Below are 142836 nucleotides of genomic sequence, written 5' to 3'. Positions count from 1 at the left end.
TCCCATGTGGAAACAAGCCCAGCGCATTATAGCTTTTCACCAGGAACCATCACAGCACTACAAAATCTGTCCTGATGGGTTAAAAACCAGCCAGATTTCCCATTTGACATGCGTGCAGGATGTTCTGGAAAAGGGCTGGAGGGAATAGCCCTTTGCCTTTAGCTCTAAGTCCAGCCTAGGTTGGAGGCTATAAGAAGTTATCACTTGACAGCTTGTTAAATGATATATTTGCAAAAGGATTTGCTGAACCTCTGTCTGATTTCACAGCACAGAAGCTGCCCAGCAGCCATATCCTGAATTGTGCCTTTGTTGTCAGCCTCAGAAAACTGAATGAGCCAGGGAACTTGAACCTGACAGGGGTAAATTAGAGCTAAATAACAGCACAGAACACTGAGAGCCAGGGCTGGTGACTGTAAACAAACTTTATGGGACTGTGGGAAACGTGGCCACACCCATGATAAGCAGACATCCAGCCAAATAAAATCATGTCAGACCATGGATAGTGCTGGATTAGAGAGGTTCAACCTGTATCAAGAGAATTGCCCATTAGTGGTTTCTCAGGATTTCAAATTCTGATTAGTGTGATCAAATCTGATGTCCTACAATTTGCAGTATGAGTGGTGCCACTGTTTAAAATGTAGTCAAAGGCTAGGGGCATTTTTAAATGCTAAAAGACAAATGCAGCAAAACCAGATTTGCCAGCATTCCCCGCATCACTCTCACATACATGCAGAACCTGTTTGTTAGACAATTCTTTACCATTAGTAGTAACTTTCAGTGAAGAGCTCTAGGAAGAACTGGAAGTCCCCAGCTTACGATCAGGTTATGTTCCAAAAGTTTGTTTGTAAGCCGGTTCTTTGGAACCCGGAACACATTTTCCCATAGAAACAATGTTATAAATGGTAGCTAGGTTCCCTGACTAGCCCACAAAACCCTATTAAACCCATAATATAGCTGAAATACTGTATATTTGCAATGAAAAATATCAGAAATATTTTTTTATTTAACCTTGAATGTTGGTGTGCTTGCAGAAAGGCAGGTTTCATTAAATAAGGATGAGAAGATAGGTGGAGATTCTAAAGGGGACTTCTGGCCATTCCCCAGCTGCCATTTCTCCTCCCCACTGCAGGCTCTGCAGTGCCTCCCTGGGGCTGCATCCAGCCTTCACTCAACAAGGGGACTTAGGAGGAGCAGGGGGCAGCCATGCAGCCAGCGGCTAGTGAGAAGTAGCGGTTTCCCCTTAACAATGCTGCTTCTCTCCATCCTGTGGCTGTATGACCACTTCCCTGCTCCTCCGGAGTACGACGGCCCGCACCCGTGCCGCTTGTTGCCACCTCTTGCCTGCTCCCCTGTGGCTGCAGGAGAGCAATTGTTTGTATGTGTGGATGTTTGTAAGTTGGATGTATGTAATTCAGGGCGTGCCTGTCATGCACTAACACACAAGTCAGTAAATGCTGCATCAGCTTCCTGGCTCTGAACGTATATGGTATCCAAATACTAATTCAATTCCAAGCTGAAATGTAATTTTAGGTTTTGCTAATGATATTGTTTGTGTGGCCTGTACAAGCTGCCCTTTACTGCAGCAATTTGAAGAAGGAAAAGCACACATGTAAGAACAGATAACATTTGTAAACCTGCTAACCGCACACTCTGCTGCTATGTCTAAACTGGCAAGTTTTTCCGCAAAAGCACCTGCTTTTGCGGAAAAACTTACCAGCTGTCTACACTGGCCACTTGAATTTGTGCAAGAGCACTGACTTTGTAATGTACAAAATCAGTGCTTCTTGCGCAAATACTTACATGCTCCCGCTCAGGGAAAAGCCCTCTTGCACAAGAATACTTGCGCAAGAGGGCCAGTGTAGACAGGCACCTTAATTTTTTGTGCAAGAAAGCCCGATGGCTAAAATGACCATTGGAGCTTTCTTGAGCAAAAGCGCGTCTGGATTGGCATGGATGCTTTTGCGCAAAAGCACTTTTTGTGCAAAAGCATCCGAGCCAATCTAGACGCTCTTTTGCGGAAATACTTTTAACAGACAAACTTTTCTGTTAAAAGTATTTCCGCAAAATCATGCCAGACTTGACGCAGCCAGCTAGTATTAGTGACCCCTCTAGATGAAGTGAGATACTGCAGATTCTGGTAATGTTCCCCAAATTGATATTAGCTGGGGGAAAAAAGCTCATTAAATTTATACCCAACGGTAAGAGGATCAATGATCAAAAGAGAATGAGGAAATAATTGTTTCCCTAATAAGTTTTCTTTCTGGTTTTGATTTCACTTGGGCATGTTTCCCTGTGCTCACTTGAATGCTAGGCAGCAGGCCCATTGGATGGTCTAAAGTAGGGGTGGGCAAAGGAGCCTCCGCAGGCCAGATCTGGCCCGCCAAGCAGGTGAATCCAGCCCATGAAGGCCCTGCTGATCCCCCTTCCCCCTCCCCCAGGCCTCATTTCACGAGGCATACTGGAGTGGTCGACAAAGGCGTCCCTTGTCGACCGCAGCACATCCAGACTGCCCCGCTGTGCCGCCAAACAGCTGATCGGTACAGCGCGGTGGCCATTTTGATGTAAATGAAATGGCGATTATTTAAATCGCCGCTTCATTTTCCTATGTCTAGTAAACTCATCTACATGGCTTTGTCGATGGACCATGTAGTCTAGACATATCCTGAAAATCTATCTGACACTAATTTGTTAAAATGGTAAATGGCCCAGTCAGAAATAAACCAGAATATCTTTTTAATCAGCATCCTTGTACTATTCCCCTTTATTTGGCACTGGTGGGGCCACATCTGGAGTATTGTATTCGATTCTGAGCCCCCCACTATAGAAAGGATGTGGACGCATTAGAGTGGGTCCAGCAGGGGGCAACCACAATGATTAGGGGGCTGGAGCACATGACCTACGAGGGGAGGCTGAGTGATATAAACATAAGAACATAAGCACGGCCGTACTGGGTCAGACCAAAGGTCCATCTAACCCAGTATCCTGTCTGCCGACAGTGGCCAGCACCAGGTGCCCCAGAGAGGGTGGACCGAAGACAATGATCAAGCGATTTGTCTCCTGCCATCCCTCTCCAGCCTCTGACAAACAGAGGCCAAGGACACCACTTTATCCCCTGGCTAATAGCCTTTTATGGACCTAACTTCCATGAATTTATCCAGCTTCTCTTTAAACTCTATTATAGTCCTAGCCTTCACAGCCTCCTCTGGCAAGGAGTTCCACAGGTTGACAACACGCTGTGTGAAGAAGAACTTTCTTTTATTAGTTTTAAACCTGCTACCCGTTAATTTCATTTGGTGTCCTCTAGTTCTTCTATTATGGGAACTAATAAATAACTTTTCTTTATCAGCCCTCTCCACACCACTCATGATTTTATAGACCTCTATCATATCCCCCCTCAGTCTCCTCTTTTCTAAACTGAAAAGTCCCAGTCTCTTTAGCCTCTCCTCATATGGGACCCGTTCCAAACCCCTAATCATTTTGATTGCCCTTTTCTGAACCCTTTCCAAGGCAAAAATATCTTTTTTGAGGTGAGGAGACCACATCTGTACACAGTATTCAAGATGTGGGCGTACCATAGTTTTATACAGGGGCAGTAAGATATTCTGGGTCTTATTTTCTATCCCTTTCCTAATAATTCCTAGCATCCTATTTGCCTTTTTGACCGCCGCTGCACTCTGTGTGGGAGTTTTCAGAGAACTGTCCACGATAACTCCAAGATCTCTTTCCTTATTTGTCATAGCCAAATTAGCCCCCATCATGCTGTACGTATAGTTGGGGTTATTTTTCCCGGTGTGCATTACTTTACACTTATCCACATTAAATTTCATTTGCCATTTTGTTGCCCAATCACTCAGTTTGGTGAGATCTTCTTGGAGTCCCTCACAGTCTGCTTCTGTCTTGACTATCCTAAACAGTTTGGTATCATCTGCAAACTTTACTACCTCACTGCTTACCCCTTTCTCCAGATCATTTATGAATAAGTTGAAAAGGATTGGTCCCAGGACTGACCCTTGGGGTACACCACTAGTTACCCCTCTCCAATCTGAAAATTTACCATTTGTTCCTACCCTTTGTTTCCTGTCTTTTAACCAGTTCTCAATCCAAGAAAGGACCTTCCCTCTTATCCTATGGCCATGTAATTTACACAAGAGCCTTTGGTGAGGGACCTTGTCAAAGGCTTTCTGAAAATCCAAGTATACTATATCTATTGGATCCCCCTTGTCCGCATGTTTGTTAACCACTTCAAAGAACTCTAACAGATTAGTAAGACAGGATTTCCCTTTACAGAAACCATGTTGACTGTTGTCCAACAAATTATGTTCTTCTACATGCTTCACAATTTTATTCTTTACTATTGTTTCCACTAATTTGCCCGGTACTGAAGTTAGACTTACCGGTCTGTAATTGCCAGGATCGCCTCTAGAGCCCTTTATAAATATTGGTGTCACGTTGGCTACCTTCCAGTCATTAGGTACGGAAGCCGATTTAAAGGATAGGTTACAAACCACAGATAATAGCTCAGCAATTTCCCATTTAAGTTCTTTTAGAACCCTTGGATGAATGCCATCCGGTCCCGGAGATTTGTTAACATTAAGTTTTTCTATTTGTTCCAAAACCTCCTCTAATGACACTTCAATCCGGGACAGTTCCTCAGATTCATCACCCACAAAGGACGGTGCAGATTCAGGAATCTCCCCAACGTCCTCAGCCATGAAGACTGAAGCATAGAAATCATTTAGTTTCTCCGCAATGGCTTTATCATCCTTGATTGCTCCTTTTATAGCTCGATCATCTAGGGGACCCACAGGTTTTTTAGCAGGCTTCCTGCTTCTAATGTACTTAAAAAACATTTTATTTCTTTTTGAGTTTTTGGCTAGCTGTTCCTCAAAATCTGTTTTTGCTTTTCTTATTACATGTTTACACTTGATTTGACAGTGTTTATGTTCCTTTCTATTTATCTCACTAGGATTGGACTTCCACTTCTTAAAAGATACCTTTTTGTCCCTCACTGCTTCTTTTACATGGTGGTTAAGCCACAGTGACTCTTTTTTAGGTCTCTTGCTATGTTTTTTAATTTGGGGTATACATTTAAGTTGGGCCTCTATTATGGTGTCTTTAAAAAGTTTCCATGCAGCTTTCAGGGATTTGGCTCTAGTCACTGTGCCTTTTAATTTCTGTTTAACTAACCTCCTCATTTTTGCGTAATTCCCCTTTTTGAAATTAAATGCCAGGGTGCTGGACTGCTGACGTGTTCGTCCCACCACAGGAATGTCGAATGTTATTATATTATGGTCACTATTCCCAAGCGGTCCTGTAACGGTTATATGGGCTTATTTAGTCTGCAGAAGAGAAGAGTGGGGGGGGGGATTTGATAGCAGCCTTCAACTTCCTGAAGGGAGGTTCCAAAGAGGATGGAGAGAGGCTGTTCACAGTAGTGACAGATAGCAGAACAAGGAGCAATGGTCTCAAGTAACAGTGGGGGAGGTCTAGGTTGGATATTAGGAAAAAATATTTCACTAGGAGGGTGGTGAAGTACTGGATTACCTAGGGAGGGGGTGGAATCTCCATCCCCAGAAGTTTTTAAGTCCCGGCTTGACAAAACTCTGGTTGGGATGATTTAGTTGGAATTGGTCCTGCTTTGGGCAGGGGGCTGGACTCGATAACTCCTGAGGTCTCTTCCAGCCCTAGGATTCTACTACATAAATATTAATTTGTCAAATACAGCTCAGTTTTTGCAAGATACCAATTATGAAAGAAATTGTGCAGTGCAGGAGCAATACATTTTCCTGTCACAGCAAAACATAGTCTTCAAGTTTAATTCAATACAAGCCAGCATTAATGTTGAATTCCCGGACTAGAACTTTCTAGCTGTTTGTCCTTCTCAGATGGCTGTTTGGAGTGCAGCATTATGTAAGTACTGGCATTTACAGCAACTAAACCTCCTCTCAGTCATGCAGGGAGTTACTTTCCAAAATGTTTTTCTTGCCAATGTTTTTCCCGATGATAAGAAACTATGGTCACCTCGATTTGTTACTTGAGCTTTTTACTGATTGCAATCTGGCATTGTGCTAAATCCATTTTCTCAGCTAGCCAAATGCCAACTTGGCACTCTTCTAAAAATGCTTATCCTTAAAGTTGTGGTGATGTATGGGTGGTTACTGGTGATTGTTTCCAGAAGTTGCCAGTAGTTTTATTTTTAAAATACCCTGTGACACTTGGAGAAATACTGTATTAAACTATTATGAACTGGAAAAATAGAAAGTGAGCAAGAAGTCCAAGTATAAACTAGTATAATGATAGTTTGCACTTTCTGGCTGAAGATATCTAAGTGCTTAACAAATGTTAGTACACTCAAAGGGGTAGCTGTGTTAGTCTGTAACTTTAAAAATGAGTAGTTCTTGTTAATCTCTAAGATGCCACAGGATTACTTGTTGCCTTTAAAAGATAGTAGATTTAAGCTTGAGCTCAGCAAGTAGTGTTTACCATGTTTCACAGATGAGAACTACGAGGACTGGAGGACATAGTCCTGTTCATGCTGAAAGCAGTGATTACATGACAGAAGTTGTGACTTGTCAAATTATACTTCAGAGACCTGATTCTTTGGTTCTGTTAAGGAAACGTGGCTTCATGTTCCCTGCTTCTGAGGCTGGGTGAAGGCAGCTTTGACATATTCTCAGTTGCACAAGTGGCCAGACAAGCTGCTAAAAACAGCAAGAGAGCAGAGATACTTTGCCCACATCTTCTGTTCTCTGTGAATGCCCCTTGTGCTGAGAATAGGATAAGCAGAGTTGCTATGCTGTTGTCTCCATTCCACCATCGGGTTACCCTTATGAAATTCCCAGGCGGCTACTGAAATTGGCACAAAGTAACTGGAATGGAGGCCTGGAGCTGACCCCAGGCTTGTGGCAGATGCAGGAACAGAGCTCCAACAGCCTGAGCCTAAGTTTTATGGTCTAACCACATAATTATCAAAGGATACGAGACAAACCTCAACATAAAACCTAGTATTGTTCCTTAAAGTGTGAGACTAGTTTTCAAGCATGAGGATAATATATTCAGGACACCACTTTTGTATTTGTCACAAATATGTGATTCTTGTACTTTGCAGACAGCCTTACAACCACAACACAAGCAACAGCTTTATACATTATACACTTGTTTTCCTTGTCCTCCCAGGGCCATTCACAGAACAGCAGACAGCACCTAGATAGATGTGCTTTGCTGGAATCCAGTGAGTTTCATATCTTTGCAGTTATTTGCTGAAAGCACCACATTTTATTCTTTATTATTTCACCTCTCCCCTTTTGCTTCGTGACTTGGAATATTTCTTTCATTAGTTGGGAAAAGTCTTTGTTCTTCTTCGAGTGGTTGCTCATGTCCATTCATGAGTAGGTGTGCGCGCCGCGTGCACCATGTCTTCCGGAGCGTTTTCCCTAGTGGTACCCGTAGCGCCGGCGGGGCGCCCCCTGGAGTGGCGCCACCATAGCGGAGCATAAGTACCCCTGCCAGCGCTGCCCCACCTCAGTTCCTTCTTACCGCGATGATGGTCGTTGGAGCGTGTGTCTCTCTCTCTCTCTATCTGCTTAGGCTTAGATAGTTAATGGTTCCCGTTTCTCACATTGTAAATAGTTTGTGTAGTTAGATAGTTAGGTTCTTTGTTTTGTTCCTTCCCCCTTGGGGTAAGGAATGCCAGGGCCGCAAGGCTTCAAGGCGTGTGCTGACTGCGGGAAGTTTATGCCCAGGGGCAACCCACACGACAGCTGCCTTAAGTGTCTGGGTGAGGCTCATCTGGCAATTGCCTGCAAAATCTGCAAGTCTTTCAAGAAGTTGCCGTACGAGAAAAGAAAGAGTTTCCCGCTTGAAGCTTTTCCTTATGGAGACGGCGCTTCAACCGGTGCTGCCAGAGCAGCGCACCGGCCTCCACGCACGAGGCCGCACACCGGCACCGGGCATCGACGTTGAGATCCCGGCACCGGTCTCACTCTCCGCCATCTAAGAGGGTGAAGAAGTCCCGGGGCAGGTCTCCGTCAAAGAAGCCAACTTTGGCCGGACACCGCAGTGGCAGTTCACCGGTGCGTGTTTCCCCTCCGGTGCACCGTCGGCATCGAGGAGGCCTGGTTAGTCCTGGTCGCCTGCCCTCTCATCGTCCGTCCATGCCGGACACGTTTGAAGCGGCGCAGGACCTAATTAGTCTCACGACCTCCCCGCCGTCGTCGGTCGACTCAGACGGGTCGAGATCACCCTCGTTGGAGGCTCGGCGGGCACCGTCGTCGCCCCTGCATGGCCCAGGTCAGCATGCTAAGGTGGCTTATGCATCGGGACCACCCCCGGTGGGGTCAGTTCCCACTGCTACTGCGGCACCCTTCACGACGCCGAGTCGTCAGTCTCAGGGGGCTTCGAGTCATGGCAGATCACTGCTTACCGCTTTGCCAGGGCCCCGCTTGGCGGTACCTGTGCCGTATCCCCATGGCCATGTGGCATCCAGTCACTCCCAGGAGTCGGCGTCCGTCTCCGTGCCTTCATCGGCACCGGCATTGACCCAGTGGTCTACCCCGGCACCGGGCCTGGGCACCCCGGTGCTGCTTCAGTCGGGCACGACTCAGCCGGCACCGAGCCTGAGCACCTCGGTGCCACAGCTGCTAGCCACACAACCGGCACCGGGCCTGAGCACCCCAGTGCCGCAACTCCAGACGACACAATCGGCACTGGGCCTGGGCACCCCGGTACTGCATCTGCTGGCGTCGCAACTGACACCGGGCCTGGACACCCCGGTGACGCAAATATTGGTGTCGCAATCGACACCGGGCCTAGGCATCCCGGTGCCACAACTCCTGGCATCGCAACCGACACCGAGGCTGAGCACCTCGGTGCCGCAGCTAGTGGCGTCGCAAACGGCACCAGGCCTGGGTACACCGGTGCCGCAGCTACTGACGACGCAACCAGCACCGGGCCTCGGCACCCCGGTGCCACAGCTGGCAAACCTGAGTCGATGGCCAAGTTTGCACCACACTCCTCGTCGGCTCCGCCTTGGCCGGAGTCCGATTACTCTTCGGACTCGGACGTGGTGTCGGTACGGTTGGGGTCCTCGGGAGCATCCTCGACTCACAGGTCCAGATCCAGACACCGGAGGGACCACAACCAGCAGATGTGGCCCCCACACCCGCAGTGGCCTTTTTGGACCCCCTGGGCCTATCATCAGTGGCAGGGTCAGCCGCCACCATCTATGGGGTCAGAGGCTTCAGGGCACCGTTCCCATCCATCGGCATCCCTGTCCAGGGCGCCTTCCTCCCCCCTTCAGGTGCTGCAACATGATCCTGCGGCACCGCAACCACCGGCACCGGAGGCAGGCCCCCCGGAGGCTCAGGCCATCCAACTGGCCCCACAGTTGGCCACAACCGCTCCTGTGTTGCTTCAGGAGTCGTCGTCGTCGTCGTCGTCCTCCCCCGATGAGGCACTAGCGGACCCAGCACCTGGTCTGCCATCAATGGATGCCAGAGCACACCAGGATCTCCTGCGGCGCATGGCTTCCAACCTGGCTGTTCCGGTGAAGCCCATAATTGAGGACACCGATCCGATGGTGGACATCCTCACGGAGGATGCCCCTACGCGGTTCGCCTTACCGCTCAATAAAACTGTTTCCAAAATTACTAATGCCCTGTGGCAAACGCCAGCAATCTTGACCCCTACCCTAAAAGGGGTAGAGAGGCGTTATTTCATCCCGCAGTCTTGGCATGAATTCCTTTACTCCAGCCCATCCCGGGATCCTTGGTCGTGCAGGCCGCGGCCCAAAAAGAAAGGCTTCCCCAGCCCGGGCCTTCTCCAAAGGCAAGGGAGCCTAAGAAGTTGGACCTGTTGGGCCGTAAGGTCTATGCTACAGGTGCTCTACAGCTCTGCATCGCTAACCAGCAGGCGATGCTGAGCAGGTATGCTTTTAACACCTGGCAGGCTGTCGAAAAGTTTAGAGACCGACTCCCGATGGAGGACCGCCAAGAGTTTGCGGCTATGGCTTCCAAGGGTAAAGTCATTGCACGAACTGCCCTCCAAGCGTCATTGGACACTGTGGACTCGGCAGCCCGCACCATGGCGACTGGTGTCGTTATGCGTTGCGCGGCGTGGCTCCACGTCTCGGGGATTCCCTCGGATATACAGCACAGTATCCAGGACTTGCCCTTTGAAAGGAAGACTCTGTTCTCGGAGCACACCAATTCCAGGCTCCACACCCTAACGGACACGAGGTCAACTCTGAAGTCCTTGGGCATACATACGCTGGCCATGCAGCAGCGACAACTGCCTTATAGGCAGCAGGGTAGAGTGCAGCCCCAGGTCCCCCATGGGGATTTCTGGAGGCGCTGCTCCCAGGCCTCCGGTGGAGGTTCCGGGGCGGCTGCGCACCTTCAAGGGCCTAGGGGCCGACGTCGTCGCCCTAGGTCAGATCCCCAGCGGGCAGGTCCCCACGGCCCTCCCCATCAGGGCAAGCCCCAGTTTTGACACAGTAGTCAAGAGTCCCGTACCAGTCTGCCAACCTGGCCCCCCGTTTGGGGCCCGGCTATCCCGTTTTGCCCAGGCATGGGCCCTGATAACATCAGATGCCTGGGTCCTGAACATTGTAAATACGGGCTATTCTATCCCATTCCTGGGCCCACCGCCTTCAAAACCCCCTACTCTGTCCCTAGTAAGGGACACCCCCTCACGAACACATCCTGTCTCAGGAAGTGGCGGCGCTCCTCGAAAAAGGAGCAATAGAGGGGGTCCCTCCACATCTGTGGGGCAGGGGGTTTTACTCCCGTTACTTTGTTGTTCCGAAACCAAAAGGGGGAGTTCGTCCTAGCCTGGACCTGCGATACTTAAACAAGGCGGTTGTAAAACACAAGTTCAGAATGGTGACTTTGGCCTCGGTCATCCCAGTGCTACAACTGGGCGACTGGTACGTGACTCTCGACCTAAAGGATGCCTACTTCCATGTGGCAATCAGGCCCAGTCACAGGAGGTTCCTCCGGTTTATGGTGGGCCGTTGCCATTTTTAGTTTACGGTACTCCCCTTTGGGTTATGTACGGCACCACAGGTATTTACAAAATGTATGGCTGTGGTTGCCGCCTTTCTGTGCAATCGAGGGGTACATGTGTTCCCGTGCCTCGACGATTGGCTGATCCGAGGTCGCTCGTACGAGCAGGTAGAAGCTCACGTAACACTCATAAGAGCTCTCTTCTTAAGGTTAGGGCTCATGATAAATGTCGAGAAGTCATCCCTGACCCCCTCCCAGAGGATAGAATTTGTGGGAGCCCTCCTCGATGCAAAGGTGGCAAGAGCGTTCCTGCCCCACAGCAGGTTCCTCTCCATAGTGGTGCTGATCTCAGGGCTAAATCAGTCCCCCATCACGACACCTCGGGTCTGCTCCAGGCTCCTGGGCCATATGGCAGCCTGCACATACTCGGTGCGACATGCCAGGATGAGAATGAGACCTCTGCAGGCGTGGTTGGCGAAGGTCTTCTGCCAATCCAAGGGTCTATGGGACTCCATAGTTACAGTGCCCCTGGACATTCTGGACTCCCTACTCTGGTGGACCCAGGAAACCGTGGTGCGCAGCGGGGTTCCCTTCAACGCCCCTCCCCCCTCACTGATGCTGGTCACCGATGCGTCCGACTTGGGATGGGGAGCACAGCTTGGGTGCCACAGAACTCAGGGCCCCTGGTCCCTTTCCGAACGGACCCTGCACATCAACGTCCGGGAATCGCGGGCGGTGAGGAGGGCCTCCGAAGCATTCCTGCCGAGGCTCTTTCACCGCTCAATCCTGGTGCGTATGGACAACACTGCAGCGGTTTTCTACCTCAACAAGCAGGGTGGGGCACATTCGCCACCCCTCTGCAGGGAGGCTCTGCATCTCTGGCACCTGTGTGTCATGCACAATATCACGCCTCAGGTGGAGTACCTCCCCGGGTGCAAAAACCTGCTAGCAGACACACTGAGCAGATCCTTTGGAGCCCACGAGTGGTCGCTCAAGGACTGTGTCCTCAGTCAGGTTTTCCGCAGGTGGGGCTATCCCCACCTAGACCTGTTCGCCTCGGCACGCAATGCCAAGTGCAGGAACTCCTGTTCCCAGCTGGGGCTGGGGAAATTCTCCAGGGGAGACGCCCTAACGACCACGTGGCCAAAGGGCGTTCTCTTTGCTTTTCCCCCGTTTCCCCTAATTTCCAGGGTACTGACCAGAGCGAGAACTTTTCGGTCCTCGATCATCCTCATAGCCCCCAGGTAGCCCAGACAGTTCTGGTTCCCCGTCCTGGTGGACATGCTGACCCAAGACCCTATAGCACTCCCTCCAGTTCGGGACCTGCTAACTCAACCTTGGGACGGGGGGATAATGGTTCACCCGGATCTCCGGTCTCTTCACCTAACAGCCTGGTTTATCCGTGGTTGAACCAACCAGAAAGGGAATGTTCCCAACAAGTACAGATGGTGCTCCTTAGCAGCAGGAAGCCCTCTACTAGATGGTCGTACGCTGCCAGTGGCGGCGCTTCTCGTCTTGGGCGTCCCGGAGAGGAGTACACCCGTCCTCGGCCCCTATTCCAATTATTCTCGATTATCTCTTTCAACTCCGATCTAGTGGCCTGTCCTTTTCTTCTATCAAAGTCCATGTGGCATCTGTCTCCGCCTTCCATGTTGGTACGACAGGAGCCTCTCTTTTTTCTAACCAGGTGGTTAAAAGGTTTCTTACTGGTTTGGAGAAATTGTACCCCTCGGTGAGGGCTCCGCACCCTGCCTGGGACCTCAACCTGGTCCTACACAGGCTTATGTCCCCTCCTTTTGAGCCATTGGCTACATGTTCATTGAAGCACCTTTCATTGAAGGTTGCTTTCATAGTAGCCATTACATCTGCTAGAAGGGTATCAGAGCTAAGGGCGCTAACTATAGAACCACCCTACCTTGTTTTTTCGCACAATAACGTAAGGCTACTGCCTCATCCGGCCTTCCTCCCGAAGGTGGTTTCACCTTTTCACCTGTCCCAGGAGATTTATCTACTGGTGTTCTTCCCTAAACCCCACGCCTACCCTAAGGAGCGCGTGCTACACTCCCTGGATGCCAAGCGAGTGCTGGCGTTCTATATTGACTGAACCAAGCCCTTCCGTAAATCCCAACAATTGTTCGTTGCGTTTGGGGATAAGGGGAAAGGTTTGCCTATTTCTACACAAAGGTTATCAAGATGGGTGGTGCAATGTATAGCAGAGTATTATCAACTGGCTGGTAAACCCCCACCCAGGGTGAAGGCACACTCTACCAGGGCGCAGGCATCCTCGGTGGCTTTTGGTGCCCAGGTACCAGTAACAGAAATTTGCAGGGCGGCCACGTGGTCTTCCCTCCACACGTTTACAGCGCACTACGCGCTCTCTCAGCAAGCTAGGGAGCATGCAGGTGTGGGTTCTGCAGTCCTCGAGTTGGTACTGTGAATAGGTTAATAATGTCCTGTTGCCATTGTTCTAAATATGTGCCTTATAAGTGTTGGATTGTTCAAATAAATCTGTTTATTGTTCACTTCTCTTCATGACTCTGCTGGTATGACGGCTCCGACCCCTCCTCCATGGGGTTAGCTTGTCGTCACTTACTTCGAATGGACATGAGCAACCACTCAAAGAAGAAAAGAACGGTTACTTACCTGTAACTGTTGTTCTTCGAGATGTGTTGCTCATGTCCATTCGACTCCCACCCTACCTCCCCTTCGTCGGAGTATCCGGCAAGAAGGAACTGAGGTGGGGCAGCGCCGGCAGGGGTACTTATGCCCCTCCATGGCGGTGCCACTCCAGGGGGCGCCCCGCCCGCGCTACGGGTACTGCTAGGGAAAATACTCCTTAAGACGTGATGCACGCGGCGCGCACACCTACTTCAAATGGACATGAGCAACACATCTCGAAGAACAACAGTTACAGGTAAGTAACCGTTCTTTATTATATCATTTGGAGTTCCACAGTTTAGAAAGAACTCACTGGAAACACAGAGAGCTTGAGCAGTTGCAAGTGTCCATCTATTTCATAACATAGAACTAACTAGAACCAGCCCAGACCAGCTGGGCTGACCCCTAGTGAACTAATTCAGTTACTGTTACAACAACAAGATCTTTATCTATAACAATTCAATACATAACACTGGGACTACCTCCTATGTAAAAATTAAGAGATGAGTCAATGGATCCTTTGCAGAAGTACAACTTCCATACACATAAGTCAATCATTTACCTAAAAGAGTGATGTCTATACCTAAACATTTACTAGACATTAAATTAACACTTGAATGTAGAAACCATAAGACTCCAAATGCAGTCAAACAATAAAGTTGTATTATCCTTTGTTATATAGCTCCAGAGAAGTTGGCACAGTGAAAGAGACCAATATCAAATTATCTAGTCCATCTTCCTGGTGTGTGGAAACATTCGTACAGTATACTGCTTAGTGGTCACCGTATTTTGGCTTCCAACATGTCCTGTTGGGAGACTATTGCACAGTTTGATAGGAGTTCACTTTTTAGGCTGTTTCCCAAATATTCACCCTAAACATACCTGGTTTTTTACCCCTCCCAAGTACCTATGCTCCCAAAGTCTTATTTTAGGGCAAATTTCTTTTGTAATGTTCTCTCCAAAAAGAAACTTAAATGAGATCTGTTTTGGGGCTATACATGCAAGTGTTTGTCCTGTTATATTCTCCCATTCTGCATGTAACAGATAAAGCAACTTCATGCAATGTCTCTGGGGACACTACAGGAAGCCCCCAACTTACAAATAGGTTGTATTCCAAAAGTACATTTGTAAGTCAGTTGTTTGGAACTCAGAACACATTTTCCCATAGAAACAATGTTATAAATGGTAGTTAGATTCCCAGGCTAGCCCACAAACACTTATTTAACAACAATGTAGCTGAAATACTGTATATTTGCAATGAAAAATAGCATAAATAGTTTTTTTATTTAACCTTCCTCGCTAAGTATGCCTGGTGCCAGGAGTACTGTAAGTCTCAGTGTTTACTTTTACTCCTGGTGTGAATGGTTTATGCTGACCTGAGTTTGAATGCAACTAACAGAAAAGCAGGAGTCCACTCAGACTGTAAACCATTCAGCTATGTCTACACTCACGGCTTCTTGCGCAAGTAATATGCAAATGAAGCTAAGCGTGGAATATTGCCAAGCCTCATTTGCATACCTAATGAGCCACCATTTTTTTCAGAAGAGGCTCTTGCGCAAGAAGGAGCATCTACACTGTCCCTTCTTGCGCAAGAAAACCCCTCTTGTGCAATGCCGTTACACCTATTACTTTTCAGGAAGAACGGCATTGCGCAAGAGGGTTTTTCTTGTGCAAGAAGGGGCAGTGTAGACACTCCTTCTTGCACAAGAGCCTCTTCTGAAAAAAAATGGTGGCTCATTAGGTATGCAAATGAGGCTTGGCGATATTCCACGCTTAGCCTCATTTGCATATTACTCGCGCAAGAAGCCGCAAGTGTAGACATAGCCTTCCAGAGGAAAAACCATTCCTTGGGAAGTTGCATACACTGGTTTTCCAGAGACAAAGAAAGAGTTTTTGGCATATAGTGCTGTACTTACATTGATTCAGGATCTTCTTTCTGCTCCAGCAAATGGACAGGATGTTCTATCCAAGGGGATCCCAAGACTTGCAGAAGGATTGTCAAGACTTTGGCCTAGTAGGGCCCTAGAAGACAGATGGGTGCATTTAGTGTGGGTTTCAGTCTCCTGAGTGTTTTCTCTTGAATGCTTTTCCCTTAAGTGTGCTTGCGTAGAGAGAGCTGTGTGGTAACTTGTACCTGCTGACACTACACTGTGTGTAGCCCTTGGAGAAAGCAAAGCACCAGCACTGGCTTCTGGCAGACTAGCTTACGGGAGACTGTCAAGGTAGCACATTACTGACTGCTGAGTGGGACCTCCTTCTGGTGATTAGCTCTGCCCAGTACACTGGCCCCTTTCTGGTCTTCTGGCATGCAGTTCTTCTCCCTCTCAGGGAGTCACGGGATGGCTGCTTTGCAATTCACTCCTCCAGCTAGCTCACATTAATATCTCCTGTTGAAATCTTTCAAGTCCTGCTGCACAAGCAACATCAGGTAATCCTCATGCCTGGTGCCCTGACTATGTCACTCCAGCAGGCTTCCTATTCACTGCTCATAGTAGTACTAGTCTGTAGCGATTGGTACCCAGACCCAACCTCTCCTCTTGGTTCTAGTCTAAGACCCTACAGGGAGCAGTTAAGGTATGTGGCTTCCCCCCCCCCCGGACTGCTTCCTACCATGCTTTCCCAAGCTTTTCATTCTATAGCCTTGAGGTAATCTCACCCCTCTCTCTTAGCATTTACCTAGCAGGTCTATCTCAGGTGGTTCATTTCCCCCGCTTCCTCCTTACAGCAGGAGAGAGACTACTAGTTTCCTTCTTGCAGCCTTACTTCTGTTGCCAACCTCCCAACTTTCTGGAGACCCTACCTCTTCTCTCACAGGTGAACTTCCTTATTAGTGTCCTCCATACAGCCTAAATCTCCTGTTTGTAGTTTAATTGAGCTCACTTGGCCTAATTCAGCTCTCTCAGGATTGGTTGAGGAGCATACCCCATCACAGGAGGATATCACAGAGTTAAGCTGGAAGCGGTGAAGCCTTAAAACCCCAAGTGAGAAGGAAGTGGGAGAATGGTCCTGTTAGGCAAGGATTAGTTTTGATCAGTTAGGCTAAGGAAGGGTTGGGGGTGAGGGGGGAGAGGAAGAGGGTCAGATAAGGAGTGTGGGGTGGGAGTGCTGGGACTGGTAGGACAAAGACACTGGGACAAAAAGCCAGAAGGAGAGTGGGAGAAGAGATTGAGCTGAGATGAGGAGCATGGAGAGGGAATCTAGGACTGGGAGCCAGTGGTGATTGGGTGCTGGTGTGGAGGGGGGAGACAAATTGGAGGAGGAGCTAGGAGGATAAAATGATACTGTTTGGGCAAGGAGACTGGGGACAAAGAGGTGGTGAAGTGTGGGGGGTGAGGGAGAGACAAGCTAGCTGAGCAGATAGTGGGAGTAGAGGGGCTCTGGATGCACTGCTCCTGTGGTGGAGGTGGCTGGGAGTCCTGGGTCTTTTTGAATCACTGGGCCCTGGGGCAACTCCCCTTTACCCGTCCTGTCAGCAGGCCTAACAACACACAACCCAGCTGGCCACTCCTGGCAAGCAAGAATTGCTCGTACCTTGTCACCTAGTCAGTGTTGCAAGATTCGATTTGTTCTGGCTGGTTAAGCCAGATTGTCAGACAAAAGGTACAAATGGGAGAGAGGTAAGAGGTTGAAGATTAGTATCAGGGAAGAAACATACACAGAAAGGGAGGACAGCAGAAGCATTAGGTTCATTACTAAGAAGTTACACAGCTGTACAGATTAGAGATGTGAACATGTACATGATCCTAATGGTTACACCCAATGCCCTCCCACTACTTCCATGCCAAAGGTGGGGGGAGGCGGGAGCTGCCTGCCCCCCTTGCTGCCTCTGATAATAGAGGCAGCAGTGAGGATGGGGGAGGTGGCTCCCACAGAGTGGCCTGTCTCCTTCCCCCCACTACCGCCTCCCGCAGAGGCAGCAGCATGGGATGGCAGGCTGGAGCCGGTGCTCAGAGAGCTTTCAGCATGTAAATTTCAATGGTTACACATTTACAAAAATAAACACATTTTAACATCCCTGACACAGATAGTGGTGTCATCTGATTCACTCCTCCTTTTGTCCAAATGAACTGTTTTCCAAGATCAGGAAAAAGAAGGGTCAAGAGTATGATGGCTGATCCATCACACTCAGGAGAAGATGGTTGTGAGCAAAGATGACTAGGAAACAATACTATTGCTAAGAGCCCCACGCCACAGTGAATACGTTGCTAAAATTCTCCACCGAGCAGAAATGTTCAAAAAGGGTGGAAACCTCATTCCATTAAAACTGCCCCATGAAACCAAATTTCCTGTAGTCTGTGTACGAACACGACTTTTATTTGGTTTGTTGCTGTAGCTGCGTAATCTTACCGGGAACCTGGAAAAATGCTAATTAGCAATTACTTTCTCAAAACAAATAGATTCAAAATACAACAACACATGAACACTCATGGCTCATCATACAATTTACATCCCGAGTTGTGACCCTCAGGCTGAAAAGTTTGCCCACCCTGATCTAAGGTGCATATGTGGAACTGGTTCTGAAGAGCGTTGGTGCATGATGACAGTCTTCTTTAATTTTATTGGCTGCTCAAAGATTTTGCGTGAATCAGAAAATATTGTACTAAGATGTAGGGCATCAACACTATGAGCCACAAAGACTACATACGCTTTTGATAATGTCCTTCGCCTTCATCTTCGCTCTGACCCTTGCAATGTTAAACCTCCATTGTGTCTAGTACTAAGATAGACACCCTCAAACATCACCGAATGCATGCTGAAGCAGTAATGAGAAGTAAATATTTAAGAAGCCAGGTACACAACCCTAATTCCCTTCATTGTTGATGCTAAATGAGTCAGACTCTTGGTTTTCATACTTACAGTTGCCTTCATGCCATCATGTAAGTATTTCACAAGATTTAGCAAAATAGAAACACAACCAAGCTTCTGTAGAACAATATAAGGCTTCGACTGACTAACCCTGTCAAAAGCTTTTGTTAAATCTATGAAAGCCATGTACACTGAAATATGCTGGAAAGCCATGTACACTGCAGATTTTGGTCTACTACAGACACTCTTGAGTACAGGCAGTCCCCGGGTTACGTACAAGATAGGGACTGTAGGTTTGTTCTTAAGTTGAATTTGTATGTAAGTCGGAACTGGCGTCCAGATTCAGACACTGCTGAAACTGACCGCCAGTTCTGACTTACATACAGAATCAACTTAAGAACCCCAGGCATCCCCAAGTCAGCTGCTGCTGAAACTGATCAGCAGCTGATTCCAGGAAGCCCGGGGCAGAGCAACTCTGCCTGGGGCTTCCTGTAGTCAGCGCTGGTCAGTTTCAGCAGAAGCTGACTTGGGACGCCTGGGGCAGAGCACCTGGGGTGCTGCTGGGTTGCTCCAGTAGCGCCGCTCCTCGGTGCTACTGGACCAACCCAGCAGCACCCCATCTGCTCTGCCCCAGGCGTCCTGATTCAGCCGCTGCTGAAACTGACCAGCGCTGACTGCAGGAAGCCCCAGGCAGAGTTGCTCTGCCCCGGGCTTCCTGGAATCAGCTGCTGATCAGTTTCAGCAGCAGCTGACTTGGGGACGCCTGGGGTTCTTAAGTTGATTCTGTATGTAAGTCAGAACTGGCGGTCAGTTTCAGCAGTGTCTGAATCTGGACGCCAGTTGGGGTGCTGCCGGGTTGGTCCAGTAGTGCCCAGAGCGGCGCTACAGGACCAATCGGCAGCGCCCCAGCTGCTCTGCCCCAGAGTCCAAAACAAAAGCCTGGTCTGCTGGGGGAGGGGGAGCACACTAGCTGCGCCCCCCCCCAGCAGACCAGGGACACGGGGAGCAGAGCCGCAGCGGCAGCGGGGTGCCGCGCCTCTGAGGCTTTGCTCTGGCAAAGCCTCAGAGGCGCGGGACCCCGCCGCGGCTGCGGCTTCAGTCCCGGTGCCTGTGGTCTGCTGGGGACGGTCCCCAGCAGACCACAGGCACCCGGACTGAAGCCGCAGCCGCGGGGGGGTCCCGCGCCTCTGAGGCTTTGCCAGAGCAAAGCCTCAGAGGCGCGGGGAACCGCCGCTGCTGCCGCTTCAGTCTGGGTGCCTGTGGTCTGCTGGGGACGGTCCCTAGCAGACCACAGGCACCCAGACTGAAGCGGCAGCAGCGGCGGTTCCCCGCGCTTCTGAGGCTTTGCTCTGGCAAAGCCTCAGAAGCGCGGGAACCCGCCCGGTGCCCCTGGTCTGCTGGAGACGGTCTCCAGCAGACCAGGGGCACCGGAGCAGCTTACGAACGGGGCTTTCTCGCCCCGACCTCCGCGACATAAGTCGGATCCGTGTAAGTCGGGGACTGCCTGTATATCATTCCATAGTGCTCAATCCACCTCTCCATTTGCTTCCCTTTATCAGTTATAATATTGCCATCTTGTTCTTTCAGTGAAGCTGTCTTATTCTTTATTGGCCCAATGACCTTACTAATGCCCTCTTACAACCGTCTACAGTCACCTGTGTCAGCCGCCTGTTGGATGCTATGCAGAGACCCAGGCAAAATTCTTGAGCACATTTCCTGGAATCTACTTGAACAACATTATAGATTCTTCTATGTTTCTGAGTTAATCATAAGTGGGAGTAAATCAGTAGGTGATCAAGGCAGACCTGTTCCTCTCAGTGAGTGGCAGCAGTATCTCCAAATTGTTTAATAATGATTCAATGTTTTTCTTGGTATTATTCCCAAAATTGTCAGTTGCCACATTGTACATACTTGTCTTCAGGATAGCCCATGAATCTGACTCAGTTTAATTTATTCTGTCTATCTTTCCTACTTCATTAAAAGCCATTTCTTGAGAGGACTGTTGATTTGGCACAAGTCAATAGGAGGTGGTATGGCAGTTTTAATATGGTGGATCTTCTTAGCTTGAAATATCTCTTTGTGCTAGATATTAATAGTCTGTGTCACAGTCTGCGCTTTGGGAGGATTGTGTATATAAGATTTCTTTCGAAGATGTACATTTTGTCAGTACCAAGTCCAGCTGGTACCACTGTTTGAACCTCTGGTGTTTCCTGGATGATGCTCTTCTAAAATGTTCCCAGCAAAGAAGATGTTAGTCACTGATAAGCCTTCACTGACACAGAGCTCAAGAACTCTTGGATCATTCTTCCTGAGGCCAAATCCCCGCAGAAACCCAGAGCATCCCTCAGGCAAGGTTGCCACCTAAGTGCCTCCAGGCCCAGAGTGCTCAGTGGGTGCACTGCTGAGCATCAGGTGGTCAGGGCATGTCCCCTACCTCAGTCCTGGAGTACTAGGAAGCGTGGCCCTAGTCAACCCAAGTCCCAGCCATGCTAGCCCTGGCCCTAGCAAGCTTCCTGGAAAGAGCAGCAGCCTGCTTGGGGAGGAGCCAACTAGTGGCAAGCAGGAGGGGATCTTGGGGTGTAGCATGGACTGGGCCATATTGGGCTGTTTGGAGAGGCACAGCTTTTCCCGACATATTCTTCCCACTGCCCATGACCACTGAGCTAGCACTGAAATACCAAGGTGAGTCTGCATGTTCAGTGACAAAGGTTGCAGCTTCTGCTGGAGAGCAACTTAGATCAGTAGTGAGCAATCTGAGGTCTGTGGGTTGCATGCATCCCATCAGGATTCCATGTGTGGCCTGCGAGACATTTTGCCTATATGCAGAATTGCCAGATTCCATTGGTTTCCATTCACATAGGCTTTGTCTACACTGGTGCGATCTTGCGCCAGAAATATGCAAATAAGACTATTATATGCAAATAAGTGTGGAATATTGCCGAGCTTCATTTGCATATCTAATGAGCCGCCATTTTGCGGAAGAGGCTCTTGCGCAAGAAGGAGCGTCTACACTGCCCCTTCTTGTGCAAGAAAAACCCTCTTGCGCAATGCCGTTATTCCTGAAAATAATCAGCGTAACGGCATTGCACAAGAGGGTTTTTCTTGCGCAAGAAAGGGCAGTGTAGACGCTCCTTCTTGCACAAGACCCTCTTCTGCAAAAATGGTGGCTCATTAGATATGCAAATGAGGCTCGGTGATATTCCACGCTTAGCCTCATTTGAATATTTCTGGTGCAAGATCGTGCCGGTGTAGACATAGCCACAGTTTTTTCTCCTACCAGTATTACTAAAGTGACACGCATGTAAAAGCAGAGGCACTTGAAGTGAGGTGCGTGCTGACTGCATACAACATTGACGTTCAGAGCCATCTGTTCCCTCTGCATTAGAGATGTAAAGGACTAGTCGACAGGATAGTCAGCTAGTCATTCCCCCTGCCTTGACTCCTCAGCTGACCCTAGGCTCCATGCAGCACTGCTGTTTTGAAATGCCAGGTGGAGCCCGGGATCAGCTGGGAATTCCTCAGCTGACCCCGGGCTCAACGCGGCATTTCAAAGCAGCAGTGCTGCTTGGAGCCCGGGATCAGCTGGGTTGACCCCAGGCTCCATGCGGCATGCCAGCTTTGAAATGTACAGTAGTCCCCAGGAGTCCCCAGAGACTCCTCCCCTTTAATCATCTCTTTTCTAAGCCGAATAGTCCCAGTCTTTTTGATCTGTCCTCATACAGAAGCTGTTCCTTACCACTAATAATTTCTGTTGCCCTACTTTGTACTTTTCCAAATCCAATATCTTTTTTTTTTTTAGATTGAACTATCTGATCTGTGTGTGGTTTTCAACGTGTGGGTATACGATGAATTTATTTAGGGGCAATATGACATTTTCTTACTTATTATCTATTCATTTCCTAACGATTCCCAATATTCTGTTAGCTTTTTGGATTGCTACTATATATTGAGCAGATGTTTTCAGGGAACTATCCACAATGATTCCAAGATCTCTTTCTTGAATATTAATAGCTAATTTAGGCGATATCTACACTACTAGGTTATTTTGAAATATGTTATTTCCAGAAAACGTGCTCAAAAAATGAGGAATAACTGTTCTTGCACAAAAGGGTTTTTTGCGCATAAACCTCTTCTGCAAAAAGGACTGGAAGAGAATATGCAAATGAGAACAAGATGTGCTAATTAGTGCTCCATTTGCATTTCTTCCGCAAAAAAGCGGGAGTGTAGATGTAGCCATACTAACACTTTGCAGTCAGCTTTGGACTTAACTATTTTGAGTAATTTTTGTATCATCTGCAAATTTTGCTATCTCATTGTTTACTCATTTCTCCAGCTCATTTATGAATAAGTTGAACAGTACTGGTTCCCAGTACAGACCTTTGAAGAATACCACTATTTAATTCTTCCCATTCTCACCTTTTATTCGTACTCTTTGTTTCCTGTCTCTTAAGTGGAGTACCTGACAATATTTTAATGATCATCTAACGATCCTTCAAATAATTTAATGACAAGCCTTTTGTTATCTTAATCACCCTGCTTCTCTCTATTTATAAACAAACTTCCTGCCATAAAGGCAAAACTGGAAGCAGCATAAGCTGTGTTGCAGTTAAGACCTGTGTGTAGGGATAGGGCAAATGCTGTAAACAGACCTCAAGTACGAAATTCATGGGTTCAGACTTCAGGGGGGACTAGAGTCCCCTCCCGTACCTAAATGGCACCCCTGCATTCAGATTCAAAAGGAAGATTTTCACCTTTTAGCACAGACAAAAAAGCCACTTCCTGCAGTACCCACATGTTCCTTTTAGTGGTAGCCTGACCCCACGTAGCTTGTAAGAGCTGATGTAAGCATAATGCAAGTTACCCTGCTGTAAGGAAGTGGGTCTGGCCCACGAAAGCTCATCATCTAATAAACCATCTTGTTAGTCTTTAAAGTGCTACATTGTCCTGCATTTTGCTTCAACTACCCCAGACTAACACGGCTACATTTCTATCACTATTCTACCTGCTGTAAGGTCATCCTGAATGCCAGCCAGGGACAGTCCCCATTCTGTTGCAAAATACTTAGAATTTTTCCACTCTGTCCCTCCAATATGTCAGAATAGTAGTCAAACATTATCTGCAAGCGGGAAAATTTGACTTATCTTTTAATGTTATTTATTATGTATGTTTAATAACTGAAAGGTTTTGTTTTATTAATTACATTAGTATTTCAGGTTATATGTACCCTGAAGGATGGTATGTGGATAGGAGTAGTAGCTACATTATTACATCTGCTGAGAAAAATGGAAGACATTTTCCCATTTTTCATAATTGTGTAATAGGTTTTCAACGGCTGCAATTGATGCAGTTATTGGATCTAGAGATTAATTATGGATTCTCCTAATCATGCAGGGAAACTTAATTAAGTCATTTTTATGTTGCAAAGCAGTGAAGCAAAAGGAAGATTGACATCCAGATGCATGGCCTTCAGACTTTGTGGTGTAAGCGGTGAGGCTCAACAAGGGCTATGTGTTAAAAAAAGTGCTTTTTTTTTTTGTTTAAAAAAAGGGGGGGTACCGGTACTCCAGGGGAAAAGTTGTTGAGCTATAACTGGAGGTGCCGGTACTATGTACCAGGCAGTACCATCAAAAAAAAGCACTGGTTAAAATCACAAGAGTTAAATTATGTGTTGAGCTACCAGTTATTGCCTGTGTGTTCAATTGCAGTCAGTTTTGGCTGCGAGTCTTCATGTGTTTGTGGAATGAGGCAGAGGAAGAAAGCTGACTCTTTAGGACGGAACAGTGGTGCCTGTGTTCCTTCATGGGTTTGTTATCACCCCTGTTTCAGAAAACAGGACCTGTGTTAATCTTGTAAATAAACAAATTGCAGTAAGTAAATACATCCTTCTGTGTCACCAGTTTCTGCTCCAAACAGGAAAGTGGTTCACAAAGGCATGTTACCACTTGGAGAAGCTACATTAACATTATTTAGACAGTCTCAGAAGGGTAGCTGTGTTAGTCTGTCACTGAAAAACCTAAGCAATGATTTGTCCTCCAATTTGGTTAGTCAGCAATTTTCTGAAACTGTCTAGAAATTGTGACATCATAACTAGGAGACTGACGTTTCAGCAACTGAAGAAGGAGGGGATTTGAGTCAGACTGTTTAAAACTCTGCTAGTTCAAAAATCAAGTCTTAGGCCCCAAAGAAATAATGAGATTGACTTAAAAATCATGAGATATTTTACTTGTAGAACTCATCAGCGGGTCAGGGACAAACTAAGCTTTATTGGGGCACTAGGCACACAGAACATTTACTCCCCGCCATTAAAAACATGAATATATTAGAACACATTAGTTCAAAAACTCCATTCAGTGTTTACACCAGAAGTCTTAAACTCACAGCTAGTAGGGAATGTGAGGGGCCCACACCAGGCCCCTGGTAATCCCTGAGGCTGCATCCCTCAGGGGACAGGGTGCAATGGTGTGGCAGCAGGAAGGGGTTTAGGGGTATGGGGGATAGACACGCCCCTCCAAACTGGGGTGTGTGTGGGTAGCGGACTCAACTGGATTGCCAATATGCTCTGGCCGTAGATGGCCTGTGGGCCGTGAGTTTGTGACTGCTAGTTTATACACTGCATTAATAATTAAGCAAATCATATCCCAGTTCATTATATCTAATTAACTGCTCATTTTTTCCACAGAGAATGAATATGATATGAATAATATCTAGACATAACAGAAAGGTGTTCAGTGCTAATCTGGACAACACTGGTGTTACAAGAATCAATCAGTTAGCAAGTGTTTCTCACATCTCCCCCACTGTTCTAAACCTGACCATTATGCAGGGGAGACCCTCACTAGCAGCTGCAACATTGGTTGCTAGTCACTCTGACATGTTTTCCTAAAATACTTAATTTGCTTTAGGAAAAAAAAGCATGTACAAATCAATGTCATTTATTTATGTACTTTTTGCAGACTTAGTATAAAAAATAATGTACAGTTGTCACTATTTTTTACTCTACATAAAAAGAATAGAAGCACAAATGAGGTGCTGATTTGTTGTTGTTGTTTCTTTTGCCTTTTTGGTTGTTGTTTTCTTTTTTAAACGTGCTGCCTGGTAAGTCAGCTGCAGTACAAAGTAACACTTATAGATGAATATCAATTTTCACACAAACATAAATATCATTTTTCACAGAAGACTTAGGGCAGGTGTACCCTACCGAGTGAAGTCAACTTAAGTCACACAATTCCAGCTATGTTGCTTAGTTCAAGTTATTGTAGTGTCTATGCCACACTGGGTCAGCAGGAGTAACTCTCCTTTCAACTTACCTTATGCTTCTTGTTCCAGTGGAGTGCGGGAGTTGGCAGGACTGCGATCTGTGGTCAAATTAGCGGGTCTTCACTATACCTGCTAATTGAGCCCCTGGGGTATAGATCGCCTCAGGGCTGGGACACGGGGTTGGAGTTTGAGGGGTGTAGGCCATGGGAAGGAGCTCAAGGCTGTAGTAGAGAATTAGGGTGCGGAAATGGTTTTGGGATGCAGGCTCCGGCCAGGTGGCTTTTTGGGAGGGGGCTAAGGCAAATCCTGGCCAAGCACCACTCCTGGAAGCGCCACCACATCCCTGTGGCCCCTCACTGGCCAAACACCTGGTAGAAAAGAACCTTCCCCATCCCTGTGAAAATGAGGTGGGGGGTGGGAGAGTGAGCAATAGAAGGGTGAGGGGAAGAAAACAGACAGAGTGGGCGGAGCCTTGGAAAGGGGGCGGGGCATGGGTGTTCGGTTTTGTTCCATCAGTAAACTGGCAGAAAGAGGCCCCTTGTTAGGGCAGGTGGGGCACGTGAGTGTCTGTGAGGGGACCCCTCCTGCTGCTGCAGTGGGAACATGGCTATTGTTGTCCTACTTTCCCTCAATAGTTCTACTCTGTTGCCTGTACCAGCTCCCTTTATTTTTATCCCCCTTTCACCAAAAACAACAACAAAAAAAGGCAAACACTGCCAGGGCTCAACTGTTGCCCCTGGCAACAAGGGCACTTCCGCCCTCATCCAAGATGGCGGCGGCGCACGACGCTCTACCGGCCGCTCTCTATGGTGCGGCGGAGGCCTGTGGGTGGGGAGTCCCGTGACGGCTCGGTGCGCGGTGACGGCGGCCGGCAGGGTGGCGGGGCCGGGCCTGAGAGTGGCTGAGGAGGATGGCGGAGCCCTCACGGTGAGGGGCCGGGGGGCAGCAGGTAGAAGCCGAGGCAGGGGGCGGTTAGGGCGGGGAGGCAGTTGGCGCTCGAGCCGGGCGGGTGGGTGGGGGCCGCCGGGCTGAGGGAGGCGCGGGGGCTGCGCGCGGCGGGAGGGCCGGGGGCTGCAGCGGCGGCCGAGGGTGTCTCCGTAGCCCTGGCTACAGACACTCTCCCAGCACTTGCTGCTGCCAGGCAGCGCCTGTAGGTGGAGGCGTCTCGGCTCCAGGCTGGGCCGAGCTGCCGCCGCTGACAGCCGCCAGGGGCTGGGCCTAGGAGGCAGCCAGGCAGAAGAAGCAGGAACCGCAGCCGCGATGGTCGAGAGCAGAAGCAGGAAGCCCCCCACACAAAGGCCCCTGTGGGAGCAGGTAAAACAGGCTCGTGGGGAGAAGGGTGGGGGGCATGGAGAACGGTGGCTGTTGGTTTTGCAATAATATGCCATGCTGTCATGCTTTAAAAATATATCTTCTCCGTGTTCCCTCCCCACCCCTGCTATAAACAAAGCGAGGGATGTTGTCAGCTTTATCCTGATTAAAGGGAATCCTTTCCAGAGACTCCTTGTGGACAGGTTCAAACAGGAGACAAACGTACCAGTCATCATTTAAAAATATGCTGTCTGTTGCGCCTGGTCCCCAGGGAATAATGTGAATAAACCTTTGCCTGGCATTTGTTTGCCCGTGAAGGTACAGATCAGCTGGATAGCCTCTAGGTTTATGAGCAGGTGGGATGAACTCAAATGATTGCATATTGTGTGAATTTCTTCATCAGTGGTGTCCTGCCTCTCTGCAGCTTGGGATATTACTTTGATACATCTGCTTCTTCATGTTGTGAAATGGTGATATTAAAAAAAAAAAAAAAAAAAGAGGAAGCACTGTTTTTACAACTTTGCATTCCCTCAAACCAAAATACTGTGAGCAGGCTGAAGAGAAATTAAAGATGCTTTATGTATGTGTATAGTAGCAACCAATATACAGAGTAATGATTACCTAACATTCTTTTTCATATACATATGAAATTCTTTTCCTGTTTCACTGAATTTATTTACTGTGCCTTTTGTATTTAAACTGTAGAGATGTTGTGAAGAACATTTAGCGACAGCTTCTGATACACATGTGATTGTGAAAAGTATGTTCCTTGTCTATATAAATTACATAAATATATCTCTAAGTCATTAGAGAGTAGCAGTTATAATGCTTGTATTGGATTGTTACTTATACTTGACTAGGGTTGTGTTTGTATGTGAACTGCATAGCAGTTCAGCATGACTAAAGTTTAATGGAGAAATATTGTATTTGGTCTGTACAGGGATTTATGAGTAGAAATTGAAATTTTTAAAATGCCATCATATATAAAAAGTACTAAAATCATACTAAATGTAATTGCAGTTAATATATTTTAATTGATACGGCCTTTGGAAGCATGTATTTTATGTAATTATGCACGTCTGTGCACAAAGACACTTTCACAGCAGAATATTAATGATTGAGTTTTAATTCTATGAATTGTAATTAGTTTCATGGTCTCAGTCTTTTGGAACCAAAAATTACAGAACAAATATTAGCCAATGATTTTTTTTTTTACAAATTACTGTGGGTGGGGGTGTGTGTGTGTGTGTGTGTGTGTGTGTGTGTGTGTGTGTGTAATATATACATTGCTTCTAATAGGCAAATTATTTTTTTTCGTGTAGCTATAGATCCATGTATCTTTAGGTATTATTGGATGCATCGATTAAGGGCTTGAAGAAGGTGGTAGTCATATGAAGTAAAACAACATGTACAGCCATATTTTAGGCATAGCTTGCATAATGATCTCAATATAGCCCTCAGATGATTTCTTTAAAAGATTTCTGCATCTTGAAAGTTTGTTAGTACTGTATCATACATACATTCACATTTTTAAAAATACACTAATATTGTCAATTCTTACCATTTGAGCCTCAGTATTTTAATTTTCTGTTGGTTAATTTTGAGCTCTGAGCAAGTGAAATGAAAAATTTAGTAGGTTGAACTGGATCTGTTCAGTTCATGTTAGACATTATATGTGTACAGTTTTGTCGAGGTCTGTGATTTCTGTAGATGTAACAAGTAAAATGATTAGGCAGCAATCACCTACATGTAATCTGAGGTGTACCAGAAACATTAATGGGGTATCTTGGATTCTTCCTTTGAAAAGAGCATGCTTTCCCCCTGTTTTGTTCTAATCAGAGCAACATAACACTCCCCAGTCTACTTTTTATAGAAATGTAAAGCGGAATCCCCTACCTCACATAACAGCAAAGGTTGGGTTAGTAAATAGTACTGGTTGTGACTAGCTGCTGATCCTGGTATAGTTTTATCTTGCCAGCATGACACATCTGTAAGGCAAGCGGTATGGGGAGGGGCGTTCCTTTGTTATCTTGACAATTAAATCACACTAATGGAAGTACTCTAATTTAAGAACATTAGATTATTGAAAGGCTTCTATCTGACCATGAATAATGTTTATAGCTTTCTGCATGTCCTGTTAATTTACAATAACTGGGTTTCTTTTAACATTTTCATTGTGTGTGCTTCCATTAGGAAATCCTTGCATTTATTGTTACATGATTATGGCTTTCTAGAAATGAGTGATTCTACTGAAACAATGTGTGATGGTCCCTATTTCAGTATTGTCATCGTGAAGGAATTGTTCACTGGCGTGTGTATAATATAAGCAAACCTTGTCAAGGGTTGTATAATACCTTAACTGAGTTAAGAATGTGAAACTAGACAAAGAAGCATCAAATTTTATATTGGTATCAGCCTTGTCTAATAGATACCTAAAGATTGGTGGGAAAGATGTGCTCAAGGTCCAGGATACTATCTTTTGGGAAGATTGCATTTTACAATAAAGGAATACAATTGTCACTGGGAGAATATTTGAAATTTCAGATGTGGCAAAAATATCAGCCTTTATAATTGAAATTTGAATGATAATTAAATACAGAAAATTCTTTGTTTCTGGCTTTTTTTGATCTTCTGAGGATTAATGAATTATCCTCCATGCGAATTGCACCTGGTGGGCAAGGGGTGTTGAGGATTGTTTCTTCCCTCTTCTCTGCCCCTCCTTGCCTATTACAGTCAAGTGTTCACTGAGTATTTCCCTCTTTCTCCATCAGATCCTGATGGCCGTTTCTCTTTTCCTATCCTCAGTTAAATAGGTGTTGGCTTTTTCGGTGTCTTTCAGAAGCTTGACACTCTCTTGCTGCATCTGGTATAGATTACCTTGGTAGTATGGGAGCAGCGTAAAGCATCTTGCTCCATTCTTGGTTAAGTGGGGGCGGTGTCAGGTAAATGTTGATATGTTGCACTAGCCCATTCTAGTCTGAGCAGTACTTACACAGATGTTTGACCCACTGTTGGGAAGGATTATTAACAAGTCCTGATGTCTGGTCAGCACTCAGGTTTTCTGAAATTATTTGAAGTTTGATATGTTTACTTGTTTCCTGGGGTGGTGGTTTGTGGATGCTTTTTGATACAACAAATCATTGTATTTTTCCCCTTTCTCTTTTCTATATTCATATATTTAATTTTGATTACTTATTGAGTTGTGCTTCACCTTGGGGAAGACGACACATTTTTTTATGGAGGCTTTTTTTGGGGGGCGGGGAAGGGAGTAAGAGGCACCGATGGTATGGAAGATTTAAGTCTCCCCAGCAAGCTTGTAAAGACTAACATAATACTTGTTTACATTACAGTTGCACTGTCTGACAATACTGCATATTTTCTGTGTCTGAAGTACAGTTTGGTATATTACAACCTGTAGCAACTGATGATAAAGTAATGTTTGTGGTACTAATGTTTTAATTTTTATGCTCATTATGCCTACACTTCTGAGGTCTGATATTTGGATAACATAGTACTAAGCCTCTCTTTAAGTAGGGGATATTCTGGAATCAAACTCTGTTCAGCATAGTATTTCTTTACAAAGCGATGTCTGATTACAAAGAGTTGTACGTATATATTGCCTAGAGATTAACATATGGTTCTTTTTAAAAATAAATAAATTGTGCTGTGTTTGTAAGTTTTTTTTTAAAAATCTCAGAGTTCATATCAAATAGTTATTTACATCACTTGTAAAGATCAGTACATAATAAGAGGAATCTGTGGTATACTGTAAGGAAAATATTACAGTACACGATCTCGTAAAGTGATACATGCTAGGATACCCTCAAGTACTGTAAATTGGTCCCACTGTGGATGCTCAAAGAGCTTTTTTTAATGATTTTGGTATGCTTATATCGTTAGTTCTTTTAGCATTTTATTGGTTTACTGTTAATTATTTAGATACATCATAGACCTTTAAAGTGTAAGAAATAGGAAAAAAAATTGAACAATTTTAATCTTTCCTTCTGAGTTCCTTTCCCATGTGTGCCAAAGGATAGCATGTAATCTGTGTGTGCTGGTGGTGATAAACTGCATCTTTGTTTTCTAAATATTTTATTATATTTTAAAGTTGTGCTATTAACATTATTGTGCTAAGTTAAGACTTATATCTCATCACATGAAAACCAAGTAAATACATTTTGAAAAGAGTTTTTATTTAAAATTTGGCACTTGGCTGCCAGTGGCAGTCATCTTGTTGAAAGGGATATTATTTTTACACAAGCTGTATGTGAATTGTGATGTTCAGGCCAAATTGGATATAGTTTGATGTTAGCTTTCTCGCACAAGTCCCTTGGCTGCCTCATGAAGTAGCACATATCTAAAGTGAGGGTAGAGTATATAGTATTATCCATAAGATAATATGCCTGTGGAATCATAATGATTACACAGACATGGTCTGGTTCTGTGGACCTTTGTACCCCAGTACTCAGAGGCTTATCATTATGTATGGAGTCTGATCTTTCTTTTGGCATTGTGTATAGACCACAGAAGCTGTGCACCTTATACAGTGTTAAATAGCTTTTTAATACCTTGCACATTTACATTATAATGGCTGCCTAAATATTGCAATACATGTTGGTTCATGCTCGTACTGCCTAGACTGTTGGCGTTTAAAAAAAAAAAAGATTCTTTATGTGAACATAAAACACTGCCAGCCTTGAACAAGATCTAAAAGGGGGTTCTGAAGCATGTCATTAAGTGGTGAATTCTGTTTGTGATGAGGTACAATTTTTGTTTGTCCACATTTGAGTCTCCCACCCTTTCTTCCCAAATGTTGATGTAGGACTTGGAGATAACACCAATTTTTTTTTTAAGCATGTGTGATTCTTTTCAGCAACTGTTTCTAAAACTATTTTATATATGAGATTGCAGAACTATTATTTTCTTGGAATCTGCACCTGCATTCCTTGCATATTGCAAACTCCAGTAGATTTTTTAGGGATGTTAAATATCGATTAATTGAATAGTTAAGGAACCTCATGAATTCTTATCGGTTGGTCAACTATTCTATAATCCCTGTGGGTGGAACTGGCAGCCAGTGCACTCTGGCCTCACTCTTGAGGAGCCCCCTGCTACTCCGCACTGCTGCCTCTGTGTCAGAGGCAGCAGCGTAAGGTGCCAGGAGGGAGCTGGTCCGTGAGGGGAGCCAGTTAAAAAATCAGTTCCTCTCACGGCCCGGCTGCCTGTTGCCCTGCGCTGCTGCCTCTGATAGAGGCAGCAGTGTGGGGTAGCAGCAGCCCCTATCTGGGGCGGGGGGGATGTGAGCTCCCGGACCTGGTGCAAGCCGGGCTGCCTGCCCACCCAGTTCCTAATACACTTTAAATGCCGAGCCACAGCAGCGGTAGCTCCTGGATCCATTGCAAGCCAGAACTGAGCTAGACTGATAGCCAGCCTGCTAAATATTTACAGGAAAAGGTGGGGGGGGGGGGGGGGAGGGGGAATGTGTGTAGTCTATAGTATTAACCTATAAGTTTTGATTATTGTTAATTGGTTAATTGACTACACTATCATGAGCCTAATTTCATTGGGACTGATGTGTGCAAAGACTGCAGAATTAGGCGCTCCAGGTAGCATGGTAAGAAAATCTACATTATTTTAAGATTAACATTACTAAAGGCATTCCTAGTTCCAGTATCTGCACACCGATATGACTGAATCCAGGCACAATTTGTGAGAACTGAAAGACATAGATGCTTTTACAAATAGAGGTTTTGTCTAAGGATGTTAAGAAGCTGCTAACTGTAGTTGATGCAATTTGCACAGTCAGCCTGGCTGCTCCTGCAGCTGGCAAGAGATGGGACTGAGCAGTCCAAGCTTGTGCCAACTCAGGGACCACTGTGGCTCTGCCTTTCTCCTCCGCTGCAACTGTGGGGATGGTGCTGGGGGATCAGCTCCTGCTCCCCTCCTGCTCCTGCAAGGGAGGGGGGAGTGACTAGTCGCTTAGTTGCTTACGTCCCTAGTTTTGTCATCACGTGTGTCTGTTAAACGGTTCCTTTTCAAAGCAGTTAAGTGATATTAACTAGTATGCCATTTACATGACTGTATTGGTGAACAGATGTTCTGTGGTATTTGACTAGCATAAGTTACCCCTTTTTGCTAAAGTTTGAATTTAGTTGTCCTTGTTGTCGTCGTGGCAACTCTTAAAGGAGATGTGGCCTCTTTGCAGATCAAGCACTTCCTTGCTTCATCTCTGCCTTGATTCTTACATTGGTCTAGATGTATAGTTAGTTTGTTTGTCAATAGTTAGTTTGTACCACTGGATTTTTTTGGTGTCCTCATGATTGCTGGTCATGTAGTGACATGCAGTTAATTAAAAATATGTTTAGTTAGATACTGCCTTATCTTGTGGTACAGCAACAATATATATAAGGAGACAGGATGCCATAGCAAGTAGTTATCTATATTGTTTTGTTTAATCAAGTGTAATTTTAGGGTTAACTCTTTTACACTTTCTTCAAAAATGAATGTAAACAACACCCATAATGATAGCATGTTTGATTCAATTAGTTTTTCCTATTTCTAAATGTGTAATGTTAGTAAATTGGCATGCTTGTTTATATAAAAGCACATTGAATAATGTGACAAGAAGACAGCTAATACATTTCATGAAATAAAGGTTGGTCCTGTTGGAATTAGATGTGTAATTATGAAAATTTGAGGAGACCTCATCTTGCAGGTGACAGATACTGAAAAACCATAAAATTTCTCTCTGCTGTCATGCAGACGTGAACGTCCTGCTAGTATCTTACAAAGTGTAAAAGATATAACTTGAACATTTCATTTTTAACAGTATTAGTGATAGCGAAATCTTGCTTTGTGAAAGCCAGTTTAGATGAAGTAACTATGGTGACAACAATCATTTCCATGAATAATAAGATTAAAGAGTAATCAGTGAAAGAATAAAAATAATCTTGCAACGAAGGCACTGAGAATTTGAGCCGAAATGTCTGAATTTTCATTTGGACTTTAATTATCTCTAGAGTGTAACGAATAAAACCATGCTGTGGTGTCTTGAAAACATTGCACAACTGGTTACCAATTCTGCCATGGGATTTTCAGATCATTAGATGTAGGCTAACTGTACTCAAAATCAAAAGGGAATCTTAATTGCCACTGCTAGAAATTGACCAGTCTCTACATTTTATATAGACTAAAATGTTTTTTAAAATGAATTTTGCGCATTTGCAAAGTTACCTACTAGGGAGCCAAGGATCCTGAAGCCCTATATTTATCCTCAAACTGTTTACTGTGGATCATGATGTTGCAAACTTCTTTCCTCCTTTCTCCTCCATGCTCCCATGTTGTCTGATCTTGATAAAATGGGAGTTCAGTCTCCATGTTTTAGTCAGGCTATGGCTTCTCTGCTGGCACTGCCAGTAAATGCCTGCCAGTGAAATCTGAGCTATCAGTCTCTCCTATTTTCATAGCCTTTTTATATTCTCCAAATAGATTGCTTTGTATAATAACCCATGAAATTAACAATGTTTATTAATAACACAATGGAAGTAGAAACATTTACATTATCTTCATATGTTTTTGATTATTTAAACTTCTTTGGGGGGGAAAAAAGAGTTTGCATAGGATAGTGTATCTTTAATGAGAGAGACCAATTCAGTGTCATTGTAATTTAAAACTTTGTATTACAGTACAGTAAATCTAAATCAATAAAATATTTCTGAATAATTGTCTAACACTCTTTGTATTAAAGCAAATTTAGGTAGTGTAGTGTGTATAATATGAAAGACTAATTAACTCCTTAACCAAGCAACAGATCTGTTTCATTTCCTCGTGTTATATGCAGTCAGGTAAAATAGATATCTGCCTCCTTTCTCTTTAACAGATCCTGTAATCAAAAGGAAAACTTTTTTGTTATCAAGAGGAAAAGGGCAGTTAGTCAACTTTTGCTGTTTTTTATTGTATGAATTCAAGTATTTGAGAAGTTGTAGCTTTATGGATTTTGTGCTGCTAGACAGCTCCTTAGTATTTTTCCAATGACTTCAATCAGTTCCATCTGAAAAGTAGAACTGCGCATTAAGAATGTTTATTTAATCCTAAAGGATGTTAGGCAGAGGCCATTCCCCTTCATAATTCCATAAATGTTAAATTCATTCTAGAAGCCCTTCGTTCCAGGGAGCTCACTGAATGTATCAAAGAGAACATGACTTCACTAGCAAACTATATGGCTCCTGTAAAAGCGGGATGCATCAGGTGATCTAATATATAAACAGAAGCTCATAGCAGCCTAAAATAGGTCTTCATAAAAATAAACAGTGCAAAAATTACCTTCTAAACAAGGAAGTAAAGGGCTACCAGGAGGAGCTGTGTATGTGGTAGTATGTGTTGTTAAAAAATGCTGGGCACAGATGAATGTGAGGGATTCGCCTTGAAAACCCAGTCTGATATTGTCCCTGATAACAGGGGATTCATTTACATCTGTATATTGTTGACAGTTGTTTATGCAATCCCAGGGATTAAAAAACAAAACAAAAAAATGTAGAAAATATGCAAAAATATGTTTTCCATAGTTGATTTGTTATAGAGATGGGTGAAACCAAATGAGGCACATAATAGCAGTTCAGGACTCTTTTTAAGTCTGTAACAATGTTTTTAATATATTATAAAATTTAGTAGCGATCTGTGTGTAATATATAATATTGGCAGAATTTAACTTTTTTATAATTTCAACGCATAAAATCATGTGGTAAAGAATTTTTATTTTCATCAGTTTTAAATTTTAAACTCTGCATGATTTGCAACTGTAATTTGATGGCTGTAGATGTTGAAATTCAGAAAGTGAAAGCTTTATAACTTAAAATACAAATTGTCACCATTACAAGTCAAATTATACAAAGTAAATTTATTAAATCAAACAAGTTCTCAAGCTGCATTTTTCTTTGCTTATCTGTAAACTTAAATTATCAATGGAAATATTTTTTCATCAGTGTGTGTATGTACAATAAAACGGAAGTTTTCTCACATTTTACCAAGAACAATCTTATGTTTTGGAGCCTAGTAATATACAATATTTATTCACTTTTCAAGTTTTATATAAGTGACTTTCAGGACAAACAGAATTTTATACTATTGGCTAAGTGTAGGGATGTAAGAGACTAGTTGAGTCACTACTCAACTAGTCGCTTCCCCACACCTTTGCTGCCTCTATCAGCCATCTTAAAAGCCTGTTCCCCCCCAGAACCATCTTCACAAGGGGTAGGGGAGGCAGAGGCTCAGTGGGGGACTGGGTATGAGCTGAGACCCAACTGTCCCGGCTCATGCCCAGTCCCAGAATCGGCACCTCTCTGCTTCTGAAATGTATCCAGAGCCGTGGGCAGCTCTTACTACATTTCCAAGACAGAGACGCAGCAGGGAACCTGCAGTCCCCACTCACCCCAGGTTCCCTGCTGCGCCTCTGGCTTTTGAAATGTAGCAAGAGCCCGCTGGTGTGTCGTGCTACAGTTCAAAGGTAGAAGCACAGCGGGGATAGCGAGCGCCCCCTCCCAACTTATCGACTAATCAGGTAGTGGATAGAAATTCCATCTATTACTTATTAATTGAAATTTAATATCCTTAGCAAAGCGTTCTATTGAATTTAATTTTTTGATGATGATTTTTGTATTTTTATCATGATTTTGTTAATCTACATTTCTGCTGATTTGTACCAGCAAATTATTTTACTAACAACAACAGATTTTCTGCTGACTTGAAGCCTGTATAATTGCATTGAAGTGTATGATATTGTACAAAGTACAAATGAGTACATATTGTGTAGCCTGTTACATATTTTTTTACTGCTGGTTATGTGTTTGCTAGCTGGTATGCTGGGACAATTGATTAGTACCTTGCTAGATGACATGTAATGTGTTGTGTGGTTTTTACTTAGAAGTGGCAGGTCTGGTGGGGGAAGTAAAACTTTAATTAGTATTAGTGTTCCCCTGAATTGCAATTAATGTAACAAGTAGATAAAACTGGATGTTTTTCATTGCTTTTCCCATAATTTTATTTTTTTGTCTTTGGCAATCATGTAACCACACTTATGCAGCCCTACCTAGGAGGAAAACAAAACTGTGCAAAGAAGTGTTGGTTGATTGATATTCGTCTTGTAAAAGACTTAGAGAATGATTCTAAAATGGCTTTATGCATAGCTCATCATTCTAGACGACTTCAATTATACACAACACTCATTGATTAGGCTTCAATTACAAACTTATCTGTATTGTTATTTTGCACTTCTAAAGTAGGATCTTATTTACTGAACCAACTAGCTGTTAAGTGGAAACTAGCTGTTAAGTGGAAACCAGAGTTTTTTTCTAAAATGCAGAATTTATATATAAAAATACAGTACTGGCAACAGGAAGATCTGCATTCTCAAATGGCAGTGAATGTGTAACAAAGATGTGGGTTCAGATCCTGCAAAACTGATTTGTGTTTGTAATCTCATTGAAATCAGTTAGTCTGTTTTTAAGAGGAATTACATGTTTGGACCCTGTACTCAGTGGCATGCATATTCTAAAATGTTCTTGAAACAGTTCCAGCCTTTCTGCAACAGACAGATGGGATGCATACTCCTCCTTTAACAAGCAGTTAGCTTTGCTGGTATGATTGAATTTTCATCCCTCTCCCAGTCTGACTTCTCTCTTGGTTCCCCACTGTTTCCTCTGGTCTTTCATAGAGATCATAGCAGCTTTACAATTGCTACCCTCCAGTGGTAGTGAAAAACACATTCATTTTGAGGTTTGAGAAAAATATTTTAAGAAAAAGAGATGAACTATTTCCCCCTTTCAGCATTTGCCCCTCCCAACATACAGCACCGTGCTTCGCTGAGTATGCTGCATGAAAAGCAGCTTTAAAAAAAGTTTGTGAAATTTTTGAACTGTAACAAACACTACAATTTTCATTTGTAGCTCCTGTTATCCAAATCTCAGGATACTTTAGAGAATTGATAGAAGATTAGCCTTCCAACACTTTTGTTACAGGTGGCAAAACTGTATCCGATAAACTACAAAACTGTATCTGATAAGATTAAGAGATTTTCAGAAGAAGAAATAGAAGTTAGGTGATCAGCTCCATTTGACGGAGTGTCAATGGGGAATCAATGTCAAATTCTGATGCACACCAGATTTTACTGCCTTAATTGTGACTAGGCTAATGTCACATTAAAAATGAATAAATGATGGAGTTGGATTATCAGCTAGAACACCAGACTGCTAATTGTGTAGTCTGACCACTAGACAGGTTCCCTTTTCCCTGCCTCTGACACAGGGGCAACAAGGTTGGGGGGGAGAAGGGGAGGGACTAGCTGAGTAGTGACTCAACTACCTGATAAGACTAGGCTTATTGGGTAGTCGACTAGTTGCTTACATCCCTAGAATATCCTGAGGTGGGGAGAAGTAGTGCCCCCCCCCACCTTTTGCACACATAAGATGTGATCTGCCAAGATTAATCCATGATTGAAAAAAAATCACTTTTGCTTGCATATATTTCAGTGGTAATATTGGCCCTGTGAAATAATAAAAATAACTGAGGGCAGCGGTGATCTCAAACTCAACATTAATGGTCTAGATACACAGTTTACATACACTTTCTTTTTCTTTTTGTGTAATGAATGGGCTCTGCAGTATGAGCTTTATGCTGCGGAGCTCATGGCATGTAACCACTTAGATCTGAAGCAGTTACAAGATTACCCTAATTATCTGGATTTTAACATCCCCAATAGAAAACTATTTAAATATTTTTTGGATATTTTCTACATTTTCAAATACTTTGATTTCAAGTATCGCACAAAATACAAGAGGTACAGTGCTCACTTTATATTTTTGAATACAAAAATTTGCATTGTAAAAAACAAAGAAATATTTTTTGCACTGCAGTACTTTTAGTAGGATAATTGAAATCTCTTTATCTTGAAAGTTGAACTTACAAATGAAGAATTTTGTATAAAAATAACTGCATAAACAATGTAAAACTTTAGAGCCTAGAAAGTCCACTCAGTCCCGCTTCTTGTTCAGCCAATCACTCAAACAAGTTTTTTATATTTGCAGAAGATAATGCTGCCCGTTTCTTGTGTACAATGGCATCTAAAAGTGAGAGCAGGGAATGTTATGGCACTGTTATAGCTGGTGTCACAAGAGTTTTATGTGCCAGATGTGCTGAAGTTTCATGTTTCTTCATGCTTCAATTGCCATTCCAGAGAACATTTATCCACACTGATGTTGGGTTCTGTTAAATGACAATCCAAAGCAGTGCAATTAAAGTGTTCCTAAAATGAACAACCTGTGTTGGGTCAGTATCTGACTCTGTAAAGTGAAATATATGGCAGAATGTGGCTAAAACAGCAGGAAACATACAGTTCTCCCCCAAGGAGTTCTCATAAATTGACTTAATGCATTTTTTTTAATGTGTGTCAGCATGTGAGCATGTCCTCTAGAATGGTGGCCAAAGCATGGAGAAGCATATCAATGTTCAGCATACCTGGAATACCTTGAAATGCCAGTTCTCATTTTTAGATGACATTACAAATAAGTAGTGCATATTGTTATCTCCTGTAAGTGTGAATAAACATCTCTCTCTTAGCAATTGGCTGAACAACAAGTAGGACCAAGTGGACTTATCAACTGTAAAGTTTTATGTGATTTTATTTTTGAGTGCAGTTATGTAACTCCCTTCCCCATGCAAATCTGCCTGTAAATTACATTTTCAGGGTGAGGAGATTGTATTATAAGTTGGACTTCCCTGGTTCAGCATCCTTAGGACCTGACTGGTCCCAGATGATGGATTTTCCAGACCAGGGGAGGTAATTTCTGTCCCCCCTGCTACCAGCCCTGGCCTGTCCGTCAGCCTCGCAGCTGGCCTCCCCCTTTTGCTGTCGCCTGCTTCCCTGTCAGCCCCTTCTGCCCCACCGCTTCTGCACGCACCAGGCTCCCAATGCAGCGTCCAGCAGTCCCGCTGCTTCTGTGCGCTGGGCTCAAGTTGCCCTCCTAGGCAGACCGATTACCATGTGTGGGACTCTAAATTCCTACTGCCCTGCCAACCTTCAGGACTTCCTGGTGCTAGCTCTCCACCTGGACTCTCTGGTCCTGGAACATCCATGTTACTGGAGCAGAGAGTCATGGTTAAGAGAATTTCAACCTGTAAAGTCCTTTATGAGGTGAATTGAAAAATACTATTTCTTAATTTCTATAGTGTAAATATTTGTAATAAAAATAATATAAAGTGAGCTCTGTACATTTTGCATTCTGTGTTGTAATTGAAATCAATATATTTGAAAATGTAGAATAACATCTAAAAATATTTAATACATTTCAGATGGTATTCTATTGTTTAACAGTGCAATTAACCAGTTTTAATTTTTAAATTGTGATTGATTATGAGTTAACTACATAAATCAACAGCCTTAACATGCGCGCGCGTGCACACACAATGTGTGAAGAAGTTATTCAGTGACTACAAAGTAAACTAAATTTGTACACTCTGTTCAGACATGAGATTTGGGTTGGCCCTCTGTAGAGAGAGGAACCAACTGCAAAATTCAGAATTGGCATTGGATTTTGGTCTCCCTGATTCCAAAAGTCTATTTAGCAACTATTGGACAATAATCTTCATGTTCGGGACATTGGGGTGTATAAAGTCTTCCCCTCCACAGACAGGATCCTTGACTCCTTAAATGTTAAAAAACTGACTGCTTTTGACTGCTGTTGTGCTGTAGGTCTTCTGTTTGCTTTGCACCTGTGGCCTGATATGAATTTAGTAGTATAAAATAGCCAAATTTTAAAAAATGTTGACATTCAGGAATGAGTGTTTTATCTCAAAGCAGGAAAAGCAGCTTTTTCTTTTTTTTTTTCTTCAGTGACCAGACTATGGTCCAACAGGGTGATTCAGCTTTTTACAAATCAAGTTGCTTAATTTACTGAAAAGTCCACTCTTCGATATTTGTTGCTGGAAATGTTTGTTTAATTCATGTAAATGTGCCATTCAGCGATTAAATGTAATCTTTTTAAATAGCTTAAGTTAAAATAGATTTGCAAAAGATTGTATTGTGATTTGTTCTCAGCTTTCTTTTGATACTTCTGATCACCACACAGTAGTTCTTGGTGAAATATGTACATTTTTAGTCAAATCCATTAGCATTTGATACAATATAGAAAACTCATAACTAACAAATAGAGAGCTCTTTGCAAAATTGGGGAGGAAGAAACTTTAATTGCAACAGATGGTATTTTTCAACCCACATCAGCATCACAGATTTGCTGGTTCTTTATCAATTTTTCTGTGGTCTTAATAGCATTTTAAAGTATAAATTCCAAAGTCTGTGACTCACTGGGATAATTTCTCATCTCTCAAAACACTTAAAATCTGTTACATGAAGTCAGACACCTTGTGCTTTTGGCTTGTTAAATCTCTTAAACTAAGCAAAGTTGGACTGATTCAGTATGTAGAAGGAAGTCTTAAATGAAAAATTCAGATAGTGTTGCTGTTGGGGACACACAGTTCTGGTTACTTCTGACAATACCCTAAATATCATATTCATCAGTGTGTCTTTAACAATTAAATTCCAAGTTAGGTCATTAAAATCTGGGTACTGAAAAAGCAATCTTGTGCAGTTTTATTTGCATGCAGTAGCTTTCACTTTTTGTTCTACTTGTGTAGTAAGTGTGCTAGACAGCTATTGTTTCTCCTTGCAAGTTGAGTAGCAGTGGTGTATCACAATTTATGTCCCCTACATACTCTGTCTGCCTCAGAGATGTCATGAAGCTTAGCATTTGTGAAGTGATTTTTTTTAAATCCTCTCATGAAAGTGTTAATGCCAAGTGTCACTATGAAATGAAATGAAGGTTCATTTAAAGAGCTTGTATTAGAGCCGCACTAAATGCACAGGGGTTAAACAGTTTAGTTAATAGTAAATCTATTCCATTGATGTTTTGTCTGTATTTAGGATTAGCTTCCCTCCCCAAATTCAGTAAACAGTGGCCAACAGAAGATGTATCTGCACCATTTCATGTCTGGAGCCTGTATAAGGAACACGTTTTTGAGTTTAGATTCAAGGAGGAAAGCTCAATGGATTAAATTTGTGATTTTCGTTGCTTCCATTTTGGAGTTTGTGCTAGTGCAACCCTAGTGGTAACTGGCTATTGGTTTCTGAATTTCAAATGTAGACAAAAGTATATGCCTGATTAATCAGTTTTCGTCTTCTTTTCTGTATTTTAGAATCCTCTTTTTTTTTTTCTGCTATACTAATGTATGGGAACAAAAAACAGGACTATGTAGCACTTTAAAGACTAACAAGATGGTTTATTAGGTGATGAGCTTTCGTGGGCCAGACCCACTTCCTCAGATCAAATAGTGGAAGAAAATTGTCACAACCATATATACCAAAGGATACAATTAAAAAAAAAAGTGAACCCATATCAAAAGGACAAATCATATTTCAGAACGGGGATGGGGGGGGGAGGTAAATGTCTGAGCTAATGATATTAGAGATGATAATTGGGTCCCCCAAATATCCCAAAGTGCAGTGTTTGAGAAGGCAGAGCTGATCCCTGTGCTGCTTGGGATTCCCTTGTAGCTCTGAGCTTTCCATGCTGAGGAATGTCAAAGCAGCACAGTAGTCTCTCCAGCCCTGAAGTCTGCCTGCCACAGTTTTCCTAGCAGGGAAGAACAGGAGAATTCCAATGATTTGTTCTATTAGTTCCCGGTACTTTAGAAGGGAAAGGATGTATGCCTGCTGGGCAGCAGAGATCATAAAACACTGAGCACAGCCATCAGGGCAGGCATTACTGGCCAAAGCCAGTTCTGTTGACAAAACTAACAGTAGAGTCCACACTGTTTCTTTGTCGACAAAAAAAGGAGGGGGAGAGAGACAAGTCTCTCACAGGGCTGGAAGTTTTCTGTTGTCAAACTGGGTGTGTGCGCTGAGAAGTCGTATTGCAGTGTAAATGCTCTGTTTTGTCACCAAAGGCAGTTTTTGGTGACTAAACATGCCAGTGTAGACAAGCCCTTGGAGAATGACTGTTCCACAAACTTAGAAACTTGGGATAAAAGTCTTGTCTCTTCAGGTTACATAGTTAAAATCTACTCAATACTACTCTTCTCACACCTGCACAGTTCTTGTGTTTGAGCTGTGCTTAAAAGTAAGATACAATAAACACATGTACAGATAATGAAGACCTGGAATAGGAGGATATAGAATTCTTTATTTTTTCATTAGAAAGCCATTTTAAAAAGGAAACTGGCAATCTCATAAAATAGATTTTCTGATCATCTCTGTCTTCATAATGGAAGTAATCTTTTATTTTTTGTAGCTGCGGCTTTCTATTTGGCCTTGGATGATTAATAAGGTTTTCCATTTCATGAGATGTCTTAAAAGCTTGCACTGCTTTTGGAACTTCTTGAACTTGATAACTAGAACACTTAAAAAAAAAAAAAAGCATTTACTGCATTTAAACTATAGTTGAAAGCATAATCTGTAGCACTGTTATGATATCAAGTTAAATTCAAGAGATTGAGTTTAGTAATCTTTTGCGAGGACAGAACTGCTGAATTTAGAGTGTGGGATTTTTTTTGTATTGCAGCAGACCATGCTTGCTGAGCGTTGTGCAGCAGTAAACAATTAACATTTGAAGGAATGTAAAATATTTTTCAAGATTCCAAGCATATTCCAGTAAGAGATTCCACCATTAAATAGAGCTCAGGAAGCAAATACGGCTTGTAGCATTTTTCTTAAATTAAACATAGTTGTTTTGTATTCTCTTAACTCATTAAATACCATATAGGCAATGGATGAAAAGTCATAGGGATGTTATATGATTGTGAATGGGAGAGAGAAGTGCATCCACAATAGTATCTCGGAGAGGCTGTGATCCTTTTCAAAGAATAAATAAAAAAACTAAATTGAGAAAACTGTATAGAGAATTTGGTGGTCCTAGCTATTACTGTTTGGGAGGAGTCCTTGAACAAATAGGCAGACATACAAACTGTCTCAGATAGTAGATACCCAGAAAGTAACTGCATTTAAAAAAAAAAACAATATAAATTTAGTCTGCAAGTTAACTCAGTCCTACTTCTTTTTCGACCTATCACTTGGACAAACAAGTTTGGTTACAGTTTGCAAGAGATAACATGGCCTGCTTCATGTTTACAATATCACTTTAAGAGGAGTGCAGGCATTCAATAGTTACATATTTACAACCAAAAAATCCAATTTTTAACATTAGAATCATAGAACCATAGAGCTGGAAGAGACCTCAGAAGGTCATCAAGTCCAGCCCCCTGCTCTAGGCAGGACCAATCCCAACTAGATCAACCCAGCCAGAAGAAAGTGCAGATGAAATCCGTTCTAAGTGCAAGCTGGTCGCCATTTTGGAAGAAAAAATTAGAGGACTGGAGGCCCAAGTGTTGACCCTATGCTCGATCAGAGAGGATGAAGACTTCCTCGATAGAAGGCAGCATTTAATCCTTCAAGCATGGCAGGCGGAAGAGCCAGAGAGGGCAGTACGGGACCAGGAAGAGAACTGGCAGCATGCAACTTCTAGAAGGGGAAAAAGGCCAGCATGGGAATCCCCCAATGCTATAGAGGTAAGTAATCGCTTTCAGGCTTTCTCCACAGCTCTGCAGTGCTGAATGCTTTGGAAGGGACCTCACAAGGAAGAATCAGAAGGGAACACCATCTACTGGAAGGCATGGGATGCATAGTCCTAGGGATGGGGGTTCCACGGCCACCACCCCCAAAAGAAAATGACGGATGGTGGTGGTCGGGGACTCCCTCCTAAGAGGGATTGAGCCATCCATCTGCTGTCCGGACCTGGAATCTCGAGAGGTGTGCTGCTTACTGGGAGCTCGCATTCAGGATGTGACTGAGAGGCTTACCAAACTGATCAAACCTTCGGACCGCTACCCCTTCCTGCTTCTCCACGTGGGAACTAACGATATGGCCAAGAATGACCTTGAGAGGGTTACTGTGGATTATGTAGCGCTGGGAAGAAGGATCCAAGAACTCGGAGCGCAAGTGGTGTTCTCGTCCATCCCCCCTGTTGAAGGGAAAGGACTGGGCAGGGATCGTCGAATTGAGGACGTAAATGCATGGTTGCGCAAATGGTGTCGCAGAGAGGGCTTTGGTTTCTTCGACCATGGGACTCTGTTCCGGGCACAAGGATTGTTAGGAAGAGATGGGATCCACCTAACGAAGAGGGAAAGGAGCATCTTCGCGGGTAGGCTTGCAAACCTAGTGAGGAGGGATTTTCATATTTCAACTACTATTTCAGAGGATGTGCATCTATGCTGATGTTCTGCTCAGTAACTATCCAAAGCAAAGTAGAGATGTAAAATCTTGTTTAATCAGTAAACAGGTTAAATGTTACGTTTAACCAGTTAGCCAATTAAGCAGAATTCAACAAGTTTGGGCAAGCTGCTCCCTCTTCACCTACCACAGTGCAGTAGACGTGGCCCAGCTGGCGCAGCTGTGAGGCTGCTGGTTAACTGGTTACCGGTAGTCATCCCCCGGTAATGGTGATGCATACTGGATAACTGATGACCCAATCACATCCTTTGAGTAAAGCAGACCCATGCATGAGTCTGAATCATATGCCACAAGCAGAAGGTTGACTTTTCTCTTTTTAGATGGTTCGATTTCTGTAATTTCTTCATCGGAGTGTTGCTCTTTTAAGACTTCTGAAAGCATTCTCCACACTTCATCCCTCTCAGATTTTGGATGGGACTTCAGATACTTAAACTGTGGGTCAAGTGCTGTAGCTATCTTTAGCACTCTCACATTGGTACCTTTTCCTTATGTCAAATTGACAGTGAAAGTGTTCTTAAAATGAACATGTGCTGGCTCGTGATCTAGGACTGCTGTAACGGGAAATATATGGCAAAATGTGGGTAGAACAGAAAACATAGAGTTCTCCCCAAAGGAGTTCAGTCATACATGTAATAAATACCTTTTTTTTTTTTTTTTAATGAACATCATCAGCATGTAAGCATTTCCTCTAGAATGGTGGTCAAAGCATGATGGGGCATATGAATAATCAGCATATCTGGCAAGTAAATACCTTGCAGTGCTGGCTACAAAGGAGCCAGACAAATGCCTGTTCTGCTTTCAGGTTACCTTGTTAATAAGAAGCACAGAGAATTATTTCGTATAAATGTAAATAAACTTTTGTCTCAGTGACTGACCAAACAAGAAGTAGTAGTACTGAGTGGACTTATAGGCTCTAAAGTTTGGCATTGTTTTGAGTGCAGTTATGTAACCAAAAAAACCAAACAAACCCTACATTTGTAAGCTATACTTTCTTGATAAAGAGATTGCATTACAGTACTTATTTGAGGTGAATTAAAAATGCTATTTTTTGTTTTTTACAATGCAAATATTTGTATGAAAAATAATATACACTGAATGCTGTATACTTTGTATTGTGTTTAACTGAAATCAATATATTTGAAAATGTAGAAAAACATCCAAAATATTTAATAAATTTCAACTGTTCTATTTAACTGTGATTAACTCAAAAATTGTAATTAATCATGTGTTAACTGTGATTAATCCTCAGCCGTACCTAATAAAAGCCATCTTCATAACTAGCCACTCATTTTCCAGTTTAATTATTATATTCCAATTAGGGATGTTAGTGAATAATTGACTAGTTCTGTTTTGTTTTGTTTGTTGGCCTAACATGGAATTTAATTGTTAAAGACACAATGATACATATGATATCAAGGATACTGTCTTGAGATCTTCAATTTCAAGAAGTAACCAGAACTTTTCATCCCCACCATCAGCACCATCTGCCCCCGCCTTGCTGCCTCTCATAGAGGGAAAACAAAAAACAATCCTGTTCAGTTTCATTTGCGTACAGAGACAGTGGGGAGGGATGTGTGTGTGTGTGTGTGTGTGAGACAGTAGACAGTGCTGAGAGGAGCCGGCTTAAAAGTCGGCATGCAGTATCTTTTGGGAAGTTTTTGAGTGGGAGCAAGAGGTCAACTTCCCAGCATGCAACTGTTTTCATCCCATGTCTTTACATCTACCATGGCTCAGTGCTGCTTGGGGAAGTAGTTTTTACTGTTTCCCTGTGATGGGGCATTTGCATGTCGTTGGAGGACAAATTTAGGTGTAGACATGTGCATAGCTGGGTTAGTGCAAAAGTGGCTTATGTTGACCATAAATTGTAGGGTTGAGCAGAGTTTTAGTTAAACTTCTACAATATTTGCCAGTCATATTAGCAGAATGCTGCTGTGTTGGAGCACCTGAAAGAAACTGACTAGCTGATTTCTTTCCCCTTCTCTCCCCCCCCCCCCCCCCAAACTTAGAGAAATGTGAGAAGTGAATCAGTATAAAAAAAATAAAAATTGCTTAAAATAAGTTCACAAACAAGTGCTTGCTTAGTGGTTTGTAGAACACTGGCTTGTTGCATGGTGCCTATATTTAGTTAAGACATCTAAAAACTCATTAAATACAATGTAGACAATGGATGAATAGCCACAGAGATGTTATATGATTGTGAATAGGAGAGGGAAGTGCATTCACAAGAGTATCTTTGAAAGGCCGTCATGCCTTTCAAAGAATAAATTAAAAGTTGTACAAAAATTAACTTCAGTTTTACAAATCTAAAATGTTAACAAGATAGGAAAAGAATCCAAAACTTATAGGAGGCTTAGCCAAATGTAGCCCGGAGTCAATGGCTCTAATTTTATTGAAGTTGTCTCTGTGCTTAATTTATTGATAGGATAAATGGTTGTGTAAATTGGTCATAGGCTAGTTTACAATTATATCTGTTTTACCTTGCACAGATTTAGGGGTTGTACAAGAGAAACAACTAACAAAGGAATATATGATAAAGGTCTTCATTTCTCCCACACACATTTCAGTCTATATCATCTCCGCTGTCATAAAGCCAAATTCAGCACTCCATAAGCAGTATTAATTTCAGTGGAAATTGTCCTGGTTATGCCAGGGAGCTGAAGTCGGTCCCCACCGGATATCATTCTGTAAGTTGATCTCACTTTGTACAAATTTTCCTCTTTTCTAGTAACTGTAAGTTTATAGAATGTAATAATTTAAAATACTAAAAAATAACCAATTACAAGGATGCTCAGGGCAAATACATTAAGAAGGGCTCATTTGAGAATTTATATTAACATTTCTTGGCTAGGAATTTGAGTGATGGAGAGAGACCAGGGCCAATTTGATAGAAAGTGTTTTGTGTTTAAAAAATAAAATGTGAACATCTATCTCTAGAATAGTTTTTTCTTTTGTTTGGGGTTCAGTTTTACCCTCCTATGTTTTTTCTTTTCCTTTTCTGGTCTCAGAGCTCTTATTTCTTCTTTTTACTTCCCCGGTTCTTCTTCTTCTTAGCTGTTCCATGCACACCAGAGTAATCTTGTAGAATGAAATGACTCCAGTTCTGGTAGTTTACTCTGGAAGTTCTACCACTTAAACGTATAAGGCCTTGTCTACTATAAAAATAAAAGTTACCATGCTAAGAATTCATTGTTAGAACTCTATGGCAGGCTTGTAAATCCAAACACAAGTGATGTCAGTGGTTTGTATGTGTGGTATGTACTGTTTTGAGTCGTACAAGTTGCACCTTCCTAAATTGGGACTTTCTAGTCCACACAGAAATGAATGGATTCCTGAATGAGAACGCCCCAGGCCAAAAGACCAGAAGCTGGGAGTCTGGAAGACCTGGTGCTTGCAGAGTCCTGGTGGCCACAGGGCAGCCTGGCAGCCATGTGCTGCAGCTGACTGGCGAAGGACCAGAAGGAGCTGGTGGCATAGTATCTCCCCTGGTCCAGAAAATTCCTTAGTTCAAGACTGATTAGGTCCTGAGACTGCTGGATCAGGGAGGTCCAACCTGTATAGCTTTAGCTGTCTGAGTTAGAACTTTAGAAGTAAAACAGTGAAGCCTTAAAATGTGGATAACATAGAAGTCATTTAAAATAGGCATAATCATGGCTAGTGTAGAAACGTTGAATCGTGTTCTTAAACTGGTATTGTGTCACTGGTTCATTTCTGTACAGTAATGCAGACACTATCTAACGCAAGTATCCATACTAGCAATTTCCTGATGAAGCAGCATGCCATGTAGTCCTGAATGGAAAAATTGTGTGGTGTTGGAATAGATTTTCTATAAGTGGTGTAATCCCACATACCAAAATACATGAGCTGTTTGAATGGATATCAGTCAATCTTACCTCATCTCTTCCACTTAATTACTATTGAAAATATGTGCTGAAATAGTAGAAAGGTTGCATTTTTCTTTCAGTAATTTCATTGCAAAAAAATTTAAAATGTTCTTGAATAGATTGTATAAACATGAACAGATGAGATGACTTTTTGCTGAATTATTTAGAACACTTATAACAAAACACTTCCTTTTGTCTAACATGAAGGAGAAAAAAGGTAAGAACGAGTGAATTCATTACAAATCAATGTGCAGTAGAATTTTCTCTTTTGGTTTTTGTATGTCAGCAACACCAATAGTATGAACTCCCTTGTAGCTCTGAGCTGCCCTGGAGCTTGAATCATTTGATCTGAACTATACAGTGTAGTTTTTTTCACTTCTGATTTTTTTCTTGGTTAAGTTACAGGAAATGTTAAAGATTCAAAAGTTGCTCCTTTTGCTCTTTTTTTAAACAGAACAAAAATGATTGAAATATTTTAAAAGAGTTTTTAGGGTCCAACTGGTTATGGCAAGAAGAAATCATGTTTTTCTTTTCTGTTAAGATTAAAAATGCCCTTGAAAACATTTTATTTTGTTTAAAAAGTGATGCCTCATCCTAACAGATGTTGAAGAATCTGCTCAGAAAGGATCGTATTTTTTTCTTATGAAGTAAGTCATCTTGTTCCTGTGAAGATACTCAGTTTGTGACAGCATTTTTCAAAATTTTAAACATGCACAAACTTATCTAATCAGGATCCGTTCAGAAAACACTCACTACTTAGATTAACAAAGGTATTTTTTGTCTTCAGAGTATTTTGATTTGTATTGCTAAACTTCAAATAAAAATACTGCATAGTGTTTAAACATTTTTGTGGTGATGTACTAGATGTTGTATCCAGTCCTGCATGCTACTAAAATGGTTCTGGGCAACAACATTTTTTGTCCTTTTCCACACAAAGGAGCGCCTTAGTAGTTGGGACCAAATATCTGACCAGTTTTAGGCCTCAGTCCTTCAGTGAGCTCTTAGCATTTGAGCAATGTACTCCATGTTCTAAATTTCTAGTATCAAATTCTGCCCTATTTTTGGAATGCTCATGAAAGTATAGCACTGAGTCTCCAGCTAAAGTTTCTGTGAAATAAAGTAGGAGCCCTCATACAACTCTCACCTAATGCTTCCTTTGTACTCTTCTTTCTCCTATTTATATTAGTTTTTTAATGCGTATTTAAATTTTATAATGTACTTTTAAAGTAAAAAGTCAATTAACCACATGCTAATAATCATTAGTGAAGAGTGTTCTGAGCATTCTGGTAAATTTGGTTTTGATTTCAGGCCTTCTGAAACTATTTTGTGTATATGTACGTTATATTTTAAATCAGGGTTTGTTTGGTAAGCTCATAAAACATGACTTAAGGAAGGTGCAGTGTGCATGGCTAACTCATCTGCATAGTGAAGGAGTGGACTGAAGGTGCATAAGCACCATGAAAGCATACTTCAGTAGAAGTGCTGAATAGTTACAAATGTGGAATTGAAGGGCTGTAGATGAGTAACATTTGCAGCCCATGAAGTCCAGATGTTCTGCTGTCTTATCTGGGGGAGTGGATGTGGTCAAGTTCTGGTGTGCCAGTTCCATGTGCACAACCAGCAAAGTAGGCAGGGAATGAGAAATCAGAAAGTTAGACAATTAGATGACCCAAAATATGTGTGTTCTGTCGTCGTGGTTATGAGGGCGCAGGATGCCAGTGTGCTCCATGCCACTTGTCAGGGTCATGAATGGCAAAGCTACATGTGTTGGGTCCTGGGGCTGGACCTCTCTTTTTACAGGGGCAAGCTGTTATGTACAAAGACAGACAAATCTTTGCATTCATTGAAGGACCTGTGGGCTACCCTTCAGTCTAGGGATGTGAACGACTAGTCGACTATCTGATAATCAAATGCTTATTGGATAGTCGATACGCTAATTAACTAGTTGCTCCTCCTCATCCCTGTTGCCGTCTATCAGAAAGAGGCAGGAACGGGGGGGGGGGGGAGAGAAGAAAAGTAGGGAGGGCTTTAACACGGTAGACTAGGGCTAGCTAGCCTGGGCTCCCTGCGGTGTTTCTAAGTGGCAGCACTGCGTGGAGCCCAGGGTTAGCTGGGAGCTGCTTGAGTCCTCTGCTGGCTCCTTGCTCCTTGCAGTGCTTTTGCCTTTGAAGTGTAGCAACAGCCCTGGCTCAGAGGCACCCTTATTGACTAATTGACTAGTCAAGGCAAAATTGCATCGAGTCTTTGATTAGCCAATTAAAATTTGCAGTTCTGGAAGCACCAAAACTGGCCAGCCAACCATCTTACAGTAGGTACTAGAGGTGTGAAAGGCTAACTGGTGAGGCTGGGCAGAAGTACTCTAGCCCAACCAGAGCATCCTTATTCTCAGTGGGCAGGCCACTCCAGACCAGCTGTGCTGGAGCAGTCCCTCCCTGCCCATCTCCATTTAATTAGTTAACCAGTTAAACATAAAGTTTAACCAGTCTACTAACTCATTGGGATTTTACATCTCTACTAGGTACTGGGAACAGTCCCACTGGTGCCTCCACTCCCAGACCCCCCAGTTGTAAGCCACTGCTAGCTCCACCGCTATGGCTTGCAAATAGCAGAAGGCTCAGTTTTGACATGATGGTTGAAAACTGCAACCCACCTGCTGCACTGCCTGAAGGCCCCTTATACCATTTTTGTGGGCCATCTTGCTATATTCACCCACCACTGAGGCAAGCAAAACCACCACAGGTTGATAGGTATTGTGTGGCATGGATTCACAATAGAATTTCTCTCCTTCCCACCTTATCAGTGTGCCCCAGCCTCGCTCTGGGGAGCTCTGTCCATCACACTGTCCTTCAGCAGACATCTCAGGAAGGGTGCCATTGAACAAATGCCTGCCCCGTTAATTGACAGGGACTTCTGTTTCCCATACTTTTCTCATCCTGAAGGACAGAGGTCTCCACTTTGTCCTCAATCTATGCTTATTCAATACTTCTATTGGAGAGCTCAAGTTCTGAATAGTGATGCTTGCTTCTGTCATTCCTTTCCTCCCTCAAGGGGGTGTGGCTTGTGGCCCTCGACATGAAAGATGTATATTTCTATATCAGTGTCCCTGGGAACGAGATCTGCCATGTGGTAAAATAGCATTTTGTGCCTTCACAGCACACTACACACTTGACCAGTGGGCAGCTGCAGAAATCGCCTGCAATAGCCTTGTACCCCTCCCTCTTTTGTGTCTGGACCCCACTTTTGAGAAATGATGACTTAAGGCCTTTGTATGTGTGCTTTAAATACATTTTCATGCTTTGTTACAATGCCATGACATTTAAGATTTAAAATACTGGAACCTATGAAATTCAATATTTAAAAAATACTGTGATCATGAAATTTACCAAAATTGACCATGAATTTGATAGGGTGCTACCAATGCCCAATCAACTGCAGCCCCCAATGAATGGGTAGAGCCTAGAGAGTTTTGCTCAACCCCTGCAGGTGCTGGATGGAGCATACTCCATTGCTATTTGGCAGATGCTTCATGTACATTTTGGTTGTCCTGTAGAAGTTGAGGGGATGGCACATGCTCAGTTCAGATGAAATCTAAGATTTTAGTGGCCATACCTGCAATAAGTCTCTACTGAGCAGGCGCAAGCTGCAGTTCATCAGTGTTTTATAGCTGTCAGATTTTGGTGAATTTTCAGATGGATGGGAAAAGGCACATATCCTTAGCACCAGAAGTCTAACTCCTCCTCCCCGTTCCCCCCTCCGGTCATCCCTACCAAATTTCGGACACCTGCTTCAAGAGTGGAAGGGAACTAGAGGAACTCTATGAAATAGTTGTAAGAAATTTTTTAACGTGGGCAAAATGTTTTCCCCCTCAGATTTTTATCATCAGAAATGGGTGAAACATTTTGTTGGATATTCACACTCTCCTACAAATTCAATCTTAGGCAAAAACCAGGCACAAAAAATTTCACCTAAGGGTGTTAAAATGCAGATAATCAGCTAATCGAATAGTCGATGGGAGGGGGAGGGAGCGTGCTTGCTACCTCTGCTGCAGCTCTGCAGTTTAAATGTAAGAGCTGATGGTTTCCCTGCTGTGCCTCTTTCACCTTTGTTGCCCCCAAAGATGGTGCTTGGGGGAACCAGCTTTTAAGCCGGCTTCCCTCTGCACTGGCTGCTGCTCCCCTGCTTTCTGCCCCAGATAAAGGCAGCCAGGCGTGGGGGAAGCGACTTATCGAGTATTGACTCAGCTAGTCTCTTACATCCCTAATTTGAGCCCATGCAGTTTTAATTTGGCAAAGTTTCTTATAATGAAAAATGTTGAACAACTTTAACTAAGAACATTACTACTTCTGCTGACTTTAATATATGCAAGTGTCTGGTTGAATAGTCCTTAAACTGGGTTTCACTGCCTGTCAGTATTTTAAAATCTGCTTTGCTGTTAATGGTAAACATCTGGAGATTCTTGGGGGAGGGGGAGAAGCCCTCAAGTATAATTTTATTCTGCACCTTCTTGTCACAGTTCCTGACAACCCTACATTTATATAGCATTTTTTTATCCACAGAGTTTTCCAAAACTATAAATTGTCTATGGGTTTAGTAGTATGAAATGTGTCAAGTGTTTAACAGAGAGCATAGTAACACTGTTAAGGACAGGAAACACATAATACAATATGCAATTGAAACAGCAATGAGAACCTACATAAGTTCAATGTAATTGACTCTGTATGTTACAACTAAGTACAGGTTGAACCTCCTTGGTCTGGCACTCACCGGATCTGACTGGTCGCAGTCCAGGGAGTTTGCTGGACCAGGAGAAGTCAATGCACTGGGGTTTCCACTTTTTCTCCTGGCCGCCCTGCTGCCACCTGGGGTCCTGCTTTCACCATGGTGGATGGGGGGAGACCTCTGCTTCCCACCCCCTGTTCCCCAGGCTCTGCTTTTGCCCTGTGGTTTTGCTGCCACTTGGGAGGGAGGACTCTACGCTTAGCCCGGCAACTCTGCTGTCTCCAGGGGCTCTTCCTAGCAGGTCTACGCCTGGAGCTCTGTGTCCCGCCCAGCATCCTTGCTGACGCCAGGGGCTCTCCCCAGTGGTCCTGCGCCTGGAGCTTGTGCTTTGCCCAGCAGTCCCACTGCCGACAGGGTCTCTCCCCAACAGTACCGCTGCAGCCCTGGACTCCATGCTCTACCTGCCCTCATCTGGCATTGCTCCTGGCCCTGTTTGGTCACTCTGACAATGTCGGACCAAGGGTGTTGTTGGACTAGGGCAGTCCGGATTATGGAGTGTCATCCTGTATTAAATTTTGGCTGGGATGCTGGTGTTGACTAAAAGGGAAATGGGATTTCTACTGGCCACAAGTGGTAAGGACCTCAGTTCATTTTCATTCAAATGAAGGCACTGTCAGCAACACCGTGCTCCTAACATGTCATCTGGGGGCAGTGGTAAAATACAAACTAAAAGGGAAGAGTACAGTAATCTCCACCTAATTTCCAGAGGCACTTCCTACAGCTCTGATTTCCTTATCCCATCCAGGTGCATCATCTTAGCTTGTGAAATCTGATGAAATGGTTGTCTGTTGTAGTGAGACTACATAACAGTCATGAATTCAGCAGCAGTGGAGAAACTCCTTTTTCCATTTAGAATATTCTAGATTTACATATTTTGATTGTTTGCAGTCTTAAATGTTTAAATTTTCAAGATAAACATTTGAAAAGGATTCAGTCCTTCAGAATAATAATTGTAGGTTTCAGACACTTGTGTCTTAAACAGAATTAGAAATGAGCAATTCTAGAGGAAGTCATTCTATGAAGACAGACATGTCTAGTATATTTTAGTACTCAATTTTTCAGTAGATTCTTATGCATAATTGGACACAGCTGAAACTTGTAATGGCTATGTTGTCTCTACAGACAGTGGTGGTCTGTTGAGTTCAACCATCATTTCCTGGGAGCAATTTAGATTAAAAAAGTGTAAATATTTATTTCTGAGGAAGGCGGGTGTAATAGCAGTCTACTAAATAAACATGGAATTTCTGGACTTTACTTGGCAGGCGTGCTTCTTCCAAAACAGCTAGATCTGACTGGAAAAGAAATCAATTGTACGTGCCCATGCTTCATATATTTGAATTTAAGCATCGTGTCCGTGTTGTTTAAACAATCACCTCCTTTCTCTTTAATCTGTGTTTTTTCTCTGTCCCAAACTGAAGGTAAAAAGTAAAAAAAATTAAAAAAAATGTGTTTTTGAAGCATTTAATGATATGCCGGTTGATGTGTGTAGCTGTATTATGACCATGTAGCACATGTTCTTTGTCACATTTGTCTAGCAGATATCCTTAATATTTCTTGTTTACTCTTGAGCTAATAGGACTTCTTCTTTGCATCTTTGCACACACTGTTTTCTTTAGAATCCTTTCTTTCTGAGAAAAAGAATTCTTGTGATTTCCAGAAATTTGCTAATTATGAACAGAAAATTCAAACACTGAAATATTTATGCAGTTTTAAACTTTGTAGTACTGGCCAAAACTGTTGCATCTAGAAGTATTTCTGGTTGGAACAAACAGGATGCTTAGTAGATCACACGGTCAGATTGAGAAACACATTTACTCTAAAATGTATTTTTAATTTTCTGAAGAAGGGATTGGAAATGATCAATGTGGGTGGAAACCAATGGATAGGTGGTAGAGGAGTCAGTTGGGTGGAAGATTGCTGTAGTGTTTCATCAAGCAATACCTGGTCAGAAAATGTTTGTCTATAGCATAGTAGCCATGTCGATTCCATTATCTTAGAGAGAAGGAAGCAAGCCTCACTATAGCAGTTTGAAAGAGAAATTATTGGATGTCCTATTGAATGCTGTGATTTTGTAATTTTTGCAGTGGTGAAAGATGGCATACCTTTGAATGCTTAAGTTCTGAATTCACAAAACAGCTACAGTACAGGCAGGCAGTGACAATACACTGTTTTGTTCCCCATGCTCCTACATGTGCCACAACCATAATCTGAACAGACATAACTCATGCTAGTTTAGCTCTTGGTCTCTACTGAGACTATCAACGCCATGTTGTGGTTGGTGTATATTTTTATGCAGGACCTGTCTAGCATGCTCCAAATTCAATTCACATAATTTGTACTTTTCAGATTTCAAAATGTATGCAAGATTACACTGCCTAATAGCACTACAAATTACCATGGCAACAATGATATTGCACATTCAAAATGTACATGTTGCAGAACCACATGGTCAGAAGCTTCCAGTCCGTGTGTTCATACAAGCTGCTTTCAGAAGTCAAATGCTAAATGCACAGAAAAAGAATTCTGATATTTTTTAAAAACCAATGAAAAACAGCATTTTAACAGTGAAACATTGTGTGTTAGGCATGCCACGTAATATTCCTGAAAGGACAGAAGTGAAAATATGGAAACAAGTATTTAGTTGAAATAATTAGTAGAAAGATGTGAATATATGGTATGTTAATACACAATATATTGGTGCCTTTCTATTAGTATTGTTTTCATTCTAACACATTCTTCATTTTGGCAGCAATGAATTTTGCTTGTTAGTAGAACAACTAATAGTCTTGCAGCACCTTAGAGACCAACAAAAAATGTAGATGGTATCATGAGCTTTCGTGGGCACAACCCACTTTCACCTGAAGAAGTGTGGGTTGTGCCCACGAGAGCTCATGATACCATCTACATTTTTTTGTTGGTCTCTAAGGTGCTGCAAAACTGTTAGTCTGTAAATGAAAAAACTTAAACTAACATGGCTACCCCTCTGAAACTTTTGCTTGTTAGGTTTTTCTTATGCAGTCTGCTATATATTTAAGAGTTTGTGTGTCTATCTGTTTGTTCAAGAACTCTTCTTAAGTGGTAAGAGCTAGGACCACCAAATTTGGTGTACAGCTTCATCTTATCATAACTTAAAGCAAGATAAGGGTTTGTTTGTGCGAAAACAATGGGATGTGCCTGGAATGGGATTGCTTCTCATAAAACCAAACAGAAGAGACACAGAATCATCAGGCAGGTGAAAGGGGCTGGTTGGAGTGCACCTTCCCCCATCTGGAACTGACCCAACCCTGAACCTCCTGCTTCCCATGCACTATTTGGGAAGGGGGGGAGAAGCCTCCCTTCCCCCAGATTCATATGGGAACATTGTTGACTGTTTCCCTTTGTCAGTGGGCAAAGGGAGAGTTCACAGTTTGCAGCCCTCAGCCAGAGTGAGGAATGCAGCAGAGAGTTAATGAACCTGAATCTGCCGTAGCTGGGGAACATGCAACACTGTGTCTGGTGGAGCTGTAGCAGGCATAGAGACACACTTACCCTGTCCCAAACTACTGTGATAAGTGCTCATTGTTTGGCAGCTGTAGTAAGATTGAGAGCAGCGAGTCGCAGGCAGGCAGGGCCCTTGCGGAGGGGGTGGGGAGCGGGAAGGAGTTGAAATGAGGTAAGGTCTTGGGGAGTCTGTGGAACAGGAATGGGAAAAATGCTGCTGGTATTCTGCCCGATGACCATATTGATAAAAATAATTGATGTAGCCAGCCATACATATGATGGTCAATAATTGGCATGGTGTCGATGTGCTTTCTAAAGTGAGATTTTGTTTTTGTAGTCCTAGTGTAACCACCTTGTGACTGATTCAGTAGTTCATCCCAACTGGTCTGGAGGTGGTTACAGTAACTGTAGTTTGTTATACCCCTTTTATAGGTGAAATAGCTATAGGTCAGATGTCTTGAACCTGTAAATTGTGGGAGAAAATTTGTCATTTGCAACAGTCTGATTGGCTTAAGTGGTTTGGATTTTCAAATGCAAGTAGTGTGGCTGATGTTGGAGGATGCGGAGATTGGGGAAGTGGGGATCCTTTGCAGTCCATTCAGCTCATATGAAAAAATGTATTTGCTTTCCTATATGTGCTAAGTTATGGTATAATGGAATATATTTTCTGATACATCCCTTACTATTCCTTTGTAAAGTTTAAGTACTTTCAGGAAAGTATATTTTAAGGATTTTGGTTGTCTGCTTGTTTGGGTGATGACTGTAAAATTACTACTAAATAGCATATACTTCACTTCTCCCCCTCGGAAAGAAAATTCATCTGTACATCTGAGTAAAATTGAGTTTCCTACATTAGAATTGGATTTTCAAGTATTTTTCTCCTTTTCTAATGGGTTGGAATTGTTGCTTACCAGTTCTGTGTGTAGTTCTGATCTGTTTTCTGGTACTGCTGCATCTGACTCATTTTTGGTATACTTAATACTTATAAAAGAAAAAGAGAAATGGTTTCTTTTTGTAAGGTATCTTTGAATGGGTAAAATGTTCATCCTTTGTAAGAACTGTCTTTTATATAATCTCTCAGAGGAGTATCCACTTTAGTTTGTAATTTAAAAACAAGTAGTCCTGTGGTACCTTTGAGACTAACCAAAATATATAGCTTTCTGATTAAGTGGTTTTACATATGAAAGCTCATAATTCTATATATTTTGGTTAGTCTCTAAGGTTCCACAGGACTATTAATTGTTTTTCAAGTCCTTTTATATAGGTAATTTTCTAGGTATATTATATGAGAAAATTAGTTACACTTTCTTTGCATCTCAATGCACTGTAATTTAGTGACTGTATATAATTTTGGAATGTGCTGGGTCTGAGATTTGTTTTATGTCTTAAGATATCTACTTTTCCTGCTCAAATAGACACAAACATAAACCAATAACTTTGAATGTGTAAGGGGAACCAAAAAGTGACTATTCTTAGAGATGGCAGCTAGCAATCCTTTAAGGCTGCTGTTGGTAAATCCAAGCATCTATGAAAGAGGCATTACTTTGATTCTAGCTTTTTTCTATGTTTTTGTCTTAAAATAGTTCTTGGTTCTCTGTCTCTACCAGGAAATAGTGGTAGCCTCTATCCATATAATTTAGAAACAACATCAATTATAGTAACTGAATACTAATATTAGGATAACTAATATTGCAAGTGTAACTTTTTGTTAGCCCATTGTGCTATTACAAAGTTTAATGTCTTCCTATTTTTAGATGTTAGGTCAATAAGTATAAGGAGTATCTCTGACCCTTCCAAGTTGCCAGTTATTTGGATTTCCTATGTTCCATTTGGTAACTGACCAGGAAGCATAAAACTTATACAGTATTTCAAAGCTTGTGGTGATTAATTTCTAGTTATTCTTAGAATTGCAATAGTAACTACTCTTCCTAGTTTCCATGCATGAGACACAGGAGAAAAGTTTTTGTGTCTGTAAAGTAGTTACTTTACATAAACATTTCAGGAATGTATTAATTTAAATAACCACTATTTCATATATTTTTTCATATATGGGTTTGCTCTCTTAATTAACAGAACTTCAGGTTTATTTTCCATTTTGTTTGTTACCCAATTACCCCAAAAGTTTTAATTTTTTTTAGCAAATAAGATGTATGGCAGGTACTTTCCACATCTGTAAAATGGGGATAATGAAACTGACCTCCATTTGTAAAGTATGTTATGCTCTGCAGATGAAAAATTCTATATAATAACTAAATGGTGGTATTCTGTTTTCAGACAACTAAGGAAAGATGACTTAGTTTAGAAGACTTAAATTGTTTGTTTTTTCTGGACTTCTACTGATAAGTTTGTATTAAAAATAATTCTGGAAAATATATGTTGGTCTTATAAAATAAGGAAAACAATATTCTGAGTTACAAATAACCAATATCAACATCTCACAAATATTTTTCTTTTAGTTATATTCAGAACATATGAGAGAGATTTTTGTTTAACTTTTTCGATACTCTTCTTTTGCTTGGTATCCCCAATCAAGTAAGAGTATCTCTTTATTTTCTCCCTAAATCCTACTCTAAATAGAGTGTTTAAAAAACTGTTAGTATATCAGGACCTAAAGAAGAGCTCTGTGTAAGATTGAAAGGTTGTGTCATTTACCAACAGAAATTGGTCCAATGAAAGTTTTACCTCACCTACTTTTTCACAGTATTTCAGAAACAGTCTGAGCAGCACTGACAAATAGAAGTAGCTGGACAGTTCTCTTGAACTTCATATTGCTAAACATAGCTCAAGTTTTAAAAGTTGAAAAATAGCTTCTCCTTGAAATGTAATATGAATGTTTGCAGTTTAAAATCAGTGGTGATTCTGGTTGTTTAGTTAGGGAGATCTCAAAAATGTGAATTAGATGAAAAAATTGTTGCTTCTGTAAAATTACTAATCCTATATCCTGTTTTAAAGGGACTTAAATGCCTAAATTTATTCAGGTGAGTAGTCTTTTTGACCTGAATGGTTCCCCATTGAGGTTAAGGTTCTTTAGAACTATGTATGCATGAATGTAAAATTAAGCACTTTACTTGCACTTCGCAAGATTGAGACCAACTTTATATGAAAAAAAGTACGATGTTACTATATTTTAATGGCTAAATTCAGTCCTTTAAATATGAAAGAGGAGGAATAAATGCTGCTAAATGCAAATTTTGTTGCAGCCTTAAATTTAGGTTCTCATCTATTGTATTACTACATCCAAACTATTTTAAAGAACATTAAGGAGGCAAAGTCAAGCATTCAGAGTCAAGCATGCCAGATTTAAGCTCCTGAACCCAAGCAAGAAGTCATTAGGGAGTTCAACGAAACTCTCACCAGTATGTTTTAACAAGACATGTAGTTAGATGGATTTACTGCCCCAGTGTCCTCACTGGCGTCTGGCTCTGTTGATGATGATAACCAGAAAGCTGCTTGCATGTGTGCTCAATGTGGGCCCAGTGACCACAGCAGACCCTGAGAGGGCCCCCAAAGACCATAAACCAGATAAGGTTTGAAGGTGCCAGGCCAGGTTTAATGTTAAGTGAAGTATGGTAAGAGTTGTCAGTAGACTCTACTGAACCAGTATGCATATGTACTTGCCACAATGAAATGACTCAATTAGTGGGAAATTTCTACTGCTCTCAGGTCATACAAAGACTCTTCCTCCCCCCCACCCCCCAAAGACACTACCTTATATACAGGTACAAACAAATCACACCTTGCTGCTGATGTTGTCAGGTTGCTACCCTCTGACATTCAGGTTACCACCCTCCGACGCTACTTAAATACCACCCATCACCCTGCACTTCGCGGTTTGATTAGATCATCTCTATCCATCATGCTGTCATTTTAGACCCTTTCCTGAAACTGAGTCTGTATCTGTGAGTAGTGGGTAACATGGTCTTTTTAATGAGCTGATGGTACCATGTGATTTCAACTCATGACCAGTATCAATTATTGTTCTGCACCTGGGCCTATTACCAACTAGTGTTTTGCACACTCAGCCCTGTTTGTACCAAGTTCTGTGAGCAAGGGCCTGCCTTTTGCTCACAGCTAAGCCTTGCTTTGTTAGCCATGTTTTATCCATTGTTAGCTAGGCCTCAGGCCTCAAACCAGGCCTGTGCTATATTGGCTTATGTTTTAGGCCTTCATCTTCCTACAAGATATAGTTTTCTCTAGCATTGTATTTGGAAACATTTCAACTCTTTTGCCAGATATTTGCTAAAAAATTCACCCTTCAAGTCAGGCCATCTCTTACACATGGAATGTCATCCCTGAACTATCCCCTCTTTTGGATACCTTGGAGAGCCACCTCTGCTGTGCTGCCTATAACATATTAGCCAAAAAAGATGTGCCATGTCTTACATTTGATTACATTGAAAGCCTTTTTTTTTTAATTTTTTAATTTTTAATTTTTTTTTTTTGGAATGTGGACTATGTGGCTTTTACTGGGATCTGGATCCTGAGAGCACCTGCAGTATTAAAAATAAGCTGATAGTTTTCCGTATTTATCAAAACTTTGAAATAGTATTTGATAGGATTGTGACTTATATTTCAAAAAATTTATATTCTAATTGAACTGAAGACACGGTAACTGACCCTTGAAACTTTATACTCTGATAGGCAACTGAGCTCCACCTGGATTTGTGTATGTTGTTGATTCTGTCAATATCTTCCCTGTGCTAGCAACATAAAATTGCAAAGTATACAGTGCTGAAAAACTGTTTAAAAATGTATGGAATTGTTATGCTAGAACAGAGTGCAGGTTATTGGGTACTTTAAAGGTTACATAGGAGTCTTTGAGAATAGTGATAGAAATGTAGTGTTAGTCTGGTGTAGCTGTAACAAAAAACAGGACTATGTAGCACTTTAAAGATTAACAAGATGGTTTATTAGGTGACCAGACCCACTTCCTCAGATCAAATAGTGGAAGAAAATTGTCACAACCATATATACCAAAGGATACAATTAAAAAAAAGAACACATATGAAAAGGACAAATCAAATTTGTCCTTTGTAATTAAAGTAATTAAAGGAGACTTTGTAATTAAAAACTTGTCTGATATTCATTGACCCCATTTGGCCCACATGCCAATGGTATCTTACATTGGAGACCTTTTCTATTATATAAGTGTTCAAATTGGATTATTATTTCTTAAAAAAAAAAATCAATAGAAAGGATCATTTTGATAGACTGAAGTGCAACTAATGTGGTATCATGTTAGGCTGTTGTAAATTTAGTCCAGTTTACAGAGGACAAAGTATTATTAGTATGTTTCAGACAATTTTTCCAAAGCATTGTAAACTAAAGTCACATTTTCACTCACTGCACTAGAGATCGACATTCTGAGGTTCGATTTAGTGAGTCTTGAATGGACTGCTTAATCAAACACTGAAGCAGCTCCAGCCAGCATCTGTTCTCCTTGCAGTTGCGAGGAGTAAGGGAAGCCGACAGAAGCGTTTACTCCCATTGGCCACCTGCAGTGAAGATGGTGCCACACTCACCTTAAGATAAGCAGACTCCAGCTTATGTATTCTATATAGCTGCAGTTGTGTACCTTAAACCAATCTTCCAGGTCTCAATAAGTTAAATCTCCTGCATTCTGTTGTCATCTCTGCCATTAGAAAGCACTATCTGTAGATTAAAAGGGGGGAAAACTAGGGTAGCCTTCTCTCCCCCAACTTCCACCCTCATACGTATAATTTTAGGTTTATTTCCATCTTTGATACTACTTGATATGACTGAAAATGGTGGGCAGCAAGTGATCATATTTTGATATCAGAGGCTTCCTGGAAACAAAAAGTGATGCACATATGCTTGTTCACAGTAAGTAAGTGAATGAGTATTTTAAAAATTAATAAGTTTATATTTAGCTGTAAGACTTCAGTACAGTATCTTTAGTACTTAACAATGATTTACTTAAAGGTGAAAATTAAATTTTGTAATAACTGTTATCTGTGTATCTGTGCACTTTATGAACTAGTACAGAAGGTAAATAGCTGAAAGAAAATCCAGTTTCTAATGTGTTGATAAGAACAATTAAAATAGCTTTTGTGGTTGAAACAAACAAGACCCTTTTGTGGAATGCTAAAAAGGTATTCGTCAACAAATACACTAGAACAAATGTTATGGTCCTTTTGCCTACAAAAGCAAAGGTTAATATCGAAGGATACAAATATATTGTCCTCATCAGTTGACTTTTTATTGTCTTTTACAAATATGTATTTGAGAAACAGCTTCAAAATGTGGTGGTGGTGAGTTTTGACATGACTAGATGATTCATGGGATTGATAATTGTCACAGGACTGAATCAAATTAAAGCTATTTATTTAGGAACACTGAAATTGCTGGATAGAATTCAGACCAGAGTCCATTCAAATCTTATAGCCAATACCAGATGCTTTAGAGGAAGATGCAAAATATCCTGAAATGACCAGTTAGGGAATAAACTGTCAAGAGAAGTTTCCTCTTTAATACCTTAATTGCAGGTTTGCCTGTCTTGAAAGATAAGGGCTTATATCCCTTTAAAACTTTTTTGGTTGATTTATGTATTGAGATTTGATTTTGTTTGAAATGGAACTAATTTTAATATCTTATGTACATCTCAAAATCCACTAACTTGTTAATAGGTGCCAAGGTTTAGTTTCATGTATTGTAGAAATAGAGAGGATTATACCTGAATAGATTGGAAGAGATTTATTGATGTGAAAAGTTAACTTGATGGGTCTAGTGTGGCTAACCCCAGAGTTTGTATTTGGGGCCTGAAGAGTTGAAAACAACAGTGTCTCTACAGATAGAACAAAATAACAAAACACTTTCATCAGAAGAATAACACAGATCATTCAGCGGATTAGGTACAGAGGGAGATATGCAACACACACTGATCAGTGGGATACACTGCAGTTAGCCATTAGTTTGCACTGACAGGAGCAGATGACTTCTAGATTTTAATGAGGACATTATTACATTTAAAAATTGAAGCTTACTTTTTTCATCTTGTTTGAGGTGTAGCTGTGTTAGTCTCTAACAGGAAAAACTTAAACAAAGAATAGTCTTGCAGCACCTTAGAGACCAACAAAAAATTTAGATAATATCATGAGCTTTTGTGGGCACAAGTGGGTTGTGCCCACAAAAGCTCATGATGACATCTACATTTTTTTGTTAGACTCTAAGGTGCTGCAAGACTATTCTTTGTTTAAATTTTTCCTGTTAGAGACTAATAAAAAATTTAGACTTTAAGGGTACATCTACACTTGCTCCCTAGCTCGAGCTAGGGATGCAAATGTAGGTGACCAAAATCGCTAATGAAGCGGGAATTTAAATATCCCGGGCTTCATTAGCATGAACTCGCCGGTGCGTTACTCTGCTCAACAGCTAATTCGAACCAGGAAGTGCGCACCAGGACGCGCTAGTTCAAACCAAACCCCTTGGTTCAAAGGAGTAATGTTAGTCTGAACCAAGGGGTTTGGTTCGAACTAATACGTCCCAGCACGCACTTCCTGGTTCGAATCAGCTGTTGAGCGGAGTAATGCGCTGGTGAGTTCATGCTAATGAAGTGCGGGATATTTAAATCCCCGCTTCATTAGCAATTTCGGTCGCCTACATTTGCATTCTAGCTTGAACTAGGGAGCAAGTGTAGACCTATCCTTAGGTGCTGCAAGACTATTTGTTGTTTTTTAAGTTTTTCTTTTTATCTTGTATTTAATTGCTGGTTAATAAAAATGTCCATGCTGGGGCTAATACCAGATGTGTTAGAGGAGTGAACAGACCAGGGCAGTTATTGGGTGATCCATCCCCAGCTTCTGGCTGTCAGGGGTTTAGGAACACCCAGAAAAGTAGTTGTGTCCCTGACCATCTTGGCCAATAGCCATTGATGGACCTATGTATACATCATGAACTTACCAAACACTTTTTTGAGCTTAGTTATGTTTTTTGGCCTGAAGTGCATCCTTAGTAATAACTTCCACAGACTGACTGCATTGTGTGAAGTATTTCCTTATGTTTGTCTTAAATCTGCTGCCTGTTAACTTCATTGGGTTATCCTTGGGAGTGTGATGTAAAAGGCTAAATAACACTGCCTTATTCACTTTCTCTACACCAGGGCTACTCCAGCTTTGGAAGCCCCTGAGGCCTCAATGATACTCACAACACATTCGCAGGACCGCAACTTAAGTGTGATTGCATATACATGCAAATAGTTTCTTTCACACTGATGGACATGAATACAAAGGATTAAGGCAAGCAAGGCAAGACTGCACAATACGCAGACCCCGTTTAAGTCAGTTGTGCTCATATTAATAAAATGCAATATTTACCCAAATTCTAGCCATATAACAGCACTTTTAATGAGCAATGACAGTCCAGGAATTTAACTACTAAAATTCATATTAACAGAAGACCATTATATTGACTACTTTTTTCTTTTGGCTCCCACCTGCAGACTGTGTGGTGATTCCCGTGTAAACCCAAACCTCACCGTGGGCCGCAAACAGGCCACATGTTGAGTAGCCCTACTCTACACCATTCGCTATTTTTATAGACCTCTATCTTAACTCCCTTTAGTCATCTCTTTTCTAAGATGAACAATTCCAGTCTTTTCAATCTTTCCTCATATTGAAGCTGTTCTACACCTAGTCGTATTTGTTGCCCTTCTGTGTGCTTATTTTATTTCTAGTCTCTCTTGTTTGAGATGAGTCAATTAGAAATGCACTCAGTTTTCAAAGTGGATTTATTTAGTGTCATTATGATATTTTCTATCCCTTTTCTAATGGTTCCTAACATTGTTAGCTCTTTTGATGGCCACTGTGCATTGAGCAAATGTTTTTAGAGACCTGTCCCTGATCCCTCAAGATATTTCTTGAGTGGGGACAGCTAATTTTGTATGTCTAACTGACATTAGATTTTCCAGTGTGCATTACTCTGCATTTATCAACATGGAATTTCATCTGCAAGTTTGTTGACCAGTATCTAGTCTTGTGGAATCCCTTTTTAACTCTTCACAATCCACTTTGCCATTAGATATCTTGAGTTACTTTGTATCATCTGCAACTGTCACCTAACTTTATTTACCACTTTTTCCAGATCATTTATGAATTCTGGTCCCAATACTGATCCTTGAGGGACCCCACTATATACCTTTCTGCATTGTGAAATCTAATAATTTGTTCCTACCTTTTTTCCACCTGTCTTTTAACCAGTTACTGATCCAGAAGAGGGAGTTTTCTCTTATGCTATGACTGTTTGTTTTGTTTAAGAACCTTTGGTGATGCACTTTTCAATGGTTTTTGTCTAGTCCAAGTACCCTTGTCTACATGCTTGTTGACTTTAAGAGATGGTTGTTGATTCTATTAGATTGGTGAGACGTGATTTTCTTTTCCAAAAGCTGTGTTGTTTCCTTACAAACATACTCTGCTTATCTGTGTGTCTGATATTTCTGGTTTTTATGATAGCTTCTACTAGCTTGCCTGATGCTGAAGTGAGACATACCAGTTTGTAATTGTGTCTGGAATCTTTGTTAAAAAATAGCATTACATTAGCTATTTTCCAACCAGAGTCTGATTTAAGTGATAGGTTACATATCAGTCATGCCTAAGTAATTGCCATATGATTTAAATGTTAGCATTGGGCTTTTTATATGAAACATATGGGAAGTTATAGGCCTGATCAAGTGTCCACATACTTCCTTGATATTTAACCTAAAAAATAAATTATATTTATATTAACTTTGTTTTTTTTCTCTTGCGTTGCAGAGATTCTAATAAAGCGTGTTGGACCATCTAATCTCTTAAAGTGAAACTTTTTGATATCAAGATTAGGAACAATTTCCTTCAGGATCACTATGTAGCAACTGGGTATCCTTCAACTGAAGTTGGTCCCTCATCTCAACATATTTGTGTTTTAAGGATCCTTGTACTTTCTGCAGTGAATTAATTGTTTTTTGTTAATAGAAAAAAAGTGGATTTCATGTGGTGCTTGCTAAACATTGAATCACCATGAGTAGTAATTTAGGAAAAGAAAAAGACTGTAAAGAGAAGGATCCAAAAGTCCCATTGGCAAAGGAACGGGATAAGGAGACTAAGGCCTCTGGAGGGTTTGGGAAAGACAGCAAAGAAAAGGAGCCTAAGACCAAAGGGAAAGATGCCAAAGATGGAAAGAAGGACGCCAGTAGTGCACAGCCTGGGGTAGCTTTTTCAGTGGACAACACAATAAAACGACCTAATCCAACCCCAGGCGCTCGCAAAAAATCCAGCAATGCTGAGGTTATCAAAGAGCTAAATAAATGCCGAGAAGAGAATTCAATGCGTTTGGACTTGTCCAAGAGGTCTATACACATGCTTCCATCATCTATCAAAGAGCTGACACAGTTAACGGAACTTTATTTATACAGTAACAAATTGCAGTCTCTACCTGCAGAGGTGGGCTGTCTTGTGAATCTGATGACACTGGCTTTAAGTGAGAACTCGCTTACCAGTTTGCCTGACTCTCTTGATAACTTGAAGAAACTGCGCATGCTTGATCTACGGCATAACAAACTTAGAGAAATTCCTTCAGTGGTGTACAGGCTAAATTCTCTTGCCACTCTTTATCTACGCTTTAATCGTATAACTACTGTGGAAAAAGATATCAAAAGCTTGTCAAAACTCACCATGCTTAGCATACGAGAGAACAAAATCAAACAACTACCTGCTGAAATTGGTAAGCATTTGCTCCATGACTTAAAGTTTGTGGTAAATCTTTCTTTTTTTCCCTACTTTGTAATGTAGGAAGGTATACACAAATCACTGCTTTATGAAGTTGTTGTTATAGTTAATTATGATCTTCAGCTCTCAGCCACATTACCACAATGTTAGATTATGATGGGATGTAATCAATATGTTGTGTGTGTCTGTTAATTTAAAAAGATCTGTGGTCACACTTGATATTTAGGTTCCATTTATAAAGGGTAAGAAATTATTTATATAAGCACATAAGAGTACTACAACCACCTCAGTAAAATGTGTTATGGATGGTTACAAACTATATAAGTAGCTTTTGACATATTGGGCGCTGTAACAATCTATAACAATTGGTCAACCATTTATGGATCATCAGCTGCTTATAAATGGATAACTAATTTATGTATAAATGGAATCTGTTAGTGCTGTGAGCAGGTATTGCATGCATCATTACTAATGTAAACACATTTTTTGGATGAATGAAAAAAGTATATAACTTTAAAATAACTATTCTAAACTATTACGTATCTTATCTTTCAGACTTGAAAATAAATGGGTTAATGTAGTTTAGTCATTTCAAGCAGTGATTGATATATATATGGTCATGCCTATTCTCTTTCAGAATATGATCTGAGGAAGTGGGTCTGGCCCACAAAAGCTCATCACCTATTAAACCATCTTGTTAGTCTTTAAAGTGCTGTATAGTTTTTCCTTTTGTTTAGCAAGATCATACTAACACAGCGCGCTCTCTCTACTACTGATTGATGTAGTAATATTCTAGAATTCTTAAGCAGCCTTCTAACAGGCCTTGCTTAAGGAAAACCTCTCTGTTCAGAAAACCATTTTATGCAATACTTTATGGTACTCACACAAATGTCTGAAGTGTATGCACATGTGAGTTTTTAAGCACAAGAATTTTTTGTGTATTTCCAATTTTAAAAATATAAGTACTACTTAATGCATTTTTAAAAACTTGAAACATCCAAAAGCAATTTAAAATAAATTCTACCTTTCTTCTAGTAATTTAGTTCCATTTTTTAGGCCAAGATTTTTAAAGATATTTAGGTGTTGCTACTGTCATGTTTGCATGGATTGTTTCATTTTCAGAGTTACTTAAGCCCTTAGAATAGGGATGTGACTAACTAGTCAACTATCGAATAAGTAAATGCTTATCAGATAGTAGACAGACTAGTCTACTAGTCGCTTCCTTCCCCCCCCCCGCTCCCTTGCTGCCTCTATCAGAAGGTGGGAAGGAAGTAGAGAGGGTGCTACAAAGTGGCAGCGCCGCGTGGATGCTGGGGTCATCTGGGGACTCCCTTGCTGACCCCTGGCTCCCTGTGACACTGCCACTTGTAAATGCCTCATGGAACCTGACACTGTGCTCCCCGTGGCATTACAAAGCAGCAGCACCACATGGAGCCTGGGTCAGCTGAGTCCCCAGCTGACCCTGGGCTCCATGTGACACTGCTGCTTTGAAACGCTGTGGGGAGCACAGGGCCAGCGGGGCTTGTGCTGGTTCCAAGAGGCTGTGGTTCTGTATTTTAAATGTAGTAAGAGCTGCCCACCTCTGACTACATTTAAAATGCAGAACCACAGTGATCCTGTACTGGTACAAGCTGGGACAGCTTGATCCCAGCTCATGCCATGTCCAGCACCCCTCTCCACAGCCAGCTTGGGCTGCTGCAGGTAGGGGCTGCTTTGTGGCAGCTTCCCCTACCCGCTCCTGGCTGCTCCTGATAAAGGCAGCAGCAGGGGGGAGAAGGGCCAGGCAGCACAGTGGAGACAGTGCTTCTAGGCCGGCTCCCTTCAGCACCAACTCCTGTTCCTCCTCCTTGCTACCGCTGATGCAGAGGCAGCAAGGTGTCGGGGTGGGGGGGAAGGAGGAAGGGAGCAAGTAGTCAAGTACTTGCTTAGGCTTATCAGGTATTCAAGTACTCAGCTACTCATTTACATCCCTAATAAGCACCTATAACAGTAACATACAACACAAATGTAGTTATGGTGCGAAACTGCAATTGAAACAGCATAGCTAGTATGGACACACTGCAGTGTTGATACTTACACTGTTGCTCTCCTTGATTGTTACTTCAAAATTCATTCATTCAGTAAATACTGCTGTAAAATGCAGCTGGTGAGTGTTGCATATAAAACAGTGGTCTCCAGCCTTTTTAATCACAAGGTCACTTTTTCAATTTAAGTGCCATGTAAGGGTTATCTGCTTAAACCAAGCACACAAGGGCCTTTTATAGGGGAAAAGGCAGTACGCTGTACTTATTAAGAATACAACAGTTGCATATGCTTTTCAATCTCTCTCTCTCTCTCTCACACACTCACACACTCACACTCTCTCTCTCTCTCACTCTCTCTCTCTCTCTCTCTCCTCCCTCCCCCCCCTCCCCTACCAGACGATGTCATAGTTACCAGTCCAGAGTCTGTATCAATCTAATGGTCAGCTAGATCGAACACAGAAGGAGAGCAGGGCCTTTGTTGGTCAGTCCGATGCTCTTCTGGAGTTGGTGGCAAGACAAACCCAAAGTTCCATAACAAAGCATCCTGCTTTTATAATCCTTTTCTCCGTTGAAATCAATGGATTCCTCTCTGTCAGCCTGTGACCGGAATGTTATCTCTTTGGTGTTAGATTTTCCAAAGCTCATCCTGTAATCAATCGTCTTTCAAGGGTGCTGACTCCGCTGTACGGCCATCAATCCGCCAATATCCGATCATCTTGTGAGTAGGGGTACGCATCGATGGTTATAGATGGTTTGACGCCGGGCCGTCTCGTTTTTGCCCACGCTCACGCCTCCTTCTTTGGCCATCTGGTTCTGAGCAATAACTTTTGCACCTTTATCTCAACACATTCATGCCTCTTTCACACACAAACAATGTTTTACCAGGACTTCTTGAGGGAGGGCATAGCATCAATATCTGCAATGGGCAAAGCAAAGAATCAAACAATTAAGGCCTTAGCCTTCAACATTCTTCTTGTGTCATTAACAGACAAAATATCAAAAACTATTTTTTACTTAGGCCCATTTACTAAACTTACTAAACTTTAGGATAAAGAAATAGACATTCAACTAAAAGGACTTAATTTAATGAAATATTAAATGTGTATTAACATACACCTTATATTGCTATATTATTGCTACATCATTAACTACATTTACTATATTACTAAACCTAAAATACAAATATAACAAGAATAAAACTTTCAGTTCCAACATAAGATCTACCCCAAATTCATATATCATTGCTTCCCGCCCCGTCTTTGAGGCCTCATCCTGCTCACTCCATATCCTGTCTCCCCCATCCTCACTCACATTCACCAGATGGGGTAGGCGCTTGAGGTGCAGGCTCTGGTGTTGGGCCAAGGAGTTTGGAGTGTGGGAGGGGCTTTGGTCTTACCCCAGGGCGGGACATTGGGGTCCAGGAGGCGTTACATGCAAGCTCTGGGAAGGAGTTTGGATATAGGGGGACTCGCATCTGGAGCAGGAGGTTGGGTGTAGGAGGAGGTTCAGGGCTGGGACAGGAGGTCAGGATGTGGAATTAGTCTGGGCATGGTTTAACTGAGATGGCTTCTAGCTGGTGGAGCAGTGGGGTTAAAACAGACTTACTCCTGCCTTGGCCCTGCACCACTCCTGAAAGCAGATGGCATGTACAGTAGTGGCTCCATGGCGCCATATGCTGCCCCTCATTTCCAGGTACTGGCCACTGCTTCCACTAGCTGCAGTTCCCCATTACTGATCAATACAAGCTGCAGAAGTAGTATCTATAGGCAAGGACAGCATGTAGAGACCACCTGCTCTGCCTGTCCCAAGGGCTGCAGGGGCATGCCAGCCACTTCAAGGAGCAGCAATTACCATAGGGATAATTACTCCAGTTAGGCATTTTAGAACTCGCTACTCAAAATATTAAATTTAAGCATGAGAGAGAAATGAAAATTATGCAATGCACAGACCAGTCAAAAAACAAAAATAACACACTTTACAACCAGTAAAAAAAGTAAATCAACCCCCCTCTCCCCCAAATGCATGTGTAGGGTTGGGAGATGAGAGGGAAGGACAGTGTATGTTTGTGAGAGTGACAAACACACAGTGTGAGAGACACAGATTTGCATTGCCAAGTTCCCACTATCCCTTTTTCTCTTTGTGGAGACAGGGTACAGAAGTGGGGGAAGGAGGTTACACCCTGACATCAGCACCCCTCTCCCTGTTCTCCCTTCTACACCCTGCACAGCTCCTCTTAGGAAGGAACAATCAGTTCCATACATACAAGATGGAAGCGACTGTCTAGGAAGGAGCATGGCAGAAAGGGATCTAGGGGTCATAGTGGACCACAAGTTGAATATGAATCAACAGTGTGATGCTGTTGCAAAAAAAAGCAAATATGATTCTAGGTTGTATCAACAGGTGTGTTGTAATTAAAACTCATGAAGTCATTCTGCCGCTCTACTCTGCACTAGTTAGGCCTCAGCTGCAGTACTGTGTCCAGTTCTGGGCGCCACATTTCAAGAAAGATGTGGAGAAATTGGAAAGGGTACAGAGAAGAGCGACAAAAATGATTAAAGGTCTAGAGAACATGACCTATGAAGCCAGGCTTCATGAACTGGGCTTGTTTAGTTTGGAAAAAAGAAGATTAAGGGGGGACATGATAGCGGTTTTCAAATATCTAAAAGGGTGTCACAAGGAGGAAGGAGAAAATTTGTTCCTAACTGTCAGGGTGGTCAAATATTGGAATAAATTGCCAAGGGAGGTGATGGAATCTCCCTCTCTGGAGATATTTAAGAACAGGTTAGATAGACATCTGTCAGGGATTGTGTAGACGGAGCTTGGTCCTGCCTTGAGGGCGGGGGGCTGGACTCGATGACCTCTCGAGGTCCCTTCCAGTCCTATAATTCTATGATAATTCTATGAATTTCTGGGTTACAGTCTACTCGCCACAGGCGAGTAGATGGTATTAGTAGGGCTCGACAAATAATACAAATATATGAAATAAAATGCAGTGAGATGCTGTTTTCCAGTTTACTTTTGGCAGAGCTTCATAAAAACTTAATGTAAATAGTTTTGACATACATACATGAAGAAAGACTTGATTGACTGTCACCTAAGCTGTAACTTTGTTTACCTATACTTGCATTTTTTTTATTTATACACTTGATCTCAAGAATCTTGAAAGATATGGTTTGTACAATGGTTTCATGGAGAAATTGTGTATAATATGCATATACTTTGAATTGGTTAAGAGTTCTTGTTATTACAGCCTTTTCTGACTTTGTACTATTTACTATTTGTGTTGAGAATGTATTTGGTATTTTACCAAACAGGAGAGATGCTGGCCTGAGCATCTTTTTTTGGTCCACACATCAGAAATGGGTTGAATTTTATTTGTATTATTGTGGCTGATAGACAAACAACTAAGTTATGAACTGACCAATCAACCACTCACCTCATTGGGAACCAGAAGCATGCAATCAGGCAACAACAGAGACACATGTGCACAAAAAGCAAATACAGTACTGTACCGTATTAAACCTTTAAAAACATAAGTCCATTTCCTGCACCGTAGTTCATTCAGAAGTGTTCAGTATATACCCAGGTCTTGATAACCTGCTGTCTTTAAAACTTGTTCCAGAACTATCTCCTCTTGAAACGTCAGTTTCTAGCAATACACTTTCATCCCCCAAAAAAGTAGATTCTGAATAGTTATTTCTTGTATTTGAAGGCTTGATGTAAAGGCTTAAAGATTGCATTGTTTATTTGTATGAAAGACATAAAATTAGGAGGCTTTTCAGTCCTTGCTTTTCAAATTACTCTTAATTTCAAATTTTCACCTTACATTTTACTTGCTATAATTCATATTCCTTTCTGTTTCTTTCACTAGGATTTCATTTTCATTTTTTGTAAAACACCAGGGGCAGGTCCACATTGTCACTGCAGTTTGGATCTCCCTGGTCTGGCACCCTTCTGACCTGACTGTTCCTGAATTACGGATTTTGTTGGACCAGAGGAGGTATCTTATGGCCTTCCTGCTGCCGGCTCCACCCCCTGCCCTGTCTCTCCACCGCGTGACAGGCTTCCTGGCTCCCAGCCGCCTTCCACCGCCATTCACAGCCCTACTGAGCTGCATGGCCGGACTTCCCCACCTGCAGCCTGGTTGTGTAGTGGGCTTCCTGGTTCCTTGAGCAGCCCAGCCTAGCTGCGTAGCAGGGCCTCCCCCCTCCCCCACCCCTACGCCAGCAGCCCTGTTGGGCTGTGTGCCAGACCATGAATGTTCCTGGACCAGAGAGTTCCGGTTTATAGAGGTGCATCCTGTTAAGACCAATGGTGTAGCTGCCATGCACCTGGTCTGCTAACCCTGGCTCATGCAGCTCAGGCTGCAATGTAGACAAACAAGCTCAGACTGGAGTCTGGGCTCTGAAACCCCATGATTTCAGATCCATGTGCCATCCAAGCCCAAACTTTTTTTAGTCAAACTTACCTGCCTATGTCAGTTGTTCTGAGCTCTGAAGCTCAGCGCAGTATAAATGTACCTAGTTTAGGTCAAATCATGAAATCTTGCCTTTAGTTATATTTTGTTCTAAAGAAATTAAGGTTAGTAAAATTGCCCTGAAGGACAACACCAAAGAAGGCTTATGTTTTTTTCATCTAGCTCTTGACTCTGTAAACTTCCTAATGATAACTGTGTGAATCTGGTTCCAAGGTGAACTACAGCTTTTTCTCCATATCTAGCAAATCTCCATTCCATTGAGGTCACAGTGATGAAAGTTGGGATAGAAGAATGCATAAGAAATAGTGAGTCAGATTGTGTGCATGAGAAGTATGAAGAACCAGTGGAAATGCCTTGGGCTGAAGTCAAGGAGGCATTTCAGTTTGCAATTCCATCTTGGGCAAAACTTGTACATTCCTTTGTCGTTTTTTTTTACAATTTTCCATGTATCATCTTTGCAGAGATAAAATGTTGCATTTTATAAAATGTACCAGCTATACTGATAGAGCCAAGACAACGACTGGCTACATCTCATAATACGGTGCCCCACTACTCAATGACACCTCATTGAGTTCAAGGGCTCCATAGTACTATTTAATTTCCCTCTTTTAGCAGATCTGATAAAATAGAGGAATTTTATTTCATTTGTATTAACTGTGTGTACAAAAGTATCTTTTCCCAATCCTGGGATCCTACCTGCAGCCAATATGTAGTGTTTCCCTGGCCCTGTCTTTGCCTTGCTGAAATAATATCTTCAAACACTCAAAATACATAGAGTGCAATATAAAATATACTTGACAAAAAAAACCAATATCCATTGTCAGCCCAGAATAAAGACTAGAAATGTAATGAGTGAAGAGCAGCACTGAAATATTTGGGTAACTGAGACTACTGCAGTTTAGGGATGTTAAAATATGTGTAATTAAGTACTGTGTAACTGCTGAAAATTTCAGTGATTAAATGCAGGGCACCAGTCAGCTCCCTAGGAACTGGTGCACGCAGGGAGCCCACTTTTAAGCTGACTCTGAGTGAACTGGTGCATGCCTGCTGCTGCTTCTGTATCAGAGGCAGCAGTACAGGATGGCAGGCAGCTCCCTAGGAGCTGTTGCATGCCAGGAGCTGGCTTTTAAGCCGGTTCTCTGCACGTACCAGCTTCTGTCTGCTGTCCCGTGCTGCTGCCTCTGTACACCAGGAACTGGATTTTGAGACTGCTCCCCGCACATACTGGGAGCCTGCATGTAATCGTGAACGTTAACTGTTTATGTGGTTACGCTTTCATATCCCTGCTATACTTGCCTGGAAACCACAGAAAACAACTCCACGCTGGATCCACATCTAGCCACTATCTTGAAACACATTCATAGGGAAGGCTAGGCAACCTTTCCCTGCAAGAACTTTACCATCACAGCTATCATCTCCTCCTCCGTATGTTACATCTCTTATCCAAGTGTAACATGGACTAGACTGGTTGATAAGTTGTGCAACATGCTCTCTCCTTTCATCAGGTAACACAGAAGCTCTTGTGGGGTAGAGTATGATGGTGTCTTACTATCCTGGTCTGCTGGCTAGGACCAGTTTAGGAGATTGAGATAATTCTCCAGAGGTCACTCCAGTGCATACTAACCAGCTTTCCTGAGCAAGGTGTTTTGAGCCTTAGGAGGTGATAAAAGTCTAAATGAACGGATATGATACTTCCCCCCCCCATCTTTTGGGCAAACTCCCTACATCAGCTCTTTAGAAAAGCAAGGAAAGATGCATTAGGAGTCTATCCTCATGGAAGAGGACAAAAAGGAAGAGAGTATGTTCTTTTCCACCCTAATAGCAAGATATAGTATCCAGATTAAATGGCCATACACCAAAGTTTTCTTTATTTCATGTATAATGTATTAAATTAGCTTTAAGATTTCTTTTTAAAGGAAATCCCTAAAGCAAAAGTTGTCTTACTCCCTTCTTTCCACTGACTGGTGATTCCTCTGCCACTACAAACCAGCTTCATCTGCCTTTCCATTATGAGCAGGAACTGGTTCTGTGCCTCAATATATCATATAATTGGAATTTCTCCTTTTCTGTTTTTTTCATTGGAATTGAAAATTCCCTCTCCCATTTCTAGTTACAGACTGGGAATATGTATGTGTTGTGGTATGTTTAAATAACATCATTTTGTTCAAGGTTGGTTTGACTAGGCAAAGATGTAAGATTGGTGTGAGGACATGAACTGTGAATTTTCTAATTTATCTGAATTTTTCAACCCTCGCTTGAAAGAAATCTATTTCTTTTGTTATTGGCCGCACTCATACAAGCTTCCTTAACTACAGGTTTCAGGTGATGAAACAATTTAGGGGAGCTAGGGTACCCTTTCTACCTGTTTGAGTTCTGTAATTTAATTCATGTTATAAATTGGGAAGATTTTAAACTAAAATGAAGTATTATTCAAGTTCTCTTAAAATATTCATGAAATCCTTTTGTTCAAATGGTAGAACCATTGTACAGAAAAATAGCAAAACAATTGACTGACCATTAACTTAAAAAGCTAAAATGTTTCTACTCAATATGTTTTCCACACAAATTAGTTATTAATCAAAACCATTACCTTGTAGTTCTTATCTGTTCCTTAGGGTAGTCAGCAATAAACAGAAAAAGACTCAGTCTAGCTTCTATAATGATACACACAAGTCCATTGGGGAAGGGTATATTGTGCTGAAGTTGTATGATTATTTTGTAATACTTTCTATGGTCAGAACTTTTTTTATCTTTAATGTATCTCAAAGAGCTTTCTGTGCCAGTCTAGATTATTTTGCTTTATTCTGCAGTCAGCTAACCAAGTGAGGAATTAATAAACGCCACAGCTATGGAAAATATTTGTAATCTGTTGCTGGCAGTAGTGAATGTAGATTATGTATTTTTAAAATAAACTTGAAAGCTATACAAATTGGTACACTCCTTCATAAAACATTACTTAATGCTAAAATGAAAAAAATGTCACTAATAATAGCATTGTCCTCTTCCTTGTTGTCCAACAAGCGATTTATTCTGTTGCTATATCATCTGGTCCAGGATTTATCATGTAGTAAAAAATTTCAGAATTTCAATCTGCTTAAATATGGGAAGAGATGGAATGATTTTGGCAAGAACTACTGCAACCCTGTTTAATATTGACATAACATTAAATTAGGGTGAATGGTTAAGATGTAGATGTGTACATATATTTGTATTTATTATATTATAATAAAATAAATAAAAACAAAGCTGCATTCTGTTTTAAAAGATATTCAAGTTTTTTAAAAATTCTGGATGTAGAGTATGTTAGTTGGTCACATTGCCATGACAGGTATTCAAAATCAGCCTTATGTTGGACACAGGTTTCAGCCTTTAATTATGGAGACTTTATTAGTCTTGTCCATTAGTCAGTATGATTGTCAATCAGCATTCATTTGTGTGATTTTTGTCATGTTGCTTATATAACACATATTGTGCATGAGAAGATAAGGTAGTGGCTGCTCTTTACGCTTTACAGACATGATTAAAAAGAAAGCATTTTGGCATCTTCTCAAAGTAATTACTTTGCTCATATAAATGTTCAGAGAAATAATCTACTAAGTTAACCTAAGAATTTGCAGAAAGTGGGCATTTAAAATTTTTTAGAAGATACTGGAGAATTGTGACTGTTAGGGAGTTGAAAATTAATCTTACTAGGGGTTACCCATTACTAGGGGGCTGTGCCCCCTGCTCACAGCACTGACCAACCCCCCCATCTCTGGGGCTGCTGGGGCTGGGAGGAGCCCGGGCCTCTCAGCACTCTCCCCCCCCCCCCCCGCCGCCAGCTTTTTTTCTGTCAGCCAAGTGATTCCCCCTCTCCCTCAAAATAATGACACTTGCTCAGTTATTTTACTAATCCTGCCCTTGTTTTTGAGACACCCTTTCTAGGAGACCAGCTAAAACTTGTCTAGCAGGTCACTCTATACACTAGTAAGTTGTTTGTATTTTACTTTAGCCACTAGATCAGGGGTGGGCAATAATTTTTGATGGGGGGGGATATTCCAAGAATTTGGAAAGGGGTCAGGGCTGCACTCTTTCATATTAATGGAGGAGATGTGTGGGGTCTGGGATAGGGATGTAAGCGATTAGTTGACTATCTGACAAGCAAATACTTCTTGGATAGTCAACTAGACTAATCGCTTCCCCCTCTTTCCCCCTTGCTGCCTCTATCAGAGACACACAGTGGGGGAAAGGGGAGAGGAGGTGGAGCTGAAGGGCAGGGGAGGCAGAGGCACAGTGGGGAAATGGCGAGAGCGGAGACTACTTCAGTCTCCACTGCGGGTGTTTCTGGCTCTGAACAGTCCTGGCTCATGCTGATTGCTGTGTCTCTGCATTTTAAATGGAATAAGAGCCCAGCGGCTCTTACTCCATTTAAAATGCAGAGCTGCAGCGCTGATTGCTCCGGAGCCGGTACGAGGCAGGAGACTGAGGCGAAGGGTCCAGGATAGGGATGTTTAATTGGCTAATCAAATAGTCGATGCTATTTTCTCCACATGGCTAACTTCATTCTCTAATCATCATACCTGAAATGTGTCTGTAACTTGCATACTTGTGTTTGGTTCAGAAACCAAACATTTCAACAAAGTAATCTAGTTTAGCACACCAGAGTTCTGAGAGAGCCAATAAAAGTTAATTTGTCTACTCTAAATATCAAGTTCTTATCTCACCAACCTTTCTTCCCTTAGTTCATACAGGAATCTTTCTTTGTAAGAGAACCATCTTCTTCATGATTTAATGCTCTACTCACAATTATCTCTGACGAGGCAAAGATCCAAGAATTCAGTTACATCTTGAAGTTTATCATCTTATATATTTCTCTGGGCCTTGTTTAGGCTAGGAGAATTTTTTTGTGAACAATGCAATGTGATGATGATGTTTTTTTTACCAGTGAGACGCATCCCATTATTTTTCTTATCAGAACTACTCTGTGAGGATGGCAACGTTTTTGGGCCAAAGAAATGTTTGTATTTATCATAAGAGTGGTTGACTCCATTTGTTCATTCTGGCCCTCCATTCAAGAGAACAGCTATTGAGGGAGCATCTGTGTCCACAAAGCAAATGATTCAAATAGACTTATAAAATTTAAAGTCTAATGAAATATACCAACTTATTCAGTTGATATCTTTTGTAGCATCTTTGTGTTCACTGTTTATTCAGTAGATAGATATTTATTCAGTCCACTCAGTGGATTGATCTTGGACAGTAGAACTCTGCCAACATCTTTGATTATATTAGCTGCCAGAATCACTTTCATGGTTTTTTATTTCATATCCATAAGGAAAGCATCTGCAATAGGAGAATTTTTCTCTTTGCAATGAAGTGAGCAAGAAGGAAAAATTAGCTTTGATGCTTAATCGGGCTCGCACTCTCCTGAGTTGACAGTCTACGTTGACATACAAGAATACGACTGAAACAAAGATTTTTAAAAATTCAGGTGTCTGCAAACTCTTCCTCTCTTCCCCCCCCCCCCCCCCAAAAAAAAAGATTATAAAATGATGTTGCATTTTATTTTGGACCATCGTATGGTCTGATAGCTTTTCACCGTATGCTCTATATGGTATGTGGAACTGAAGGCCAAATAGTGGTCATTCTGCTATGTTTGCTGTACTGTGTTTCTTGAAATTCTTTTCCTCAAGTTATTAAACAGCTTCATGCTGTCACTCATTTCCAGTGCTAAAATCTGATTTCTGTAGGACAGCAACCTTCACTAAGTTTTAAGATTCAATCTACTTAATTGAAATAAAGAATTTCTCTTTGTACCAACAGTTTGTCTAAAATAAAAACTTTTCTTTAATCCCCCACACACAAAAATTATAACTATCTGAATTCAGAATGCTAGATAGGCACTAATACTTAATTTTCTCCTAAGACTCAAAATCCAGATATTCCTAGCATCCAAAGCAGCCATGTCAAAACAAAACAGTTTGCATGTATTATTGCACGCATGTATCTCTATTGCTGAATTTCTCAGCAGGCGCAAGGAACGGAGTGAAGAGAATGCTGCTCTTCACATCAAAATTCTCCTCCAACTTCAGCAGATACACTGGATCTTTCCCTCCCACAACTGGACATGGACAGTAAGAATTAGAAAGGATGAAATGGGAATTATGCCACAGCATGAACTTGACTTAGTAATTAGCTATAACTTTCAACTTTTGGTGAGAGAGAACAGTAATCTTGTTCTAAACCTATTGGACTTTGCTGTTGCTAAATTGAAAATTAGGGCTGTAAAACGTTGCCAAGATTCCCAGATTATCTTTAATCACACATACAGTATAGTATAAAAACAAGTTAGTGTCCCTTTCTCCCCTTAATATTCTGTTATTACAGGGGGAACTGTACGTCCCAATAGGACAGTGGAGGTACAGACTCCCAAAATGTTGGGGCACTGGAAGACATTATTGTTGTCCATCCTCTCTCTTTGCTATTTCATTCTCTTCTGTGTATTGTGGGGTTGTTGATCATTGTTCATGCATTTTTGGCTGACAAGGTGGAAGGGCAGAACAGGCAACTACCATGAGGCTCCATGATTCAGAAGGGCCTGGGGCTCCCAGCCACTGCTGATACCATGGCAGTGGTGGCAGCTGGAGCTCTGGGCCCTTTAAATCATAATTAGGGATGTAATAGTATACTTGATTAACCGATAAGCAAAAGGTTATAGGTTAATGCTATAGACTACACGTATTTCCCTTCCCCCCCAGTACATTTTTTAGGAGGCTGGCCAGCAGCCGGGCTCAGTCCCAGCTTGTGTCGGGTCTGGGACTTACCCTTGCTGTGGTTCTGCATTTAAAGTGTATTAGGAGCCAGGTGGGGTGGCAGCCTTGCTCAGTTTTGGCTTGCACTGGGTCTGGGAACACAGACCCTCCAGCCCCGGGCAGGGACTGCTGCTACCCCATGCTGCTGCCTCTGTATCAGAGGCAGCAGCGTGGAGTAGCAGGCAGCCAGTCCACGAGGGGAGCTCGTTTTTAAACTAGCTCCCCTCACGGACCATCTCCCTCCTGGCACCACATGCTGCTGCCTCTGATAGAGAGGCAGCAACACGGAGTGGCAGGGGGCTCCCGAGGAGTGGGTCTGGAGCTCACTAGCTGCCAGCCCCACCCCCAGGGACTATAGATTAGTCGACCAAGCAATAAGAATTCATGAGGTTAATCGACTATTCAGTCAACTATTAACATCCCTAGCCATTCTCAGGCAGGACTGAGGCTGCCTGTGGGAACTAGCCCCAGCCTCGCCCCTTCCGGGGTTGCAGAGCCTCTCACCCTGCCTTGCCCAGGGTCCAAGCAAGCCTGTTGACCCTGCTGATTGTTGAGTTCCCTCCTCTCTTGATTGTTTCCATTGCAGTGCTCATTGTTTGTAATACATGCATAGTGGAGTGCAGATCCAGTGATGTAGGATCAGCCTAAGCAATACTTTCTCACTTGAGAACTTGAAAGTGGAAGACAGTATTGGGGACAGTGATCATGAAATAATAGAGTTCATGATCTTAAGGAAAGGTAGAAGGGAGACCAGCACAATTGAGGTAATGGATTTCAGGAAGGCAGATTTTAATAAGCTTAGAGAACTTGTAGTTAAGGTCCCATGGGAAGCAAGACTGAAGGGAAAAACAACTGAGGAGAGTTGGAAGTATTTCAAAGGGATGTTGTTAAGGGCCCAAAAGCAAACAATTCCGCTGTGTAGGAAAGATAGAAAATATGGCAAAAGACCAGCTTGGCTTAACAAGGAGATCTTGCATGATCTCAAAATAAAAAAGGAGTCATATAAAAAATGGAAACTAGGACAAATAACAAAGGATGAATATAGGCAAGCAACACGGGAATGCAGGGGCAAGATTAGAAAGGCAAAGGCACAAAATGAGATCAGACTAGCTACAGGCATAAAGGGAAACAAGAAGACCTTTTATAAATACATTAAAAGCAAGAGGAAGACCAAGGACAGGGTAGGCCCACTGCTCAGTGAGGAGGGAGAAGCAGTAACAGGAAACTTGGAAATGGCGGAGATGCTCAATGACTTCTTTGTTTCGGTCTTCACCGAAAAGTCTGGAGGTGTGCTTAACGTAGTGAATACAAGCAGAGAGAGGGTAAGTTTAGAAGATAGGATACACAAAGAACAAGTTAAAAATCACTTAGGAAAGTTAGATGTCAGCAAGTCACCAGGTCCTGATGAAATGCATCCCAGAATACTCAAGGAGCTGATAGAGGAGGTATCTGAGCCTTTAGCTATGATCTTTGAAAAATCATGGCAGACAGGGGAGATACCAGAAGACTGGAAAAGGGCAAATATTGTGCCCATCTATAAAAAGGGGAATAAGAACAACCCAGGAAACTACAGACCGGTCAGTTTAACCTCTGTCCTAGGGAAGATAATGGAGCAGGTAATTAAGGAAATCCTATGCAAACACTTGGAAGGTAATAAAGTGATAGGGAATGGCCAGCATGGGTTTGTGAAAAACAAGTCATGCCAAACTAATCTGATAGCTTTCTTTGATAAGATAACGAGCCTTGTGGATAAGGGAGAAGCGGTGGATGTCATATACCTAGACTTTAGTAAGGCATTTGATATGGTCTCGCATGATATTCTTATTGTTAAAATAGGCAAACATAACTTAGATCGGGCCACTATAAGGTGGGTGCATAATTGGCTGGATAACCGTAGTCAGAGAGTTGTTGTTAACGGTGCTAAATCCTGCTGGAAAGGGATAACAAGTGGAGTTCCGCAAGGGTCTGTTTTGGGACCCGTACTGTTCAATATCTTCATCAATGATGTAGATATTGGGATAGAGAGTACGCTTATTAAGTTTGCAGATGATACCAAACTGGGTGGGGTTGCAACTTCTTTGGAGGATAGGGACATAATTCAAAATGACCTTAGCAAGTTAGAGAAATGGTCAGAGGTAAACAGGATGAAGTTTAATAAAGAGAAATGCAAAGTGCTCCACTTAGGAAGGAACAATCAGTTCCATACATACAAGATGGGAAGCGACTGTCTAGGAAGGAGCATGGCGGAAAGGCATCTAGGGGTCATAGTGGACCACAAGTTGAATATGAGTCAACAGTGTGACGCTGTTGCAAAAAAAGCAAATATGATTCTAGGTTGTATCAACAGGTGTGTTGTAAGCAAAACTCGTGAAGTCATTCTGCCGCTCTACTCTGCACTAGTTAGGCCTCAGCTGGAGTACTGTGTCCAGTTCTGGGCGCCACATTTCAAGAAAGATGTGGAGAAATTGGAAAGGGTGCAGAGAAGAGCGACAAGAATGATTAAAGGTCTAGAGAACATGACCTATGAAGCCAGGCTTCATGAACTGGGCTTGTTTAGTTTGGAAAAAAGAAGATTAAGGGGGGACATAACGGTTTTCAAATATCTAAAAGGGTGTCACAAGGAGGAAGGAGAAAATTTGTTACTCTTGGTTTCTGAGGACAGGACAAGGAGTAATGGGCTTAAAGTGCAGCAAGGGAGGTTTAGATTGGACATTAGGAACAAATTCCTAACTGTCAGGGTGGTCAAATATTGGAATAAATTGCCAAGGGAGGTGGTAGAATCTCCCTCTCCGGAGATATTTAAGAACAGGTTAGATAGACATCTGTCAGGGATGGTATAGACGGATCTTGGTCCTGCCTTGAGGGCGGGGGGCTGGACTTGATGACCTCTTGAGGTCCCTTCCAGTCCTGTGATTCTATGATATGAGAGTATTTTCATAGAATAATCAGATTAACAAAGCTGGAAGGAACCTTGTCCTCAAGACTAGTCCTCTGCATTCATCGCAGAACCAAGCACTATCTAGACTAGGGATGTTAGCAAGTAGTTGACTGGAGCATTGACTACTCACTTCCTCCACCCTGCTGCTCCTGGTTAGAGGCAGTAGGTTGGGGGGGAGGGGAACAGGAGCTGGGTGCTTGGGAGAGCTGGCTTAAAAGCTGGTTTCCCCCAGCACCATCTCTGCAGTGCCACTCTGCCTCTCTTCTCTCCCCTCCCCCGTTTACAGCGGACAGGGATGGCCGTGGGCAGGGACTGCTACTGGAGCAGTCCCTGCCCGCGACCAGCCCTGGCCACCACGAAGAGAGGCTGCTCCGGCAGCAGCTTCTGTCTGCTGCAAACAGGACCTGCTGGACTCAGCACGAGCCGGGACTGAGGAGTCCCAGCTTGCACTGGTCCGGGATGCTATGCCTCTGCATTTTAAATTTAAAATGCAGAGTCGCAGCATGGGTGGCACGTAGAGTGGCATGCTGAAGCTCTGAAGAGTGTTCCTTACTAGTTGGGTTGTCAATACAAATTGTATCGACTACATGATTAGCCAGATAACTGCAATTTAACATCATTAATCTAGACCAGCGGTTACCAAACTGTCGATCGCAATCAACTGGTAGATTTTAGATGCCAGTGGGTCATGATCCTCTGGTAGGCTGTCTCTGGCTGCTCCTGGAAATGCTGGCTGACTGAACAAAAGCACATCTCTGCAGCCCCTGGAGGGGAATGGGAGAGGTAGCTCTGTGCTTCTGACTCCTGCATTGTGAAAGCAGCTTCCATTGGATGGGAACCGGCAGTGCAGCATGTGAAGACACCCTTTTCCCTTTCCCTTCCTGGGGCTGCACACAAAGGGTGCCTGAACTCAGCCAGCTAGCATTTCCAGGAGCAGCATGGAGCCAGGCAGAGGCAGCTTGCCTGAGCCCTGCTGCACTGCTGACTGGGAGCCGCCTGTAGTAAGTGCTTCCTGGCTGCGGTCTGCATCCCTACTCCTTGTGTCAGTCCCCAGACTCCCTCCCAGAGGTCACAGTCTTTGCCCTGTCCTGCACCCAACACTCTGCCCCACCCAGACTCTCTCCCAGAGTGTTGAAGTACAGGAAGGAGTGAGGGGTGTGAGCTTGAGGAGAGAGATTGGGTGCACCAGAGGGCTCCAGATTTGGGTAAACTCCCTCCCAGAGCTTTCACTTCTTGTTCCTGCACTCCAAAACTCTTCCCCAGTATGGAGCATCCTCCTGCACCCAAATTCCCTCTCAGAGCCTGCAACCCTCACCACCTCCAGCTTCCCAAATCCCTGCCACTGCCAGATGAAAGTGAGTAATGGTGGGGGTGAGTGAGGTAGGGGATGGGCAGGCATGGTCCGCGATCATCTCTAGATCCTTTTCCACAGTAATCCTTCCTAGGTAGTCATTTCCCATTTTGTGTATGTGCAACTGATTGTTCCTTCCTAAGTGGAGGAGTTTATATTTATCCTTATTGATTTTCATTCTGTTTGCCTAAGACCATTTTCTCCAATTTGTCCAGATACATTTTGAATTATAATCCTATCCTCAAAAGCGCTTGCAACCTCTCCCAGCTTGGTATCATCCACAAACTTTATAAGTGTGCTCTTTATGCCATTATCTAAATCATTGATGAAGATATTGAACAGAACTGGTACCAAAATGGATCCCTGTGGAATCCCAGTCTTTGTCTTTTAAGCATGACTGTGAAACGGCATAACAAGTGGATCTGTGAAAGCTTGGGGAGGTCCAGTTAAGATAGTGTGGGATTTTGGTGACACAGTACTGGTTGCACTATGTCCTTCTGAGTTGTGTAGATCTCAGCAGTAGGGATGTAAAATCCCATTTAATTGGTTAACTGGCTAAATGTAACTGATTAAAGAGGGAATGCCAAAGCTGGTCTGGAGCAGTCCCTGCTTATGGAGGGCCCCAGCTACCCGTGGACAGAGGCTACTCCACCACAGCAGCATTTGCATGCAGGGTGGACAACCAGAGCAGCCCCATCCACAGTGGGACTGCCATGGAGCTGGAGCAGCTCGGCAGGGAGCTTCTCTAGCCCCCAACGGTCAACCGGAACCAGTAAGCATCATCCATTAAGGGTGATGTATGCTTACCAGTTAACCTTTCACGTCCCAACTGTACAGAGCATACGAGTGATACAAGCTGAGAAAATCAGAAGAATAAAACTCTGAGTAGGTAACATGTTTAACATTGCTAGCGTTTTGGTAAACTATTAGGTGTATTGCCTCACAAATGTACCATACTGTATGAAGAGGTTAAGTAAACCACATTTTAAAGTATTTATCACAGGCCTGGGCAAAATACGGCCCGTGGGCCGAATCCGGCCCACAGAGGCAGCGGGGAGCCCCACACAGGGCCTTGCCATGCAGAAAAGCAGCTGCAGGGCTCCGTTTCTGTATTGAAATTGAAGGGGAAGGGGGAAGTTTTAGGAGCCGACTCGCCCCCTGCACATTCCCATTGGCTGGTTTCTGGCAGAAACCAGCCAATGTAAGCTACTTGTTAGAATAACAGGCAGCTAAGAAGAATCATGCCCCCTTTCTTGGGATCAGTTATTTGTGAAGCACATGGCCAGGCAAGCAGGCAGGCTGGCTGGCTGGGAAACATTTTAAGCTCTGCAGGCAAGCAGGCTAGTTTGGCAGCTGACAAGTAAGTCTCTTGGCCATAGCCTGCTTTTGGTACTCCAGCCCTTTCCTGCCTCCTCCCCCCCACTCAACATACCCAAACCCTCTGTCCTCCTCTTACACCCATACCCCCTCCCAGGTCTGGCACCCAATCTCCTGCCCCAGATCACACTCCCCTCCTATCCTAGGTCACATCCCAAACCCCTGCACTCCAATCTCTTACCCTAAGTCACAACTGCCTGCTTTATCTCAACTCCCTCCCAGACTCCAGTCTCCCTCCTGCACCCCAGTCCCTTACCCCAAGCTCCTTTCTGCACCCAACCTCCATTCCAGACCGTGCATCTCCTCCATTAATATCATGGACGAGTGCAGCCCTCGACTACTTTCCAAAATCAGGGGTGGCCCCGATCAAAAATTATTGCCCACTCCTGATTTAGGATATGTAATTAAATTTACCATTCATCCTGATAAATGTAGTCCACGACCCACAAGTCTGTGTAGCGTAATTCATGACATCAGATATTACCCCAAGCTAGTCCTTAAGGTCTGCGAGAAGGTCCTAGAGGAATGGAGGTGAATAAAATAGTACTGGAGGGTGCATTCCTAAAATAAGCATTCTTTCTGCAATATTGATTCACTTCTGGTCCAAATATTACTTACGCAGTAAATAGAAACTGAAACAATTATCAGCAGTGTTCATTTTAGCTTCACTGAAATAAAAACTATTTTAAAATAGTTTTTAAGTATTTTGGGTCTTTTGTTGCTTCGGTTGAAGTCAGTGAAACTTTACTTTGCAGAGTTTTGTGCCTGATTCTTAGCACCCACGTATCAGGGTAAATCAGGCATAAAGTTTTGCCGGTATAAAGCTAGTATCAATCAGAAGAGAACCCAGGCCTTTCAATTTAAGATTTAAGAAATAAGATTGTAGTTCAAGTTTCCTTATTTTAAGCTATGATTGAGTTATTTAAAAATATTATGATGTGGAAATAGGTTTCCTGTTTAACTTCACACACTGCCTTTTATAAGTCTCAATTAGCAATAGTTTTCCTGGTTTTCCAGCTTGTCAGCAAAATGGTTGTTTCTGTTTTCATGTTTCACAAGCTGTTTGTTCTTTTCAGCCTGAAAGTAATTGTAGGTGGTTGTTTCTCTTATGTAATTTAGTGCAGTGATGATTTAATTGGAATTAGACCTGAATTTTTCAAAATTCAGTACAAACTGCTTACCTCTATAGTGTTTCTAGTTTCGATTAAGCTGAAAAGGTTGACTAAGAAGAATAATCAAGTTCTTATACTCCTCATGTGTCACTCCTGAGCTTATAGCACCATATCAAAAACAGGGATCGCTGGCATGGTCTTTTAATAAACTGAGACTCATTCAGGTATCTGGAAGCTATATTTTATGCTTTTAAAGGATGCTGATGTTGTTTTGAATCTGACTATACTAGATTGTAATCTTGATGTCAGAAATATTTTGTAGCCATAATCTTAAGGATATACATACTTTGTTTTAAAACCATCACTGTGTGTTTCTGACTGTGTATTTTTAGTTCCATGTTAGTTTTATTTGGTAAAACCAGACATTAAAAGTAACCATGTTTTTTGGTGTATTCACAGGTGAGTTGTGTAACCTCATAACTCTGGATGTAGCGCACAATCAGCTTGAACATCTTCCAAAGGAGATTGGAAATTGCACACAGATAACCAACCTTGACTTGCAGCACAATGAGCTCTTAGACCTGCCAGAAACTATAGGTATGTTAAGGTGGAGTTGGGGAGAGAAATTACTGTTTTCTAAATATTCAAGTCACTGAAAAATAAGAATAGAAAATCTAAAAATGAAAAATGTCCTGAAATTTTTCCTATAGAAGAGAGAGGAATTTTTCTATAGGCATTTTCACTGACAAGAACTCAAAGGAATGGATACTTTAAAAATGTAAACTTTCTCAAACCCAGACACTGTTAACCCTAATTACTTTAAAAGATAGTCTACCCTTGAAAATTATGTCAACCCAGCTATATCACTCGAGAGTGATATATGATTGATGGAGTTTAGACCACCTAAGTCTCCTTTTGATATTATTAGGTCAACAAAAGACCTAGCTACCTACTCTCAAGGCTCTCCTGTTGATGTAAGTAGTGTCTGTACTGTAGCTGTTTTGCGATAGCATATTAAGTGGAGAGTTCCCTGAGAAGTGTCGTTCAAACAGGAGGCTGAGAACAAGAAAATTATATGTTCTAAACCTGGCTCTGATGCCACCATTTTCTGTGATCTGGGGCAAGTCACTTATTCTCTACTTTAGGTTTTCATTTATAAAATAGGAACACTGTTTGCTTTTTGTTACATAGTGAAAGGAAGTAGTGAGTAGTTGGTTAATAAAGCTATTTGCAGATGAATTGTGCTATATAAGTGTTAAAAAGTAGTAGTTTAAGGCAGTGATGTTAATAATTGTGTATTTGTGTATACGTGTAACTACTGAAATTTTTAGCAGTTACATGTTTACACGAAGAGAAGTAGCAGCGTCTTTGTAGGAGCCGGCATTTGCAGGGAGCTGGCTTGAAAGGGAGCTGGCTCTATCAGAGACATCAGTGTGGGGGCAAGAGAGCAGGCAGCTCCACAACAGCTTGGTGCTCTTGCCAAGCCATCTTTTAAGCTTGCTCCTCCAAATACCGCTCCCGCCTGCCCCTCTACACTGCTGCCTCTGTGGGAATTGGGGGGAGGGAAGGGAGGCGGCTCCACAGGAGCCTGTACATGCAGGGAGCTGGCTTAAAAGCCAGTTCCCATCATGTACTAGCTCCTGCCCGTCCATCCCCCCCCACACTGCTGCCTCTGATACAGAGGCAGCAAGAGGGGTTCATGTCTAGGGTTGGCAGGTGACCGGTATTGACCCAGACAGTCCGGTATTTTCACCACTTGTCCGGTAAAAAAAAATTCAGAAAATACTGGACACCGAAAATGTCCGGTATTTTTCTGACTTTTTCCTGGCCAGCAGGCGAAAATGCCAGACACCTGGCAATCCTACAACACACTCGGCAACTAGGCCCAGGCCCCTGACACCCCCAGCCCCCCGCCTCTGGACCCTTTGCTTACCTGGGGGAAGAGGGCTCAATGAAGAAAACAAGATGGCCGCTGGCAAAAACCCTAAAGACCTGAAGCAAGGGGAGGCAATGCCTTCCCTGGGTCTTAGTACTCAACCGCTTCCTATCCCTATTCTGACTACATGCACTTAAAGGGGACATGCTGGTTTTTTTTTTTATTTAATTTTATTTATTTAACTCTTGGGGTCCTTTTTTTCTCAACAATGTTGGTCTTCCCCTCTTCCCCCCCCCCCCCCCCGAACAGAATTTTTTCCTTGGTGTTTTTTTTTGGGGGGGGGGGGGGTTCAGTATTTTTGGTTAAACCATCTGGCAACCTTATTCATGTCACCAGCAAGATGAACCGATAAGCCCAGGCTTATCAGTTAATTGCATAGACGAATACCCATTAACATCCCTAATTTAAGGTAGGGATGTGAAGGTTTAACCAGTTAATCGGTGTGGTCTGGAGCAGTCCAGCCGGTGCAGCCCCTGTCTGCAGCAGAATGGAAGATGGCATAACAGTCCAGAAACAGACGAGGGCGGCACCACACAGATCCCTTTCCCTTTAATCAGTTAACCAGTTAGCCCATTCAAGTACTAATTTATTCTTTGTTTTTTAGAAAATAGAATAGTTTGTTGGTGTTGGAAATGAGAAGTAAGAATATTAAAATAACGTGTTTTTTCCCTAGTTGGCTTCAAATTTTCATACAAATCTAAAGAATTTTCTTCTTAGATTACATTTCAGTTTTACAGATGATGAAATAAAACAAATTGTTTATTTTAAAAACAAAGCCCATCATGGTCGTAAACTTTCAGCCTTCTTGAGGGGACAAATAAAAGCTGTGCCACTTAAACAACTTCTAATATTACATAAGAAAATAAGAATGGCCGCACTGGGTCAGACCAAAGGTCCATCTAGTCCAGTAGCCTGTCTGCCGACAGTGGCCAGCACCAGGTGCCCCAGAGAGGGTGGACCGAAGACAAGGATCAAGCGATTTGTCTCCTGCCATCCTTCTCCAGCCTCTGACAAACAGAGGCCAGGGACACCATTTTTATCCCTTGGCTAATAGCCTTTTATGGACCTAACCTCCATGAAATTATCTAGCTTCTCTTTAAACTCTGTTATAGTCCTAGCCTTTACAGCCTACTCTGGCAAGAAGTTCCAGAGGTTGACTACATGCTGTGTGAAGAAGAACTTTCTTTTATTAGTTTTAAACCTGCTACCCATTAATTTCATTTGGTATCCTCTAGTTCTTCTATTATGGGAACTAATAAATAACTTTTCTTTATTCACCCTCTCCACATCACTCATGATTTTATATACCTCTATCATATCCTCCCTCAGTCTCCTCTTTTCTAAACTGAAAAGTCGCAGTCATTTTAACCTCTCCTCATATGGGTCCCATTCCAAACCCCTAATCATTTTAGTTGCCCTTTTCTGAACCCTTTCCAAGGCCAAAATATCTTTTTTGAGGTGAGGAGACCACATCTGTACACAGTATTCAAGATGTGGGCGTACCATAGTTTTATACAGGAGCAGTAAGATATTCTGGGTCTTATTTTCTATCCCTTTCGTATTAATTCCTAACATTCTTTTTGCCTTTTTGACCGCCGCTGCACACTGTGTGGAAGTTTTCAGAGAACTATCCACGATAACTCCAAGATCTTTCCTGATTTGTCATAGCCAAATTAGCCCCCATCATATACTGTATGTATAGTTGGGGTTATTTTTCCCGATGTGCATTATTTTATACTTATCCACATTAAATTTCATTTGCTATTTTGTTGCCTAATCACTCAGTTTGGTGAGATCTTTTTGGAGTCCCTCACAGTCTGCTTCTGTCTTGACTATCCTAAACAATTTGGTATCATCCGCAAACTTTACCACCTGACTGCTTACCCCTTTCTCCAGATAATTTATGAATAAATTGAACAGGATTAGTCCCAGGACCATTAATAGAACATTTCAGTATTATTTCTATGTGGATAATGAGGAAATAAATGGATGAAGGGATGAAGAATGGAGAATCATTTAGACCTTTTTAGCAGCAAATTATTGACCATGAAAATATTGGGCCTTTTTACCCGTAGATCTTTACCTGAATTGAGTTTACGTGGATGAAATACCCACTGTTAAGACATTTCTCCAACCGGAATTTGCTTTCGGTCACACAATTTGTAAGCATAGCTCTAAATTTAACTCTCATCGAAATTGACATTGTCATTACCAATACAGAGTTGTCCTAACTTCAATTTCCAGCTGAAATGCTGTCTTTGTTTAAGTCAACCAGTTTTTGTAAATTGTTAATGTACATTAGGGAAGGAATTAGGATTTTGGAAAGATCAAGCCTCAAGTCTTCCGAATGATTAAAGGTTAGAGTAGAAAAAGGTGCTGCCAACAATGATTTGGTATTGGAGAAAATGTATAGAAGGTCAATAAAAATGATTTAGGGCCTGCAATGATAGATTATCTCAAATATTTAAAATAGCAAATACAAGTTATTCAAATGCCTAAATGCTTTGAAGGATCAGGGCCTCAGACAGGAAAAGTTCCTGACAGTGCTTTTATGCTGTATTTCAGAGATTTCATGGGATAGATCAGCATTTTTCACATTGGGGGTCCAGACTTAAAAAGGGGATGACAAAGGTAACAGGGTTTTAGGGTAATGGGGTGGTCACAGTGTTGTCACCCTTATTTCCGCACTGACTTCAGAGCTGAGTGGCTTGAGAGCAGCGCTGTGGCTGGGCACCCAGCTATGAAGGCAGAGCCCCACCAACAGTAGTGCAGACGTAAGAGTGGCAATGGCATGCCATGCCATCCTTCCTTCTATGCTAATGCTTTCATAGCTGGGCAGATAGAAAGTGGTGGTTGCTGAGAATCCAGCTCTTCTGGCAGCAGCACAGAAATAAAGGTGGCAGTACTATACCATGCCATCCATACTTCTGCACTGCTTCTTGTGATGGGCTTCCAACCAGCAGCCACCATTCTCCAGCTGCCCAGCTCTGAAGGCTGTGTGCCATAGCCAACAGCACCGCAGAAGTAAAGATAGCAATACCACAACCTTTCTTATAATAAGTTTGTGACTTCCCAAGCATTCCTTTTTGAGCCAATACTCCTACAATTGTAACACTGTGAAATTTCAGATGTAAATAGCTGAAGTCATAAAATATATTATTTTAAAAAAATCTTATGATTGTGAAATTGACCAAAATGGACCATGAATTTGGTAGTACACTACTCCTTGCCTAGGATACGTGAAGCTAAACTAGACAAAGCACTTGAAAATATACTGTATGAATAATTCTGCATTGTCAGAGGATGGTTGAGATGACGAGACCCTGTCTGTGTGAGAAAGGTGCACTATTTTAACTTAAAATCGTTTTTAAAAAATAGCGCAAATTCCTGTAAAACACTCTTGTTTCAGCTTCTTACATTGATTTGTAATTGATTTAAGATGAGCCAAAATAAATGTACATCGGGGTGGGCAACCTTTTTTTGTGTCAAGGGCCACAGGCTCACAGAAAAATCAGCAGGGCGGGCGGCAGTGTGGGCTGGAAAGCCAGCACAAGCTACCCATTGTTGGGGAGTGGGAGGGGAGAAGGGAGAGGAGCCCTGGGGGCTGGATCCAGGCAAGTTGGGGATTATATCTTGCTCCTGGGACTTGGGTTCTGCACCTCTTGTGTACATGAAGCCTTTTGAAATAATTTAACTAAATTGCTTTAAAATCACATCCTAAGTTTAAACTGGTCCAACTGTCTTGTGTAGATGAGCACTTAATATGCCCTAACTTCCAGTTTCTATGAATTCCTAGCATTGTTCCTGTAGACCTGAACTTTTGTAGTAGAAATACACAGTTTCTGCTGCTAACTTGATGTGACCTTGGGACAGTCACATAAGTGTTCAGTGCTTAACTTCCCCCTTTGTGTTTAAAAAAAGAAAAAAAAAGTTGCCTATGTAAAACTCTTTAAGATAATGAAACATGTTCTGTAAGCATAAATATTGTTTCTGTAAGTAAGGTTATCGCTTTACTAACAATGTTAGTGGAGTTTCTCAAAGCTATTTTATATACTTTTTCTGTTTTGGTGGACTTTTTTGTGCAAGGAGGCTCTCTGTCTTTATTTATTTTTTAAAAATATGTGAATGTTTCAGGTAGAATCGTTTTTCTTCCAAGTAGCTATACTTTTGTTCCTTATGTAAGTGGCCAGTAAACAGTTGCTGTTTGGTTTTATCATATTTTCTGTATGTGTGCCTAATAGGTAATCTTTATGTTGTTGCTGTCTTTTTGCACTTTCTACCGATAAATTCTCTTGTAATTGACATATAAAATGTCTCAAAGATTTATATACAAAATGTAGAAATAACCGACACACATCAATTCCAGAAAATAATCTTGGATGTCTTATAGTTCCTTATTTCACATCACCCTAGTAGAAACTTTTCCATTATGTACTTCTAATTTATTTGCGCTTCTCTAGCCTCAAGCATGTAGTTCATATTTTTAAACATTTTTACTTTATTTTTATTTATTTATTTTTGCTTTTGTCAGTATAAAGAGTTGGAAAAGTTGCTGGGTGGAGCTATATTTAAGGTGACTGTTTTTCTGCCTTACCAGCCTAATGGAAACTATTTGTAAGGGTCAGTAGTTGCTTGCCACATAAATGTCTCCACTTAAATGGGCTAATTCCTGTGTGTTATAGGTGAACGGCTTCTCTTGCCAGGATAGCTATTCTATATCATTAGTATTAATTTCTGTACAAAATATCAATCTGCTATATTGAGAGATCTGTTAAAAGGCAATCATTACATTTCTCTAAGCAAAGTGTAAAAGTTAGAATAGGCTGTATGGGAGGACCATGCTTACAGAAGATAGCCTTAAGGGGACATGAAAAAGTGGCAACTTTTTGATTAGGCATGTTAAAAATCACAGAATAGGGTAACTATGTAACCACTGAAAATCTCAGCAGTTACACGGTTACACACACTGCCAGCTTTGTAGTATAAAGCTAAGCAGAGCCTACAGCAAAGGCTCCCTGGGGGTGGGGCTGCCAGCTCCTTGACTCAGTGAAGCCTCCTCCCCAGGGGTCAGAGTGTAACTGACACCGTTAACCGATAACAACCCGCTTATGGGTTAAACAGTTGTGTACACATCAGTATCCCTATGTTAAATAATTAGTTTATAAGTTAATAAGAATGGAAAATTATTGACAATGGAGCTCAAGTAGCTTGAGACTCTTCTAGGCATGCTATTTACTGAAAAAGTGATAGTAATCTTCAGTATGTTGCTGTCAAAGAATCAACTCCTCACCTGGCCAAAAATAGCTTTTCTGTAAATTTTTTTGATAGTTTAATTTTCCAGTGGCATATTTTTGGCTTTTAAAGGTATTTTTGTAGCCTCTTAAAATTACTTATGTTCTTTCTCTAAATATATAGCCATACCTGCATGGTGTTCTCTACAGAACATCAGTGCTTTGCAGCTCAATAGTCTGCTAAGTCAGATGCTGACTAATGAAAGATAACATCGCCCAATGCTGTTTTTTATTTTAGTCTGATTGTTTTTGCACAAATGAAAAAAAATCTGATTACTATCCGCCATTATCAGAAAGTCATAAATATTTCTGATAGAATGAATCTGTCATTCAGTATGCATTATTTGGCACTATATAAAATAAAGTTTAGTATCAGTCTGCTAAATACTAGAGGTGGTGTTTAGTGGAAGATGAAACTCCACTGATTGATAATGATCAACCTACATTTTTTGCACATAGTACAAAAAGAGTCAGTCTTAGCAAATTCAGCAACACTGGTTTTATTTCTTAGTCATAGTGGTTTTGGTACATTACGGCAAGTTGTGGCTTCATTTTAGGTTATACCTTGTTTTGTGGTTAGAATAATTTAGTAAAAGAGTATTTAGCATGAAGACAGAGACATGGTGAATCACCTACAGCCTTTGAATCTGAAGTCTGGCGCTTGTTTTATTTCATTCTTGTGTTTTTTCTTAGCTGGGGAATTTTCTTTCCAGTTTTTTCTCTTTTTCTTAGTCCCTCCTCCTTTTTTTCCTTACTTTGACATTTACTTGGTGATTCAGTGTGCTGATATTTCTTGCAACATCCACACATTGCCAGCATGTTTGATGTCTGAGCGCTACTGCAAGGAAAGGCTCAACTAGCTAACCAAGCAGAAAATGCTTCTTACTCAAAAAACTCAAAAAAACACCAAGCAAGTAAACTTTGACAAATCTTAGATTAATTCTAAACTAGATTTTATGATTAGCAGCCCCTCTTTGGTTAGGATTTTTGTTTGGTTGGTTGGGGATTTTTTTTGTTTTTTTTTTTTTTGCACTGACTTCAACAGTGCTTAGACAACAAACATGCTGGCAGTTTGCAGGTTTTTTTTTTTGCACTGACTTCAACAGTGCTTAGACAACAAACATGCATCTGACGAAGTGGGTCTTTGCCCACGAAAGCTTATGCTCCTACCCTTCAGTTAGTCTATAAGGTGCCACAGGACTCCTCGTCGCTTTTGCAGATTCAGACTAACACGGCTACCCCTCTGATGCTGGCAGTGTGTGGATATTGCAAGAAACAACCAACACACTCAACCATCAGTTAAGTGTCAGAGTGAGGGGGGAAGAAGTAGGGATTAAGAAAATTCCCCAGCTAAGAAAAAACACAAGTATGAAATAAAACAAGTGCCAGACTTCAGATTTGAAGGCCTTAGGTGATTCACTGTGTCTCTTTCTCCATGCTAAAACTCTCCCACTGAAAGCTTTCTGGGTGAGCTCTAAGATTTCTTTAAACAAAAAAATCATGTTTCTTCATAAATTAATAGTACTGTACTGAAATGATGATGAGTTGATAGCAAAAGGGCATCACTGTAATGGAGGGTGAGGGGAATGGTAAGGAATGAACTATGCAACATGCACGATTTAAAAAGGCAGCAAAGCCAATTTAGTCACTGTGTATAAATGTATAGTTTTTGTTTCATGTAATACTGTACTTTCTTTTAAGTGTACTTTTGTACTATAACAAGTGGCAATTTGGATATTAGTTATCAGGAAGTGACCTAATGTCTTGTTCTACAGATATTGGCTTAATGCATTCATATCAGTATATTTGTTGATTGAAAACAGTAAATTACTTTACACGTAGATCACTTCCTGTAAGAAAAATGTGCTTTGTGCAGCAGCTTAGCGTTTTTCAAGAAACATAAAGCAAAAGAATGAGACAATCTAGAGTCAAAATTAAAGTAGAATGATACAATGTTTTTTTTTTAAATTAGTCAGTGTTTCTTCTGAAGAAATATTTGGGAGATAAAAACAGGTTTTCTACTTCTAGTTATGAAGTGTCTCATTCCAACTGCAATAAAGCTAATGTTAACTTGGGGAAACATCCAAAAGAAATATAAAATGAAGTAAAGAACAATTTATTTGATCTTTGAGAGAGAGCAAAATAAAGAATTGTTCACTAAATATCACATTACAATTATAATTTCTGTTCAGCAGTCTTAAGGCTTTTCATGCCCTAAATGTAACTTTAATAGTTCTCATTTTTAAAAAAAGGTTTAAAAAGTTCACATTAATTCAGGTAAGAAATCATTTAAAGTCTTTTTCTACATCGGCCAGTTTCCCCCCCTATTTTTATCATTCTACAGTTATACATGTTCATCTGAAATGTATTTAGCTTTATCATAGTCAGATGGCTTATATTTATCACTATTTAGAGCAACAGACATTTTAATAGAAAAAGGATACTGAGTTGTAAGTGAAGTATAGTGAGAGCTCCAAAATGATTCTTTAAGAATGTCAAAAAGTACATTAATTGCTGGAGACATTTCACATTTTCTGACACTGACATTTTTGAAGGATGGTCCAGGAGTTAAAAAGAGAGAAATGTTCTGCAATTAGACTCCATGTCCTACTCCATTGCATTTGAACTTAAGTGCTAAAATGGCAGCTCACATGGAACTGAATATTTTGGGAAGAAGCATTATCATGCTAGACAGTTAAAATTCTGCTGAATGCTACTTCAGGTTATTAAAGATTTAACCTTAGATTTTATCTTGAAGACTCATTGCTGCACCTTCATTAAATAGGAGGGATGATGAGTACCAGGTAAAGATACAGAGAAACAAAATTAAATTACCTCCCTGTAGGATATGAAATAGTTTAATAACTTTTAATGATTAGTAATGTATTTGAAATTCTAAGAGGAAGAAGTTCTAGATTGTGTTTTACAGTTCACTGCAGAACTTTGTAACATATATTCTAAAACATGTTGTTATTGATAATAGATTCACAACTTTAAAATGGAAAAAATCAAACTTCCCATATTTTATCTTAAAGGAATTCCCCTTTGCAAACAAGGTAAATACAGTGAATACTTACTATACTTTTGTGTAAATTAGATTGACTTCTGGTGTCTTAATTGTGGCTTACTAACTCTGGGTTTCATTTGCTTTTTTTGTATATGTTTTTAATGTTCTTTATTTCCCATATTATCTGCATTGGTCACTCTCATCCTATTAGGTTAGGGGAGAGATTTATTTATTTATTTATTTATTTATTTATTTAAGTCAGTGGTAGGTACCGTCAAATGATATTTATGGTTATAGGACTCTAAGTTGCAACTCAGCATTTTTGTAAAGTATTTTTGTACAGTATGAACGATATACCTCTTCTAGTCAGAATATTTCAAAATTTAAGAAACAGGGTCTAGCAGTTTCAACACAGAACTAGGAACTCCTGAATTTACTTCTAGCTCTGCTACTGACTAGGGACTGAGCAAAGTCTGTCTTTACTGCAGCTTCATCATACTTCCCTCCTCCCCTAACTTCAGTTATTCTAAGCCCTTTCAGAGACTCTTCTACAGAAGTGTAAAGCATCACAAAATGGGTAATGATTTCTCAGCACTATGTAACTATGCATTATAGATTAGTTTGCTATCGAGCTGGAATTTTTCTAATACAATGGAAGCACCAGACCAACATAAAAAAAAGGTTCACTGGAACAAGTTCCTCTCATATAATTAAAATAGAGGCTTGAATGCTTATAAAACCCGTGCATTAAAAATTCTTTCCATTATAGTTCTCTTCTCTTTTAAGATGTATTGGTTGTCAAAAGATTTAAAGCCCTTAGCTAGTTTACAATAGATAACTGGAACTATACATCATAGAGAATATTGAGAACCATTAAACAAAATGGTTGAAGGGGCACATTTCAAGTTCTGAAACTTTTAACAAATATTTTGCCCCAAATGTTGATATCACATTCTAAATAGTCATGTTTTAGAATGTGTATTTTCATTATGCATTTTTACATTATCCCTTATAGATCGTTTTCTATTGAGTGTTTATTGCTATTGCACATATGAAAGCGCAACTGAGGCCATCTTCATTATAAGGAACTATAAGCACAGATTCAGTAAAACTGCATGGCATTTTTCATATGACAAAAATGTGGTAAGCTTAATATGGCATCTAGACGTAATTCAAGGGACAAAATATAAGGTTGCAATATAGAAGAAAACACAAGTTCAAGACTATGTAAGACGCTACAGTTGATTACAAGATCAAAAGCAGATACCATGTAGTTTTTAAATTCTTTTTTATATAAATTAAATGGCCACCTCTTTGTGAAGCATGTAGTACTTGGTTTTGTAGCCACCGTAATCAAGTGATTAGGAATTTTGTGTTTCAGCTGCTGCAAAAGTAGTAGCCATTGACAGGTATGTCATCCTGAAAAGAAGAGGAGCCTATTAAGAATATAATGTTCTAGTAGTGACCAAATTTGCATTTAGTAAAACAGAACTGAAATAAATGGTACAAAGATGATTATTTAAAATCTAATTTTCCCCCAAAGTAATCTGAATCTTTCGTGATGAAAGTTAAGCAAAAATACTTTTGCAGAAGTTTTGTTAGTCGGCATCTTGCATTTGAAGAAAAACATGCTGAGACTTAATTAACATGGCTTGCACCTAGTGTTTAAAAAAATTAATCACAACATTGTGAAAGTGTAAATCTTTTTAGAAAATATCTGTCATGGAGAAGAGTTGGAGTTGTCTTGTTTATTGATAGCTTCCTGCTTTTCCTGTCTAATACTTCTCTTCATTTTGATGCTAAACTGACATTCTCATAAATATCTAATCTCACTCACCTTTGAGTCATTCTTCCTGCATGTCTGTAGTACTGTGTCCAATTCTGCACCCTCCAAATACAGAAAGGATATAGACACATTGGAGAGGATCCAGCAGAGGGCAACCAAAATGATTAGGGGGCTGGAACACAAGACCTACAAGGAGAGGCTGAGGGATTTGGGCTTATTTAGTCAGCAGAAGAGTGAGTGTGTGTGTGTGGGGCCGGGGTGGAGTGGGGAGGGGGGGAAGGGGGTCGGGATTTGATAGCAGCCTTGAGCTACCTGAAGGGGTTCCAAAGAGGATGGAGAGAGGCTGTTCAAGGAGCAATAGTCTCAAGATACAATGGGGGAGGTCTAGGTTTGATATTGGGAAAAACTATTTCCCTATGAGGTGGTGAAGTACTGGAATGGGTTCCCTGGGGAAGTGGTGGAATCTCCACCCTTAGAGGTTTTTAAGTCCTGGCTTGATAAAGCCCTGACTAGGGTGATTTAGTTGGGGTTGGTCCTGCTTTGGCCAGGGGGTTGGACTCGATGACCTCCTGTGATCTCTTCCAGCCCTATGATTCTGTGTAGGGTTATGCCTAGGAGAATTGTTGAGATGTTGTTTTAGTTACAAATATACAACTTAATATGAACCTAAACAATCTATAGATGCTGTCTGTTTATATACTCATGCTAAATAACTCAAGTGGACATATTCTGTTTTGGATTTGTTGCTTTAGTGGTCACGTCAGATGTCAGTCTGTCTGCAGTCTTATTCCTCATTTTTGAACGTAGAAGGGATATAACCCCACATACCCCCAGAATAAGTCAGACACTAACTGAGGGGAATTAGAAAGAAACTTCTCTTGTGACAAATTGCTCCATAATTGAGATTTCTTGAACCTTTTTCTGGACCCTGGGGTACTTGTTACTGCTAGAGAAAGGATACTGAACTAGGAAGATCACTAGTCTGATCCAATAGTGCATTTTCTGTGGACCATAAAATCACGGCTTGATGAAGGGTTTTTAGCACCCTAGGCAAACTGACTTTGATGCCCTCTGTCCCATTCAAAATAGAGAAAAATGAGGAGACTAGAATGAAATTTTACCTTAATTTACTTGGCACTAAAAATGAACAATGTAAAATAAAAAATAAATATTTTTATTTTTTCTACTTGTCATTTAATCCTAAAACAGTTGTTACACTGTATAGGCTAAAACCACCCAGTAGTTCACACTTTAAAGTTTCAAATAAATTATCAAAATAAAGAATAATGGTAGGAAAACAGAATACTATTTATGTTAAACTAAGAAATAAATGAACGAAAATGATTACTAAGAATGATTAAATGTGGAGTAAATAATGCATAGAAATAGACAAACTATGAATTTGCAGTGGCAGCGACAATAGCACATGTAGCTCTATCTATTGAAACCTTTTCTGGTGAGCTACTACGCATGCAATCACATCATAGTAGCATAAGTCTGGTAATTTTTTTATCATTTCAACATTCACTTAAAACTATTTAAAAATGAAACAGAAAACCATAATTTCTATTATCGAACATGATTGCAATTAGAACAGAAAGAAACATGTATGTGAAGTGGTATTTGTTAACATGGCAGTCAGGTGTTTGAAAATCAGGGCTTTACTATTACTTCAGTTGACAGTAAATACACAATCTGAATCTTATAAGTACTTGTATTTCTCCTTTTACAATCTTGTTAAAAACCTCCTTCCAAATTATTCATGGCTTGTAACATGGCAGAACAGTTGTTGCAGGTCGCTGACCAGCATTCGCTAAGTGGTGAGCAACACTGATACAACTGTCTGATTCCCCAACACTGATAGTGACTGAACTGCCAGATCCCGCCCCGAGGCGGTAACCCAGGCGGTGCTCTTTTGAAGCTATGCCGTGACATGTTTCAGTTGTATTTACTAGAGATGTTCAAATACAATTATCTGGCTAATCGTATAGTTGATACAATTTGTATTGCCTGTATGATTAGTCAGAAAGCGCCTCCTCTGGAGCTACCCCTGCTGGGGCTCTGTAGAGCCAACTCAAGCCGGGACTGAGCGGTCGTGGATAGTGCCAGCTCCAGAGTCAACCCTGCTGCGGCTCTGCATTTTAAATATAATAAGAGCCGCTGGGCTCTTGCTACATTTAAGATTCAAAGATGCAGCGATCAGCATGAGCTTGTGCTGAGTCCAGCAGCCCCAGTTTGTGGCAGACAGCCCTGTCCAATGTGAACAGGTGCTGGTGCCAGAGCAGCCCCTGTTCACAGTGGCCAGGGGCTGCTCAGGCACCAGCCCCTGTCTGTGGCCAGCCCTGGCTTCTGTGAACAGGGGCTGTTGCTGGAGCAACCCCTTTGTGGCGGCAACAGCCCCTTCGCAGCTTCACAGCAGTGTCCCCTATTTGCCTGCCCCCCCCCCCCCCCACACTGCCTCTGAATTAATTTTTTTAAATGGAAAAGAAAGGGAGGAAGATAGTAACAAAAAAATGATGATTAAGGTGTGTTATTTACCTGCATGGATTAAAAAAAATACCTTTAGTAGACCAGTGCAAATGCTATGAGAACCACTTAAGGTTTGACACTTACTGCTCCTGGATTAGCAACCAAATTGTCATGTTCAGGATATTGTGAACTGCAAGGTGAGCATTAGGGTGTGATGCATTGCAGCTGCTAATAAGCGCCTTTCATTAGGAGGAGAGAGATTAAATGGAAAGGGGTAGAAAGAAAGATGAGGTTTGGAGATGACATGACAGGTGGTATTTATACTTTTTATAATTTAAAGATGATTTTCTAATGTGCCTTATTTTCTGGAAAATACTTTTTAATTCAACCCTCTGACAGCAACCGCTTTGAGGTTCCATTTTTCCCAAATTGCTCGTGTGAAGAGAGATAGTACACCTTCGATGTACAATTTTTATTGTTGGCATAGCCTAATTTGTATTGCTAAGCAATAGTCAGCAATGGCTATCCTTTGCTAGTTCATACTGCATTCTCCTCCAAGAGTGCTGATGTCATAATTTAGGATTCAAAATCTGTCTCCAAAAGCATGTCAGCGAGTATAGAACAAGTGATAGCTTTTTACATTTTGTGTGATATTTGCCTGTTGTTCATTTGTAGGCTTTAGACTGTTAAATGTTGTTTCATTTCTGAGAAGAACTGTTAGAATACTTATCCTGAGAATGTTTCACCTTGAAAATCTTATTGTGTTATGATAGGGTCACAATGAAATGAGATGTTTCTTAATATAAATGAGATTAGGACATACTAACTTTACATGTAAACTATTTTAGTAATGAATAGAGTAAATATGTAGATGGAGGAATTTTAAGACTAGAGTAGATCATTATATTTATTTAGTTTTACCTGCATAAAACCAGGTTATAGAATTTTACCCAGTAAAGTCTTCAGCTTGTGCCTAGAAGATCTATATTGGTAGCATAGGTTATTTAAAAAAAATAAATTGGGGATTTTTGTTAATGAAAACCTTTAATCCACTTCTATATCTGCAGAAGAATGGGTCACTTGCTTAGAAATACTTTTTAAAAACAGAGGAAGGTGGCTATAATTATAAACATATGCTCCCAGCTCAGCAACTGTTCCTTTCATTTCCCTAATTTTTACTTTGTTTTCATCAGCAACAAGTTTTGCCCATATTCTTGGGCAAAATGCCACAGATAACCATTGCAGATGTATCTTCTGATTCTTTGGGACTCAAGCCCAATATGGACGGGGCAGATACTTCTACTATACAGTACTAAGTATCTCCTGCCTTATTAAGAGTCTCATGAGAAATCTCTATAGAAATTATGCTGAATCACAGGTTACACATGGGAAAGATCTATCAGATCATTCAGTTTCTGTCCTTGACGGGACAGGGAGAAGTCCTTTATAATATACTTTGATCTGTCTGGTTTCAGAAGTTCAAGGCAATGAGTCTTTCTCCTTGTTCCTTGGGGAAATTATTCCCCAGCTAACAGATCTCACTGTCAGGATATTTTCCTGATATTCAATCTTCGTTTTCCTTAACTTCATCTTATTACATCTGTAATAGTTTGTAATAATAATGTAGTAAAAACAATACAACAACACTGTTCATAGTAAAAAGAGTCTAACTTAAGTTATTTTTGGGAAAAACTGAAGAAGTACAGGGGAAAGCTGGGCTTCCTGATGAAAAGATCAGAATGGAGGAATATCTAAAAATTTGAATTATTGTTCATTGTGTCTCTCAGTTGTGAAACTTATAGAAAAACATATGCATATTATGCTTCTATTGCGTATTTTATCTAAGGACCTGAAAATACTTTAGCATCAGCTAATACCTTCAGTGTCCTTGTGAAGGGGTGATCATTTCATTTTACAGATGGGAAATTTGAGACGCAGAGAGGTTAGGTTTCTTGACTATGCACTTACAGTAGAAGAATCAAATAGAACAAGGTTCCTCACTGTGTTCTGTGCCCTAATCACTAAGTGACATATATTAATATCACTTTATTTTGCATTTGTAGGAAATTTGTCCAGTCTAAGTCGTCTTGGCCTAAGGTACAATAGACTGTCGGCAATCCCCAAGTCTTTAGCCAAATGTAGTGAACTTGATGAACTGAATTTGGAGAACAACAACATTTCCACTTTACCAGAGGTGAGAGGCACAAGTTGCTCACTTTGGGGGAAATATTGTAATAGGTTGTGGTTTTTTTTTAGTTTTGTGATTTACACCAGAATATTGCAGATTGATCTTCTGTCAAAAGCTTTAAGGAATGAGCCTCATTTTAACCTGTGGGGAGGGTGTGTGGGGCAAAAGGGGGTATAACATTGATGGTCTATAAATCCATCCAGGTTGCCAAAGTGACGTGCATATCTAACCAGTTGGACAGTAATTCAAAGGACAAATTATAAGGCAACAAGATAGATACTCATTGTATCAATTTTCTAAATGCTCTTATGACACAATTAAACAAGGAAGCTGGATGTTAAAGCCCTGAACAGATACAAAATTTGTTTCTGCATCCACATCTGAGCTGCAAAACTGAGCTGTGGATGTGGATGCGCACTGATAGAAATTGAATATCCACAGATTTGCAGGGTTCTAGGTACAAAATTTGTACCTGTAGAAATGAGCCACTGATATCTGCCGGTTTGCAGTTGCTGAGGGGGAAAGGAAATAGAAAACTAAGAATTAGAGGGATCTTTCTGCCCTCTTCTCAACTGAAACAGGATTGCTTTGTTTTGATAAACAAGCAGTCAGAAAGTCCCCAGAAAGTACAATATTTGTTGTAGCTGCTTAAACATTTCCAGCATGATGTAATGTAGGAGATTGAAATTTACAGTATTGCGCTACCAATGTAGTACATCTCTCAGTTGGGTGGTGCACCACCCACTAGCTGTGGAATCCTGTGGTGGTTAGGACTATGCAGCTCTCTTGCACCCTGCCTTTGTTACTGCACTTGCTAGTCCTATGCTAATCGCTGTTGCATCACCAGAGTGACAGGATATTCCACCCTCCTCAACCCTGTAGAACTACTAAGAGTTTTAGGGTTTATGATAAAAGCACAGAGTTTTTTCTTTGCTTTATATATTAGTGATCCAAACATAATACTCTTCTGTTTAGTCTGCCTAATCTAGTCTCCAAGAACTCATCTAAAATGAAATTGCAAATATCATATACTTAAAACCTACCTAAACCAGATGAGAAAAGAGAGAACATGTATACAGAAAAGATGTTACATTTTGGTTATCTAACTAATTGTGTAGTCAATACAATTTGTATTGACTACGACTAGTCGATAAGGACTGCTACTCAGAGCTGCAGCGGGGGGTAGCTCTTGGAGCCGGCTTGACCTGGGACTAAGCAGTCCCGCCTCATGCCAGCTCTGGGAGCCACCCGTGCCACAGCTCTGCCTTTTAAATGTAGCAAGAGCCGCCGAGCTTTTACTACATTTAAAATGCAGAGGTGCAGCATCCCAGACAAGTGCAAGCTGGGACTACTCGGTCCTGGCTCACGCTGAGTGCGGCAGCTCTTGTTCGCAGTGGCCAGGTGAACAGGGGCTGCTGCCGGAGCTGCCTCTTTGTGGCATACAGAGCTAGCTGCAGTCAGGCTGCTCTACCAGCAGCCCCTGTCCATGGCCAGCCTGGGCCGCTGTGAACAGAGGTTGCTCTGGCAGCGGCTCCTGTTTGTGGTGGGCAGAGCTGGCTGTGGGCAGGGGCTGTAGCTGGAGCAGCCCCTGCTTGCAGCCAGCCCAGGCCACCACAAACAGGGGATGCTTGGCATCAGCAGCCCTTGTCCTTGGGCAGCCCACCTCCCTCCTGGGACAGGGGCTGCTGCTGGAACAGCTTTGCCCACTGCGAGCCTCGGTTGCTTTGCAGCAGCCTCTCCTATTCCCACTCTGCTGCCTCAGATAGATGGGGGGAGAAGGGGAACAGAGCAGGCAGAACCACGGAGACGGTGCTGGAGGGAACCAGCTTTTAAACCGGCTCCCCCCAGCACTGGATCCCGTCCCTCCTCTGTTGCCTCTTATAGAGGCGTCGGGGGGGGGGGGGGGGAAGCGAGTAGTTAATACTGCAGGTGACTACTCGTTTACATCCCTACTGTACAGGGAAAAAATGAGGTGAAAGATCTCAGCGTAAATTGGAAGACCACTGAAAGCACCCATGTACAATAATTGCTTTTCTGTGTATGAATTATTAAATCAAGAAACAACTGACTGGAAACAAAGATAATTAAATATTGCGGTAGAATGCTGTTGAGAGAAACTTGCTCTACTGCTTTCAAGAACAAAGCTGAACTGCCCCACCCATGCATGTTTTGAAAGAAGCTACAATGTGGTTACACATACAAAAGCAAATGAGTGGAGAACTGATTGCTTATCCTAAAATAAGTTGACTCCTAAACAAAATCTCCCTTAACAAATAGTGCCACCTTACCTAAATGTGTTACTGTAATAAGTTATATGTTGCAACAAAGAAGCAGCTCAAATGTTAATTTGGTAGTATAATCCATTTAACATTCCATTTTAAGCATTCTTGGCTGCAATAGAAAGAAAATTCGTTTTCAAAGAAATTGCTGAAATGTAAAATGAGCTACAGCTCATGATGCAATACCTAATAAATATTGTACAGCCGCTCCCCAAGTTACGAACAAGTTATGGACCAACGCTTGGTCCGTAACTCGAAGTGTTCATAACTCGGATCCCATAGAATTACATGGCGACCGCGCTGTTTGTAAGCACGGATCACCGTTCGTAACTCAGATCCACATTTACGACCGCTTTGGTCGTAAGTGTAGGTGGTTGTAACTCGGGGAGCGGCTGTATCTTAAAAGAATAAGTTGGGAAAGGCAGCTGTCCCACAGCTTTTGTTTTTCTTTAGATTGTGTGTAACTAAGCTCTACATCTTCCCTTCCAAAATATTTTAATTGTCAGATATTTGTGAGCTGTTAGAAAAATTATATGCATCAGATAATACACACAACATTTTTTTTATAGTTCCAGATTTAAAAAGAGCCTTTGCAAATTCCAGGGTCAGCTTGAAACAATAAGGTTTATGTGTCAGCCTCTACCCCAAAGTACTGTTGCAAGTACAAAACCAAAAATTCCAACTAAATAACCAAATCACTAAAGACAGGATTTCTTTTTTAAAGATTGTATTAAATAACAATCAGAATTTAATACGACTAATATCTCTGCAACTCAAAGTTCTAATATTTACATTTAAGGGAAAATAATGCTGCACTTGATTTTGTTCATAATTCTTGTGTTCAAATGCCTGCAAATGTATTGTCATGACATGTAATAGAGCCATTTGCAATTTGGTGGTTTATTATATAATGAATGTAAAGCGACAATTTAAAAAACAAAAATAAAAAACTTTCATTTCTGAAACTAACTGTACTATAAACATTTTATTGTAATTGCAGTATTAAAAGTATAACTAGGGAAAAGTAGATATTTTTTCTATAGTGCCAGTAGTGTGTCTGGTGCTTTACTGACAAGTAAAAACCTGAGGTACCTGGTGCCTAAAAGACTTTACAATCTAATTAGACAATTAAAAAAAAACCTCTCTAGAAGCAGTTAATTTGAATAACAAATTTTAGCATCCTGTTGTTTAATTCTAGCGGTTTTGTTTTGAATCTTTGATTTTTCTTTTAATTGTTTTGTCACAAAAACACACACTAACTTTCAGATTAGTTTATGGTAATATTAAGATAAAATGAGCATTTCTAAGGTCTTGACTACAGTACAAAGTTTTGTTGGTAAAAGTTATGCCTGTTTGTTTAAATTGCTTTAATTCAAACTGTTGTTGCATGTCCATACTAGCTCCTTGTGTCAGCGAAGTGCATCTTGCATCAACATAGAGAACAGTGCAGTGTGGTAGCTATCTCATTATGCAACTAACCACAGGATGCTTTGGGAAGAAGGGTTTGCAGTGCTTCATGGGACAGAAAAGTATCACATGATGTAGGGTTCTCTATCCCTTGATTCCAAGGGAATCCTAGTAGATTATCAGCTGCTTTTTCAACTGAAGCGTTTGTGGCGGGGGACGGGCGGGAGGAGAGTGGTGTGTCTAGGGTGGGATAGACAGCTGGCTGAGGCTGGGGAAGGGCAACACTTCCCACACATTAGCCCCCCCCCCCCACTCTGCTCAGTATAGCAGTCTTTCTCAAAGCAATCCACTCTGCCTATCTGCCTGTGTTCTGTGTGTTTCTTTCTGAGCTCTCCCACAGCCTCCTCCGCTGCTGAGAGCTGCATCCTAAGCACCTGTGTGAGCTCTCAGTGCTGTCAAAGCAGTACCGCAATCTCTCTCAGCTCTGTGCTGCAGCAGTCTGCCTGCCACGGTGTTCCTAGTGCAGGGTATAACAGGAGTCTTCCATGCTAATGATTTTCTCTTTTTTCCCTAAATGGAGCAGCAACCTCAGCTGTCAGATACTTCCTCAAGCTTTGAAGGGGGTGGGGCACCTGCCTGCAGGGCCACAGAGATCAAAACAGTGCGCAGAGTGGTCTGGGCAGGCAGTTGTGGAATACTGTAGAAGCCAAAACAAACAGTAGTGTCTACATTGATGATTTGTCCCTTTAACTTTGCTCCAGCTTTATGCCCCTCATTGAGATGGTTTTATTTTGTGGGCAAAATAGCAGGGGATTGGTGCTAAAAGTGTGTGCATGCGTGCACATTGTTTTTTCAAGTGTGCCTAAACGCTGGGTGCATGTTTTGCCTGTTTCTGTTAGTGTGTGTATTATCTGAATTTAAAGGTGCTTTTAAAGCAGGAATGGGGAGACTTTTGGGGGCCTCTGACCTACAGAAAAATCTGTCAGGAACCACATACAAGTGAGAAGCTAAATGGGAAGCCCTTGACTCAGAAAGAAAAAGACACTCTCCACAATCCTCTCGCTCACCAGAGCATAGGCTAGTAGATTTTTTGTGCTCCAACCTTGCGGGTAGGTGGCTGGGTAACAGCACCAGTGCGGGCTCCCCTATTCTGAACCTCGGGGGCCAGATCCAGGTAAACTGAGGTTCCCCACCCTGGTTTTAAAGTATTCACCCACCAAACGTCAGTGGCTGAAGCTTTAGTAGTAATTATAGGACCCTGTAAAGGGGATTCTTCTTCGAGTGATTGCTCATGTCCATTCCATGTAGGTTGGGGTGGGTGAAAGGGCCTCCGCAGGCCAGATACAGACCACCAAGCAGGTTGATCTGGCCTGAGGAGGCCTTGCTGCTCCCCCGCCCCCAGGTCCATCAGGGTCTGTGGGTGGGGAAGCACAGAAGAGTCCTGGCCCCACCTCTTCTAGGGTGGCCTAGGGCCACTTCAAAAATTTCTCAAGTGGTCCCTGGTCAAAAATTATTGCCCACCCCGATGCAGGTGCACACATCGTCGGAAGTTTTTCCCTTAGCAGTACCTATTGGGCCAGCTGGGAAGCCCTCTAAAGTGGTGCTGCTATATTAGCTATTACGTACCCCTGCTGGCCCTCCACTTCCTCAGTTCCTTCTTACCTCTTGTGAGAGCCATAGGAACATGCTTTGTTCTTGCTCTGCAAGCGTTGCTTAGCGCCTCTGTCTTGTGTCCTGCAAGATCTGCAAGGGATTCAAGCTGCATGCCAAGCAGGAAAGTGAGTCTCCCTAAAGGTTCTCCTAATGGGGGCGGCCCTTGGCCTGGCACTGGCATTGGACCTTGCACCAGCGACCCAGAGCACAGTGGATTCAGTGCATGAGACACCTACCCATGTACGCGACTTCCCAGCACTGCGAAGACCTTGGCACTAGTCTAAATCCCCAGTGCCTTAGAAGAAACGGAGACCTAATATGGGTAGGTCTCTGTCAAGGCATGTGCCAGCAGTGCATCCTCAGGTAGGGCAGGTGGCACCAGCAGCCTTGGAACCTGGACCATCGAGGTTGACACAAGCCCAGTCCGTGCTAGGGTCCCAGCCTAACGGAGGACCTCCTGGAGTGCTCAATGCCGGATATTTTCGAGGCCTCGAGATCTTATCAAGCTGACTTTGTCCCCAGCCTCGGCATTGGGCTTGACAAAGGAGCGCGAATCCTGACACCACAAGCCACAAGGGGGCACCAGCTTGCAGCTCCGGCACTGGCAACCTCAACACTGGCACCGCCTCCATCAATGACACTGGCACTGGTTTAGAACAAAGCCGTGCATGCGGCACAGCCACTACCATCAGGCCCTTCTGTGCACACTACTCCAGCACTTGGAGGCCTGGCACTGGGACCTGTGATGCCACCGCCTCTTCCCCACACTGTGGAAAGCCAGATTCTATGGCCAGATATACTCCGAGCTGTAGGTCTCCAATTTCCACTGCTATGGCACCGCCTGGTCGACCTCTGAGTATTCCACTGACTTGGAGGCTGAGCCCATCGTCTTGCCCCAGACATCCAGGTCTAGGTCGCAACACTGGCACTGAGGCCCTTCAGCGCAGCCACAGTATCGGTCCTGACGGCTTCAGCCTACTCCTGCTCAGCCAGCGCTGTAGTCCTGGCCACTGCAGACCTTGCCCAGGACTATGGGAGTGTGTACCACCTACAGCCCAGCCCTCAAAGGTGATCTCATCGGCAGCCTCCCAAGCAGCCTCTCATACCCATGACCCAGAAGATGATGGTTTGAAGGGGCCATCATCTTCGTCTCCAGATGAGGCCCTGGGAAGGTTCTGCTCCTTCATGGGGCTTAGCCGCAGGTCTCTGGGGGATGCCCTCTTTACTCGTTGGCCTGAGAGTCCTGACTAAGCTCACCGGGCCCTGCTTTGAACCTCTGGCAACATGCTTGCTGCTACATCTATCTTGGAAGGTGTCATTCCTGGTGACTGTCACATTGGCCAGATGTGTATCAGAGCTCAGGGCTCTTACCTCAGATCCCCCCTTACATGTTTATTTTCAAGGATAAGGTCATGCTGCACCTCCACCCAACTTTCCTGCTGAAGGTGGTGTGATGGACCAGGTTGGGTCTGGGCACCACTAAGGGCGTCCGCTCAGGGCAAATTGCTCAAAACCAGGGCTGCTTACAGCCCCTGACTGGAGACCTTTCCCCAATAGGCCACAAACCAGTCACACCGAGCGCTTCAGCTGTCAATCCGGCCAGCAGGAAGCCTCACGAGCAAAACCCCAGCTCCCTCTGACACCCCAGCTCCCTCTGTGCCACAATCAGCCCTGGGCCTACACACAGGTGAGGGGTTATAGAACCCAATCTCACCTACCCCGAACGGGTCTTTCCAGCCCCAAAGAACCAGCCACAAATCCCCGGTCAGTTTACACATTGGATCTTACCCACAAGATCACGCTGGGCCAGTCCTTTAGAATTTAAAATCTAAAGGTTTATTAATAAAAGAAAGAAAAAAGGTATATGAGTAAGGTTGTTAAGGAAAATACATTACATGCACCAATCACCAAGTTCTTGATGAAGGCTTTCAGCAGAGATGTTATAACTGCTATCTTAAAAGTCTCTGGTGTACATCCTATGTCAGGATGGTTAAGCAATCCTCCTTCGTTCCTTGCAAGGCTGCATCTAGGATCAGTAGCAGAATTGAAGACAAGATGGAGACCACCTCATGGCACTTTAATATCTCTCCTGGCATCCTCCTAGCCAGAGTAGGTCACATGGTCATGTGACCCGTTTGTGTTTCACATGCTGGCAGCCATTATGCCCTGGCTGGTTTGCATGTTCCCAGATGCATTCCTCAGGTATGTATTGAGCACCTTGAGAGCCATTGTCCTTGGGGCTGTGTTAATTAGCGTAGTCATTCATTGGACAATCCTCCTTTACAACAGGCAGTCCAGACCAGTATCAGCACAGAGTCCATATTCATAACTCCACATATAGACATCATACAAGTACATGAGTAGCATACATAGAATCAGTAGAACATAAAATTTCATTTGACACCTCACATGCCCCCCTTTGTATAGGCTTTGGGGCAAACATCTCTCCTCCCCCCGTGGGAGCAGCAGTGATGTGGCTGTTCCCCTTAAAATCCAGTAATGTGACAGGTGGTTTCTCAGTTTCATGTCTCCGAGGACATTTTTCTCCCAGTGTTTTACCACAAGCCCCATTCCTCTGGCAAAGAACAGGCTTTACACACACTGGATGATAAGAGGGCCTTAGTTTTTTATTGAGATAGGACAAAGCCTTTTCGTAATTCTCCACAGTTGTTTGTGGCAACTGCAGAGAGGCTAAAGGGGCAGCTGGTCTCCGCCCAGAGGATTTCCTCCTGGATAACTTCCTGCATCAAGGAGTGTTATATCCTGGCTGGGGTGCCAGTCCCTCCTTTGACAGCCTATTCCACCAGGTCCCAGGACTCCTCCACAGTCTCTGTGGCTCAGGTCTCTATCCTGGAAATCTGTAGGGCTGCCACATGGTTTTCGGTCCACACCTTTGCCAACCATTATATGTAGCTCATCAAACTAGGGAGGATGCAGCTCTAGATAGGGCTGTTCTTCACTCCGTGGGAGGTTAAACTCCGACCCCACCTCCTGGGTTTCTGCTTTGGAGTCATCTACATGGACTGGACATGAGCAATCACTCGAAGAAAAAAAAAAAGGTTACTCGCCTTTCTGAACTGTTGTTCTTCAAAAGTGATGCTCATGTCCATTCAATTCCTGGCTGCCTCCCCTTCTTCGGAGTAGTCCAGTAAGAAGGAACTGAGGGGGTGGAGGGCCAGAAGGGGTATATATTACCTAATATAGCAGCTCTCCTGCTGGCCCAATGGGTACTGCTAAAGGAAAAACTTTCGACAAAGCGTGCAGGCAGCGTGCGCACACCTACATGGAATGGACATGAGCAACACATCTCGAAGAACATTTATGAAAGGTAAGTAGCTGTTTTTTCATCCTTGACATCAAGTTTATTCATAGTATATATAGGCTTTTATTGTGTTAATACAAATTGATAATTTTTTAAAAAGCCTTATTGGAAAGCAGTGTACTGAGTGTAGTCTCCAATTCTCTGAAAGAACATTGCAATCAATATTCATATATTTCAGTGCTAGAAGGGACCTCTTATAATCCTCTAGTCTGACTGTGTAGCCCATATGCCGTGGGTCGGAGGGCCAAGGGGCCAGAGCCTCTCGACAGCTCAGAGGAATAATGGGGTGGGTCTGGTGCCTGCAGCAGGGATCGGGCCTGCCCACATTCACTGGCGATAGAGGGCATCAAAAAATGATATGGCCCTAACCCTCTCCACTCTCTTGGTTTCTGGCTGCAGCACTTGGGAGAGGGGGCAGGACTGCCCCCCATGCATTCACTGGCAGGAAGTGGAGTGAAACAGCCAGGGGAGCAGAGTGGACTGGAGCCGTGTTGCTTCACTTCTCCCCACCTCTGCCAGTGAGTGCAGGGATCCCAGCCTCTGATGCCAATGCCAGACCTTCGCTAGTTCCCTCAACAGCATCATGCAGGGAAAAAATTTGAGTGTGGGTGAGGGATGGAGCCAAGGGTGGGGAATAGATGGAGAGAGCAGAAAAGGGGTGGGGAAGAAGCAGTGAGGAGGGTGGGGGTTGTCATAGCTATCCCCCAGCTAGGGGTAATTCAAGGAGGAGTCACATGGATGCGCTCATATGGCCAGTGGCCTCACCCATGTCCCTCCTTAGCAGTCACCCATGCTTCCTGTATAACACAGAGCATAGAACTTCCCCCAAATCATGCCTAGATTGTCAGAGAAAAGCCAATCTTGATTTTAAAATTGCCAGTGATGTAGACTCCTCCACAGTATTTGCTAAATTGTCCCAATGGTTGGTTATGCTCACTATTAAAAAATTGCATCTGATTTCCAGTTTGTATGACTTGCATCATTAGCTGCATCTCGTCCACCACACAATTACTATGCTCTTTGTCACATCAGCACTGGTTGCATTTCCTCCTGTACCAAAAATGCTGGTCAGGACTGATATGATTTTTGGCTGCGCTTCCAGACAGCCTCTGGGTGGCTTGAGCCAGCATTGTCCATGTTGCTCAAAACCCTTTTTAAAAAAGTAGAAAAAGGTTACAAATAAGCATAGCTGTGATTACAAATGTTGGTACTTTTTATATACTGGCACTGTGTGTGTGTGAAAGGTGTGTGGGGGGGGTATACAATTTCTCCTAGTGATTGTGGAAAGAATGGATGGGAGAGTTTTTTCTGAAGTTAAGTCTGGTTCATATATTGCAACACTTACCTTGTTGGGTGGTCTGGGAGGGAGCCATTTTTTATGAGATCCAGTAAAGCGCAAAAAATACATGTTCAAATAAATCTAAACACAAACCTCAAGTGAAACTGTATCTTGAATGTTTGTGTGTGTGGTTCCCGGCCACCCTCTCTCCCTTTCTAGGGCCTTTTATCGAGTCTTGTGAACCTGACTAGTTTAACGTTGGCCAGGAACTGCTTCCAGTCATATCCGGTGGGTGGCCCATCACAGTTCTCTACAATCTACTCTCTAAACATGGAACACAACCGCATCAGCAAAATCCCATTTGGAATTTTCTCAAGAGCTAAAGTGTTAAGTAAACTGAACATGAAGGTAAGCCAGGTGATGCTCCCGTTTGTAACATCAGATTGTGTGAACTGTAACAAATTTAACGATACAAAGAATAATAATCTTGTAAGCACACAAACAGTTACCCTAATCAGATTTCAGACACATATCTTTTACCGGTGGTACTGATCCATTTCTTTTTCACTTTTTTTCTGTTGGCTCTTTCACATTGCCTTCAATTTTGGAACAAAAAAATCAGTGAAGCTGCTTGTACTTTGCAAGTTCAGGCTTTTGAACGATTGAATTGAAAACACTGCAGTATTTTGTTTTTAAATATTTTCATGTCATTTAAAAATAATGATATATATATTGACCCTTTTAAAACTTATTTTTACGAAATCTAAAATGAAGACCTTGTTGTTACTATTATTTTTGCTTTGGAGTACCTAGAAATGCATTAGTAAGAGCTCATATCTTATTGTGTTAGTGTATATTCTTAGAGACAGTTTACATCCCCTAAAAATCATAATATAAGTATATGATGACAAATTACGGGTGGAGAAAACAGCCACGAGGGATGATGATGTAACAATTAAGTGAATTTAGTTTAATGTGTAACAGAATACGCATTCAGAGATGTTCAGTATTCCTTGAAATTAGGCAGAGAGCCCCCTTATGTCTTGATATAATTAAATATTAGAAAATGTGTTTGACAAATATCAATTAGTTACCTACAGTGTACAGGGCACTTTCATGCAAAATACAAAAATAGATTCATAGATGACCTCATGATTAACACAGGTCAGAGAACTTCCCCAAAATAATGTACAAAGCAGATTGTTTAGAAAAACTTTCTATCTTGTTTTAAAAATGGTCACTAATAGAGAATCCATCACACACTTTGGTAAATTATTTTAATGGTTAATTACTTACATTCTTAAAAATGTATGCTTTATTTCCAGTCTGAATCAAATGAAGAGGGCACAACATAAAAGTAAAGTGGCTGGTGGCTGTTTTAGTGTTTTGCAAAGGGTTAAAATTTTAATTTTAATTGTAAAATCTTATGTTTTAACTATCTTCCAAAGCACCTATTATTGGATGGATGCACTTTTGGTGATATCACAATAGAAATTAGTCTTGGAAGGATTTGAATGATGAGAGGATTGTGTCTGGCACATTATTTGGAATGAGTTTTTCAAATATGGAGACAATGTAGAAAAATCAGACAAAAGGCGGAACATCTTCCTCTCTGTAAGGATGGGTCCTTAATTTAGGAAAAAAATTCTCTATGGATGTTAGTCTTTAATCTCACTCATGTACCAGTGGTTTGAATAGCCAGATTTCTTAGAATTTACAGAGTCCACTCTAGATCAAATTATATCACTGGCACTCAAAATAGTGTGAGTGCCTGACTTCATTTTAGTTGTTTCACTGCATAAGCAATTTGGAAGTATTTGCTATTTTAAAAGGTGTACTTCTGCTGTCAGCAAACAGTGGAATCTGTGAGCAGAGGTGGCTGATATCTGTGTTCCAGCTGCCTGCACTAGACCAGTTCCTAAAACAATGCTTGACATGCAATGTTTTTTGTACTGTAATGGTACTGGACCTTTTTATTCATAGGGTTTTTTATAACACCTTTCACCATCCATATTCTTAGGTTTTCAGAGCAGTTGCTAGGTTCTTTACATGGTGTGGTGTTTGTGGTGGGTTTTTTTGTTCACGTCTTAAGTGTTGCCATCTTATCCAGCAGTACATAATGCTGAAAAGAGTAAAAAGTCAAAATTAACTATTGAGATCTTTGAAATTTCAAGAGTTATTGCCTTCATAATATGTTTCCATTTCAGTACATCATATTGGTAATACAAACCCAGCTCTGCATGTCTAGATTGGGTAGTTTTCATTACACTTTGGGAGTGCATTTTCAAGATTCAACCGTGTAGGAAGGGTTTTTTTCTATTGGTTTATATGAGAACAAATTTTAAAAATGGTCTAAATGCTTTATCTTGTTTAATCTCCAAGACTTGCATATTTTTAAATTACAGGACAATCAGCTAACTTCACTCCCCTTGGACTTTGGGACTTGGACCAGCATGGTGGAACTGAATTTAGCCACTAATCAGCTCTCAAAAATTCCTGAAGATGTGTCGGGGCTAGTTTCCCTTGAGGTGAGAGGAATACTGAATAAGCAAATCCTCAGAAACGAACTTCTCATATTTCAAATTTTAAGTAATACTATTGATCAATTTTAAAAAAAAACTTATGTTCAAACAATAGACGTGCTAACCACACATAAGAGTATTCCATAAGTTTATGACTTTCATGATTAGTCTTTTTTAAGTGTTTCGTTCCTTAAGCCTGTGTGCTTTTTCATTTGTTAACCTATAGACAACCCCACCCCGCAAAGGTACCGTGCAGAAAATACAACAAAATAAAATTGGGCTGAACACCTGGAGGGGACCGGCCTACAAACAAAGTTGGCCAAAATATTCCGACAAAAGGAGAACAAAGTGGACTGAGCTTAGTTAGAAAGTGATGGACCGGGCCTTGCAGCCAGCCGCCATGAGATTCTTATAAATCCATTTTAAAGAGAAAGTCCTATAGATGGAACCAATGATTCTGGTAGAATCTTAGGACATAGAACAATGAGATCCAAACTTAGTAGCCTTGCTGAGGCATAGAGAGAGGCAGATGCTCACACAGAACTGACATATTCAGGTTCATGGAGGGTGCAGGGCCACTCATCTGAAGAAGTGGTTATGCCAGGGCTGGGTAATCATTTTTGCCCACAGGCCACTTCAGCAATTTTTGAAGTAGCCCCAGGCCATCCTGGAAGGGGTGGGGCCTAAACGGAAGGAGCGGGGCTACCCTACCCCCAGACCATGATTGGTCTGGGGGGTGGGGGAGCCCCTTTGCCCCTCCCTTCCCACTAGGCACTCATGCCATGGAAGAGGGTTCGCATGCTCCCCCACCCCCAGGCCAATCAAGGACGGGGGAGTCGGGAAGCCTCCTCCTGCCCTGCGAGGAGCCTGTGGCACTTTGAAGTGTGCGGGCTTCTCGCAGGGCCGGGGCAGGGTGAAGCAAGTTTCACACAGCTCCCCTGCCCCCAGCGGAGCGCGCAAAGCCTCCTCCACTCTTTCTCTTGCCCTGCGAGCAGCGCTTCAAAGCGCCATATGCTCCTGGCAGGGTGGGAGTAGGCTTTGTACACTCACCTGCCCCCAGGCCAGTTAAAGCCTGGGGGTGGGGGAGAACGCAAAGCCTTCTCCGCTCTGCCCCTGCCCTGCGAGCAGCATGCGGCTCTTTGAAGTGCTGCTCGCAGGGTGGAGACAGAGCGGAGAAGGCTTCAGGCGCTCCTCTGCCCTCAGGCCCTAATTGGTCTGGGGGACGGGGGAGCAGCAGGGCCTCTGTCGGCATGGTCGACCCACTTGGCGGACCGAATCCAGCCCACGGATGCCCTTTTGCCCACCCCTGGGTTATGCCCACAAAAGCTTATGATACATATTGTTAGGTGCTCTAAGGTGCTACTGTGCCACTCTTTTCTAAGTGGTTTTTATTTTGTTTTGTTTTGTTTTTTGAGGTGTTCTGAGTTGCTTGTCAGTAACTTTGAGCTACTCTTGGAGAAAGGTGTTATATTAGTGCAAGCTATTATTGAATGAATTGCTTGGGTTCATAGATGAGCATGGTACTTCACAGCATAGACAAAGAAAGATTTTTCACCTGGAGGAGTTTACGTTCTGAGATCTTGTCAGCATGGAAACAGTCAAGAAAATTAATGAATTGGATTAGTTAAAACTGAGAAAATGCCTGTGTGGACATTCTTATCGAGAATTAAAATTAACTTAATTTGATGTACTTTGGAAGTGAAGCAAGCTAAATTGAATTAATGACACTTGAATTTTCAATAAGAATTTGCAGGGATTTAACACAGTTTAGCTAATCCTCTTTAAATTCACACCTTGTTTATTTTGGATTAATTTTTCTGCATCTCCTTCTGGGAACAAGCCTTCATTTTAAATGAGCTGTCGTGTGGTTTGATTTATTTTAGATCCAAGGGAAGCCAGGACACTCCAGAGAGACTTAACTACTTTCTTATTTATTACAAGCTTTAAGCAGTTAATATAGTAGTTTAAATTTTGCAAGCCTTAACAACAATTACTATACAATTTAAACCCTAAATACCATAAATTCTAAAGTAATGAATACAGTGCAAAGCAATGCAAAAGCAATTAATAGAAGATTATTATAATACAATAAGTAAGCCTAGTTCACTTACACTTCACCCGTATGCTACCTACAGTACCAGGCAGGAGGTTGTGATCCCTTTGATCCTCACCCTTTGGGACACCATGCACTGGGGTCACCGGTGTAAAGGGTCTATTTACTACTACTTACAATGAGCAGGACCTATGGGTCAATCCTGCTCCCTCCTTCCCATCAATTCTTCTTACTAAGCTCATGTTATAGCAAAGCGAGACTTGGGTCATTATAATAATATTTACCAACTGATTACGTATTGTGTAGGATACCTAAAATGCCCAATACCCTTATTTGGGGTACATCCAGCTACTCAGGATGTTGCAAAAACTATGTGCATAGTTAACAGTTTTATGGCTGCATCTGTAATTGTTGTTCATCCGAAATAGAAGTACCAGTACGAGGTTGATTGTCATGTGTTCTTCACGTGGTCTCGCATACCGTGCTTAATCTGCATTATTATGCAAAACATTCCTGCCTCTGAAAGCTTCCCCTGAGCCTTGCCTGCATGCTACGTGCACCAGACTTGAGACAATGCTGGGATTTGCTTGTTAGAGATACGCACTGTGGTCAAGGCAGACATCACAATTTATTGTCAAGGCAGGGCTGTCCAGGCTCCCCTACATGAGCACAAACAGTAACCAAAAGCACCACAAGACTTTAAAAAGGGGGTTGATGAGGGAAGTCCATTATAGGATACTAATGCATGTGTGTAGAGTATCCAAGTATTGTGTTATATTAGTCTCTTCCCAAAATCTACTTCTTGAAGAAGTAGTGGGGATGTTTGGCAGATAGGGTCAAAGTTGGAATGGCGAGGACAGAAGGAACAGAAAGGTAGATGGCAGTGAGGCAAGCATGTGAAAAGATACAGATGATGAGAGATTATGCAGTAATCTATTTTCTTGAGTTACTTGCTTAAAATGGGCCCAACGGTTCTTTTTCCCCACTGTTTATTTTAAAATAATGTACATTTTTAATAGCCCCGTTAACCTGAAATCTATTGTTCTGAATTTAAACTTTTGTTAAAATTCATTTTGTAACCTCTTGTTAGTTTTTATTACTGATTTAAGTTTAACTTTCTCCTTTGGTTCACTTTCACAAGAGTTTCACAAAATGTATTAAACAGTATGTTAATTTTGCATTGTATCGAATGCTACTTAATTCTGAAGTGTAAATGGATTCCATTTCAGTTTGCGCTTGCTTGCTGCATTACAAAAATTCTCCCTGTTTTTTAATCCAGGTTCTTATCTTGTCAAATAACCTCCTAAAGAAACTTCCCCATGGCATTGGAAACCTACGGAAATTAAGAGAGTTGGATCTAGAGGAGAACAAACTGGAATCCTTGCCAAATGAAATAGCATACCTTAAGGATCTTCAGGTGAAACACTAATGAGAGGAGATAAACATACTAAGCCTTTTACTTTCAGCAAGCTGATTTGAACCTTTCTTTAAGGAGAGTTGACGGAAGGAGTTTATTGTTAGCAAAGAGTACAAAGATTCAGAACTCCTGAGTTTTATTCCTTGTATGGCCTTTGACTTTGACCTTGGGAACACAGCGTTTGATTTTTCAAATGCTGGTTCTTACATTTGTTCCTCATGTGGGAATATGTGCCATGCTCCTGAGACTGGCAGGTTTTCCAAGCAGCATCCATTGACCTGCATGTGTACCCTTGCTCCTTTTCATCAACAAGGATCAGTGGTGTGTCTACTGTCTGGATGAGGCATTATTTCTGTAAAGTGCAGCACCTGTAAGTCTTCCCCACTCCGAACCAGAGAGGCCCAAGAACTCAGGCTGTAGAAGTACCTGATGGAAAAGGCTACCAGGCCCTGATCTAATCCCGGATGGAAGACTTCCCTTCACCCCTCATTCCATGTACATCAGTCTCAGCTAGCCAGCAATACACCTCTAAGCATGAGCCATGGAATGGAGCCACCAGAGTAAGAAACACATTCATGGGCATAAGGACAGATCCCTGTAGCAGAATGCTATGCCATGCCAGGTAGAGTGAGTCGTCAGTTCCCAGGGAATGATCACTGAAGGCCCCTTGACCGCAGGGTAAGGCAAAGAGGAGGGATCTGATGGTGACCACAGCATCAGGGACAAATGAAGGCCAACTGCATCCATGAACTTTAGTCTGAATGTACATTGTTGCAGAGACTGGCCTTGCTCTGGTGGTGAAACCAAGTTCCTTCAGTGTCTTGGTGGGAACCTTGGAGCCTCCTGGCCGTACGGATGCTTCTCTGACATTGGATGAGGTCGTCGTTCCCTGCCCACAGTCTTTACTATTTTCAGGCTTGACAGTTCTCAGGGAAGTTCTTATACCAAGGGATGAAGCTCAGCTACTGCCACAGGAGAGACCCTCCTCCCTATCCATCACATAGGGGCTTCCCCACACCAGTAGTACCACTGTTTTCCCTCAGCACTGTCCTCAGTCTGAGAGGAGAAGGGTCCATTGATAAGGTCCATTGGTAGGCCCAGGAGCCCAGAGAGTGGTGGCAGCCCTATCCTCCTGGCTTTGGACCCCCCTTCCTGGGATGTCTTATATTGATTCCCATGGAATGCACCGTGAGCGATTGATCCCACCTTTTGGCCATACTGGGCACCCTTATAGCAGACACTCCCACCATTGCAGGAGTCCTGCCACTTTCCCCTATTGTCAGTTGTTTCTGCCGGTTTATGGCAGCGTTTCTCAGTGATCTGTGAAACTACTTTGAGAAACCTGTTAATTGGCCACGGTGGTTTGTTTATTTACCATTGCCGCAGCCTGGAGCCTCACAGCTTCCATTGGCTCCATTTCACTGTTTGCAGCCAAGGGGAGCCAGTAGGAGTCTGAGGTCGCAGCAGCAGTGAATAAACAAACTGGCATGGCCAGTTAACAGATTTCTCAGAGTGGTTTCACAGACCACTTTGAGGAACACTGGTGTATGGGAAGGAAGACACTGTGCCAGTACAGCCGATTCCAACCAGAGCCACCTCGTCATTGGATGACAAGGCCATTCCTTTGATACCCTATCTGCCAGATGACCATGGTCAATAACAATATCTTTCCAAAGCATGGTTACCAACTTGTAAATCCCATCGGAGAAGGTTTATGATCCCCAACATAATCTCCCAGATATCTGATAGCCCTAAGGCCACCCAGGGTGGCCTTTCTCTAAACAAGGCCATACTGCAACTGGTCAGAACAATCTGACATACAGCTACATAGTGTCCCCCCCATACCAAAGCAAGTGGAGACGCTGTTTGTGCTGGCCAAAGGGGCTACTTTCTTGTGTAGATACCCTTCCCATAGTTCACTAGTTGTGCAAGTGGTTGTGGAAGGAGCTCGGCAGCAGCCTCAGAAATCCACCTTCCCGGACAGAGAGTCAAAGGGGATGGATCTCCTACACAGGAAAGTCTTTTCCTCCACAGGCCTTCAGTTTCATATAGTCAATTACCAGGCACTGTTGGCTAAACACAAATTTAATACCTACACCAGGCTGGTAGTATTCAGACACAACCCTCGTGCCCATTGACCCACACCACTCTTTATACCATAGGACAGGAGCGCGAAGGGAAATAAAGTGAATGCCCAGCTCAAAGGACGCTGTTTGGAAAAATTTCCAAACATATGTGTGAAATACAGGGACCATACATCTTGAAGAACCTTCAGTTACAGTTAGTAGTCGTCTTTTCTCTGCCCCACTTTGACCATGCATAGAATGAATAAAATAGACTTCACAGGGTTGTTTTGTGGTTTGAGTAAAACTTAACAAGTGCCTACATATCCTTAGATAAAAGTTCATGTTTATTGTTAAATTTAATCACACTTAAAAGAACTTTTGAACGACATAGAAAGCTAGACATTTCCTTCTTTGTGCTAGACATATAGTCTGTCAATGTAATAGCTATATTTTCTGATATTACTCAACTTTTTGAAGGTACCGTTAGTAATTTTAAGAACTTATTTCTCCACCAGAAATTGGTCTTGACTAATAATCAGTTGACTACTCTTCCAAGAGGAATTGGTCACCTCACCAATCTGACACATCTTGGTCTAGGAGAGAATCTTCTCACACACCTTCCTGAAGAAATTGGTAAGATGCTGTTTCTGATAAATATGCACCATGGTTAAGCAATAACCTCCAGATATTGTTGGGAGACACAAAATGATAGGGATATATTGTGTTCATAAACAAAGGCCACAAAATTCAAGAAGAAACTTTTATTGTGAGGAGATTTGCACCATTACTTGAAATTTCTGCCAGCACTACAAAATTACATGCTTTCTCTGTTCTTCTGAGAGAAATTCCTTAGCTTTTGCTGATTAATTACTGTTCATGAAGGACTTGTAGGGGAAAACTGACTTGGATTAAGTAGTTTCCTTCTCTATCAAGCTCTTCACTCACTTTGCTAAAGAGACATTTATAGTATTGTGCAATACCAGTCAGTGTTAGTCAACTTGCCTTTCCAACCATTTCCTTGTAAAGAGCTCAGTAGGAAAAGAATCAGGCTGCTAATTCTATGACTTTTCTTTCTGGTGACATGCAAAAGTGAAATTTTGTGTGAGGAAGGAGCTCCAGCAGGCATCTAAAAGGAGAGGCACTGGCCTTCTACAAATATTTTTACTTGTATATCATCATACTGTTCACCTTGCTGGGACAAAAGAAGAGGGGAAGAAAATAAAGGGAAAGGGGAGGAAAGAGAATAAAAAAAACCCCAGAGACCTAAACAAGATGAAATGAATTAGAAATGCAGTGCCACGCAGCTAGTGAAAGAGACATAGATGCTTCAGCTGTCCTAGCACTTCCAGTGAAACACCATCACAGCCAGTGCAAATCTTGCATATATTGCAGAGAGAAGGCTAAACTGGCTCTATGCATTCTAGGTCATAAATTATTTGAGCTCAGATGCCTTATAGTCTAATCATAGAGTTAAAATAAATTTATATGTTTTAAACAATTTAGTGAGGTATAGAGACTGGTTGTTAAAGTTTTCAAATTGGATTGCCTCATATAGAATTATCAGCCAGTACTCAGAGTTTTGCTCAACTGTGCCTTTCTGCTTTGCTGCTTTTCAGTCTCTTACCCTGGCTCCCTAATCCTCCTCAGATTCTACTTGTGGTTCTCCTGCTTGTACTCTGAACTTTTTGCACAGTGTCCCAGCCCACCAATGGTCCTGCAATCTTTCCTTCCTCAACACACTTTTTAACCCTCTAATACTCCTGTCACCCTCTCTGCTTCTCCTCTAGGTCTTTGATGTTTCACCAAGAGGTGAGTGTTGTAAGGCAGCAGGAGTATTCAGTAGAGATTTACATATTCTCATTACTGACTCTTGACTGTGAACTGTTACATGATAGAAAAAAATCTGCTAATCATAACTACAGTAATATAAACAACAGTAAAAGAATTCTGACAATACCCACTTCCACTTTGCATTGAAACTCTTATTAGTATTTAATGATGTGTCCAAGTGCATCATTTTCCACACACCCCTCGCCCCCTTACAGAATTACTTTGGGTGCACCTGTCTTCTCAATTAATACTCCTGCTAGTGTCCCCAGTGCTGCATTCCTAGGAAGCTTTGACAAGCCAGTGGTACAGTACTATCCTTGCATCATGAAGAACAATATTTTTTTAACCATTTTTATTAATCTAAAATGGAGCAGGCCCTCAAAATAGGAGCAGTGCTTATGTCATGCATGATCTGTAAGGAATGCAATGAAAAGATTGTTATATAGGGAGTCTTCTTCAAGTATAGTTTTCTAGTGTAGCCTCCAAGATAGTTTAGCTTTGGCAAGATAGAGACCATTACTTTGCTGTCTAGCATATCATATTGGTTGATTCATGTAACAGTCACATTGATAAAGGCAAGCGGCTGTGTGTGCTCAGTCTTTGAATGGGAATCTTGCAGTGATTGTCACTGCAGAGAAGTGAGATGAATGTGGCTCTTACTTAGATACTTGTGACCAAGGAGGTTGCTATATTTGATGATAGAAGTGGTCATGACTTGTTTCCACGGTGGAGAATTTCCAGTTGAATTTCACTTGTGAGTTTGAATGCTTCTAATCATTTGTTATAAGCCATGTGAAACAAAAGGGTTTTACTTTTATATTTATGACTGTTTCATTTTAACCAGGTACACTGGAGAACCTGGAAGAACTGTATTTGAATGACAACCCCAATCTGCACAGCCTTCCCTTTGAGCTGGCACTCTGCAGCAAACTGTCAATAATGAGTATTGAGAACTGCCCACTCAGCCACCTTCCACCTCAGATCGTTGCTGGGGGACCTTCCTTCATCATTCAGTTCCTAAAAATGCAGGGACCATACCGTGCCATGGTCTGATGGAAATTGGATTGTCCCATACACTGTACAAAATACAAACTGCATTAATGTTGTTATATATAATATAATATACATATAATATTATATTATATATACAATATATAAATAATATAAAAAGGCAAATTTAAGACTGCGTTATGTGTTTCTGCTAATAGAGGAATCATAGCCATTTAGATTTTTTTTTATTCTGTAAAAATGCTTGTCTAAGTTTATTTTGCTGAATTTGATGGATGTTTGTCTGAGTAATCTGGAAATGCCAGTTATCCTAAAGCAATTGCCAACAAATTCTGAAGTTGTTAAATTTAAGGGACAAGAGTGGTTTTATTTAGATCTACTTTCAGTTAGGCAAAATGCGCAATCTTTTATGATGAACTTTTCTGTTTTCCTCCGTCTCCTTTGTGTCAAAACCTGGTAGGGTCACACATCCTGAAGCTGGTGGGATTTTCTTTAATTTATTTTGAGATTTGAAACAAGCGGTGTTTTTATATTGTTTACAGTCAGAGTAAATCACTGGATTTTGTTTTGTTTTGATTTGCTCTGTTTTAATCAATCTAGAATTTATATGCTTCTGTTGAAGAATTTTTATCAGCAGGTTTGTATACTAAAAATATTTACTCATCAAAACAACTGGTAGGTGGAAAAGATGCAGTCTAAAAAGCTTGAATTCTTTTAAATCTTGCTTCCCTGAGTTATCAGTTGTGGGCATAACATATCTGAACTGAGCCTTTTGTGGTTGGTCTTTTCTAGCACAAGTAACCTTTTCAGATTGGTAAAAATATTGAGTAGTCTCTGTGAAGAGCAGTTCTTGTTTTGTGAAGTTACAAAATCATAAAGTCTAACAGTACAGTTGAATGGCAAGAAAATAATATATATTATCTTTTTGTTATAATGTTGAGTCATAAACTACAACAGACAATTTTAAGGATTCCTCATAGTCCTTGTACAATAAATGAATGTCTTACTTTTAAACACTGCAATATATGTAAGTTTTAAGGTTGGTTAACAACATATTATGGTTTTATATCTTGACATGCCTTTCACCTCCTTCCATTGCGTAACTTCTGTGTCCAAGCACAATATCTTCACACTGTGCTGTTTTGCTGCTGAACTAAATGCACTTTTCCCCACAGCTGGGGCACTTGCTTCAAAATATTCAGTTCAGTACCATAGTTATTCCTTCTTAGCCTCATCCTGTCAATTTCAGTATTAAAAATGTTCTGTTAAAAAGAAGCACCTTTTCATTTGTGCACAGATGTTGATCGCTCAATAGAAATACTGTACATGGTTCACATGAGATTTTATTTGAATTTGCTTGACTGCTTAGAAAACTAAAGATGCTACAGTTAAATATATACTGTCACACCACTTGCAGTGCCAGTTTAAGATGACCTTTTTTTTAGAAAATGGAAACTCTTAAGGGCAGTTACATTTCAAATGTTGACTCTATTTACTATAAATTGGATATTATAATGGAATTGCTGCTGAATTGTTGTGACTTGGAGAAGACAGTAAAAATTAAATCAGTTGATGCCAGGAAAATTTATTTCACACGCAGAAGTTTGGGAAGTATAATTTTTGGCTTCTTAGACATGTTTAATTTTATGTACTGCCTTGGTCTAATTTTTCCAGCTTTAACAGTAACTTGTACTCTATTTTGTCTTATGTATATACATTAACAAGGAACAACTTTTAAAGGGAAGGCAGGTGGAGATATAAAACCGTAGAGAGCTCAAATGTGCTGTAAAACTATTGTAGATGTCACTGGATTTTAACAAGTAATGTCTGTTTCCCTCCCTTACTTTTTACATATACTGTAGCTTTTCAGTTTAGATCTTAGTTCATAAAAGAATCTAGTTTATTATAGCTCTGCCTGGAGTTAATCTGTCTCAGCAGTAAGATGTTAAAATATGAAGATGCTGAAATGTGTAGCTTTGAAGACTGTAATTGAACTTCTAAATTTATTGCTGAAGCCTACTTATTGCGCTCTCAGTTCACATGAGAGTTTTTGATATGGTTCCTTAAAACAAAGGTTGCTGCCTTAAAGCATATCAGTTGTGTTCCCCATTTGTATATCCAATCTCATTTTTGATGAGAGAATTTATCCTTTAATTTATAAAACAACTTTTGTCTCAATCTGTTACAATACAGCAAGATTTTAGGTATATAATGCAGTAGGAAACTAGCCCAAGAGGAGTAGTTTTCGATGCTTCTTAAGTTTCAAGTAATAGTGTATCTAATAGCAGGCTGCCTCTTCCTGAAAAGTTCCCATTGCCACTGCTGTACAGTCAGGTATAGGTGCTGTTGGGTTGCATTTATGGAATTAAGATTGTTTAGTATGTAAATATTTTCATCTGATTTATTCATCTTGTTAAGGTACATGGCTAATGACTGTACAATTGGAGCTGGCCCCCTCTTCCAAAAACTTAGTCGGATGAGAAGTTGGCTTACCAAAAAATAATTTTTACACTCTAAACAAAAATTGTCTCTTCATTACACTTGTAGGAAGAAAGTAATGAATTAAAACTTTACTATATTAAAAACAGGATCTTTTTTAAAGTACCCTTATGCTAAAATGGTAACTTCAATACCAAATACTCCTGTGTCCTGTTTGAGAGTTTAATTTTGTACTTTTTGAAGTGAACACTTCTTGACGTGTGTAGAGGGGAGTATTAGTAAAACAGCATGAGACATTAAGTTCTGATGCAAAGAATTAACTCAAAGACTAATTCAAGAAGTTTCCTTATAAAATGAGTTATTTAATTTTGGTGTTAAATGGGTGAGTATTATTGCTTGGAATAAGCTTTAATGATAAATGTTATCAGTCCCTCAGCTGTTTATCTGACCTCTTGATCATCACAATAATTCCACAACCTGATCTAACTTTTTAAAATTTTCCAGGGTGTTGCATTGTTTATCTTTCAACTAAGTAAAATTTTTAGGTTGTCTTTAATGACAAATGCCATTCAGTGGTATCTGTCTTCATTTGTGTAAGAATATTGGCTCATGCTAATTAAATTCAAAATGAGAAGAAAGAATTTGGTTTTGACAAATGTATGGAATTAAAGTCATGAGCAAGATGGAGGAATATGATTCTGAGGAGTATTTTTTAAAGACTAGGTCAAAAGGGTGCACTAGATTTCTGTTAAATTTTGTGCATTGCTATAGAATTCTGGGTAGTGCTCTCTCTCAGATATATTAGATGAGATGATGAAAAGTGTGACAATCTCTAGAAATCAGGATGCAAATCAAATCATGACCTCTGTTGCCTGCCTATGAGTACTTGCATTTATAGGACACTATCATGAACCATGCCTTGCCTAACGCAACAAAATACTATGCTACAGAGTATAGTATAACAGTAATCTGATGCGTATAAAACTGATTATAAGGGTTTTTTTAAACATAAAGGAAGAATAACTGGCAATATTACTTTTTATTTAAACCAGTTATATTGTGTTAAAATGACTAAATTGAAATTTAGCTGCTAACTCTTGGCTTTGAAAATGCCCCCTGTGGCTGCCTCACATTTAATTTCCTAAACAAAAACATCTAGCTGAACGCAACTTGTGCAGTTTGGTCATATGGTTGCATATTTGGCCTTTTCTTAATTTGTCAGAAGCTATTGGAAATGCTTACGTTCATGTTACTTTATTTTAAAACAATCTAACACCGTAGAATATTTGATGGTTCAATCCCTATTTTGCTTTTAGATTTTTTTGTGCAGTTTTTGTTAATGCTGTGTAAGAAACCATGTGTTCAAACTATGTGAAAGAACAATAAAGTTTGTTCACTTAATTGGTTTTAAAAAACAGTACTTAGAAACATTGTCCAGCTGGTGAGCAATTGGCACCATTGCAGTACCTAAAAAGCAAAAAGTCAAGTATCGTTTTTAGTCCTGAAAGTCTGCAAAATACATTTTTAATGGAAAATCTTTTATCAAATGTTTTCTTCCTTTACTTGTTTCTCTCTTAAGGATCTATACAAAGTCATAACATATCAAGGGAAGACATGTCTTTTGTGTTGCTAAAGAATCTGAATGCAAGAAAGTGTTTTTGTATAGTCAATATTGCACCTCAATTGTATCTTTAATTGGCATGCCGGAACTTGCTTTTAATTAGACGTACAGTTGGCAGTAATTTGCACAACACAGAAACTTAAAAGGCACAGTTAGGACAATTACAAACAAATTATAGTATCTGCAAACAGTATCTAACGGTTTTTGTTTTTATTCTAGCAAAGGTCAGAAGATCATGGTTATTATTCTGATATTTTGGTCTTAAACAGGTCTGCACAGGATTTTTTGCTGTGGTAAAATACCAGATCACATGAATTTGTGGTCTAAAGCTAAACAAAAGAGTGTAAACAGTCTACAAAAAATGTACTTTTAATCTGAATTATTGTAATGTTGATTGTTATGTCTATAATATAAAAGATTGCCTTGCTTTTTTATAAATGTCATTCTGTATCAATGCATTCATTATAAATAGTATATTTGTAAATGAGCTACCACTGAGTCTTTTGAAAGTTTTCTAGTGTTAAAATCTAACTTAACCTGGATGTAAATCATACTTTTGCAGTGTCACAAATGATTGAGAACTGCATTTTCATTATATACCTCTTCACTCTTTTTGAAGATGTTTTTCCAAGTAAAATATGAAGTTTAATGTATACTGATTTCAGGAAACTTATACTTCAAAAATTGCATGACAGTAACTGCTCTAAACATAAAAATGTAAATTGCACACCTTTATAAAAGCAAATGTTGGTAAAACCTTTTACTTTCATTTTATTATATCATTATGTAGTAAGGCATAAAGAAAACAATATAGGATCATTATCTTCAGAAGGAAAAAGAAACTGACTATGGATTTCAGTGCAAAATAAGTTCCATAGAACCACAAACATGAAAATAGATGTTGAACTACAGTTCCTAGACAAGAAATGGCCTGGATTTAATATTTGGATTAATAAAAGAAAACATTTCCAAAGTGACATGACGTAGCTTTGACAGTTATCTTGCAAGTATGTGTAGCTCATATGATACATATTCAACATTTCAAGTTGCAAATATTTAGACCATATTCTGCAAGCCACAAAGCATGCGCCTTTATTCTTGTTTGAAATGAGAACATCTTCAGGGTTTAATGTTGATGCAGCCCCTTCCCCTTCCTCCCCTGGGGGAAAAAAACTCAAAATGCTTAGCATGGTTGAGTATTTTTTAAATAGTGAGGCATATTCTCTACTAGCATAATAATATCACTGCCACTCATCACAGGAGTATTTGAGCCTATCACCTCTGCTGCAATAAAGTCAATGGAGCTACGCTAATTTACATCAACTGAAGACCTGGCCAAAAGTGTTGGATATTTATAAGATTACATCTTTGACATGTCAATCTGCATATTGTGTGTTCTAGCAATCTGAGCTGGGGACTCCTGTGTTCTAAGTCCAGCTCTGTTTCTTTTTTCCCCATAGGGGCCTTTGGCATGAACACTTCATCTCTTAGTGTGTCAATTTTTCCATCTGTAAAATAGGGATAATACGGGTATTTTTTGAAAATTAATTAGTTAAAGCTTGTAATGGGCTCTGATAAATCTCAGGTACTATATTAATGGAAAATGATCTCATTATAAAATGATCAGTTTGGGGTTAAATCTGTTATATAGAAACCACTGGAGCAGTAACTGTGCTCTATTGAATTAACCTTAAAGGTAAGAATCATAACGTTCTCCTGCAGTTCATTTTGAGACAAATAAAAATTGCCCTCATTTTAAAGAACTAACATATTAAAATATTGTATTGATTATAATTCAGTGGGAGGAAATATCTATACTAGTAGAAGTAGTACTTTTCCTGATATTGACAGAGTCCATAATTCTGGAAGATATGGCTTTAACACTGCTGACAGGAGAACTCTTAATATTTTAATTGACCTTTAAGTTTTTAATATTCATAATTTTCTGACACCATTTATTAATATGTCCACAGTTGCTTTGTTTTCTCTCCAGTTGCTCTTGCTTTCTTCTTCTGTGATGGTGATTTCTCACAGGGTATCACTTAGTTTGTATTTTTCCTTATTTACTGGATCCTGCTCAGAAAAAAAATCTGTATTTAAGATCTGAGCACTTAATCACTACCAGAAATTAGTAACAGACTGCTGATAATTGGCATCAGCTAAACTCTCTCCTGTAACCACTGAGCCTTAATGGAACTCAGGAACAGCAGCCTCAACCAATCATGATCTGCTTCTTAAACTAATTGTTTTGGATACAGGTGAACTGATGGGTATTGTACCAGACCCTGAATGTCAAGAAACTGCCTTTGATAGCATGAAAAATGCATATAGTTCCAGCTTCTGGCATTCTCCATCATACACACTAAGATTGGATCTCCAAAATGAGTTTCTTTTGTTGATCCTAAATGCAAGGAAGAAGTGGAGGATGGGAGGGTTATCTAAGATATTGGACTCTAAGATGTCAGCAGGTGCCTAATGGGATTTTGAATAAAAAGCATGTCTTATACAAGACCAGGCATATTGGTGGTGTATAGCCAATAAAATAAAAGGGGCAAGGGAATGTAAAATTATGCACCAACACCAAAAGGAGCTTGGTGAGCATGAGAAATACTGCATTGCTACTGTTACACATCAAGCAAGAAAGAACAGAACCACAGAACAGTAGTCTCTTCCAAAGCACCATAGTTGGGCAGGACAAGATCACAGATTGCAGATCTAGAAATAAAACCACAGACAGTTGACCTTTGTCACCCAGAGAAGGAGAGCATCAACAAAAGAAACCAGTCTCCTAACCATAGCTGGACTTACATCAATGGGTCCAGCAAATCAGATCTCACCAGAACTAGTTTACCACTCATCTTAGTCAGCTTCTGCAACAAGAGAAAATCTTGAGAGCAAGAGGGAATTAGATTGGCAGTGTAAAGTAATTATAGTGTGGAGAAGGGGCATAATAACAGTTTGTGAGACCAACCGGCATCCTGCACTGTGATGTTAATTACCTTGGTGCATGGCTCGCAACTGTTTTTCAAGGGCCTGACCTTTAACGATTGTAGAAATAAGCCCACCCAGCACTTTTGAGTAAAATATCTGCAAAATCAGATTTTTCTTTTTAAAAGCCCTCTCGACAATACTTTTTCCTAAAGTCTCCTGCCAAAAGAGTTCAACATTTAACAACAAAGTGAATCTCCACCCTGCTCGTATTTTGCTCAGCTCTGCCAATGGAAATAACCATGTAAGTCTCCCTTTCCTTGCTGTCCTGTGCTAATGCAGTGGTAACGTGAGTTCCAAAGCTAATGAATTTTGTAATCTAAATACAAATTGACTTCACGGCAACTTAAGTTTCATGCAATATTTTAATATCAATCTCCTCTCATAATGAAGGAAGCCTGCATGTTGGACATAACCTTCCCATGCGACGCTGTGTACCTGTAACTCCTACTGCTGAGTGACTAACCCTGAAGTTGAGTCGTTTTAAATGTCAGCAAAAATAGGCTTGAATCATCTTGGTTTTGTCCATAACATTCCTTGCCCATCTGAGCATCCACTTTGTTGTTGCAGCTGTGGTCTCAAACAATCTTCCTTTTGTCCCCTCCTTGTAAAGTATGGCTCCCTCTGACCAGCTCTTCACTTTCATCAAGAAGTTACACCTTAGACTCTTAGCACCCAAGATGAGGGTTCCTGGGTAGAGGATGAAGTTGTTTTCTGAGGAGTGTGAAAGAGGCTGATAGTAGAGCAGGTTTTCTAGTGGTTCATACCGCTCCTTTGGAACTAAAACATTTCATGGAGACTGTTTGACCTTGGTGATGTAGTGTCTGAAGCCAGCTGCACTGCTGCTAGAAACCTGCCTGGTTTCCCACTTGCTCATCTGCCTAGTTCCCTGGTAGCCTATCGGTCAGAGTGCTGGCAAGTCCAGGTTTCCAGCTCTTTGGCAGACAAGAACCTTGGGGCCCCAGCTCACAAACTCCTAAGATCCTCAGCTAGCAGGAAGCTGGGGCCTGTGAGAATTGAGCCTACAAATGTACCCTAAGTGTGAGCTCACCTGTGAAAAGTAAGTGAACATTAGTAAAAGGTCATAGTAACCTATAGCAACAAATGTTGAGGGGAAAAGACACACAAAAAAGACAAAGTGGAAATCAGAACCAATAGTGTGCAAATTACAATGCTTTGTTGTAACCCTTCCCCCAGCTACCTCTGTATCTCTGTCTTCATTACACACAAAGCACCCATTGCTGTAGAAGAATCTCAGACTATCACCACTTTGAGGCAGGGACCTGTTCTAGACAGGTGGAAAGCAACTGGTAATGCTGAGTAAGTAATAAAAGCTGAAAGTCAACATTAAACTTCACTGGAGCATCTCATAAAAATAAATCTCCTTAGCTCCACATAGTAATAAATGTAACATGATGAAAAAGTAGCATGTAATAAAAATATTTCCCTGAATGACAGCGTGTATGAAGTCTACAAACCATCACCTGGAGAGAACATGCTGGTTTGAGACAGAGGGTTTCCCCCACTTTGATCTGGTGTTCAGCATTTTTAGCTGTAGCGTGGATACAGTCATACATATATGCGCAAGCTGGATGGCAGCACCTGCCAGCCAGAGTTCAAACATCAGCCAGTCCTCTCTTCCTACAGAGATGTTGTCCAGGTTGCCACGCCCCTTCTCATGGAAGTTTTCATCGGGAGGCAGAGCTGCTTGAATTTCTCTGAGTGTTTCAACCAGCTGCCTTTTTCCTAGTTCCTCAAAAGACTCTCCCAGGTGTGGGAGCCCATCGTCTTCCATGGGCTGGGAGCATTTACTAAGCGATAAGGCTACTGCTTCCTTCCAGCATCCACTGCTGGAGGCAACGGGAATAATAACACTCTCGTGACCCACATGCTGCCCACTCAGTAGCCTAGGTTGCCCATCGCTGGGTCACCCAAGAGGTCTGTCCTTTTTGAGTGATACAGGTCTCATTGGCTTCGTCTACACTGCTGCTTTTGCTGGCAGAAAATATGCAAATGAGGTGTGGATTAGCATATTGCTGCACATCATTTGCATAATTTATGCATGCCGGTTTTGCGCAAAGGGTTTTTGTGGGGGAAAAAATCCCATCCATGCTATTTTTTCTACAAAAAGGGTGTGCATGAATTATGCAAATGAGATTCAGCAATATGGTAATCCACATCTCATTTGCATATTTGCTGCTGGCAAACCAGCAGTGTAGTTGTAGCCATTGTGTATGGTGAGGGGACTGGTGGAGGGAAGGAAGTGAATTATATAACCTAGTAAAATTGCCTTTTATAAAATCCACACGCAGAACAAGCCCAGAAAACAGAATAATTCCTGCTTCTTCAAGTGTTTGTGTGGATCCTGCTTGGGTTGCACGTGTGTAACCCACATGCTTGGACTGCAGCAACTGCTATTTTATTTGTCAGACGAGGAGAGAGAAGCAGGGAGGAGGAGTTGTGAATTGTAGCTGAATTCTCTCTCTGCACATGTGCATGGTGCAGGGCACTGACAGGAGCCCAAAGGTATGTGGAGCAATGGCTCCCAACTGTTCTGGATGCCTGTCTCCCTTTCAGGTGTCTGAATGGTCTTGTGTACCCCTAGCTTTCCCGTGCTTAAAAACTCCTTGCTTACAAAAGCAGACATAAAAACACAAAAGTGTTGCAACAAACTATTACTGAAAAATTGCTGGCTTTCCCATTTTACCATGTAATTATGAAATATACTCCAATTGATTTAAATACTTCAGTGCATAGAATATAGAGCAGTATAAATAAGCCATTGTCTTTATGAAATTTTAGTTTGTATTTACTAGTGCATTTTATGTAGCCTGTGAAGAAAAACTAGTCAGATATCTAGATGTGCTCTGTGTACCCCTGGGTAAGAAGCACTGCGGCACAGGAGAGGGTATGGTAGTTACTGGACGTGCTTTCTAGCCATCTGGGAAGCTATGCAGAGGGTTTCAATTTCCTTGGTCCAGCAGGTCTAGCAGACTTCTTGTGGGCACCAGCTAAGAGCTGAGTCAATCAGCTCCGTAGGGAAAGGTTATAAACAGGGGAGTTTTAGAGCCTTGTGAATTCAGATGCTGAACAAGGTAAGGCAGTATCCCAGACCCTGGGCCACTCTGGATCCAGACTGCAGACCGCCTGCTTTGCTAGAAGCTGAGGTGATGCTGTTGACTCTAGGCCAGGAATTTCTGCTGGCTGTGAGGCTCTTTTGGCTCCTTTTGCTGAGGTGTTCCAGTGGGGTGAGGGAGTTCCTTCGGTGAAGATTTTGGGGACCTGGCTGTACCACCAATGAACTGTGGCTAATGTTAAGGAGGAGTTGTTCTGAAAACTGCTGCATCATGAATGCCCCATGTACCCACATGCCTTACGAACCCAAAAGAATGTCTTCTCCAGACTGAGAACTATGTGCAGTACATAACTCAGGCCGACTGCTCACAGAGCTATGATGGGAATGAGCCACCAAAGATACTTCCACCTTTTATTGGAGTGGGGAGCAAAGAGATCAGTGGACAATCATGAAATACAGAACATGAGAAGCCTGGTGTGGGCAGGACTGTGTGAAAACAGACCCACCCAGCCACAAAGCGGGTTGGGGTGAAATAAGCTGCACTTGGAGCTAGGAGGGAAAGGGATGGTTGCACCAGGCTGAGGAGAGTTGGCTTCTTGTTGCAGGAACTTTCTGCAGCAGAGGGAACTGGCAGGCTCTGACCCCAGCCTCTAAAGCAGGGGTGGCCAACCCACAGTTCGCGAACTGCATGTGGCTCTTTGCAGAAAGTGCGGCTCACGAAGCGAACCCCATGCCGCTGTGTCCCTTCAAAGGGCCCCCAGTTCCCTGGGCTCACCGGGTGCAAGGGAGCTGTCCACCGTGGCGAAGCAAAATGGCACCGGCCGACAGGTGGCCAAAAAGCCAAACGCAGTGGCTGGGGCTTCCCTCCTCTCCCTCCCCCCACCTCTTTGCTTAAAGGATGCCAGGGCGTGGTGAGGAATCTGAGGCAGGGAGCAGTGTGCAAGGTTTGTTTTCTATGGTCACAGTGTGCCTCATACTAGGAAATATAAGAGTGAATCATAATGTTAATCTCTGGGCAGTGTCTCGTGTGTATTGTGCTTCCCAGTACAGGTTGAGCCTCGCTGGTCCAGCACTCTCGGGACCAGACCAGGCCCCAAACAAGGGAATTTTCTAGCCCGAGGGAGATCCTCTGCCACCAGTCTCCCAGCCTGCTGCCCCTCACTGCTGCCAGCCCGGCTCGGACCCTGGCTGCGTACCCTGCCACTGGGCTCTTGGCTGGCAGCGCTTCCAGCCCCAGGACTCTCTGGTGCAGGAACATCTATAGTTCAGCAGCACCCTTGCTTAGGGAGGTACAACCTGTACCATGTGCCTCCTAAGGGTGTTAAATGGCAAACCAGAAGGTTCCATATTTAGGTGGCCTTCTGGGAGAGGGTGTAGGGTCAGCAAGGTCTAGGCAGGCCTGGCCTTACCATGAGACGAACTGAGACGGCCACCTCATGTGCCAGACTGTGGGGAACACTAGGACCCAGAGTGTAGAAAATTGTGTCTGCTGCTGGTGCATATGTAGGTAGCAGAGCAGCACCATGAGAGGAGTAGAACAGGAAGAAGGCAGAATTGAGACCTTCCAAAGTTTTGGCTCAAGCGAGGGGAAATGGGGGCATCGTTTGAGCTCCCCACCTCAGGTGCCAAAATGTTGTGGGCCAGCCCTGGGTCTTGGCAATGGGACTACAGCACCCAAGCTCTCAGGAAAGGGTGACAGAGGATCTGTGCCCTGAGAGGTTTGCCTGGAGACCCCAAGACTGGGGCAGTACGTGAGTCAGACTCTGGGCAGCTTAAAACACCCAGGCACCTGAGGCGTGGACTCCTCTCTGAGAGGTGTCTAAGAGACCAGATGCAGTTTGACAGGGTTAGCCCCCAACAGGCTGCCAGATGGTTTATTTACCTGTGTGTCCTTAGGCAGCCTGTAGCTCCTCTGTTGGCCACAGATAATTGTTCCAGGCCAATGGCAGCTGTGGGAAGTGGCGTCCCAGTCTGCACCACTTCCTGCAGCTCCCGTTGGCTGACAATGGTGATCAGCAGCCACCAGGAGCTGCGAGTGGCCGTACCTACGGCTGCGCAGATAAATAAACCATCTAGTGGCCCGCCAGGGGCTAACCTTGGCAAACTGCATCCAGCCTTCAAGTTGTTTATTGCCCACCCCTACCACCCATGATACCTTTTTCATGCCGCTGATCCTTTCTGAAGTATCATAGTCCACGTGCCATTGGGAAGGGGGAACGTTATCATTAGTATTTGTATTACCATAGACCCTAGGAGTCCTACTCGTGGCCTAGATCTCATTGTGCCGGGCGCTGCATGAACTCAAAAGGAGCGTGTAGTGCGCCCTAATGTGAATCTGAGACCTACTTCAAAATGGCCTGTGTCTGCAAGAGGCGATGGGCGGCCATTTACACACACAAAGCAAGGGGGTTTGAAAGCAGTTCCTTTAGTTTTAATATTTTAGAGCATGTCTACACTTGCTCCCTATCTCGAGATAGGGATGCAAATGTAATGTACCAAAATTGCTAAGGAAGTGTGGGATTTAAATAGCTCATGCTTAATTAGCATAATTGTGTCCGGCCACCATTTTGAAATTGCATTATTGTGAAATAAAACGCCCCGTATACAGTGAACCCTCGCTACTTCGCGGTTCGACCATCGCGGATTCACGACTTCGCGGACTTTTTTCATTACATTATGTATATACGTGAATCCGCGATGGTCGAACCGCGAAGTAGCGAGGGCTCGCTGTATACATGTTAAATATACATGTCCCTACTTCGCGGATTTTCAACTATCGCGGTCGGGTTTGGAACCTATCTACCGCGATAAACGAGGGTTCACTGTAGCACCGTTATTTCGAGAGAAAACCCTTCTCTCAAAATAACTATTACTCCTTGAGGTTTAACAGTTATTTCGAGAGAAGGATTTTCTCTCGAAATAATGCTGCTACGTGGGGTGTTTTATTTCACACTCATGCGATTTCAAAATGGCAACACGCGATTATGCTAATTAAGCGCGGGATATTTCAATCCCGTACTTCATTAGCAGTTTCGGTACACTACATTTGCATCCCTATCTTGAGATACGGAGCACGTGTAGACAAACCCTTTGGGTGGAGTTTCCCCTTTTGTGGCCTACACAGGGAAGCAGGGAGCGTGTGAGGGTATGTTAACACTGCCAGGCAATGTGTGCTCTTAATCTGGATTAGCTAAAATAGGTTAATGTGGTGTCTACACTGCTGAGTTAACTTAGTTTAGCTAATTCGAAGGTATTTGCTTCCCCCTGGTGCATTTCAAATACCTTCAGCACGGCAGAAAGGATAGCAATGAAGGGCTAGGCGCACAGGGAACTTTTACAAGCAGGGTTTTTGACGGCTGGATGATCCCTTCGCATTATTTGCTTTTGCCACTAGATGGTGAAATACGTAATCCATGAATGCACCCAAGCCTCATAACATTCTGCTGCGGAGCCGCCTCGCTTGTAAAACAACTCCCCTGCGCTCTGCTCTCTGGGAACCTGCAATTTCTGCCCATTATCCTTTGATAGCTCAGCTGCTGTTGCATCAGCACACACCTGGCTCTTTGATCTGTGTTAACCCTAAAGCAGCCAGGCTGGATCAAAGGAAACAGATAAATCTGTGCTAAAGGTGGACAGAAAGCCAGTGTGAAATGAACGCTTAGTTCAGTCTGTCCCCTCAAGCTTGTTTGAAATAGTCAAGAGCAATACAGGTTGAACCTCTTTAGTCCAGTTTCCGTGGGACCTGATAGGTGCCAAACCAGAGACCTTGTCAAACCACAGGCAGCACTGCCAGCCCTTCCGCTGCTCACTGGACTCAGATGACGTGTGGGGGTAAATTAGAGCTAACCAACAGCACAGAACACTGAGCGCCAGGACTAGTGGCTGTAAACCAACTGTATAGGCTGCGGGAAACTTGGCCACACCCATGATAAGTGGCCATCTGGCTAACTCAAATCATGCTGGACCATGGATGTTGCTGGACTAGAGAGAGCAGGGCTAGAGATGTTCAGTGTCCTGCTTTCAATCAAGCCATATGTTAGCCCCGCCCTCCTTTCAGTGGGGACATGATCCTGCAAATAGCATCATGTGGATGGAATCGCTGGCGAGCTCAGAGGTGCCAGGGTCCTATTGCAGGATGTTTTCAATTGCTATCCCTCAGCATTATCTCTTTGCAGCCTTCAACACATTGCTTATTTAACTTAACAAAGTGAAGGTTAAGGGGTGACTTGTACCTTACAGTCTATAAGCACCTACACAGGGAACAGCTCCACTATCGCTTTGAGAGAGTTTATGTGTCTGTGCACACGTCTCTCTGGCTACATCTAGACTGGCATGATTTTCGGAAATGCTTTTAACGGAAAATTTTTCCATTAAAAGCATTTTCGGAACAGAGCGTCTAGATTGGCAGGACGCTTTTCCGCAAAAGCACTTTTTGCGGAAAAGCGTCCGTGCCAATCTAGACGTACTTTTCCGCAAAAAAGCCCCGATCGCCATTTTCGCGATCGGGCCTTTTTAGCGGAAAACAAATCTGAGCTGTCTACACTGGCCCATTTGCACAGAAGTTTTGTGCAAAAGGGACTTTTGCCCGAACGGGAGCAGCATAGTATTTCCGCAAGACCACTGACAATCTTACATGAGATCGTCAGTGCTTTTGCGGAAATTCAAGCGGGCAGTGTAGACAGCTGGCAAGTTTTTCTGGAAAAGTGGCTGACTTTCCGGAAAAACTGGCCAGTCTGGACACAGCCTCTGTGTGTCTGTCTGTTTATTCAAGAACTACTCCTAAAGAGGCAGGACCACCCTCTTAAAGCAGGGTAAAGGTTTGGTTGTGCCAGGAAAATGAGATGTGCCTGTAATGGGATTTCTTTTCAGAAAGCCATACAGAAAAAAAGACAATCGCCAGGCAGGTGCAAGGAGCTGGCTGGGGGTACTTCTCCCCCCCCCATCCAGGACTGCCCCAGCCCCGAGCCTCCCACTTTCCACCCTTTAGGGGGGGGCTGAAACTCCCCACCAGATTCGAATGGGAACATTGCTGGCTGCTCCTCTTCATCAGAGAGCCAGGGGAAAGTGCACAGTTTGCTGCATTACTCTCTGGCTGGGAAGTGCAGGGGGCAGATCAACCTGGACCTGTCCCAGCCGGGGGACATGCACCTCTCCCTCAGCTGTGCCTGCTGGAGCTGCAGCAACCATGGAGATGTGCTTCTCACCTGGCCCCAAGCTGCTATAGCGAGAGAGCTGAGGTAGTCTTCTCTCCCTGGCGCAGCCTGCATACTGAATCCCTCATCCCCCAGGCCCCACCCCAGAGCACTGATTTGAATAAAGTATGCACGTTTTCATTTTATTTTCAAAAAAACAAAAAGTGAATTAAGGACTTGAGCAATGCTGGGTGAATCTGCTCGTCTTTAATAAGGGCTCTTTGATCTAGCAGAGAACGGTAAAACATAATCCAATTCATCCTGTGGGGCTGGGCTGGAGCTTGGGGGGAGTGCGAGGGGGTGTTTTTCCTCCTCACTTGGGGGCCAAGTCAGTGAGGGTTGTTTTTTTGGGGGGTGGGGGGTTGCTTCTCTCTGTTGTGTGTTTCCTGATTTTTCTGTGGGTCACTGGCCCCCAACCCAAAAAGGTTCCCTATCCCTACCCTAGTTATTGAACCTGGCCCTGGCTGATGCTGGCTTCATCTGGGAGAAGGGTTACATGCAAAACGGAAGTGATTAAAAACCGGAGCCTGAGTGCTCAGGGGAGAGCCAAACAAGGACTGCAAGGGGTGCCGCAGACTGTCACCATCAGTCCCAGAAGCGGGGTGCCTAGCATCAGCCAGGCCTACCTAAGCATTAGGTAAGACACATGGGTGCAGACTGTTGTGTTGGGAACAAACCTTTTCTTGCAATGCTCTGTTCCCCGGCAGGACTGAAATAGCACGTTGCTTTTGGAAAGGCTGTTGTGACAGGAATCAAACGCTGGCTACTGTCCCCAGTGGAAGAACTGCAGGGCAGCTGACTCCAGCCTGGCCTGGTGAGTGACCATAGTGGGGATACAGGGTGCAACCATCCAGGCCTCTGTCTGAAGAGTGAGAGCGTGGTGGGGTTCCTTCCAGGAGAGGTGAAGGCTCAGGGCATCTGTGTGCGCGCCTGGCACTCAGAGAGACTGAGGTGTGGTCTACACTTGAAATTTAGATGGTCACACCTGTGCCTGTCAGGGGTAAATTCACACCCCTGAATGCTGTAGCTATGCTGATGCATTCCTTCCCCTCTCCTCCCCCCCCCCCCCCCCGCGCACACACACATACACACATAATCAGTGCTTTTTTTGTGATGGTACTGTGCAGTACGAGCACCTCCAGTCAGAGCTTACCTGGAAAGAACAGAGTGTACTGGCACCGCTGTAATGAAAATGGCTGACAGTCAGCTGGGTCTTAAAGAGTACCAGCACCTTTTTGTTTTGTTTTGTTTTGTTTTGTTTTGTTTTGTTTACAAAAAAAGCACTGCACATAACCATGGTTCCTCGGGTGTCAATCTCGCTACTATCACCCGAGGAGGTGGATTATCTACAAAGATAGAGGCACCCTTGCCCCTGCTGTAGAATGCTTCTATGAGACCATGCTGCAGTGCTTGAGTTGTGTCATTGTCACATCTGTAATATAGACAAGCCCTGAGAGGGGTCCAAATGTAGCTAGCCCTGACCCATGAGGGTCTGTGCTATAATATTGCCTAAAGAAAAAATGAAAAACAAGGGAAATGAACATATGTTGAGGTTTTGGATAGAAATAAATATTAGAAAATAAATGCAAATAATTTATAAAATAAACACATCCCATACGCTGCATCAGTAGCACTTCTCCCTCCACTGAGCGGTCACCTCTTCCGTGGAGCTATTGCTATTGGCAACACAACTGCTCCTTTCTTCTCCTGTGCTGT

General features: G+C 42.1%; 1 protein-coding gene across 3 annotated transcripts; it reads left to right on the top strand.

Moving 5' to 3' along the window:
* Window positions 1-26502: 26502 nt before the first annotated feature.
* SHOC2 (SHOC2 leucine rich repeat scaffold protein) lies at window positions 26503-130625 on the top strand. 3 transcript variants are annotated; one of them, XM_075935478.1, is made up of 9 exons: window positions 26503-26651; window positions 67271-68216; window positions 88751-88888; window positions 104844-104974; window positions 115128-115316; window positions 117314-117436; window positions 120763-120900; window positions 123482-123599; window positions 125641-130625. In XM_075935478.1, the coding sequence occupies exons 2-9, from the start codon at window positions 67514-67516 to the stop codon at window positions 125847-125849; spliced, it is 1749 nt and encodes a 582-aa protein (XP_075791593.1). In that variant the 5' UTR covers window positions 26503-26651; window positions 67271-67513; the 3' UTR covers window positions 125850-130625. The 3 variants fall into 3 exon arrangements, with proteins under 3 accessions (XP_075791593.1, XP_075791594.1, XP_006135063.1); XM_075935479.1 differs by having other exon boundaries at window positions 26523-26673; XM_006135001.2 differs by lacking the exon at window positions 26503-26651 and adding an exon at window positions 26776-27038.
* Window positions 130626-142836: the final 12211 nt, after the last annotated feature.

Source organism: Pelodiscus sinensis, chromosome 8 (assembly GCF_049634645.1).
Source record: "Pelodiscus sinensis isolate JC-2024 chromosome 8, ASM4963464v1, whole genome shotgun sequence".
Lineage (NCBI taxonomy): Eukaryota > Metazoa > Chordata > Testudines > Trionychidae > Pelodiscus > Pelodiscus sinensis.
This window is presented reverse-complemented; position numbering and strand designations above follow the sequence as displayed.

What these genes read in the sequence shown, in the direction of transcription:
- SHOC2 (XM_075935478.1), top strand. Translation starts at nt 67,514, where the DNA reads ATGAGTAGTAATTTAGGAAAAGAAAAAGACTGTAAAGAGAAGGATCCA. An exon ending in ACAACTACCTGCTGAAATTG is followed by an intron (nt 68,217 to 88,750) that starts GTAAGCATTTGC and finishes GTGTATTCACAG; the next exon opens with GTGAGTTGTGTAACCTCATA. An exon ending in CATACCTTAAGGATCTTCAG is followed by an intron (nt 120,901 to 123,481) that starts GTGAAACACTAA and finishes TTTCTCCACCAG; the next exon opens with AAATTGGTCTTGACTAATAA.